This window comes from Camelus dromedarius, chromosome 11 (assembly GCF_036321535.1).
Source record: "Camelus dromedarius isolate mCamDro1 chromosome 11, mCamDro1.pat, whole genome shotgun sequence".
NCBI classification, from domain to species: domain Eukaryota; kingdom Metazoa; phylum Chordata; class Mammalia; order Artiodactyla; family Camelidae; genus Camelus; species Camelus dromedarius.
In genome coordinates this window covers 26,494,219-26,638,397 of record NC_087446.1, presented here as the reverse complement: position 1 = coordinate 26,638,397, position 144,179 = coordinate 26,494,219, and the positions used below count along the sequence as shown (strand labels likewise).

General features: G+C 38.6%; 1 long non-coding RNA gene and 1 other non-coding gene across 10 annotated transcripts; both read left to right on the top strand.

The window, feature by feature from the left end:
* The first annotated feature begins 43,163 nt into the window (after nt 1–43,163).
* LOC116156445 (uncharacterized) lies at nt 43,164–126,821 on the top strand. 9 transcript variants are annotated; one of them, XR_010383152.1, is made up of 7 exons: nt 43,164–43,605; nt 43,736–43,850; nt 54,144–54,232; nt 66,387–66,532; nt 114,207–114,514; nt 115,021–117,318; nt 117,881–122,844. It is a non-coding gene; the product is annotated as an uncharacterized LOC116156445 (long non-coding RNA). The 9 variants fall into 9 exon arrangements; XR_010383149.1 differs by lacking the exons at nt 43,164–43,605; nt 43,736–43,850 and adding an exon at nt 124,437–126,821 and having other exon boundaries at nt 54,056–54,232; nt 117,881–118,180; nt 119,752–119,827; XR_010383150.1 differs by having other exon boundaries at nt 43,164–43,850.
* A 2,033-nt stretch (nt 126,822–128,854) lies between these two features.
* Nucleotides 128,855–128,961, top strand: LOC116156616 (U6 spliceosomal RNA). The gene has a single exon (XR_004140462.1). It is a non-coding gene; the product is annotated as a U6 spliceosomal RNA (small nuclear RNA).
* The last annotated feature ends 15,218 nt before the right edge of the window (nt 128,962–144,179 follow it).

The following is a 144,179-nucleotide window of genomic DNA, read 5'->3' as shown; positions in this document are numbered from 1 at the left end:
TTACCTTCTCTCACTGAATGACTGGCCTCCTAACTGTACTTTTCTTTGCCCTCCTGCTCCTATCTGCTTTTTAGATTTGCCACCTTCCTCGTGGCTGCTCTGTTTACTTCTGCTTGGATATAGCTTTTTCTTTAAATGGGTCCAGGCCTGGCTTTGGCTCTATGCCTGTCAATGTCTCTCCACCCCAACCCCAACCAACCATCATCTCACTATCTCATTCGTTAAGCCTAATGCTTCATTCCCTGGTTGGAGAATCTGATTTGCTCAGCTGAATTATGGATGGTTTCTCCTTAGGACAAATGTTTACACATGAGGTGGTGGGGCTCACTGGGTACAAACCAGATGGATTCTCTGCAAATAGGTTGTGGGCAGCTGGCCATGATTGGTGTCTCAAGTACAGCATTCTCTCCTAGCAGCCTCATCCATGTTCTCAAATGTTTCAGAAAGGCTACCCAGCAGACTGTGACCTACATTAGTGACCCAGCAGTTCTGGGCTTCAGTGGTCTTCCCTATTTTGTGCCTCTACTTAGTTAAAAATATTGCTTCTTTCTTTCCTTATTTTTACAGTCTACTTCGATACTAGGGTGGGAAACAAGTGCTATGGACTGCACGATTGTTTTCCCCAAATTCATATGTTGAAGGCCTAACCCCCAAAGTGATGGTATTAGAAGGTAGGGTGTTTGGAAGGTAAACAGGTTTAGAGGAGGTCATGAGGGTGGAGTCCCATGATAAGATTAGTGCCCTTACAAGGGACACCAGAGCGTTCACTTCCTTTCTCTGTGCACACATACTAAGGAAAGGTCAAGTGAGCACACGGCCAGAAGGTGACCTTCTACAAGCCAGGAAGAGGGTCCTCACCAAGAAGCAACCCTTCTGGCACCTTGATCTTAGCCTCCAGAACTGTGAGAAAATAAATGTCAGCTGTTTAGGTCATCCAGGCTGTGGTATTCTGTCATAGCATAGCCCTGGATGACTAAGCCACCAACGGTAATGGTCTTGCTTCCATTTTATAGATAAAGCCCTCGGTGGTTACACAGGCTGCTCAGGTCACGCAGCTGGGGCCAGGATTCAAAGCCCTGTCTCTCTGACCACCGACCATTCTCCTTCCACCATAGTTCTCTGCCTTACAAAGTCTCGTGGTTATAAAGGAAAGAAGAAAAGAAAAGAAAAAGAAAACTCCGCTCCACTTACCAAAAGTAAGTTTCAATTATTTTCCCCATTAAATCAGAATATTTTATTCAGTTGAGAGAGAACCTTAGAAAACTTATTTCAAGTATATAAATTAGTCAGGGAACTTTTTCTCTCCCCCTGCCCCCATTGGAAGAGTTTCTACTATATGCAGTAGTTTCAGCCTCTGATATCATTATTATGAAATTCAAAAATAACACTGATTTTCATTTTGTTTGACCTCAAAGTGTACCTTGGATTCTCGCCATCGTCATAGGGAACATACGTAAAGCAGTTTGAAAGTCTGCTTTCTTCTCAGTCTGGCCTATTTTTTTTTTCCCAAGCTATTGGGTAACCAGTGGCCTTTTCAAATTTCCCCAGTTAACATATAACTAGATATGATAATCTGGAATTACGGCATATTAACTTTAGGAGCAAGAGCTCCTAGGAGTCTGGAGACCAACACTTCAGTTTGGGCTCTGCTTCTTAATAACTATGTGACCTGGAGGAAATCCTGTCTGCTCACTGAGCCTTGATTTCCCAGCCCATGGAAGAGAGTAATCAAGCCTCAATCCCCCAGAAGAATGCTGTGAAGATAAAATAAAATAATGTATGGGAAAGCACTTTGTAAATTGAAAGGTAATATAGAGCTGTAAGTGGATATTATTATTTATTTTATGAGCCAGGAGAAATCAAAGCCCTGGTTTCCTTGCCAGGAGGACTTTCCTCACAGCTCTAATTCTTAAAGCTTGGTTTTGCCGAGGTAATGAGTACTTTCCAAATAAAGATCCCTTTTACTGCTTTGGTTTTTGTGAACTTCCCTTTACTCTGATTCAAAGTCACATGGGAAGGTGCTCTTGTAAAGCCATTGTTTAATTTAGACTTTCATTCTGCGGTGTATGTCCGGCTATTCTCTGGTTTCAGTCTCCGAGGAGCCTCTGAGGGCAGACTGTGCTTCATCCCCTTACATATAGTTTGGCAGCAAATGAGATGTTTTCAACAGGGGTGAAAAAAACTTGCAGTAGGTAACCTGTCACCTCAAGGAAGAAGCACATCCTGTTCTAAAGAAGTTGCCTCCGAGCTGGCCCGAGAACTCTAACTGGGATTTTTACTTATGACTCAGGCAGTAGCCTGGGATAAAGTTTTAAGGAGAGAGTTATTGTTACAGTGAGAAGCCACCATACAAAGCTTTTTGGTAATGTAGATGTCTAGTCAGGATACTCAGTTCTGTTCATCAAGCCTAAAACTTTCCATGCCAATACACCAGGAAAGTGTCAAAATGACATTTAAATATCATTAGGTGTAAGCAGACTTGCTTTACTTTTAATCGTGTGTGTGAAGCAATGAAGGCAATGGGTAGCTGACTTGCTTTTTGTGCTAAACTTCACCTGTTAAACAAGCTCTGATCCTGTTCTTCCTAAGTTTTTGGCCTTCAGGCATTGGAGCCAAGCGATGGAACAAGGTGCATCTTTTAAAGAAATGAGGGGGCTTTTATTACCATGAGCCCACTGTCACTGCCTGAAGCACTGCAAAAGGTAGAAGAGCCAAAAACAATCTTGTATTTCCTGTCTCTTGCCTTTTGTGTTGTATTTTTACCAAACTCTGGGATAATAGTTTTGATAGCTGAGGGTTTGTTTATCATCATCCAGGGACCCCAGCACCAGGTCAGAGCTCTCAAAGTGTCCTGTCTACTGTAATTTTTCTCCTCTCTTGTCTATCCTAATTGATCACATGGGATTCAATTTAAAGTGTCAGGCCACAGAATAGACAAGTTGTCTGCCATGGTAATATGGGTGTCAGCCACTTCCTGGAACCCACACCTGGGTGGTAGTCAATGCAGGACTGAGATTCTAATATTATAACTCATGGTTCTATTTTCCATACCTCAAATAGTGACTTCCTTTACAAGTTATAGATGAAAGTGAAAATTAACTACAATTAAATATCGGATTTGGGACTTTGAGCCAAGTAGTCTTAACATTCCAATATCAAGAGAAGCAGAATTTTGTTTTTTAGTCTATTTTTACCCTGAGTTCCAGTTTTCATTAGCAGCACATTTTCTTTCTTTCTTTTTTTAAATAAGAGGCCTGGTGGATGAGAAATGTTCTATACTATGAATATTGTTGCCCTATAACCAAACAGTAAATGTGGCCAACTCTTTGTAAGATCTGTTCCAAGAATCTCTGGGATTCCCCACGTGATGTCTCACAGGAGCACATGAATAAGTAGGTACAGCCAGCAATGAACACCTTGTCTGTCACCTAAAAACACTCAGAGACCAAATGACCTAATATCAGACTGGCTGTAGACAGGGCTTCTGATTTGAGTGTTAGGCTGGCTAAGTTTTCTTTAAATTTCAAAATTGTAAGAAGGGGAAGGTTCAAGAAATATGTAGGAGATAATACATGAGTTGGTTTGACTGGTGTAGAGGGTTCACAGCATAGAGAAATTGAGCACAAAGCTGGAAGGATGCCTCGGTTTCTTTATTAATGGCATCTCACCCCTCAGTCAGGTGGCATCTCAATCTCTGGATACACCAATGCTAATTATTACAGGACATTTGAAAGTATGGATGAAAAGGTAGGGTGGCACTGCAGTGGAGAAGTTAACAGAGAGACTTAGGTTTGAATTCTACATCTGCCACGTGCTAGCTGAGGGACTCTGGGGCAAGTAAAACATTGCTAGCCTCAGTTTCCTGATCCAGAAAGTGGCAATATAATATTTCACCCCAGAAGTTTGTGGGGACTAGGTAATAGAATGTGTCAGTATTAAATGTATAAAGCCATTCTCACACTGCCTGGCGCATGATGAACTATACATTTCAGCAGCATTATCTTACCAGATGGTGGAAACAGAGTCCTCACTGGTCTCCCTGCTTCTGCTCCAGCTCAGCCTCATTCTGTCCTCAACACAGCAGTCAGGCTGGTCCTGTTATAATATAAGTTAGTTGGTGTCACTGCTCAAAACTCTCCAGGCATCCCCCGACCCCGTCGCAGTTTCACTCAGAGTTAAAGCCTCCTAATAGACGGCAGTCTTCTCTCACCTCTTCCTGCCACCTTGACTCTACCTACTGCAGCCTCACTGGCTTCCCATGCTGTGCCTTAAACATTCGAGAAAGTTCTCCCCATCACCCAACACCCATTGTCTGCCCCCTCACCCCGTTTAGTTTTCTACCGAATAAGTCTCACCAACTAACCCTCTCTATATTTTACTTGCTTGTAGCATTGATTGGTTGTTTCCCCCACTAGAAGGTAAGCGCCAATGGGACAAGGATTTCTTTTTGCCTGCTTCGTTCATAGCTGTATCCCTAGTGCCTAAAACGGACCCTGGTATGTAGCAGCCCTAAACGGATATTTGTTTAGTGTGTTTTGAGTGACCGAACACATGGGAGCCATTAGTAGTGAATTAATGGGATCTCTTCATATCAGTACATGCACATGATTATTCATCCATTCATCAAATATTGATTCAGCATATAACACAAGCCAGGATTACACCAGCTGCTGGGGAGAGAGCCAGAAATAAGACAGACATGGCCCTGTCCTCCTGGAGCGTATGGTCCCATAAGCTACCAGAATTTCACTGAGTAGATATTTCTAATTGTGGGAAGGTCACAGTTTTTTTTTTTTCATAATAACTTTAAGTATGAACTTTAACTGAAGTTTTCAGAATCTCTCAACATTATATCCCCAAACTTTAAAAAATTATGTTATTTATTTATTATTGTTATTTTCAAAAAGTATTTAGGGTAGAATTAGCAAATTGTCTTCTAACTTTTTTTAACCTGTGAAAGAAAAGAGTTCTAAATATCCCCCCAGTGATTGGACTTCATGAGTTAAATATTTTTTCTCATCCTGATGATCAAATTAACATCACATTTAAAATCACACGTGATAACTTTTAGGTATACCCCAGGGCACTATGACTTAGCAAGATGGTACTCAAGCTTCTACATGATTTTAATCTCATGATAATTTGACATGAGGTCTCTTCACAAAGCAACGTTATCTCAGAGTCTGCAATTTTATCCACCTCTTGTGATTAGAAAAGATATTTCAAACTTCCCATTTCATTATTCTGAGCTCTAGCTCAGATTTTAAACATTATTACCAGATTTAATTTTAATCTTTTTTCATTCTCTGATTATAAGGGAGTAAGCTATTAAGGGTTATTCAATCAGGTAAGTCAGCATCATGTAGGTTTTTAAATGATTCTTAGTTCATTTTTTGATTTGAATTTGTTCAAAATAGCCTCCCAATTATTTAGTAGTTCTGATTTTAAAAATTACCATTCTGCCAATCTGCTACAGAGTATGATTTCAATAAGTCTCCTTCCTTCATGGTATTTTTTCTGTGAAGGCATTGCGCAGGGTTGCATTGGTCACACTGAATTTGCCATGTTAAACACAAGTAAGACAAGCTTCACCCATGCAAAGGAAACTGTCGCAGCTCAGAGTAATCAAGGGGGAGTTTAGAAATACTCCCGTTTCTAATCACAAGAGGTTAATGAAATTGTAAACTCTAGGATAATGTTACTTTGTGAAGAGACCTGGGTCAAATTATCATGGGTAATGCTCAAATGGAATTAAAATTAGGTAGAAGGAAGTTCCAGTTGATTGAGATCTGGCCAATCTCAAAGCTGTAATGATCAGATGTTTCACATTTACTTGGGTTATATTTTGTCCTTGCACGGGCGTAACTGAAATTAAGGTCTATGTTTGGGAAACATATAATAGTTCAATGGCATCTTCTGCCCATTTTCTTAACAAGTGGGAAGCCAGATGCACCAAAAAGTAGTAAATAGGAAAAGGATAAAAGGTCTAATTTGTTAAACACAATGATAATGATGAAAATTGATAACATAAAATTTTGAGCGCCAAATAAGAAAAAAGTCTCCTGTAAGTAAATTACAAAGGTAAAAGACTGAATCAGAAAATTTTTATTTAGTTCTAAGATCTAGTCTGCATTTACAGTTGATTGTATTCTATTCCTGTAGAAGTACAAAACAGATCATTCTCTCTCAAAGCATGCAGAAATTGCCACTTCCAAATAAAACTGCCATAAAGAGTAGTTAACTTTTATTTACAAAACTGTTTCAGAGACATGAACCATAGTGCAAAAAAAAAAAAAAAAAAGAGGATCTGATGAAGTAAAGGGAGAACATTCAGTTAATTTTCAAGACTTCTACGGAGCATGATAAATTTTGTTGAAAGGCATTAGGAATATGAAAATAAATGGAGAGATGGATATATTGTGTTTGTGGCTTAGAAGATTAGGTATTGGAAAAATGTCAGTACTCCCCTGTCATGAGATGAATGTGTCCCCCCAAAATTTGTATGTTCAGTTACAAAGCACCAGTACCTCAGAATGTGACTGTATTTAAAGACAGGCCTTAAAAGAAGTTATTAAGGCAAAGTGAGATGATATGCGTGGCCCTAATCCAGTATAACTGGGGGCTTTATTAGAAGAGGACACAGACATCACAGACCAAGGGGGGATCACACGAGGACACAGGGAGAAGGCGGCCATCTGCAAGCCCAAGAGAGAGGCCTTAGAAGAAACCAAACCTGCAGCATCTTAATCTTAGTATTCTAGCCTCCCAGAACAGTGAGAGCAAAATCCTGTGTAAGCAATAGTAAAAAACAAAACAAAAAACTGTCAGATAGAAAATAAACTTGAAAAGCCCAAGAAAAGGAAAACTTTTCTCTGTAATATCTTGAAAAAATTCTAGACAGCCTTAAAATTCCCACAGTGACTTTACATGTAATAGGAAGGAAATCAGAAAACTCTTCAAAATCTTTCAGTGACTAGTACTTTGATTCTTAATAGCTCTCATCATAATTCTATTGTATTCAACAAAAACTTACTCAGGACTTAGCATGTGACAGGTACTAAAAACACAAAAAGAAATGTGCCCTAATCCTGGATTCAATGAATTCACAGTTCAGTGAGAGTCATATGGATATATAAAGAGGAAGCTAAAATGTATTGCCACAGAACTATCTGCTAGCCCTTTTGAGAGGGCATTTATATACTTAATTACTTTTCATCCTTATGGAAAAATTACAAGGTAGATATTGTATCGAATAGCCATTTTAACTGGAGGGTCAGCTAGTGAGTAGGGGAGCTGAAATTCAGTGCTGAGTCTGTCTGCCTCCAAAGCTCTGATTCTTTTCATCCCAGGATGCTGGAAAGAGATGTATATATACACATACATACATACATAAATTTATATACACATACATAAGTGTGTATATATTTATATCTACACTACACACAAAGACACAAACATGTACAAGCATTCATATGTATAAGAGTCATACATACACATACACGGACGTATTTGTTACCCAAATCACATGCATTTGTTGTATTTAAAAAGCTCTTTTTAAATTTAGATTTTAGAGTGGTTTTAGATTCACAGCAAAGTTGAGGAGAAGGTACAGAGATTTCTCATATATCCCCTGCGCCTACACATGCATAACCACCCCATTATCAGCATCCTCTACCAGAGTGGTCCATTCATTATAATTGATGAAACTACACTGACACATCATAATCACTCAAAGTCCAAAGTGTACATTAGGGTTCACTCTTTGTGTTGTACATCCTATGGGTTTGGACAAATGTATGGTGACATGTCACTATCACTGTGGAATCATACAGCATATTTTCACTGTCATAAAAATCCTCTGTGCTCTGCCCATTTATCACCCATCTCCCCAAACCTTGACAACCACTGAACTGTTTACTGTCTCCATTGTTTTGCTTTTTCCAGAATGTTATGTAGTTGAAATATTACAGTATACAGACTTCTAAGATTGGCTTCTTTCACTTGTTTCCTCCACATGTTTTCATGGCTTTATAACTCATGTCTTTTTAGAGCTGGATAATATTCCATTGCCTGGATATACCAGTTTATTTATTTATTCACCTATCGAAGGACATCTTGGTTGCTTCCAAGTTTTGACAATGATAAATAAAGCTGCTGTAAACATCCATGTGCTGGTTTTTTCTTGTACGTAGGTTTTCAACTCCTTTGTATACATACTAAGGAGTGTTGATTGCGGGATCATATGGTAATCAAATGCATTTTTTTATGTGTTACACAAGGTTTTGGTAAATAGAACCTAAATTTTATTCTTTTAAATGAAAAAACTAAAGCATTACCGGTGTATCCTATTTCATAATGCTATCACAATTTTAAATACTTACATAACAATCTCTAAGTGATTTCTTATACAATGTAAAGTATTTTAAAAACCACTAGTCTAATTACTTAATAATTAGTCAGTCATTAATGAGTATATTTGAAAGCAGAAATGCAATAATATGCTGAATCAGATGTGACTTATAATTTCCTCTGGAAATATGCAAGACACTGTAGAGAAACAATGAAATAATATGTTAAAGATACACAGTGAATTCAAATAACACTTAGGAAAATAAAATGAGTTCATTTAAAAATAGACACTTACTGATTAAAGAATTGCTGAGTGAGGTTGGTGGTAAGAGGAGAGGAGGAAAATGGAGGTGTGGTCACTACTCTTGTTTGGTGGTGAGTGAAGGTGAAGGAATGTGCTGGGGGAGGAGTTAGTGGAAAAGAATGTGCCTGAGGTTTATCTATGATCTATGTCCGGGTCCAGGAAATTGTGGACAGACCATGCCCTTGACTGTCGAGACACTGGAAGTGGATGACTATGAACCACCGTCTGAGGTCTTAAATGAAACAGTGGGACAAAACAACCAACCAATTCAAAATAGACAGCTATTAATGTGGACACCCCTGATACACTGTTACCCTGCAGCTGCTCTGATAACTGCATTTTTGCATGAGATGCATCTACACATGTCCTGGCCACCTTCAGCAGTTGCCATGGCAATTGTTTTGTTCTTTTAAAGTTTGGTATTGAATATTCATGCTCCTCTTCTTCCTCTTTCCCCAAGCAACAACCAACAATGAGCACTGACTTGAACGAGTTCCTCAGGTATAAGTCCTGTACTGGTGATGCTAACAATATCTTTATCATTTTCAGTATCTTCATTGGCATAGTCTAAGATTCTGTCTTTATACCTTAGCATAGTCTAAGATTCTGTCTTTATACCTTTTCCTCAAAACCTTCCAAGTCAGCAACAAATGGCCAAACCAGTTTCTTATAATCTTCACTCCTTCTTATTGTGATTCTTATCTTCTAGCCTGGCTGATGAATCTAAGAGCCTTTTCGATATTGTGGAGGACACAACTCATGTGCCTCCTCAGATTCCTCTTGGCACTTCCTCCCTCTCATGGGCTACATTATTCTTCTGCTTGAACTCGGCCAACCACATGTCTTAATAAAAAGTTAGGACTTGATAAACATATGAGAAAACATATGATAAGGACAGGTGATGAAACTCCACTGGGAGGCAGGGGATGGGAAGGACCTGGAAAAATAAGTTTTAGCTCCCTTCTTCTTTCCAGTGGACTGCTCCAAGACAAGATTTCTATGTACAGCCTGAAGTCCCATCATGTCCTGTCATATAATGTATCCTAAAGGATTCATCTGCCTAGAAACTGAATGTGTCTTCTTGTAACACAGTACACACAGTTTACATCAGTGGCTAGCATGGTACTATATTACCTGTATTCCTTTTGATCCCTCACTTCCCTTTTCCCTTACTCATGCTGCCCTGGTATTACACATCCATTAGCACTTAGTCTGTGCTTCAACTTTGTTTTCTAATAATCCAGGCCAATGGAGATATCAAATATCTTTCATAAATTCTCTATCAAAGCTCTGTTACCTACTTCAGTCCTCTGCACAAGATATTGCATGGTGAGATGGTACACTGACCACCAGGTTATAAAAGTGACATGTTGTTGGAAGACAAAAAGACCACTAAGATATTATTACTGTAATCACAGCACTAAAAGAATGCCTGAGAACCTAGTCTAGTATCAAAGTAATCTTGTTTTTAAGATTTTTCTTCTTTGTGTGTACTTTGATTGACAGTGATAGCTCCCTCTTCAAGTAATCATTAAATATTTTCTTTATCGTCCTTTATGATTTGTATGTAAGTAACTCACTCTTCAACATTTCTCTAAGGGCTTTGGGATTTTTCAAATGTATTAGTTTAACATTGTCTTCACAATATCCATCTAAAATCCTGTCTTTGAAAGTATTTGAATGTTCTTGCAAATTTTCCTCTTCTTTTGAGATAAACGTGGCACTCATTTCCTAAATGAGTAGTTATCCCACTTTTATTACCATTGAATTTTGCCTATAGAATAAACCATTTAATTGCAACCGCACTATTAGTGGAAATTGTTTTACCCATGACCTTCAAATTATGTTATTGCAGTGTTGCATACTCTTAAATCTTTTGCCCTATTGTTGACTTGTAAGTTCCATTTCTTCACTGAATCAATTCCCTGCTTCCTTACTTCTTTCCTAGTCCTTGAGGATATTCAATGCCTTCTACTTTAACATGTTGCTCAATGGTATACCCTGACAACTATTAATTCATTACCCCCAAGAAATCTCTAGTTTCTCAAAAAATAATGTGTTGTGCTTGGGTAACATGATGAAACTTTCTAAAACTAATAATATTTAGAAAAATTATTATTAAAAATTATTATGTGGTAATGGTGGCACATGTGTGCCCAAGAATTTGTTTTGATATATGTGTTAACATTTCTATCTTCCTTCAGATACGTGCCTGCTCTTGAACTCTTAGGTTCATCTCACTTCTCTACAGCCTTTTCCACTTTCTTAAAAAACATTTTTCCTTAAAATGTGGGGAAGATGGATTATAATATGTTCAAACAAAGGGTATGCAGAGAGCCAGGTGAGATACATCCTCTTGCCTGCATTATTGTCTATTTTCACATTTTCATTAGTGTGCTGGGCATATTTAATAAGGTGGATTTGTAACATAGACAGTAAATTTTGTGTGAAAATGTCTGCAGTTCATCTGGACAAATATACGAGTGGTAAGAATTCAGACAGTAAGGGATAGCTATATGTGTGAAATATTCTGCTATTTCTATGAACAAGATAAATATGAGAATACAGAGAAGTGATAAATATTGCTTGGATAGGATATGAAAAATAAAGTCAAGAGGGGGCCTAGGAGGTGGGATGATGAGCTTGGGGAATCAGAATAAAGGGGTTGACATATGAGGTAGCATAAAGAAGAGGTAAGGGGTAACTTTTGAAGCAATCCCTGATTTCCCACCTGGCCCCAGAGATTACTCACCCTCCTCTGACCTCTAACAGTCCACCTCTAATTTGTCTCTACTATGACATGAATCACACTACACAGTAATGTTTACATATTTGCCTTAACCATGATCAACCTTATTTATCTATTTCCCATCCTAAGAGAATGCTTGGGACAATACAAAGCTCAGTAAATTTGTTGAGTTACTTATTTAACTTTTGTTGAGCACTTCCTATATCCCAGGCATTATTCTAGGCATTGAGAAAGAGCAATGAATCAAATCAAAAAGCGTATGTCCTCATAACACATTTCATTGGGTTTGTCTTTGTAATAAGAGATTATGACATTAACACAGTTAATATACATGATTATATATGAGCTGTAATAATTAAGTCAGGAGATAAACTAAATTTCCAGTAACGGCAAGTGCCATGCAGAAAACAGATAGGAGTAAGAGGTTAGAGAAGGACTGGGAGTGCCATCTTGGATGGGTTGGTCAGGGAAGGTCTCTTTGATGAGGGAACATTTGAGAAGAGGTGTGAATGAAGTGACAGAGTGAGTGTGACTAAGGAAGAAACAATGTGACTAATTTAAGTGTGACTATCTAAGGAAGAAACAATGTGACTATCTAAGGAAGAAATTTCTAAGCAGAGAACATGGCGAGTCCAAAGACCATGAGATGGAAGCATGTATTGCTTGCTGTAGAACAGAGGGGAAGAACAATGAGTTTGGAGAGTAGCCAGGCACCGATCACAGAGAGCTTTGTAGCCATGAATGAATGAGTGACGTATAGGAAAATGAAGTAGCATAAGCAAAGCTGTGAAGGCAAGAAAGTATGACATTTTCTTGGAAGGGTATGGCTATAGAAAAAGTGCATTTTTCCTAGAGAATAGAGTTCAAAGCATAAGGTTCATGATCCTCATCAATTTCATCTCCACCAAGTGGGAGGAGACAATTTTTTTAAAAAACTACGTTGGGGTGAAATTGGAGAGGACACAAAATTTATGCTAAAGATTTCAAACTTTATTCTCTAGAAACTGGGTAACTTTGAAGATTTTTTGAGCTACCTTATCACAAAGGTATTATCAGGAGCCTTTCATATATTTTCGGTGGAATTGTTATTATTCAGGGTTCTCATACATTATTGGTAGAACTATAAATTGGCACAATAATTATGAAGGGCAATTTTTCAATAATCTATCAAAATTTAAAATGCATATAAAGGCACTGAACTCACTTTTAGAAATCTACCTAAAAATATATGTATGTAAAAACGCACAGATATTTATACAGCATTGCCATTGCTTTGTTATTTGTAATAGTGAAAATGAGAAATGAATTAAATATCTGTAAGGAACTAGTTAAATAATCATGGCACTTCAAACAAGGGAATATCATGCTGCCCTTAAAAGGAGTGAGGCAGTTCTGAGTCTACTGATATGGAACGATGATCAGGAAACATTATTAGTAGGAAAAAGAATAAAATTATAAAAGCATATTTACACTATGACCCCATTCAAGTAGAAAAAAATAATATACATACATGTGCTTGCACTTGTATAGATAATAAATCTAAGAACAGAACATAACCTTGACTACTTTTATGGAGTTGTTTTTAAGCAGCAATCATGTGGTGGGGCTGGAGAGAGGGATACATTTTACTCTATACTCTAAGCTTTTTGGCCATATCTAAAGTTTTTATACCAAACATGTATTACCTTTTAAATTAATCTTTTTAAAAAGAAGAATAAAAAGATGTCTTTATCTGAAGGAAATCTCTTGATAAAAGTCTACTGGGAACATTAAAGTTTTCCTGAAAAGATAACTTTAACAAAGGATAATAAATTAAAAATTTATTTATATAATGCCATCCAAAATACTCATTTTCAATGAAATTAGTCTATCTAATTATATGTTTCTGGTTCTCAGCCAATGAAAACATTGCTACATAAGACTTTCTAAAAGTTCACTTAACCTGAAATATAATTAAATTAGCTTTTTGAACATTAGCATTCTCTGGGAGCTTCAATACAGATAGCTTGTGCTATGGTCTTTGCTGATTTGATTCTGGTTTTCATTTTTGAGCCATTTTGATGCACAGATGCTAATCAATAGTCAAAATGCTTCTGGTGAATTTCTCCTCAGCATCTGGAAGAGAATGCTTCATAGTATTATCAAATAAATATTTTGGAGTTGGTTTTTGTGATAATATTGCCATAACATCATTAAAAATCAGAACTTTAATAATTAAAGGGTAGGAAGTGCATTTAGTGTCTGAATATTTCTGTTCTGCATTCTGGTATCTGCTGTCTTGTTCGTCCGCGTTTGTGTATCTAACTTTTTTCACCAACTGTATTTGAAGTATCTCGAAGGCGAGGAGTGCAGTACTCTTCACCACAGCTGCTAGCGTGGGAGGTACCTGCCAGCTGATGTGGCCCTCACAGAGATAGAAATGGAGTTCTCAGAGGTTCCTTTGTTTAGTTTACCAGCATGTTAAAATTGAGATATTTTTAAAAATTTCAATCCTCTCAGTGTGTTCCTACGTCTTACAGGGATCCTTGTTGAGTGATCATATGCCAATGATGTGTACAGATTTAAAATTTGTCTCTATCTAATAAAGGAAGACTGACTGGCTTCACCTCCCTCATGGGGTTAATCATTTTGAGGGGCAACCAGCTTCCCTCTGTTCCTTGTACCCTCCATTCTTCTTCCCTTACTGTCCTCAACCAATGGGTCACTGAGTTCTGTCTTTCATACCTTTTAAACAGCTCATGGGGTGTGACTCCTCTAGCATTACCTCCACCCTCAGTTCACTGTGAATACAGGGACGTGGACAAATGGTTCTCTCACTGCCTTGGATGGGAAGTGTTCCCATCTGCCTACCTCCGTGATAAGGCCTGGTGCATTAGAGACACTTAATAAACCCTTGAATAATGCTTGGACTTTTATGAAAAGTAAGATGCTAGCCTCAAACCATATCAGCATATATTTATGGAACATTTAAGATGTGTGGTGTTCTGGGCAGCATGCTAATGGAGACTGTCAGGAGGTCTGAAATTCTAGAGTCTAAAAATGTAAATGATGAAGCAGGTGCCAATAAAACAGAGCTACCTAATAACCAGACATACACAAGTTCAGGCAATGCCATGGGGTGGTGTCTCATTAATCACTAAGTTTGTTATGTAGGGCATGGGTGCTAACACTTCAGAGGAGAATTTGGCTTTCGGTGATTGACAAAGACTACACAGAGGAACAGAGATGTGAGCTGATATCAGAGATGAACTTGGCTTTGTGTGAGTGGAGATATCCAGGGTAGAAAAGAAGAAGAGAAGGAGCAGAGTGGGGAGAGAGCAGTCTGGTCTCCTAGAGCTGGGGTTTCCTGCACAGTAATGGTCTTTCCTTTCTAAGATTATGGAGACTTTGAAGAGTTTGATAAATACATTGAATTCCCCTCCAAAAAAAATGACCATACTAAAAATGAATGCAAAATCTTATATATATTTTTAGGGGTTTGTGTACATGTAGCCTACCCACTGATACAAGAAGGGATCCCAGTGGAGTTCATGACCCTCCACTTAAGAACCACGTTTCAAGAGAGATTAGTGGGGAGACAACGCTTGAGTGTGTAGATTTTGAAGGACCTTAGATAACAAACTAAACAGAAGTAAGGGGAAAAAGTGGAAAGACAGTCAGTTTTGACTCAGAAATTGCTTTTTCCCTTTTACTCTTTTTATCTATAAACAGGAACAATGATTATACTGTCGAGCTTGCTGAGATGATTAATGGTGATAATGATGTAGACAGTACACGACACAGCATGCGTGTATTTATTCCACAGGGAACAACAAGGCCTGAAGATTTCAGATTAATGAATAATACAATTAAAATGGGATTTTAGAAGAGAAACTTGTTGGCAGTGTGCACGACAGAATGAAAGGAAAAGAAACTGTAACTGCTCAGTGTAGAAGAGGGGGAAATACTGACGTGCAGACTGAGATGATTTGGCCATAAACAGCACATTCAGTATGAGTGAGAGCAAGAGTTTTTTTTTTATAGGGAAGAAATGTCGCATGAGGAGGAGTTAGCATTTAAAAATATTTCTTCCTTTAAGAGGTCACTTCACAGGAACTCACTCCCACTTAGTAATTTAGAATAAAGTGTGATTGCATTCATCATAAATGTTCACTTAAAATATTCAAGAAATAACTGCAGTGGGTAGATTGCATGATAGATCTGTTGAGGTAATAGAAACCTCTTTTGGAGAGCTTTGCAGTAGATTCCATGGAAAGGCGAGTTAGGATGACGTTCCCAAGAGTAACACCATATGTTTGATTTCTATGTAGGATTTCTGTATTTCTGTTCCTGTCCCTTATGATTCACAGGTGAGATTGGTCCCAATTGGTCTACAGATCCTAACTGATGGATATATCTTCTCCCTGTTTCCACTACACTTAACTCAGACCTTTTTTTTTTTTTTGTCCTACATGGCTATTGCATCAGCTTCTTAAGGGACTCTACCTCCAGGACTTTTCTCTATTTAATGCATCCTTTGCAAAATAGCCAGAATGCTCTTTCTAAAATACAGCTATGATCATATTTCTTTCCTGCTTTAAACTCTTCAATGACTCCCCAAGTCCTTCAGGATCTATTTCAGAGTCTACAGCATGGCTTACAATTACCTTCAATCTACTTCCCCAGACTTAGCGCCAATCATTCCCTTCCACACCCTCAACTTCTACATTCTTGGCTGTTTCAGAGGCCAACATCTTTTCTGAGAGGCCATTGCTCTTTTTCTTTGCATGTAAGACATTCACTCAATCTACTTTAAACTTAATTGTAGTTTATAATATACGAACAAAGATTAATCATGCAAACCACACTACAAGTTTGTTCCTGCTTTGCCAAACTCCCTGGGCAAACCTGATACAACTATTAGTGTTTCTGGTGCTCCTCTTTCCTTATTTATCTATTTAGCTATTGGTTGAATAGAAGTCATCCATTCTATTCCATTCTATCAAATCAGAGGAAGGATATTCCAGAATACTTTGGTCAGGTAATACTTGTTGAGTTTGGCAGCAATAGAGTTCTGTCGGGTTGGTGTTTGTTACCAGGAGAGAACAGTAGATTATGAGGATGTAGAAGCCAATGAGGACCAGAGACACTCACAGCCTTGAAAGTGTAAGGACATTTTATGTAATTCTAAGGGCTATGAGGAGCCATTGAATGAGCTTACTCAAAGAAATCATCCTATTTAGGTTTACTAAAAGATGACGTTGGCTACTGGGAGAAGTGTTGGAGAGAGGAAAGAACAGCTTCCAGAGAACAGGAAGGGGACTAATACATGGCATTGCAGGCTAGGGTGTTAGCAGTGGATGGAGAAAAGTGGTTGCATTTGAGATTCATTTGTGCGGGAAATCAACCAGCTTCCTCGACCGACTAGATGTGGGGAGGTCGGGAGAGGGAGGTATTATAGCTGACTTATAGATTTTAGGGGGCAACTGAGAGGAAGAAGAGATTTAAGAAAAGTATCAAGAATCAGGAAAGAAACACAGCATCGTGTAAGTATTAGAGCAGTTAATACATAATTACTTTTTCCTCTCTGCTAACCAGTCCTTCAAGTTCTAGGTCATGTCTTCATGGAAACGTCTCTGATCACCTGAGGCAAAAGTTGGTTGGCTCTCCTCTCTCATTTCTGGAGCACTTATTACTTCACTTGAAGTTTGCACGTCTGTTCCTTATTCTGCTTATCTTGATCTATGATGCTTCCTCTCTCTACACCTAGATTTTAAACTCAGTGACAGGGGACCTTTTCTTATATGACTTTGAATTTCTGATATCATTAAGTAGAGTCTGGTACACAACAAGTTCTCACTAAAGATTTTTTGACTACTTAATTGGAAATATCATTGTGAGAGGAAGTTGGAGAAGGATATGTTATTGGTAGTGATTTCCCCTCTCATATTCTGTTCATAGAGGAAAAAAAAGATCATGTGTGTAACCTAATTTCTGAAATGTCTTCATGAGGACAGACTATAAAGAACTATAGAAGAATCTACGATGGCTATAATTTATCACAGTACACAGTTTTAATAAAGAAAGTTTGAGATAATTCAATGTATTGGTTTTTAAGTCTCTGAATTCACTGTCCCTCACATGAATTAGTGATTCTGGTTGCCTTTGGAAGAACAAGGTGATGGTGGGCATGGGAGGAGAGGGCTGAGAGAGAACTTGTGAAAATACATATACCATGTGGTTCCAGGGAATATATGAAAAGTGATGTAACCTCAGAGGCCAAGAAACCTCTTTAAAATGATGCCCGTAAGAGTGCAACCCATACTCTCTACCTCCTATGCCACATGGTTCATGGTGAAAGTAGGACAGGGCATGCTAAACCTGTGGGTTTTTGATGGATTCTTTCTCTGACTGTTCCTTTATCTTGGATCACTCTCAAAGTAGCCTCTTACAGCTTCATTTGCCCACCACCCCTGAGACATTTAAGTGAGGGTGGGGACAGGAGATCTCACTGTTGTCACTTGTCTACCAGATCCTGCTGCTGTTATTAATCACAGTGGGCTCCTTGTTAATGTGAGTGTTTATACAGAAGCAAAAGACATATTTATTGAGCATCTAATGTATGGCAGGATTTTGGCTAGGCTACTTTGACATAGATATGATAACAAATCTATGTTCACAAAGAGCATGCAGTCCCAAAGTCAGGTGTCTATACAGGCACACATCTTTTCACAATGGAAATAGAGATTTTCCCTAGGAGAGGCTTAGCTATCTGTGTTTAGCCATCTGATATTTAGAATCAGGAAGATCTGGATTAGCAGCTTGACTTCTTCATATTGTACCTATGTGATCTTGGGCAAGATAGTTAATTTCTCCAAGCCTTATTTGCATTAGACCTAAAATAAAGATAATGATACCTTCATTCCAGGGTTGTTATAAGAACTAAATAATATATTCAAAGCTCCTAGTATACGTATGATGAGTGCTTAATAAATCATATATATATATATATATATATATATATATATGTAAACATGAAGGTCTATTCCACTTGCCCAACAAGTGCCTGCACATTCATTAGTGGCTCCAACCTTTCCTTTGCAAAGGCAAAGTTGATGACAATGATTTATTTCCTGGGGCTGAGTCAGACAAGTTGGCTCAAGGACCCTTGGTTTCTCCACAGTCCATGCAGCGTCCTTCCATGGTTTAGCCTCCCGCCCACTCCACCCTTCCCTCTCCCCTACTCCCTCACAGGACTTTCCCTTTCTCCTCCTCCAAGTGATTATGCAAGAATCAGGTTGCTCTGGAGAATATATATTTATAAGAACAAACTTGAGAATAAATACTTGATGATTTCAAAGCATGAAATGAGGCAATTTGTCTCTCACTTTGTCCATGAGTCAAGAAAGGTATGAGCAATGAGTTTCAATGTGGTCTTCTTTACTGATTTGAAATAAACTTGGTAAGTTGTTCACTGTCTCTTGGCTTAAGCTTTCTTGTTTGTAAAAGAGATGACTGTGAAATGAGAATGTTGGATTGCCTTTGATGACTGGAGCTGTGGTATGCTGAAATAATACTGGGAAAGGGCTTGGTAGAAAGATCACTGTCAGAGAAATCAAGACATTTGAACTCTTGGTATCTCTAACAGAGTGATTTTAGATTGGAGATTAAAGAGTGGGAAGAAGAGAAAACTGATTCTTCGAAAATATCCTGACCCAGTTTCACCTTATACTGGCGATGTGTTCTCTTCTTTCTCTTTTGATCTGAAGATAAGAAGTAAAAGGATGACCTGAGAAAGGGATGGGAAGAATGTATATCAGAATACAAGTGTTCATGCTGGGAATGGAGTGGGCAGAGCAACTGTTAATTCCACCTAAAGTTTTCCTCCTTGGGTACCAAAGGACATTGTCTTCCTGGTTTGTTTCCAAGAAGGACAATTTTCCAAAGTTAAGGAATAAACATTATACTTAATGACTCACTAGATCTATTGTGCAAGAGTTTATCTAACATATTCTCAAACAGACATATGTTTCCCACTAACATATTTTTGGTGATGATTTTCATAAAGTAATACTTTTATAAATTTCTAGACAGGATAGATAAGAATAACGGTCTCTAAGAGGAAGCTGGAATATCACTCCCAAGATTCTCTTTTTTCTCAACCCAATCTTCTCACATAAATTTAGTATAGATTACTCAATGTAAGTATCTTAGATTTGAAAATAAGAATGGGGACTCTTCCTAGTAACTTCTTAGTCACTGTCTCCAGTAGATAGTATCATCTTGACATGCCCAGAAGTAGAAGAGTGTACATAATCATGGGTTTTCTTAAGTTGGTCTGTTTTCCCATAAACAACAAACCACAGTGCTGTCATGACACTTACACTATCATTCCACTCATTTAAAAGTAAGTGCTGACTTTTTGTCACTATCACTGACAGGTTTAGCATATTTTCTACCTGTTGAAACTAGAGAAAGCATTTCTGACCATTAAAAATAAAACTATCTACCCCAAGTTTAGCTTTCCTATAAAATGCTACTCATTAGGCAATCCTCATTTGCATGGAGGAAAATGAAAGGGTGCTGTGGCAGAGTGACTATTTGGAGAAGAGAGGCAGGAGAAACTACATTCAATGTTCAGAGGATGCCTGTCTGTGTGAGGAGGTAATCCTTGAGCCAAGAACAGAAGGGTAACGATGACAACCCACACAATAAGGCTCTCTAATTATTGAGTGCTTAATTATATTCTAGTCATTTAAATACATTAATTCACTGTGTCCTGGGAGTCACACTCCCAACTCCTCACTTTTAAAAGTCCCTGCTGCTGTGGTTAAGTCCTATGAAAAATTGGGGAAAAATATTTCAGGAGAAGGAATGGTAGGTAGAGGGTCTCTAAGCAGCCACAAAGCCAGGGATGTTGAGGAACAAGAAGTCCAGAGCGGCTTGTGAGGAATGAGGGAGGGAGGAGGATTTACACCTGTGAGGAAGTGTGCTGGTGGCCACAGGAAAGAGTTTTTATTTCACTCTTGTCTTAAGACTTGTTACCTCATTCACTATCATTATATTTTAGATATTTGAAGGTAAACTTGCTTCTAATTTATACTCTATGCAATGAACCTGAGTGTACCAGGTGAACAGACACAGGATAGTTTTTCTTTAAAAATGCATATCTTTTATCCTCGATAATATACAGACAATTATTGTGTGAACAAAATTTAGCTATCAAACATTTCCCTTTCTTAAAACATCCAAGTCTAAATAATTCACCAGATTGAATAATATCACTCTCTATAGTCCAAACCAGGCTTATTGACCATTCCAACATATTGTTTCTATCAGCTGCCTTTTCCTCTTAGGACTTCCGAGAAAGTATAAATATTTAACATCTTTGAGCAATTTGAGCAATCATTGTTTGCTCTGATATTAAAAATGCAGTAGTGATGAAAAAAAAGTCTTTCTAACAGAATACAGACCTAAATCTAGATAAACAAAGCTTTCTTGTCCATAAACTTCTCTCAGGAAGCCATGCCTATCTTTAACAGCATTGTTTCAGTTTAGGTTTATCCTTTTAACACATTGAGTCATTGTTTGGTGATCAGAATTATCTCCCCTAGCATTTCATCCCCCTAGGAAACTGGCTCGAAGGTTTGATTACTGTTAAGACATAATGGCCACCAGAAAGCAAGGACAAAGCTTTGTTGGTACTAAGGAAGTTAACATCCTAAAATACCACAGTGGGTAGAAATGACAGAAATGACTTTTTTAAAAAAAATTGAAGTATGTTTGATTTACAATGTTGTAATTTCTGGTGTAGAGCATAATGATTCAGTATATATGTATTCTTTTTCATATTCATTTTCATTATAGGCCATTACAAAGTATTGAATACAGTTCCCTGTGCTATACAGTAGGACCTTGTTGTTCATCTGTTTTATATAAGGTAATGTGTATCTGCAAATCCAGAACTCCCAATTTATCCCTCCTCTTCTCCTTTCCCCTCTGGTAACCATAAGTTTGTTTTCTACGTCTGTGAGTCCGTTTCTGTTTTTAAAATAAGTTAATTTGTCTCATTTTTAAAGATTCCACATATAAGTGACAGCGTATGGTATTTTTCTTTCTCTTTCTAGCTTACTTCACTTAGTATGACAATTTCCAGGTCCATCCATGTTGCTGCAAATGGTATTATTTTATTTATTTATTTTTTATGGCTGAGTAGTATTCCATTGTATATATATACACCACATCTTCTTTACCCAATCATCTGTCCGTGGACATTTAGGTTGCTTCCATGTCTTGGCTATTATAAACAGTGCTGTTATGAACACTGAGGTGCATGTATCTTTTCAAATTAGAGTTTCCTCTGTATATATGCCCAGGAGTGGGATTGCTGGATCATAGGGTAAGTCTATTTTCAGTTTTTTAAGAAATCTCCATACTACTTTCCATAATGGTTGTACCAAACTACATTCTCACCAATAGTGTAGGAGGGTTCCCTTTTCTCTACACCCTCTCCAGCATTTATTGTTTGTGGACTTTTGAATGATGGCCATTCTGACTGGTGTGAGGTGATACCTCATTGTAGTTTTGATTTACATAGAAATGACTTTTCTTCTCCTGAGTAGAATTAGAAAACTGAGTTCTTGCACAATGATGGAGGAGATATTTTGGAAGTCCTAAATGATATGAGAATCTCTTCCACAGGAAAAACAAAAAAACAAAAATTAAACATAGGGAGTAGCTTAGTACATAGGGTATTAAGAACACGTGAAAAAAATTTGACCCATGAGATTGGTGAGGGTTGTTTTAGGGGACTTATTAAGAAAGAGGACAGAAAAAGCTTGATCCAGATGTAAGTACTTAATGTTTATTATTTGAGTCCAGAAATGGATGGGAGTGAGTAAAAGGGGACGTTCCCTCAGTAGGTTGATGTTTTTGGCAGCAGTACAACCGATGTTGCAAGAAGGGAAACAGTCTCAAGATGAAAATCTCTTACAGGTTGGCATTTGCCCAAAACTGTAATGTTGACAGGGAAGTGTGGGCACACCCAAAAACATCCTGGTTAAATTGCAGGTGTTGTGGGAAGAGCAAATATTTTATAACTAGTAAGCAGATTCTGGCAGTTGCCTTACAAATGATGTGTACAGTGTATGATACTATAAAATCTTAGGACACACAGTCATTATTTTATATTTCTGTTGTGAAACAGAGTTTTGTTCAGAGAACCATACACTATGTGATTTGGAAAAGACTTTTCAGATCATCTCTTCTAATGGATTTTTTTTTAGCAGAAATAATTCCTTTTAAATAAAATCTTAACTGGAACTCTATGATATAAAAAAGATGGTATTTTATTTGTAAAAGTAACTTTATAAGTTCAAACTGAACATATTTACTCTTTATATAGTGAATAAATGAAACCAATGGGGTTGTTTGGATTAATACAAACACTTGGAATCAGAGCTAGTGTGTGCCACTTGTGATGTCATGTAATCCTTAGCATCTCATTTATTTTAGTATTTTTGTTTGCACACTATCAAAAAAATCCTGATTCACATTGAAAACTAGTTGCAAGTGGGAGGTTTTTAGCAGATCACTTTACAATCTCGGGATGTTTTTGTAGAAGCCTTTATTCTGAGGCCCATCCAAAAATGAATCAAACCAGAAGCAGGAGTTAACACATTAGTTTCCAGTGTGTAACAGGGGTTTCCAATGTGCTGACAGCTGGCATACAACTCCTTGGAGTTCTTTAAATATTAGGATATTTAAAATGTTTCCCAAACCCTTAAAATGCAAATTGAGTCCAATATCGTTAAACCCTTTCCCACAGAAGCTCTTCCACAAAAATCTAGTTTTTTAGTGGTGGTGTAATAACTATTTTAGACTTCACTAGAAGTGAAGCATGTGCAATCACCAGGTTAACACTGCTAAGTAAAATAATTTACGTTTTAGCTGGGAAACGCCACAGATGGGACTGCACTCCAGGCCTCTTGACTTCTCTCCTATTTGATTTTCATTGAGAACGAATTCAACACAATATGGTAATGGTTCACTTACTGTCAGTTTTATTCTTTTAGTTCTTTATTAGGACATGCCTTCTGGGCTTCCATCCTATCTTTTTAATGTATGTTTTACCAGCTATATTTAAAGCCCCTTGTCTAAAGGAACTGAGCCATACTTTTTTTTCTATAGCCACTAGTACAATGTGCACATAGTAGGATATTAATAACATATTGATTATGCATTAAGAAATGAATGCACTTATTCTCATATAAACATCTATTTTTGATTATTTACTTGATGTGTATAATTTTCAGTGTGTAGATGGGTCTATCCACATTTTTGTTTAAAATTTCATGAAAAAAATTTTTGTACTCAGTTAATAAAAGGAATATATATTGACCATCCACTACGTCCCCAGCACTGGTATAATTCCATGGATACAATGGCAAGTCTTTCATGCAACTATTTCACATATTATAAATATAAGCAGTTATTCAGTAGATACCATCATGTCAAAATGGGTAGCTGTCATTGCTGAGTTTGTCATTAAATTGGGCTTTTAATTGGGATGGTGTTTTCTTCTTCTCTCACTTGGAATGGCAGTACTCTAAAACTAAAATATTCTTAGATCTCCTTTTATGTTGTGGGGACATTAAAACTCCTTCTTCAGAAATATTCTGGCTTTGCTTAACAATATTTCATGTCCCACTCTTACATAGGAGAGTTATTACCCATCCAAGTAAAAGACTTGCTTAGCTCTTTAATTTTCATAAGAAGATTTTAATCTTATTTTTTCCTAAACTGTTAGACTGAGCTATATACAACTGATATTTTATAGATTAAAAAAAATGAAAATTAGTAGTTTCATATGGTTCTGCCTAATGTATGAATGCAACTCAAATCAACAAGCTGTTTGCTAACTAACCCTTCTCAAAAGCTCCATGGATTAAAGTGATAATAATGGAGACTTGGTTTAAAGCAGAGGTCAACAAACTTTTTCTGAAAGGGCCAGAGAGTAAATATATTAGGCTTTGTGGGCCATACCATCTGTAGCAATTACTCAGCTACTTTGCTGTAGCATGAACTCAGCCATAGATACTAAGAAAATGAATGGCTGTGTTCCAATAAAACTTTATAAATAAGAATAGGCAATGGGCTAAATCTGGCCTGGGGTCCGTAGTTTGCTCACCTCTGACTTAAAAGATAGAGAAATATATCCTTGGACAATGTTGTCTTGTTATGAATTGTTAATGAATTGCTTTTGCAGATTTACCTCGTGGTGTTTAGCTCTAGGCTTTCGTGGGAGAAGTTGATAAACAATCTTATGAAATCTTTTATTACATTTGCTCTGGGGATGCTACATGGCAGTATTATTTAATTAATTAATCAGTATTCTATGTAAAGTATTTCTTCCAGAGATAAGATCTATAATAAGATAATAATTTATTCTTTCCCCTGCCTAATTGATTTTTATGGCAATAAAAACTATAACTGACTGTTTTGCTTTTTTAACTCTGTGTTTTGCTTTTGCTACCAGGAATATCAACACCAAATCTGAGCTTCACTACAGCAATCATACTGCCACTTATGTTCTCTAGAGGTGAGATTCCCTTCTTTCTTATAATTGTCCTTGCTTTGATTATGTATCAAATTAAATTTTCCCTCGCTTTAAAAGCTTTGTATTATAATCCACTATTCTCTTTTGTGATTCTTGATTGTAAACTGACTGAAATTTTTGTTTATCATATTTGAGAGTAAATACATGAAGTAAATAGATGATTTATTTTTACATCTGAATACCCAGATTTTTGCAAACTTCAGTATCTAAGGTGCTTTAATCTTAAGTATAGACTATTTGATTTTTTAAATTCAACAAATAACTTATAAATATCTATTTTCCTGTCCTTGGAGTGTATAGTCCGATGTGGGAGACAGATACATAAACAAGTAATGACAAAGCTACAAGGCAGTTGTCACATTGGAGGTACATACACCATGCAGCCTGGACCTTTTTAAGGAATGATGCTGTTGCATGACCATCCTCATTGGCACGGTAAGGTCACTATACAGACACAAATCTTTCGTGGATAGTCATTAATTTCTATGGATAAGCTTGAAGGCATATAAGCAATATGGTGCTTTTGTGTCCTCTATGTTCAAGCTCAAAAACGATTCTATGATTAACTCAGACCTTAAGATCTACATTTTAGAAAAACATGCTAATTTCAACTAAGATTTATTATGTAATTGTTAAGGCCATCAGTTTAAGTCTTATAGCTAAGTTAGTCTCAGCCCATTTCAAGAGTTTATGTTACAGTCCACTAGCTTTTTTCACGAGGAATACCAAGATGTCCCTTTATGTTATATAGTATATATGAGCAAGATTAGGCTGGATGATTAAAAATTCATGAACACGATTTTAATGACATTAAAGTAACTAATAATACAAATAAGAAAAAATGTTATTCATGATTAAAGTAAATTAAGCTCTTGTAGTTGTTTCTTTAATTCATATGTAAAGCATTTGAACACTGTTCTAATTATAGTTTGTGTTGTATGTGTTTAAGCAATAATAACACATGATTTTTTCAATAGGCTATACATTTTTATACTTATAATATTAATATCAGAAATTTATTCAGTAAATATTTATGTGCAATGTTCTGTCCATATTACAGAACAATATATATAAGGTCCTTGACCTAAATGTAGAGATAAATTCTTAAAAATATATATTTAAATGGTGATTAGAGTTATGATAAAAATAAAACTTAGAAATGGGATAATAAGGAACTGCTGGAGGACAGTGGTGGGTGGTAATCTCTGAACGTCTTTCTAAAGAATGATAGAAGGAGTCAGCCATGTGGAAACCTAGCAGGGAAGAACAACTATTTAGAATTTATTTAGAATTCCCTTATGATTAGGGAATTAACTTGTTCACAAAATTTTTAAGATCAACAATATTGCAAAAAATCCAATTATATGTATTCCTCACCCTCTTTGTTCTTATGAAAATGAGAAAAATATCTTTTAATAAATCATCATTATTATGTCATGTGGAATGATTGTATTAGCATGGAATCAGTTGGGTTTTCTTGTGGATGCTTCACTCTGAAGTCCTAAGCCTGTTCCTTTGGAGAGCCACCACAAAGTTCACTTCTTTTCTTCCATGATGGAGCTTGAGGCAAAGGGCTCCAAGGCTTTGACCTCCTGGATTGTGGCCAGCATGGAGCAGGGACTGTGGGGTATATGTGGAGGTTTTGGAGGGTGACTTAAGGATAAAAATAAGAAAGAGGAAGGCAGATCGTGGGAAATGGGACTCCACTCACAGAAGCTGACTAATGACTGAAAGATGATACAATATTAAAAGTTGACATTAGATGCTGCCCCGTTCTCTCACTACAGGTGTGTTTATTATCAACCACCAGAGAATGAGAACGTCCTCTTTCTGGTAATTAATGCTACTTGACCTGCCATACAGATTCTGCAGTTTGTGGTCGAAAATTTCAAAATGTACATGATTTAAAAAATTAAAATGCTCTTGTATTTTCTTAGAATAAATGGTCAGAATTGGGATTCCTAGGTCAATGGCTATGATTATGTTTGCTGTTCTTGATATCTCACAACATTTTTTCCAAAAAGGCTGTTTGTACCCATTTATTTAGCCCTTCATGAGCATCATCAAAGGCATGTCTTGGCAGACTGTTTAATAGATAAAATACAGTTGAAATTCTTTCCTGTAAGCATTGAATTGGAGACTGATTATTTAACAGGTCATCTGCTAAGATTGGATAAAAGTACACACTGAGTACCCTTGTGGATGATACAGTCTAAAACCCACATTAGAGCACGAGGCTTTCTTTTTTGGGGCAGCCCTCCCTGCACATGTGGCTTTTTGGCCAGTCAATGGATCCTGTATCTACCATGAAGGTGGATCTCTGGCTTCTCTGATACCACTGGTGACCACTATCTGGACACCTCCTCTCTACTATCACTCCCATTCATTACCTGAGTCCGTGATTATTTCCTTGGTGACTATGGAAGGAATTCTTGACTTTAGAGAGTATCAATTATCTATTGTTACAAGTTATCTAAAAACTCAGTGACTTGAACCAATAAGCATTTCTTTTAACTCATGAGTTGGTGGGCCAGTCATTTAATGTGGATAACTATTCTGGTGTCTCTTAAACTTGCTCACATGTGTCAGCTGGTTGGTTCTTAGCTGGGAGGTGATTGGGCAACTGGGCCATTTCCAATTTCTAGCAGGCTATCTTAGGTCTGTTTTCATTGTATGGAAAATGTATAGAAAGTAAGTGAAACATGACAAGAATTTGAGAGGCTGGGATAGTTGTAACCTGGCATTGAGTCCTTTGTGTGGTTGATAAACAAGTCTATTTTTTTTTTAAAAGGGGATCATTTAGTGTAGTCATTAAAAGCCAAGACCTTGGAGCCAGTCCCTGGATTCAAATCACAGTTCTATTAGTAGCTAACTGTGTGTCCTTGGCCAATTTATTTAATCCCTCTGTGCTTTCGTTTTATAATCTGCAATGTACAGATAATAATACACTCTACCATATTGGGTTGTAGTGAAGATTAAATTAATGTATATATGTAATATGTTTAGAACAATGCTTGGTACATAAAAATGCTAAGAGAAATATTATCTGTTAAAATATTTTAGAGGTAATATTTCTCTTGTGGGTCGCTTTGGTTTCTTCAGCTACCTTCTCCTGGGAGACTCAGCTTCTCTTCTGTTGGTTTAGGCAAGGCCCTTCAACTGGCTATTTTTGACTTAGGCTCAGGCCTCTGCTTCCCTTACAGGACGTTTGGTCCTATTCAAAATGTCCATTTCAGTCCATGCCATAATGTGCTTGATTGATATTTGGTCATATTTGGTCCTGTCAACAATGTCCATAAGACATTTGGTCCAAAACCATTTGGCATGGACCAAATATGCTTATGGACATTTTGGACAGGACTAAATTCCAAGGACCTTTTGATGTGGACCAAATGTCTTATGGATTTTGTGGACAAGATCAAATGTCTGCTGACCCTCAGCTTCTTGTAGACCAACACGTTACTGGGTGGCTTCACTCACTCAGACCTCTTTTTGTATGGAATCCACTTCTGGAGGCTCATGGCCAGGTTCCCTCATAGGGTCCACATTTGTGCCCTGCCACAGTACTCTGGGAAACTCATATTTTATTATTAATTCCTATCTTCAAATTTGAAAGATGATGGTATTAGCATTTCTAGTTTTGCCTTCATTTCATCCCACCCTTCAACTGCTAGCTTCAGTCATGGGTAATTTTTATATTGTCTAAGTAGTTGACAATATTGTCAAGAAATATTGAAAATGTTTCTTATTATTTTGTAACCATAACTAAACATTTAGTGTTCTTTATATAGGAGGTGTTGAAACTTCAAAAGCTATGTAGGACTGGGTAGGGCAGGCATGAGTTAAATAGAATGACACTTCCAAGTGCATGCTCAGTGTTGCCTGCATGAATATGAACACAGTGATGCAAAATATTCTAGTGTTTTAAGAAAAGCCTGGTAATCCAAATTCTTATGTGCAATTGTCCGATTTTAAAGTGCTGGAAGCTCATTAATTAAAATGCACTGACACACACAGCAGGTCAAATAGAACACTTCTGTTAGTTGGATGTAGCTCATTGAACTACCAATTTGTGACTTTTTGTGTGTAGACTGGGTCTAAAGTTTGTAAACAAATAAATGCTTTTATATTTTTATAGTTTAAAAACTAATATAGCCTATCAAATAGTATGCTAATTTCCTTTCTTAAATAAACTCTTTTTCTTATTTTCTTAGTTTTTAATTTAAATTATTTCCCCTTAGTAAATGCTTAACGTCTTTCAACTTAGTAAGAAAAGTACCAACTTTAAGAAACTCTTATTTTTCCCGGGTGTTTCCGTCTGGACTGATTGCTCTTTTAAAATGTTTGCAGTTTTCAACCAGGGACTGATTTTTTTTTTTTTTTTTTTGGCACAGGCCCCTCATTTCTTGGCTTGAAGTTCTCCTTTCTTCATTTCCTCCCTTGTTTTCCTGGAAAACATCCTTAAGTAAGCTCCTTAGAGAGGGTGTGTGAGAAGTAAACATTCTGAGTCTTTGTCTGAATTGCTTCTATTCTATATTAAATCTGATTGCTAATTTGTCTAGATATAGAGTTATATGGGCTTAAAATTATTTTCCCTAACATTAAAGCCATTTTTCCCATTGTGACTATTGCTTTTTAAAGTTTCTTACTAACTATTGGCTTTTTAAAAATACATATTACATGTGTAACTTTGCAATGTTTTCATTATTTAAATATAAAGATAAAAATTAACATTTATACCAATGTTAGGAGGAAAATCAAAGCAAATCTAAGGAGAACAGAATGAAGGAAATAAAGTCAGGGTTGATCACGTGAAATCTGATACCAGTCCTAGTCTCGCTTGTATTTTTCTCTAACAAGAAACTTTTAGGATTTTTATTTACCCTTTGTGTTCTAAAATTTTATAATGCTGTATTTAAGTTGGAGTATTCTGGAGTGTTTTTGTCTTCATTGTCCAAGGCACTTAGTAGAAACTTTTTATCAAAATACTAATGTTCTTTAGTAGTCCTGGAAAATTCCTTTTATAAGTCTTTAAAAAAAAATCATTTATCCCTGCTCCCTTTTATTTTTTTATTCTGGTTCATTTTGTAGTATAAATGGAAGCTGCAATTTGAAGGTCGGCTAGAGTAACTCAACTTTTATAAACTGAGTCTACAAGAGCACTCAGATTTACTTTTTCATAATTGCTTGTTTTCCTCTTTTAATTTTATTTTTTCATTCTGTACAAGTTATACATGTGAATAGACTTAAAAGCAAACAGTTAATAAGACTTACTTCTAAAAAGAGCAGTAACCTCTTCAACTTTCTACCCTCAGTTTTCATTTCTATTTTAAATCCGTCTACTTGTTTCTTTTAGTGTCTGCTTCCACATCTCCAAATGACATGCTTACACTGACCTTTTTTTTCCATTTTAGATACTATCTATTAATTTCTTACTTTGAAGCCAAGGATTTAATTTTGTAATACATGCTTCCCCCTCCTCTCCACTGAAACACTTTTCCTTCCCCATTTTCCAGATATAACCTTATTCATTCTATTTAATTAAGTCATAATTTAGTGTTTATAACCATATAGACTTTATTCACAGATGAACTATGTAATATACTCTAATTTCATTTCCTTCCCTATATAAACTCTTTTTTCCTGGAGTCTACCTCTTTTGCTTTTGTTTAATTTCCTAAGTACCTATCACAACTCAACTCCAAACTTTTTGCCAGAATTTCCTTTTAATGCATTCAAATGTATCAAATAATTTCTTAAATTATCACTTTGTAGTTAACCTGAAACTAACACAATATTGTAAATCAGCTCTACTTCAGTTTTTTAAAAAGGCATTGCAGTTGCCTCTGGGATCTAGATACACTGTTGTTTCTTTGGGATCTTCCTTCAGCATCATCATGGAAAATCCCTTCAACTCTCTCCTGTGTTGGAGATTCTGCTTCCTGGTTCCCGTCTCCTGGTTCCTTTCTTGGTTTACCCTCTCTACTGATTCCAGAGAATAGGAGCATGGGAAGCACATTTTTTTGAGACTTTTCATGCCTGAAATATTTTTAGTTTATTCCCACTCTTGATGGATAATCTGTCTGGGTACAGACTTTAATACTGGATGTCATTTTCTCTTAGAATTTTCAAAGCATTACTTCACCACCAGGATTGCCATTGGAAAATCAAGTATGATGTTATTTTGATTCTTGGCTTCTGATCTACTTTTCTTTCTGATCTGGGAAGATCTGAAATCTTTCCTCTCTTGGTATTTTGAAAGTTCATGATCTAAATGTGTATTTTTCTTCATTCACTGTATTGGGAATCTGGTGGGCACTTTCAAGCTCAGCTTTAATTTTTCCTTGATTATCTCCTTGACAAAATCTTGCTTTTTGTTTTTCTATTCTTTTCATCTAGAACTTCTGTTGGTTAAATGTTGAACATTCTGTCTTGTTTTTCTTGTCTTCTAACTCTTTGTCTTTTGTTTTACTGTGTAGATTGTGATCTCCACTTTACCCACCAATCTTCCTATTGCATTTCAAATTTCTGATATCCCATTTTTAATTTCAAGAACTCTTTCTCCTATTCATAATGTTCTGTTAAAAATAACATCTTGGTTTTTGTTCCATAGCTGGATTACCTTCTCTTATTTCTCTGGGGATATTAATTTATTTGGAGAAGAGTTTTTCTGTCTCTATCCTGTCTCATTCCTCCCAGTTTCTTTTACTGTTTGTTTTGGTTGTTGTCCCCCATATTTGAGGTTTCCCTCAAATGTCTTGTGTCCTCTGGGTGTCCACTCATACTTAAATTTAATTCACTAAAGGCTGGCTGGGAACTCCAATGGGCTTTATTCCAGCATGGTTGGATTCAGATGCTTCACTGGGGGACCCACAACCACAGTATCTGTAGCTCTTTTCTCACAGGCTAGTCATCTTGAGATTCCCTTCTCAGGGATCTAGCCTGGCTGCTGGTTTATTCTGGGAGCTGAGAGAGGGAAAAGGGAGGACTCCCTATTCAGTATGTCCATCGTGACTTAAATGTTTTCTTTTCAATTATCACCTCTGAATTCAGCTGTTCATGATATAAGATCCCCCTGTTTCAATCCCTTCTGAGAGCATTTTTCTGTTGGTGAGGAAGGGAGAGTTCTTTGCCTGAGTAGGCTAGGAAAAGTGAATCTGGGCAAGGAGCAGGCCTAATTGATTTTGGCTTTTGATTCCAAGTTGCTTTCAACTATGAATCTGTTTCAGCCAAATCTTTACCTCTCTTTTAGAGGTAAAAGATCTCTTTGATTTTGAAACATTCCAATGTTCTTTGATGTAAGTACCTTATTTCTGATTTTACTACATTGTTGGTGTATGTTTAACTTTTCCCATTTTAATCAGTCAGTCATCCTCATTTATTGGCTTTATAGATTCCAAAATTTTGATTCTGTCATTTCCTTCACTGTCATTTTCCTTGTAGATTGTATCTTTATTTTTTTCATATTTCCTTCCAGTGTCATTTTAGTTAAGTGTGGGAAAGGAATGAAGATCAAAATATATGCTCAAATTAAAAAATATATATATATGCTCAAATTGCCATGTTGAAACAGAAGTCTCTGTTTCATTTTTTAAATATTTACTTAACAGGATGTTAAAATTTGGGAGGATTTAAAAATAACAAAATCACACAAAATTCCATTACTTTAATATAACTATTTTGAAAATTATTATTCAAATGTTTACATATTTTGTCATAATTTTACTTATACTTTCATCTATTTTACATCTGTTTTCTTTGTGATTTTATTTACTATTTCATCATAAATGTTATATATTTTCCTATAAGAAATTTGCAGCTATGGCTTTATAATGTTTCATTGTGTTGATGTCACATTATTCACTCGGTCAGTCTCTAATGTTGAATTCTATTTTTCCCCTATCATTCATAATATCAAAACAAACATCTCTCTACTTTTTTGCCTTTCCTGATTTTCTTTTCCTAAAAATATATTCCTTACAGGACAATGACTGAATCCAAGAGGAAAAACATCTTTATGGGGCCTGTTATACATTTCTGTATTGGTTTTCCAAAAATTTTATACAAAATTTTAATACCTTCTTAATGATTGAAGATTATTTTGCCAATTTTATTTTTATTAACAAATTGGCCCTTCAGAGCTCTTTCCTAAAACAAAGATCTTGTCCTAGAGAAGTGTTCTTTTGAACTGTCTTTGCTGTACACATGTTTCTGAGAATCTAATTAAGCCTATGGACCTTTTCCCCATTAAAGTGAATTCCTTCAGCCATGGAGTGACATGCATGTGCATACCTACACACATACACACACACACACACACACACACCCTTCTACACTTAATTTCAGGCACTTGATGAGCTCCTCTGAACCCTGTTCAATGGACTCTTGTGTAAGACCACATCTCTAGAGAAAGTGCCTTTCAGACCATGAGCACCAAATTCCTTTGCTATTGAGAAATTCAAACAGACAAAATGGAATCACTGACTCACTGAGGTACTATAATCTGGGATTTATATGTTGCTCTTTCCCTTACCATCATGATTATGGTGCTAAAATCTACGGCCACAGAGAGTGATGAGAAGCTGATTTTTCTAGCCTTTGCCCAATTCCTGTCCCTTAACGTTGCTCCATTAGCTTGGATTTATTGGCTAGAAACATGATTACTATATAGGCTGGGTACACAAGCTTTATCTAGTCCAAAAAATGAGCAAAACAGGAAGCTGAAATGGGGATTGAGTGTGAGAAACTTGGAGAAAAATAATAGAAAGAGCATGTGGAAGTAAGACTGGCATATTCTGCAGTACTGTTCAGTCTTACATGATAAAATGCATATGGAGGAACTGAAATTAGAACTCTTGGTAACCATGGGAACAGCACTATTATGGCTCAGTTGTTAGAAAAACAGCCCTGGGATTTCTGTGCAATGGAAATGATTGTTTAGATAATGATACATCTCCAGTGTGAGGACTGATAGTGAGGTGCCAGCATAATTGGAAATAGTGGGCCAAAATATGAGGAACTTCTAAAATCCAGGTTTCCAAAGTATTTCTCCTTGAAATAAATACAATTAAGCTTTATAGGAAATTCCAGCATTTGGCAATCTGCAAAGTGACATTGAAATTTTATGGACATAATTTCCTATATGTCCAGAATTTTCCATATTCCTCCTCTTTGTATATGCTATATTTAGCAGTTTTTCAGTAGCTTGCTCCTGGAAAAAAGTCATGTGAGATTTCTATTATTCTAGTCTCCAGATCCCAGAGTTAATTTTAGAAAGAGAGTTTAGAAGTTAAGTGCAGAGTAATCTCAAAAGAGGAAATTTATCTACATATAAGGAAGTATTTAGTTTTGTGTGATCTTTGTTACGAAGAAACTTTGTAATAATAAAACAATTAACATTTAATTCAAACATAACATGTTGTATCAGGAGCCATGCTTCTTGCTTCCAAAGACAAAGGTGGCCACCAAATTGTTTCTATCAGTTTTGATATTTGTAGAATGTTAAACTGAGGCTCAGGAATGTTAAGTGATATTTCTAAGGTAATAAAGTGTAAGTAACCAAATGATGACTGGACCTCTCTCCTCAGTCCATGTCTTATTATATCCAAACCTTGTGCTCTTCCCACTACTCCATGTAGTCACTAAGATCTGCGTCTGCTAATTTTGCTACAAACAGACATGTGTGTTGTTTCTGATTCTCTGCAAAATTGAGAATTCATATTGCTGTTCCTGATGCCTGGTATACACTTCCCTTCATTCATACAGCCTCCTATTCATGGCTCAGGTCAAATGCCACATCCTTGCATTAAACTTTCCTGTATCAACCCAGTTGAACCATCTCCAACTCCTTGACATTTCCATGACATTTAATTTTACATTTTGTATGTTCTTTTATAATCTTCTTCTTTTGCTGAGTCCATGTTTGATTTAGCTACTTGAAGTTACCTTATACATCATAAAAGCCCACACACTCATTCATCATAGGTTGCTAGTTTCGTCAAATGACCAGATTGTGTTGGTTTCTGGATATCTTCAGGTAACCAGACAAAAGAGAAGAGGAAAAGTTGCAGGAATATGGTTAATAATTTAAAAAGTATAATGTTTTAATCCTTTCCCTCCTTCTGAGGGAAGTTTCTATAGAATGAGTAGTTTCTGTAGCATGCATAAAAGCTTGCTTGGGAAGAAAGCTTTGGAAGAAAACTGAAAAGAATTCCTTTTAGTGCTCAAAAAGGCATGAAACCTAGGGTTTCATGCAACTGCATTAAGCTAAATAGTTGATAATTTAATACATAGACTTATTTTCAGTGGCTCCAAGACCTCAGAAAAAGTGCAGCTTCATCAACCTAACTGACATCAATGATAACCACAACTATTGTAAACCCAAAACATTTAATTTCTCCAAAGGAATTTCTAGATCTATTCACTGCCAGATATGTTGTTTCCTTCTCTATATCTGAAACATCGTTTTGCAGAACTGGTCTAACTATGGCAAACTCTGTTTAAAAACTTTGCTGTCCTTCTGAGTTTAACTGACTGCTTTAAAAATGCTTGTTGCCCCCAAGTTTATGAGTCCAGGCACAGGTGTGGAATGGCAGAATCTCTACAAGCTACAGATTGTTGAAAGTATCAACATACTACCTGTTTTTTCTTACCTGCTTTATTTAGCCATTTTAACATGATCATATTTTTCACTGGACTCCAATTGTATATATATACATATTTTTCTTTTTAAGATTTTCTTTTTCAAGCATGGATTTTTTAAAAACTTTTATTTTTTTTTTATTGAAGTGTAGTTGATATACTATGTTAGTTTTAGGTGTACAGAAAAGTGATTCAGTTTTATATATATACATATTCAAATTCTTTTTAATTATAGCTTTTTAAAGAAATTGAATATAGTTCCCTGTGCTATACAGTAGGTTCTTAGTGTTTTATATATAGTAGTGTGTATCTGCTAATCTTAAACTCCTAATTTATCCCTTCCTCCCCTCATTCCCCTTTGGTAACCATAGTTTGTCAAACTGTATGTATTTATTTATCAGTTAGAGCTGGAGTTCTGCTCCAGAAACCTCTGTCAAAATTAAAACCATTTTTCTTCCTATTGAGATGGAAGCAGAGGAGAGAAATTGGGAACAAAGTTTTCTTGGCTGATCCAAGGGAAGTTGAGTTGACTTGGGGATAAACTATAAGGACTCCGTGTCTGTGTTAGCTGGGTGGAGGCAGTAATCACAGTGGCCCTACCTCTAGGACACTTGTAAAAGCTTTTGACCTACAAATGAAGTTAATTTCCTCTATCTATGTGATTGAAAATCTGTTTTAGGATCTCACTAGACCTAAATATTCCATAGCCTGTACTTGCATCAGTGGCTTATTGATGTGGAATTTTTTTTTTTATAGGTCTCTGGAGAGACTGACACTAGATGCTCTGTAGTGCTCATAAGAATGTTTATTTCAGTCATCCACATTTCAAAAGAGAGGGACTTGGAGGAAAAGGCAGCCACAAAAATGTATTGTTTTGAAACTAAATCTGTGAGAAAAATAGAAATGAACTTTTAAAGTGAAATAAAGGCAAAGCAAAATATTAAGGCCTGTTAGGTGGCCACGGCCATCTCTGTGACCGTGAGTCCTTTTTCTTGGAGATAGTAATATGTGATGCCAGAGAAAAATATTTTGCACTTACTCAGCAATTAAAGGTAAGAGGTTGTGAAACTCTAAATGAGCGGGGGGGGGGGGGGGAGAGGTAAAGGGCTGAGTTTGAGTGAGCAAAGGAAGATAAATCAGATGAGATTGCATGTTGCTGACACTCACCAGGGTTGCTCAACAGTAATATCTGACAAACAGCAAGAGAAAAAGGAAACATTTTGGCAGAGTCAGCCACCCTCAGAATCTCTCTTCAAAACCCTACTAAGAAATCCCCACCACTGGATGAGTTATTTCCTCTTTCTGCTGTATGAGTACAATGGGAAAAAAAACAGACCCTAGAGCTGAAATATTGAAGTTAGGAAACAGTGCCATGAGAAATAACACAATAACGAATTAGACCGAAAGGCCTAGAGGTACGGATTTTCATCTGGAGGCTTGGATTTAGTCAAGTCCGTTTTGGCACCATGATACTTCGACTATCTTGTCAGGCTGTTATGTATGGTCTTTTGTTTACGACTGTCCTTGTTACCCTTGGTTTTGTTCATTCCTTCTTCCTGCCTGGATTCCAGTGGAGCTGCACCTCCACTCTCTTTGGCCCTGCTAGATCTGCCTTCACATTCCTGTGCTGTCTTTAAAATCCAACTTAGAGCCATCTTTCTTCCAAGAAAACTTAGTTGTCCAAAGCCACCTTTAATCTTTTTCTCTTTCTAATATTTTTAGCTGTTAATTAAATTGGTTACAGTGTCTTTTCTACACAAGTTATTTATACATTTCCTGCTGTCTCTACTGAGTTGAAGTCTCCAGAGGGCAAAAGGCTTGTCATAAACATCCTTATGTTTCCTATAACATGTACTCAGTGATATGAGGGATATAAAAAGCTAATATGATATGTCAATGTTTATCAACTTAAAGTATAAACTAACTCAATAATTTTAACAGAGATTAGCAAGATCCTAAGCAAAAGTCCTTTAACTTTCTTCCAGTTAAAACTAATTAACCTGTATCTTCTTTTACTTTGCTATGGAAAATGCTGATGAAACAAACAAGACTAATTATGTTTTGGAAAAAATCTGGAAAAGCTATTTTATTTTTATTTTAGAATTTTTTGATTAAAAAGGAAAAAAAAAAAGAAATTAATTCTACCTCCCTTTGAGTTCCTTGGAGTCACAAGCCCATATGGTTATCTTATTGGCTTCAGATTAAAGGCATGGAAGATTCTAGAATCTTTTAATTCTTTCTCTTTTTGAAAAGAAATCTTTTAAACAGAGCTTTGTATCGTGAAAAAAGAAACAGAACAACCATCACTAGATCTTTTGGTTTTCTCTCTTCCTTTTCCCACCCAAGCCTCTCAAAGGTATAGTTTATGCCAGTTGGCTACGCTTTCGAGATATGACTTCAATTCTTAACTGTTTGCAATTAACTGACTTTGATCTTCATCACACTCCAAAAATAGTTCTCTCAAAGGTCAGTTGTGACCTCCTTTTTGTCAAAATCTCTCAGCAGCATTTGCTGATAACCTCCTTCTTGTGACTCCCTGCTGCCTTGGCTTTGACTTTGCTCTTCCCTAGATTTTCTTCTAGGGAGGGGAAAATTAATTTGTTGAACACACTTGTGTTCAGGAGCTTTCTGTGCATCATGTATTTGAGCTTCATGACCACTCTCTGGGGCAGGAGGCACTCTTGCACACTATCACTCAAGGATAGATATTTCTGTTTTGTCCCATTGGCCAGTTATTTGAGAGAGGGGTGGGTCCAGTGTGCCTTAGCTAGTTGCAAGTTCCTTGAGAGTGGAATCTGCACCCTCCACCTCTTCTCTATCACTCATAGTGCCTGACACAGCAAATATTTTCAGGGCTTAATAAATATTTGTTGACTAATTATAGATGAAAGTGCTCAGATCTTGACGATGAAGACTAACATGAACATTGACCAGTTTTTGTTGAATATCTCTGTTTGCCAAAGGCTAGAAGAGCCCTCCTTTCATAAACTATCTTAAAAAAAAAAAAAAACAACAAAAAACAAACCAAAACAAAACAAACTTCATGAAAAGATCATGTTTGACACTAAGATTAGAAAATGATTAGCAACGGTCACATGTAGGCCAGCATAGGTTTCCTTCCAAGGACAGGAGCCTCTGAATTAGATCAGGGTGATTATATTTATTATCTGCTCTAGGCAGCTTTGGCCTAAGTCAGATGCAGTGAGTTTGTGCTTTCTCTCTGACACACAGATATCTTATCCCTCACTTCCATGTGAGATGAGGCTGGGGCCTGGGTGAAACGGGAGAGTGGGGGAGGTGCGGATGAAGTTAGTCTGTGTCACCCTCTCCATTTCCTCTTATACTCCCTCTATCGCCTTTCAGTTCCCCATTTCCCACCAGGTGCCAGAGGGGTTATGGTTCCCCATAATCCTTCTTGTCATGGGGGAAGTAGTGGGAACTAATCTTCTTTTTTTTTAAGTGTGCCTACTACTAAGCCTGCACATAGTCGGGTGTTTGGCATCACTGTTTCACTTGTAGTCTCTTGGCAACTCCAAAAGGTAGATTTTATTATTTTTCTAGCACAGAGATTGAAACAGACGCTTTAGAAGGATAGGATACTTGTCCAAATTATACAGCTTGTATACACAAATGTGGAATTTAAAGTTTAGCCTGTCTGACTCCAAAACTTCTGGGTTCTTTATATTGTACAAAATTATCTCATCAGAAGGAGAGGAATGATATAAAATTGTTTCCCACTGAGGGCTTTGTAGTGTATGGCAGAGAGAGCACAAACTTTTTTCCAGTAAAGCTCTAGCAGATTTGTCATGGGCAGAGGGTCAGGAAGTTTGAGGTGGAGGAGGCTATATTTTCTCTTTGGGCAGGATCTTCTTGTCCTTATACATGCTCCATAGCATTGCACCTGGTATCTCCAGCTAAGAATCCTTAGATGCCAGAGATAGATAACATAGAATTCAACATTTAGAGACTTTTTTCTTTGATGGACATTCTTTTATTGGTTCTGAGAAAATGAATTTAATGTGCTAGGTTCTTCCTTTTAATCAAAGGAAGTGCTTGGGTTAAAATAAGGAGCAAAACCCTCCCATCAGCACTAAGTTAAATGACCACGGAAGTTTGTGTGCAGCATTCAGATGAATCCCTCTGCACAGGTTGATGTCGTGGTGCGCACCTGTGACCTACTGGGTGATGCAATCTTGCAGGATTTTGGAAGTTTCTTCAGGGCAAGGATCATAGGTGGAACAGTGAATGAGTCTTTCTTATACCCAGAATGGACATCCAAGGAATGAAAACATACTATATATATTTTTTTAATTAAATACTCCTGAAAATGAATCCACTTACACTTAAATATTTTCTTTTAATAATTAAAAGAACCATAATTGGGTTTGTATCTTAAGGAAAATTAAATCTCATAGTGATAATTAGTTTATTCTTACTTTAAAATAAACAAGTTAAATTATATTTAGCACTTGAGGTAAGCTATTTAGCACAAAGTAAGGTATTTAGCACAAAGGTAAATCAAATGCTGATAATTCTTCTCAGCTTAATTTTTCTAATAAAATTGTATGAAAGCAACATTGAAATCTTTACTTAATGTATATATTCCTTTTGCAGTGTTATCAAATAGGGTTTATTTTTGCCTTAAGTGAGGGCTTTCTCAATTTTCCTAGGGTCTTCCTTAATTCTTTTTATCAAATAGTTCTTTTTTTTTGGCCATGGCTATCACATCAGTATCCTTGTTGATTTCCTCTTCATTAATTTTTAATAGGTCCACCTTTGCCAATTCTTTGTGTGTGAACGTGAACGTGCGGTCCAAGAAGTTTTCCAACATCACTTTCATCAATCGTATGAAATGCTACAACTTTTGCAATGCTTGTCATTTTGCTTGGCAGCCTATTGCACTGCATTTGCACTGTTTGATTGAGTACCTATAACAGCTACACCATCAGTCAGAGTTGGTACTGATGTGATGGGTGGAGATACAAGCTGGGTGTTAAATACAGTGGGATAAGCGGTGACTAGTATTACAAGCAATCAATCAGCCCCTTTATGAGTATTTTTGTGTTATGGTGCCTCTTTGCTTCCCTAAGCAACCATGTAATTGTGGGATGGGGCATAATGCATGTTCAAATAATAAGGACTCCCTCGGCTCAAATAATTGTTGAATGGAATGGAACTGACCTTGCCTGGATCTGCTCTCAACCTATAAATGTAACAGATGTTAGAAGCCTACAGGCTTGGGTTGCACAGAGATGAATTAAATCCTTTCCCAACTATTTTGGTGTGCATGAATAGAGCTGAAAGCATTCCAGAACTCCTAGAATGTTAAATCTCAAATCTAGAGATCTGCTTAAAGGCCCATAATTATCTCTGTTGTGATGCCTTTCAACAGATCTAAGAAGTTGAGTAGTTTTGATTCAAGATGCACTAAGAGGATGGTCAAAAATGAATGAGACTTAGGATCCAGGCCTTTCTATTGCTGCTATTTTTTGGGGGGGTGGGGGTAGAGTAGGTGGGGAGGCACATTAGCTTCAATAGATTTCAATACTGTGCTCTTTATTTCTTTTAACTTCATTTATCGTCATATTCTGTGTTGGTATAACTTAATAAAGAAGAACCACTTTTTCTTTTTTTTAAGTATTTTGGATATAACAGGTCAGTGGGAGAGGATGAACACACTTGCCCTTCATCTTTCTCTAACTTCACAAATATGACCACATATTTGAATAGTATTTTTTGCCAAGTACAAAAACATTTCAAAGTAATAACATTTTTTCCATAGGTAGGGAGAATAATGATGGTTTCTTTGCCACTTCCTTTTTGCTCCTTTAACATGCTGTTTAGATGCTTTTTTTCCCTTTTTGCTCCTATTATAGTTGGATGTGAGGTTTTGATTAATTCTGTATTTTTCATCCTGCTGAACTGCAGATTTCTTGAAGGCAAAACCTCTGTCTTATTTTGTTTCACGTGCCCAGGATCTGACATAGGACTCTATAAATGTCTGTTCTTTGTTCTTTAATTAAGCTAGAAATGAAGAACCTGGCTTAGAAAGGAAGGAAATGGTACATTGTTGTGGAAATGAAGGCGGTTGTACTAACTTTGCAAGGACAGGAAATAAAACAAGGTTAACTGGTGGAAGGTAGGACAGAGGGTAGGTTCTCTGTGGTGTATTGTGAAAGGGGCAGAGGCCAAAGTACAATGACTATTTCACTGAGAAAACAAATAAAGGAACTGGAACATTCTTGCCCAAGCACTTACAAACTTGGAGTCAGTGCGCAGTTAGGTGCTCTATGCTAGTGACAAGGTATGAAGCCATCTGTGTTGTCTCTTAGGCCTTTCAATTTACACTCTTGAAAAAGTGCTTCCCAATAGGAAATGACCCTCTTTAATGACGTGTCAATGAAGCTTAGACAGTGTTTACTATAAGGTGATGGAATCTCTTTAAAGTGGGGATTTTAATCTCCCCAAATCTCCATTTTAAGGAGGTTTCATTATATCAGAAATTTCCAATGACAGACCCAAAGAGGGCACAAAGGTTTTCTGGAAGCCATATGTCTGCAGAATGTATCCACAGACCTGTGAAGAAAGAAGAGCTTAATTAGACAGATGAGCAATTTCCTGAAAAGGCCTATGCAGGCGTTGGATTACATTCATTTCCTCTAAAAGAGGCATGAAAACTATGATGATGAACAGCTCACTGTCTTGGAGCTTAGCCATTCTCCAGTGTATCTATACTTGGTGGGAGTGAAGGAAGGAGATGCTCCTACTTTTGAGCTGGGTTCTCTTAGTCATGAATGTTGGATTTCTTCTATGCAGAATGTGTGTTCAGTTGAGCTTCAGATTATCAGAAGGTGAGATCCCACTTTGTGGCTTGCCCTTGGTTAAGTGGAGATCACTTTGGCCAGAAGAGTGTTCTCAGCCATCTCTCCCTGCTTTCAGTGGCTCAGGAAATAGAAACTAATTTTGATTTCAACTAACCCAAACTTGATGAGGAACAGAAATATAATGCTACTACTTTAAAGCATGACATTCGTGCCAAAGCCAACATATACTTTAAAAAATATTCTACTGATTCTTTCCCATTTGATTTATCCATATAATCTTGGTCTTTCCATTTTAGAGCTTATGATGGAGAGTTTGCTGTACTGGAAATTAATAAATGATTTCATCAGTATCAAAACACTAACACTGACTTGGAAGATCAGAGTCGAAAGCCCTGTCTGGGTGGTATGGACTTTCGCTTCCGTTTCTCAGTGCTTCTACTTATTTCAAATAAAGGAAGTTTGTAAGTCTTGTGTAGTTTCCTTGTGCTCACTTGTCTTTCCTTTTCCTTTGGTGTTTTACAAAACTGAGTCATTTAAACCCATCCCATTTCACCATCATACAGAGGTAGTGCAATTACCAAGAAAAGAAACCTTATTCTTTGTAAGCTGCCAGAAATCCTAGTTATTAAGCCTCATTACAGATCATTTATTTGAGATCCTTTGCATTTTTTTTAAACAGTTGGCCAGGGATTTCGAATGGATATTCTTGCTAGTATTGTCCTTTCAGTAGTCAAGTTGAGTTAACCATTGAACGAACTGAAGTTTAAAAAGGATAAGTTGAGTGCCAGATTTCACTTAAATGTATCTGTATAAAAAAGGAGTTTGGAATTAGAAGAAGAAGAATTGTAAACATGTTCGTTTTAAACCAGAAATTAATTCAGGATTTAAAAAGATAGTATGGTGGGAGTGAAACATTGATGAAGATGCAATTTTTTGTTTTTGGGTTTTTTTTGGGGGGGGGTAATTAAGTTTATTTATTTATTATTTTTTATTTAATGGAGGTACTGGGGATCGAACCCATGACCTCATGCATGCTAAGTATGTGCTCTACTACCCCCTCGAAGATGCAATTTTGACAGTGACAACATGAGGCAAGTTGGGAGACAGGAAATCGGCAAACTCCCTGGGTTGGCCAGACAGGGTCAGTTCAATTTGTAATTTTTACTTTAATTCAGAAAAGGACCTGTATTCATGTATTAGTCAGGGCCCTCCAGAGAAACTGAACCAACAGGATACTTGTTTGTTTATTTGTTTGATTGTTTACTGTGAAGAATTGGCTCATGTGATGATGGAGGCTGAGAAACCCCATAATCTGCTGTCTGTGAGCTGGATACCAGGGAAAGCTGGTGACAAAATGCTGCCTGAATCAGAAGACCTGAGAACCAGGTGAGCTGATGGTATAAATGAGAGTCCAAGGGCAAGATGAGATGAGATGTCCCAGGCCAATCGGTGAAACAGGAAAAAATGAGGCATTGTCCTGTTTCCTCCTCCTTTTGTTCTGTTCAGGCCCTTGAACGGATTGCATGATGTCCACTCATCCTGGGGAGGCACATCTACTTCACTGAGTCCACCAAATTCAAATGCTAATCTCATCAAAATACTGAAATTTGTATTAGTCAGGGTTTGAAAGAGAAATGGAACCCACAGAAGATTTATTTAGTTGTTTGTTTTAGGAATTGGCTCCTGGGGTTGCCTTCCCCTATTGGTGAGGATGATCTTCTTTATTTTGTGTTTTGATTCCAATGCTAATCTCTTCCAGAGACACCCTCACAGACACAAAAGATAGCATGTTTCACCAGCTATCTGGGCATCCCTTATCTCAGTCATGTGGCCACATTAAAATTTGCCACCACAGGGCCCCATTTATCAAGTAAGCAATTAAGCTTGACATCAGGATTGGAGTATATGGAAATGATTTTGGGATGTTCTTCTGGTGTTTATTTATTCACTTTTTTAGAACCACCAAAACCTTCTTAGACATCATTTAATAAATTCATAAAATTCAGAGTAGATTTCATAAAGAGGGAGAAGTAGCTGTAAGAGTTCCAAACATCTCAATTAATTTATAATTAGAGGTTCATGAAAAGAGGCAAGGAAGAGTGTGAACTCCTAAGACTTTAGTAGAACTAAAATTTAACATTCTTCTTTTTTCTACTTTTTCTCCACGTCACACTACATCATGGTGTTGATTTGCTCACCACAACACCCACCCCACACACATACATATGCACAAAATTATTTTAGAGTAGATATTTAATGAAGTATCATAATCCGCATTTTGGGGTACTGAATTTATAATACCAGATCTACTACCTATGTGTTCAGACTTTTCCTTCTACATTTTGTTTATTAAGTTACCCATAACAACTTCTTAACCACTGTCACCTTAGGAAGGAACAAAAATGCCCAGAGTCCTCTGGTGTAGAGAAAAAACAGAAAAGAAAAAGAAAAAAGGTTGAGGAAGGATTTCTTTGTCTGGTTTTGGTATCAGGGTGATGCTCGCCTCATAGCATGAATTCAGAAGGATTCCTTCCCCTGCAGTTTTTGGGAATACTTGTTGAACAACTATGAGTGGAGTCAATGTCCATGTTCTTTCCATCATACTGAGCTGGATCTGGGAAAGGGGGCTACCTTTGCTTCCTCTGATGATGTCATAAAGACTTCTTCCCTCCCTCAAACAAATTAAAAAGCTAAGCATTCAATTTTTCAATTCATAATTTAAAATTTATTGATTGGATTGTTGAAGCTTATGCTGGCTGCTGGAGAGAAAGAATATGAGGAATTCTATTGCTCTGCTTTTAAATTCATTTGACTACCAAGATTTAACCTGCCTAAACTGGAAAGTTTATATGCCTTTATTTAAAATGAGGAGTAGGCCCTATTTTTCAAGTTAAACCTTCAAAATGAAGTACACTGTAGGCTACAAAAAAGTTTCCTTTATTTATTCAACAAATATTTGGGTGTTGACTAAGTACTGGCCACTTTGCTAGGTACTAGGTATATTATATTGAATACAATGTCTCATACAAATATGAAGTACATTTCAATAGAGAGAGAACATTTTAATATATTGAGATGTAAAACTGAGTAAAACTTGGCTGGTCAACAATGTTTGTTACAAATCTAGAAGCAGCTACTTAGGAAAATTGCCCCACACACATCCCTCTGATAAAGAGTAATTGAGGTAGTACATCTGAGGCAACTCCACTTCTCTGAAGTGCTTCCTGAAGACACTAAGACAATGGCCAGATAAAGCAACTGTGCTGAATGAATTTGTCAGTCAATTTGGTTAAACAATTTGTTTTGTTTTCATCTGAGTGGTGCTTCGTTAGCTGCTTATACATAACATTTCACACAAGTTGTTTTCCCTTCATATACTGAATTTAGTGCTCTCTGGCAAGCCTAATATTCATTCTGAAAAAGACAGGGGGAAAAAAAAAAAAAGCCCAAGGAAGATGTATGCCTTTTCAACAGCTTTCTTTGCTGTTTGTGCCAATTATGCATTTTGAATAGTTTTACATTCATGTGTGTCCTCTGTAGTTACACATTTAAAAATATAATTATTTAGTGGCTAGGTCTTGGAAATATTTTTTTCACAAAAGTGAAAAAACTAGAAGATGGATGTATATTATGGAATTTGAGAAAAAAATAAGAAGTTTCATTTAATTTTATATCCACCAAAATTAGCAGTCTAAAATGCGCTATATAGAAGTATTTCCTGGCTTTTGCTGGAAAGATTTTCTTTCTGATTTGTAATAGAAAGACAATGAATACAGGTAGATTAGGACAAAAAGAACTCAAATGATCTAAGAGGATTAAAAGATTAATGCCAGGCAGAGGGAGGCTGGCTTCTCTGCACACACAAGGTTATGCAGAGCAGGTCACCTTTCTGCCAAATAGAGACTCTTTCAGAAAATACTCTTTTTCAGTGAGAGTGTAGCTTGCCTTTCCCCACTTGGGGCACGTGAGAGACATAGTTAATGAATGCTTCTGTAAGAAACATAATAGCATATTACATCTTTCTTGCTCTGAAATTCTAGGGCTCTTTCAGTTAGAAGAAGAGAAAAGCCTAGTGTTACCCTAAATATCAAAGTCTGTAATTCCACTCAGAAAATAGACCAATTCAATAAGCTACTATTATAATGCCCTGCATTGATGGATCTTAAGTCCTCAATTTCTGTACCAAACAGGCTTCTTTTTTGTGGCAGAAAGAGCTCAAGTTTCATCTTTTATCCTGTATAACTTCACTGTAAGAACTAGATATAGGCTGAGATTTTAAAATGTTGCTTTATAACATGAAGCAGTAGATTTAACAAAAAAGCATTCCATCTTTTGCAGGCTATTTCCATGACTGATGAGAACTGGGGCCGAGTTGATAATGATACTTTTATAATCACATAGATGAAATCATTCCTCACTGACTGGAAAATGGTCAAGTTACTTGCCTCACGGGAATGTGGTGTACAAAAAACCCCAGTTAGTGAGATGTTGATTATTAAATTAAGAAACGGTGGAGGCATTAGATTTAGAAAAAGTGCTTAACCTCATTAGCAATTAGAAAAATGAAAACTGAAATGGCAATGACCTTTTACCAAATTGGCTAAAATTAGGATGTAAAAATCATGCTTAAAGGAAGCTTGGTATTATTAAGGAAAGCTGAAAATTTATATACCATATGGCTCAGTAATTCTAGGAATATACCTTTAAGAAATGCTTGCATATGGGCCCTAGGATCTATGGATGACGAAAAAATTAATTGGAATACTGAACAGTAATGTCAATGAACAAACGACAGTTATAGGCAACATGTAAAAATTGTACAAGTAGTCACAATTGTAAGGTGAAACAAAGAAATTATGGCATAAAAATGTCTATGTTGTGATTCTTTTCCTCTAAAACTCAAAACCAGACAAGACCAACCTCTATTTTTCAGGAATGTATTCACAAATGGTAGCACTATAAAGAAAAGCAAGAAAATTATCAACACATATAAGGATAGTGTTTATGTCTGGGGGAGAGTCACACACAGAGTTTCTGGCGTCCTGATGCTATTCTATTTCTTGATCTGGACTGGACTATTTGTTTAAATAATTGTCAAAGAGTACATGTATATTTTAAGTACTTTTCTATGTGTATATTATATGCTGCAATACAAAGTAAAACACACACTCCACACTCCACACACTCCAAGACCACTGTCCATGGCATGTGACTAGATAACATCTAATATGCTGAACGGGGCTGGACTGGAGGGTAGTTCAGGGCTGGCAACTGAGCCAAATGTGCACTGGATTCAAGGTGCCACTCCTTCACGTGAAGTCATTGATTGACTGTGGTCCGGGATTGGGTTGTTATCACACAAAAAGACCTTTCAATAAAACCCTGTTTGATTCAACTAACTTCATTCATTCTCATAACAACCTACTTAGTCTTATCTCAACTTGGTTTAGGGATAAAAATCATTAGGTATTATCATAAATTAAATGAGAATTGGTTGGGAATCTCTGAGAATTAGTCTGGGCTTCTTTATTTTCATTCCAGCCCTGCTCCCTTTCTAAATGACCTGCAAATTTGTTTTTGTCAACCTTCGTTTACCTCAAGTGACACAGCCTGTGTTCCATAGATAGCAAAGGAGAAAATACATTCAACAATTTTTTTTTTATCATCTCCAAACACATGAGCAAAAGAATATCTGAAAGATGTTTTCAACTGACTAATTAGGTTAGGAATCTCAGGAGAACAGTCCTATTTGCTATAATTTTGATGGCAATGTTTCTGTTTCTGATTGAGATTCTGGCAAGAACAGATTTCTCCCTTGACACTTCCTGTTGGAACTTCTAGTAGGAAAAAAAGAAAGGAACTTTTTCTTTCTCATCAATTGGGAAAGACAAACTTGGGTTGTAAGTGACTTATGTACAAAGGCCATGACTTCCTAATTTTTTAAGTACATATTTTATACCCTGGCATTGTGTAGAGTACCAGGAAATGAATGCTTTTTTTGGTAACTGTTGATATATCTCCCCTACCCTGCCCCATAAATTTTGGTATTTTGGTGCAGCATTGACAAAAGTCCTCAGTTTTTAGTATATGCAAGTCAGATGGAGGAACATAAATCACTTCTTTCTCTGAAACGTTTTTTTCCTTTTATGGTCTCTGAATGTGAATACTTAGAACCAATTGTCCTTCCGTTGTTTCTCTGTCCCACATTTGTCAACTGGTGGTGAGTTTGTTGAAGGAAAGCAGTTTTCCTTTGTGTTCTCCACGGCACTTAAACATGATGCTGAGACTACAGAGGTGCTTAATAAATTCTTGCCACTTTTGATTCCATCTCTTTTAAAAAAAAGAGATTTAAAAAAATACTCTTAAATCCCTGTCTTGAGGTTCTTCCTTAGCATGGTCCGGGCCCAGTAAGTTGTAGGAAATGACTGAGTTCTTGGTCTCTTCAGAGTCTTTTGCTGCAGATTGTAATTGTTAGTGATAATTGCTTTAAGTGATACTATTACAAATAGGGCTACTAACTAATTTTTAAACTATATATGCCTGTCAAGGTATTGGAGTAAAATGCAATGTCAAAAATACACTGAGAAAAGGATAGTACTGTATGTGATGACAAGTGTGAAAAAAACAAAAACAAAAACAGAGAGGCCAAAAACAAAGAAATATAAACAGAGAGGCCAAAAACAAAGAAATATAAGGTAATTATGATTTCAGTCTATCGGGGTCTGCCCCTTATTGTCCAGTGCCATTTGCTTCCCATTAGAAGCTGTTGTTGGTTCTAGTCAAGAAATTAAAGCCCACCCCCACCCCACCACAAACTTGTGATAGTAAAGGAAAAGGGTGCCCTCTTTAGAGCTTCTCTGAGATCCTAGTATTTAGTTTTCAATCTTAAATTTCACTCAAATACCCTAACAGAATTTGGGACATACTATACAGAATATAGACCAAGGATTCTTAATACGGAATTGGTAGAAGGGATTCCAAGGCCCTTGGGGCCCTTGATGTTGTATATAAAACTGAGTCTGTGTATATGTACATTTTTCTGAGTTTTCTGGCCTTTCCTCTGGGATTCCTGACCTTTTCTTCCTCCAGGGTAGAGAATCACTCTACATTTATTCTGTGTCCTAGAACCAGCCATGTGAACTTGACCAGACAAGCAGATTTGGGAAAGATCCTGCCCACAAAGACTCAAAGGGCATTGGGCAAAGATGACAGTTCTCACCATGCTTTAATTTAGGACTGTTCAGGGGATCCCTTTCCAGAATTCAAGCATCATGCTGAAATTACCAGAGGCTATTAATACTGCATGTATATTTATTTTCATGACTTGGCAAGGGTGTGAGCTGCGACATGCAATCTTCGCAGAGAGGCTACTGTGAAGGTTGGCTAGCAACCAGGCAGATGTCTGGGGTATGGCAGTAATGTTCTCCTCCTCCTCCTCCTCCTCCTTAGCTGCAGAGTGGTCCACATAGTGCATTTGCATTTCCATTCTCTGTAGCCCAGTCTCTTCTAATTTTAAAGAACCTTTTTTGAGATGTAATAAATATACCATAAATTCAATTTTTAAGTGTATAATTCAACAGTTTTTAGTATATTCACTGAGTTATGCAAGCATCACCACTATCTAATTTTAAAACCTTCTATTTTTAAGCTTCTTTTCTAAGTGTTTCCTTCTAATATCTCTGGAACAACATTATTTTTCACTTACTTTTTAAAAAGAAGACCTATGCTCTGAAATTACCCCTGTAGATAATTGATAGTCCCAGGTTTTAAGAGGGGGTCTTGATAACATATGTTGGCTTCATCCCTTCTATAGTGCCAGGATTAACCCTTTGTGACTCAGTGTTTACAAAGAGCACTAATCAGCTTTTTAAATGTAGGTGATATCTCCTAGACCAAAGAAAAAAAAAGTTTGAGCCATTTTGAATTTACTATTTCTGTGGGCCATAAGCAGTGAATATGTGTAATTTCACAAGGTTCAACTTATAATGAAACTTGTATGAAATTTTCATGCTCGCTCCACTGGCACTACAAAAATTGGAATGAAATACTATATTTTAGGCTCATTAAAGGTAAAGTAACTTGCTCTTGCTTGAAACACACAGCAAAAATATTGTGGGTTTTTTTGTGTGTGATTATACACAAAGAATTAAAATAGTCTCATCCTCAACCTTTATTCATTCATTCAATCTCAAATATTTACTAAGTACCTACTATATGCCAAGATAGGTGGTGGGAAGGAAGACACAGGAAGGAAGATCCTAGTATTTAGTTTTCAATCTTAAATTTCACTCAAATACCCTAACAGAATTTGGGACATACTATACAGAATATAGACCAAGGATTCTTAATACGGAATTGGTAGAAGGGATTCCAAGGCCCTTGGGGCCCTTGATGTTGTATATAAAACTGAGTCTGTGTATATGTACATTTTTCTGAGTTTTCTGGCCTTTCCTCTGACATAAGGGACACACATTTCTGCTGTACCTTCTTCTACCGTCTATTAATTTATTATTTTATATCTTTGCAAAGAGTTTGCATTTACATCTTGAGCAAATTTATTAACTGATTAACTCTTGGTCCCTACTGCTTCATAGGTAGGCCAAGCCTTCCTCTCTTCTGTGTAAACTTCAATTACACACATGACTTTTTTCCCTATAGTTCCCAAGTTCTCTGAGTAAATGCAATCTTCTGTCAGTGTTGCAGTGTTTCCACATTGTTAAGGGATGTAATTTTGTAGTTTTCCCAAGTATAATTACTAACTGCCTCAGTCTTAGCTGAAATGTTAGTGAGTTTCAATTCTTAAATTTTGGAAGAAGATTAAGGCATTTAATTTACACAACACACACACACACACACACTCGCGTACACACACAGTATCTTAAAGTGTGAAACTTTAGTCCTTAACATTCAAGTCTCACGTGTGATCAAAATCATTAGTTATATAAAAGACACATATAAGTAATTTTTACATATTTCTAGGATATTGGTAATTCTCAATATATCTTAAATATTGCATTGGTCTTTCAGATATCCAGTGGATTTTACCAGTCCTGAGTTAGGCTGGAATGTCTTCCTGGACTATTGACTTGGGGTGGAGAACTACATGTATCTTTTGTTCATTTTCTTTCAAGTACTGCTTGAAGGAATAGAGTGCTGGGAAATTTCTATCATCAGATTTATACTAAAAAGGTCATGATGATCAGGAAGCAATGGGATGCTAATCAAGGATAATAGTGTTAATTTTGTCCAGAACAGATAGAAAACAGAATTTGTGAGTGCTGGAGAACATGTCATCCCATTACTTTATTTCACAAATGAGGAAATGGAATCTCAGAAAAGTTAAGTGACCAGTTCAAAGGTACTTAATTATTAGTTAAAAATCCAAAATTCAAACCCTATGATTCAAATTCCCAGCACAATGCTCTTTCTAACATTGTTTTTATCCATTGAACTCCTCAGCTAGGGTTGGGCGACCTACACCGGTGGTCCTCAAACTTGAACAGGCATCAGAATCACCAGGAGGCCTGGTTAAAACAGATTCCTGGGCCCAGCCCTGAGTTTCTGATTCAGCAGGTCCGGGGTGTGTGTAGGTATGTGAGAATGTGCATTTTTCTCAGAAGTTTTCAGGTGATGCTGATATTGCTGGTTGGGGAATCACACTTTGAGACATCAAATCTGCATGAAGCAGGCTTAACAATTCTTCTATCAACAGGGTTTCTAATGGTTATAATTTCTGTTGTTCACTCCTTTGGCCTCTAAAAATATAATAAATGATCAAAATGCCCTGTCCGAAAACTCAGTGGCTCTCTATTGTCTCCCAGCATTGGCTTTCATATCAAGACTGGTGTGAAAATGACTGTGTGTCTGGGCAGATGGCTAGTGAATGAGTCTGGAATAAGAAGGGAGCTACTTAGCACTTCTGATTAGCCCTCAGAGCTCCCAAGACCCAGTCTCCTGCTGGTGCTTCCTTCTCTTCCTCTCAACAAAATAAATAATGTTAAAAGTGCCAATGATAAGAGGATAGCCATAAAAATATGTTTTATGAACCTCCTCATGTCTTCAACCCTTAAAGAGGCAGAGGATTATCATATCCCTGTAGCAGTCAAGATTCTTAGATACAGAAATAGAATTTAGGTTAGCCAGTGCAAACACAGAGATTTAATATAAGGTATCAGGTAGTTTACAGAACGTGAGTTGGCTTAGAAGAAACTGGGACCCATGCAGAACCCTCTGGTGAACATGGTTTTGTTTTTCCAGTCTTTACTCTACAGGAAGTCATGCTGGAAGAGATCGGGATGGTTGTTGAGTGAATCACACTGCAACACCCGCCACAGTTACCATGACCAAGTTTTATTCTCAAGCTAGATGCTGATAAAATACCAGATCTTGGTTTTACATACTCCCATAATGATTTAGGACTTAGTCTGGTGTTAAAGGAGAGATGTGTTAAAGGAGAGATTGTAGCAAACTGACAAGAAAAGTGAAAAATTTGTAAATAATTCTACTAGCACACTGGCAGAAAACTTAATGATGTCTAGTCCTTGTGTTCCTGGGATTTAAGGATTCACAAAGATCTTTCATTTGAAGAAACACTTTTCTAAAGACAATCTGGTGGCTGCTACAACCTAAGGCTGATTATTTAGTTGTTGGTGGCCCTTAGGCTTATATTTTATATTATGTTTATAGTTTATACTAGGTTTCTGTAATGTGAAATTATTTATTGAAATTGAAATTTTTGAAAGTATATTGACTATAATATGTTAAGGATAAGGATTCATTTCTATCATTATTTTACAGGATATGTTAGACAAAAACATCATCAGTCTTAGTAATCAGCAGGTCTTCTTATGAACTAGGAACTAGACATGTCTTAGTCTACAACTAAAACAACTTCTCTGTAAATAGGACAGTTGATGCTGTGGCCAGGTCACTACCAAACAGAATCCAAGGCTGGGGCATCCTGCTCGGAGTCTTCATTTTATTCCATGGTAGCATTCATGGATGGCTGTACCATTGGATGAACCATTTAAACTGCTAAAACAAAGAGACTCACAGGCATTTTTCTTTCATGAGCCTGTCTAGAAGCAGGCAATGCAGAGCTGGTATATTAACTCTGTTATATTTAATACACAGCTTCCCTATCTCTGTCTATGTTGCCTATAACAATCCTCCCCCAGACAGTGGGAAGGGGAAAAGAGGAATTGGAAAGTGCATCCTTTCTAGTTAGGAATGAAACCTAGCGTTATACACACCACTCATGGTTCACATGTCATTAGTCAGAATTTAGGCACAGAGCCACACTTACTTGCAAGGGAAGCCAGGAATTGTCATCTTTAGTTGGAAGATCTTAAACCCATTGAAAATCTGGGTGGGGGATTTTAATACCAGAAAGAAGAAACAAATGGAATTGGTGGATAGCTAGCAGTCTTTGCTACAGTGTTTTCCCTGAAATTGTGGGTTGGTTTTCTGCATATCAGAGCTGCTTTGTGGGTGGACTCCACTGTGGCCATCTGTGCTGGAAGTGAAACTCCTTGAAAGGGCCAATAAGGGGAGCGTATTAAACTGATTTCCTGGTAAACAGATCAGGAAATAATAGAAACTCAGTGTTGAAAGGGATTTCAGTCACTATGTAGCCCAGTCATGCACCTGAGAATCTTAACAGAAGCACCTCTTTTTCAGACTTGCCCAATATTACGTGTGAAAATTAAGGACTTGTCGAAAGACACAGAATTATTGGTGATAATCAAGACTAAAATCTAAGGAATCTGGTAAGTTTAATTTTCCTTCTACTGCTCCTGAATAGACCCTTCTGAGCTTGGTTTCTATCATACCACAGTCAGAGAAGAGATACTTGTGTTTTTTTATAAGCTATAACGATTTATGTATTTTTAGAGTACTGTTAGATGCTGTAGAATAATCGAGCTAGTATATTGAATTGTAATGCCCCCTTTCAGTCATTGAAACAGTGGCGTCTTGTTAGAACACAGTTCATAATTACACATCTTTGGATGACCATACAAGTTGGTGAAAAGGGTATTGAAGTAGAATTCAATGACAAGACCTAGCCTCGGCTATTTACTATCTAGATGACTCTGAGGAACTCATTTAACTTCTTTGAGACCTGTCTTATTTTTAAAACAGGACTGAAATTGAACTCAATGGTTAACTACTTAACCATTGGCATAACACAGGATCCAAGTAATTAGAACAGATGCCAGTCATGAAAAACTCGACCAGGGGACTAGTGCATCCTAGAAGAATGTCACCCAGCTCTTAGCACTATGAGTTTTCTCTGGAAGTTTAATTGCACACTGTGAAAAATTGCCACATTAGCCTGCAACCTTATTCATCCTCATTTTTGGTACTTATGTGATAAAAGAATATTTTGAAGCTTCCACCTAATGACTTATTTTTAGGCCTCAAATTTCAAATAAATATCAGAAAAAGGAACAAATCTCTGTAAGATTGTTCTGGAACAATGAGCAAGTATCATCTGATTAGGAAACCCAGAGTCTCCCAGGTCCTCTGTAAAATAAAGTAGAAAATAATGTAGAGACTGACTTCTAAAATGGCAAGGAATCCATTTGTCCATAAAAGGATAGAGCCCACTTCAAAAGCCTGTCACATTTCATTATGTTTCTAAAGACCTCAGCTCCAAAGAGAGGACAATTGTGGGCCTGTAGGTGAGCCTTAATTTAATCTTTAGTAAAGGTCTAGAGATAAATGTTGCAATGAGAACAGAATCCATTTAGGATAAGTTGGACAGAATAATTCTAAATTACGGCCTTGAAGTTCCCACTTCACTTATAGGAATGAGATAAGGCAAAACACTCCGGTTAATGAAACATGAGCTACTGATTTCCTGAAAAAGACAAAAGGAGGGGAGTGTATTGCTCTTACATGGAATGAGCATTTTCTTTAGTCTCCGTGCTGACAATGAGAGACTGCGTCAAGGGAGAAAGTGATAGGAGAGGCAGCCTTAGATCAAAACAAAGAATAAAGGAAAGCTAAACAACGCCTCTTATCAGTTCCGAACGTGAGTTCACCTTCCTGGCTTTCAGCTGTCTTGTTCATTGCATGGCTCCATGACCACAGGGTTGAGTCTGTTCTCTGCTCCTCTGCATGTGTGTGTGTGTCCATGCATTGTAATCATTTGTAAATAGTGTTTCCTTTATGGTATTTTTTCCCTGGCTCTTGAAAAAGCAGTGCCTCTCTCCCAAATGCATGAACATGGACCTATCATCACAATCTCATCTGCTTTACGGGTGGAAAATGGACCTATGAGAGCACTGGCCTTTTTGGAACTGAAAACAAGTATTCTTCTGTGATCTGAAAGCATTAAAGGTCAGATGATCTGCAGAACTGGGGAAGGTGCTCAAATCCCAGAATCTCACTGATAAGGGTTGTGGTCCTGGGAGATGGGGCCCTTGTCACCCCAGCTCCTCTTCTGGCCTTCCTAGCGATCCTAGCACCACCCTGACCCCTTCTCCAGTGAATGCTCTTACCAGACTGTGGAAGAAGTGGAACATTTTGTATTGGGCAGAGAAGAGGTGAAGTTCCACCATGACCTCTGGCCGCACTTTATCTATCTTTCTTTCCCTACATGGGGTAAAGCAGCAGTGATCTGTAGGCAACAGTTTAACATGGTTCTTAAGTCAATTCAAGCTGAATCCAACTTCCACATTGTGCCCTATAGTCTTAATTCTCTTTGAATTGTCTTTCCTGGATTTCTCCCAGAACCTCTGTTGTAAGTGGTTTGGGGTGTGTATATATGTGTTTTGTGTGTGATATGTGTTATGGTGTATGGTAATGTGTGTGGTATGTACATGCATGTCGGTGTATGTATGTGCTGTATGTATATATGTTTATAAGATGTATTTGTCTGCAGCGTGTGTGTGGTATTTGTACATGGGACATATGGGTATGTGGTGTTTATGTGGGATATGCATTTGTGCATAGTGTGTATATGCTTGTGATGTGTAAGTATATGCATTTGAATGTGGGATTTGTGCATTATGTGTGTGCACGGAGGTGTGTTTGTATGTGATATAAATGTGTATGTGGTTAATTTGCATGTGGTATGTGTGTATATGTGTGTGTGGTGAATTTGTAGGCGGTATATGTATATTTGTGGAATGTGGTGTAGGTGTGGGGTGTGCAATTGTAAATGGTGTGGGGGGTATGTCTCTGTGTGTTATGGGTGTGCATCTGTGTATATTTGCAGTAAATTATATGCAGTGTGTATATATATCTGCGGTATGTGGTATGTGTTTTCAAGTGTTGTATGTTCATGTGCATTTTGTGTGCATATAGGTGTGGGAAGTATGGTGTGTATAATGTGTACTTGTATGCATTCGTATGTATGTGTGTGTTATGTATTTATATGTAGCCTGTGTATGCATGTGTTGTGTGTGCCTGTGTGTGGGGTATGTATGTGGTATTTGCATATGTGTGTGGTGTCTCTTGATGTGTATGAGTGTGTGCAACATGTTTGTATGTGGTGTATGTGGTGTGTGTTGTGTGTATGATGTATGTGTACATGTGTGGTGGCATGCACACATTGTAGCTGAGTATGTGTGCATGTGTGGGGTGGGGTGTGCAGTATAGCTACAGGTAGCCATTTATCCCTTAATTGTCCCAGATTTATTGAAGGGCTACTCAAAATCATTATTGCAATTAGTTCAGTCTTGAAATAAACTAAGTGCGATAGTTTTTGCATAAAGTTTAGAAACAATGGCTCCTTTTTCTTGGTTCTTCCAAAGTCATGATAGGTTTCAGACAGGAAAATCTATTTGTTCCAAGAGGCCTCTTTGGCCCCCCATCCCCTGGGGAGCTGACTTATGTTGCTAGAAAGTTGGGGAAGGGCAAGCCACTGTAGAAGTGTTTAAAAAAAAAACATAGAGTTACTTGTTGATTTATGTATGTGTTTCATTGCAAGTCGGAGAGACCATGAGGTTTGCACTGGCAACAGCCCTTCTTCTGAGTGGACTAATACTGCAGTTGATTTTGTCTGGCTCAAACTGGGCCTTCAGAATTGGATAGGGTCTTACTTCTCAATTTGAAAATCAACATGTCCATTCGCAAGTGGCTTGACAAAATACCCCTGACAGCCTCCTTTTAAGCTCTCTCATCTTAATATCTAAAAATGAAAATCGTACCTTCTGGCAGTTAAAAACTCTCCTTTCCACTTTTATATCATTTTTATTAGGCTTCTGAAAAATAAACCTGTCATAGATCTGAGGCACAGAGACAGGATGTGAACACAAACACTACTTGCTGAACATTCATGTCATTTGTCCCTATATGCACTCTACTCAAACAGTCGGTCTAAAATGCAATTTAGACACTGAAACAACAAACCTTTTCTCAGAATCCTCTGGCAGAGAAGCTGAGGTAGCTTCAGTTAGCAGTGCACCAAATCCTAATTACTCCCTTAGGAGCTAGTCATTAGGCGAAAACCTGCATAATGTTCTATCTCCTGCATGATGCAGATGCTGGCATATTTCTTGTTTTGTTGTTTCCTGCCATTTGGAGAGATTGCTATTTGTCATACACTAAGCAGAGGAGGAGAGGACAGCAAAGTGCATTTCAGTTCCTTGGACAATTTTTGTAAATTACCAATAGATGTGGCTGTTTTGAAAGGCTTTCTTCTTCTGTGTCACTGTATTGTGAGGCTGTCTGACACTTATGACTCGGAGCCCCTCAGCAGTGGTTGCTCAAAGGGGCTTCTGGGGCCATACCAGGTGTGTGGGAGCTGAACGGTCAGGGCTTGACTTCTACCCCCTTAAATTCCCATTATCTTAAGTAGAAGAGCTTCACTTTAAAATATTTTATTGTGCTAGGGTTTTATATAACATTTAGTTCAACAAAAAAGGAGCTGATAAGCCAACTTCACTATGTTCTTAAAAGGTATAGAGACTCCATGAGTAGTGCATAGTGACCTGCGGATGGCCTCATGTGTCAGAATGGACAGTGGCCAAATTAGCTGTCACCAAACTGCCCTGACCCCGCATCAACAGCCACTGATCTATGGGAGAAATCCCCGATTCAAAATCTCTTTACTGCCTCAAGTTCTTCCTCATCAGAAATATGAATAACTCACTATGAAGCTGGAACGATATGCAAGAGGGAGATGATGAGAGGTCTTATAAACCAGGTTAACAGGATGGATTTTATCTTCAAAGTCATAAAGTTCCAGAGATGTCGTTTGAGCAGGTTTGAGTTTTAGGGAGATCACCGTGGCAGCTGGGTGGAAATTTAATTGAAGACTGGCAAGAATGGAGATGGAGAGACCAGATAGGATGCTAGTGACTTTTTCTCTTTTCTCCATTTTTAATTATAAAAAGAAATCTCTGTGATGGATAAAGGTAGATGAGAACAGTGCCAAGAGAGCACTTGTGAAAGGAAATTATTTTATTTATTTATTTATTCAATTTATTCAATAAATATTTGAATGCCCACTATGTGCCTGGTATTGTTCTAGGTACTGGGGACAAAAGCTGTTGACCCCAGGGAGCTTATATTCTAGAATGCAGGAAACAGACAGTAAACAAATAAGTTAAATGTATAGTATGTTAAATGGTGATAATGACTAAAAAGAAAAGGAAAGGAAATGTGGGGCATGCAATAGTGGCTGGGGAGGTTAGAAGTTTTTAAAAAGGTATGATGGTCATTGAAGCCCTAAGTAGGTGAAATTTCAGCCAAGACTCAGTAGACGTGAGGTGGAGAGGCGACTGTGTAGTTATACAGAGAAGAGCATTTCAAGAGGTAGGGAAAAAACATCAGGGTCACAGACACCAAGAGAATGTCATCACTGGAATGCTCGAGGGAGTGAAGGGTCCAGGAAGGCTGGAGTGGCAGGAGAGAGGGGAAAAGGAGTAGGAAATAAGCTTGGAGAGGTTGGGGATGGAGCACAGAGCGAGGAAAGCATTTTGGCTTTACTCTGAGTGAGATGGAAGTTGTTGGAGGATCTTGAAATCATTAACTTGTGATTCCTCAGGATCTTTCTGGCTGCTGTGCTGAGGATAGACTTTTGAGGGCAAGAGTAAGTCAGGGAGTTCAGCTAGGAGGAAGTTGCAACAATGTAGCTAAGAGGTGATAGTGTCTTGGATCAAAGAAAATGAGAAACAGAAGTAGGTTTCTAGATGTATGTTAAAGGTAGAGCTGATAGTATATACTACATGATTGGATTTAGGGTATGAGAGGAAAAAGGAGCCAGAGATGGAAGAACAGAATTGCCATTAACTGAGATGGAAAAGATGGAGGGTGAGTCAGGTTTGGGGGTGGGGTGGGGCAGGAGGGATCAGAAATCCAGTTTGAGATTGTTCAATTTGAGACACCTGCCAAACAAGGAGGTGTTGGGTATATGTGACTGAAGTTAAGCAGAGAGGTCTAAGCTGGAGTTATAACTTTGTGAAATCTCAGCCTATAGGTGATATTTAAAGCCACAAACTAGATATGATTACTAAAGGGAAGGGGTAGTTAGAGAAGAAAGAAGTGTAAGTGAATCTAAGTAATGATCTGCTACAATCAACAGCTAAATTCTTTGACATCTCCCAGAAGCCCTTTCCCAGGAGCACCAAAAAATTATTTCCTTATGTTTTTCGTCTGCTTATGACTAATTCTTGTTCCAGTGTGAAAGTTTTATTTTTCTCCTGATTCAAAATATAAGTTAATATCATTTTTCTACATATTTGGCTTAAATAGAATTCACAGGTAACCTAGGAACCCAATTCACACTTTTCAACAATGTTTCTATGGGAACATATATTCTAAACTCTAAATAAGTGTCTTTCAAATTACTGTTGGAACATTATCCAGTTTTAATCTGGAAATTGCCCGTCATTCCAATGCAGAAAAGAACCTACATTTTCAGAATCTTTTATATCTTTTCATGTGATCAAATATCTTTTATATTCATCATTCATATTTATCATACCAATAAAATAATTATTTCTTTAGAAATTTTAATATAATATACTATTAATATTTTCATTATCAGGTATTTTTCTTTTTCATTTTATAGTTTTCCTTTTCCTTGGCCATTGTCTGTCCTCACACCCATCTCCAATGATGCACATTAAGTACTTTCTAATTTTACTGATAAAATAATTTCTATTTTAAGAAATGTTACTAATTTTTATATGTTATGGAAATATATCCACTTCCTGCCATTACATGCCTTATTTACCTCAAATTAATACCAGACTAGACTTGATTAGTGCAACCTTTAGGGTGATGACTCTGTTTCCTCTTCTGCCATTGGTTCCAGATTGTTCACGACTGTGGGGAATAGGAAGGAGGATGAGTAGCCATTGAGGTGATGGAACTTGGATGAAGCAGCAGTGTAATCTGTTTCTTATCCTTTGCTCAGTTTTCTGGAACCTCTCAAAGACATTGCATCATTTCCTCTGGCTGAGCCTTTGTACACAAGGAGTAGACTGAATTGTCCCCTAGTCTCTGTAGGTAAACGATTCTGTTCTTAAAACCTTTCTTCATTGTGCATTTCAAGGATGCGTTTTCTGATTGCCACTGTGACATTTTGCATGGAATGGCCAATCTAATCAAGAGCATCTCCCAGATTAGCTTTTTTCCCTGTTAATCAGAAGCATGTTTTACCTTTATGCAATTAGATATTAATCTCTTTGAAAAACATCAAGTTTCAGTATTTACAAGGCATATCTTCAAATCACACTCTTTCAGTTACACCGTTAACTTAGTTAATCTTTGGATAGGGTGGAATGTCATCAATTTCACAATCTCTCTCATTGGTTTCAGTCCAACAGTTTTCCTCCTGATTGGGGTAAATGATCACTAGGTCCTCCAGTAAAATTCTTTGGCGCTACTGAACTGGAAAGCTTTGGTTTCTGTTTGCATTTCTGGTTTGCATTTACTTTGCCATTATTCTTTTCTATTTTCTGAAGTAATTGGAAAATATTGTATGAAGGTATCATTCTTTTGTAAAAAAAGAACACATGACAAGTCATCTGGAGATCTGGAATGTAGCCCTATTAGTCAATGAATAAACACCTTATTTACGTTTCAGTTTAAGTGGGTTTTGCTTTGCCTTTTTTACTCCCACTATGGTGTTGGTTACATGAGGCGATTTAGTCTCAGACTTGGAAGATCTTTAAGGGGTACTTTATCGCAGTTTCCACAATAAGATCCTCTTTAGAACATCTTTCATTAGTGGTTGCCTGCTTTTGCTTGAACATCTTCAGACGTGAAAATTTTCATTCAGTCAATGGAAAGCAATAATTGTTAATTATACATCATTTTGAGAGGTGAGGGAGAAATTCAATCCCAAGATTGCTTCTCATAATGTACTTGGAAAATCTTTGAGAAGCTAACCACCAACGTAAGAAGATAGTGTTGTCATTGATTGAAGGTCATCATGGGTGGTGACAACTTGGGGAAGATTTGAGTGCCTCTTTTCCCAGAGAAAGTTTCACTCTTTACCATTTGTGGAATCAGGACTTGTCAGCTTTTCCCCTCTACTATTTGGCACATTTATAATATTTTGAATCTGTGACATTCAGGGAGATAGGGGTGCCCCTTCTACAGGGAGAAATTGACAGTGAGTAAAGAAAATTGCTGGTGACATTTTTTTAAAAAGAGGAAAGAGAAAGGAGGAAGAAAAAGATAACAAAGGAAGAGATGAAGAGAAAAAAATAATAAAAGAAAGATATACAAAGCAAAAGGAGGGAAAGAAGACAAAAAATAGAAAAATAAAAGCAAAATGTCTCTTATATGCCAAGTTGGTTCCCTCCATCAGTGTTGCAATGAGAAACACATGGAGGTGCAGTTCTCTGACCCTCTGGTTTGAGTGGCCATGACTCTCTGCTCAGATCTTTAAAAAACTTTCTCTCCATGTTACTAAACCTTGGTATTTATGAATGCCAGTTTCTTCTCCTTTTGGATAACAGGAAGAGAGCTGAGGAACTCTATCCATACTCTTCTCACTGTACTACTTTAAAGATGTTAACCTTGCATAAGCATGTAGCATGAAAGGTGGCTACAATGAAAACTGGTCACATTTTATATGGTAAAAATGATAAGATGTTTATTTGTAGATCTAATATACAAGCTCTGGGAAATTCTGTACATTTTTATTGATTCCATTGTTAACTAGAATTATTAAATCCTACACTTTGTTATGAAAGGAATTGGTTGTTTTTTTGACAGTGTTGATGAGTATGTTACTAGTACTGGTGAGTTCTAAGTTATTGACCACTTCTCTTTTCTGTGAAACTTTGTGGCTGGGAGGGCTGCTACACATTTCCCATGGCTTACCCTTCTGGGCAAGTCTTAGGTAGAGAAGTCATCTTTTCTTGAGCAGAATAATTTTGTTACAGCTTAAGGTATCTAGTGCTATATCCATCCATCCATCCATTCATCTATCATCTACATTTATTTCTCTCTTGTTTCTTTTCAAAAGGGCTAGCATTTTACAATGCTTTTACCTTATTCAGATCTGGCCCTTTTGTGTTTCAGCTAATGACCCAACAAGAATAGTTTGCTGCTTCTCTCTTCTGTTTTAAATGATCACTGTGTAGTTCAACCTCTTGAGCAAGTGTAAAGTTTCTGCAAACTTAAAACATACTAATTCTAATGTATTCATTTACTAATTTATTATATACTTATTTACTATATTTTATGTGACAGACACAGGTAAGATATAAAGATACATAAGGTAGTGTTCTGTATGCTTAATGAACTTACAGATTCCATGGTGTAGTGGTGTGGAAATTGCTAGCTATAAAATAATTTAGTAAGAACTATTTAAAAATGAGTACAAGATTCTATGGAACACAGAAAAGTAATTAACACTGACTTAGAGTGAAGATTCTTCAACAGAGATGACACTGAAGCTGGTATTTGAAAGAAAAAGTATTTTCACTGATGAACCCAAGAGGTAAAGTTCTTTGCTGGAGGAAACACCATGGTCAAAAAGTACAGAGGCAAGAGAGGATATGGTGTGTTTGGAAAAAGGTAAGAACGAAGGAGTGATTGGATTGCTGAGTGCACATGTAGATGAAATATAAAACCTAAACTTATACCCTGCTGAAAACTAAAATTCTCAACCTGTAAGTAATGAGGAACCATTACAGTAATGAAGAGACATGGTTTTACCCAAGACAACATCCTTATTAGATCTGTGTTTTAGAAAGATAATAATTGACAGTGTGGAAGGTGAAATGATAAAAGGAGAGGCAAAATAGCCAGTTCATTTAGTTGCTATGAATGAGAGATGCTGAGGATTGAATTAGGGAAGAAGCAGTGGAGATAGAAAGAGATGGATTCAAGAGATATTTAGGAGGTGGATTTTTACTGAATTAAATATAGGTTGTGGAAGAGAGGGAGGGGATGCCACTTGATTGCCAAGTAGGGTGGTGGGTAGGGAAATGAAAATAGGGAATACAAGTGGGTAGAGTTGAGGAAGGATAGAGCTGAGTTCTGCCTTGGACATGCTGAGCTCAAGGCATTGACTGAATATCTAGGTGAAGATGCTCAGGAGTCAGTAATTTCATTATTGCTTGATTGCCAACTCAACCTGTCTATTCATCTTCTCCGTTAGACTACCTCTCCATCATTGCAAGAAAATAAAATAGTTTCTTGAAACTTAATTATCCCTTGTTGTCCTCTGTGGGCACAAATAGGAGGATCTTTTTCTCTGTTCTCACTCCCAGAGCTTCATCTATGTTCAGACCTCCTCTCCAGCGAAGAGGATTGGCAGTCTGCTGCTCCTGTGAAAGGGGCCAGGCTGGGAGGGCCTGGCAGTATCAGGGTCAGAGGCATATGTAAGTGTGTTCCGTGTATCTAAAGAGCCATAAGTAAAACATTTATGTAGTGGTTTTAAAGCATGTACATAAATTATCTGAAACTTTTCCTATGTATCTTTGAAGTTGAATCCTCCTCCCCTTGAATATAGACTGGCTTTAGTGACTAGCTTTCCAACAAATAGAGAGTGGCAGGGGTGATGCTGCAAGCCTACAGATGCTAAGTCATAAATGGTGATTCAGCTTTTACCAGCCTCCCTCCATCTCTCAGGACATTCACCTTGGGAGTCCCAAGCTAATATGTAAAAAGTTCAGTAACCCTATAACTGTCATGCTGGGGAGTCCATGGAGAGTCCACATAGACATACAGAAGCTAAGATTCTGATCACCAATTCTGATGCGTCAGTTTTTTTCCCCCCACACCACCAAGCAATTCTGTGATACCGGCTGGGTATGCTACAATTGAACTCAGTTTTGACACTGTCTACCCAGGGATAACATCAGAGTCCACAGGGTAAAGGTTCAGTCCTCCAAGATTGCTTTCCTTCCCCCTTCAGATGTCAATCACCAGTCCAGGTTATCACTTGTGCTTCTGACCGATTGGTTCACCAATCCAGAAGTTCTCCAAACCCTGTCCTTTTGGGGTTTCATGGAGGCTTCATTACACAGGCATAATTGATTAACTTATTAGCTATTGGTGATTGAACTTAATCTTTAACCCCTCTCCCCTCCTAGATGTTGGTGGTGGGACTGAAAATTCTCTCTCTCTAAACAAAGTTGGTTCCCCTAGCAACTGGCCTTCATCCTTAGATGCTTTACAAAAGTCACTTCATTAACATAATGAAAGACCTCTACATTACTTTCCTCATAGGAAATTCCAAGGGTTTTAGGAGCTCTGTGTCAGGAATGGGAAGAAGACCAAGTATATTTTTCTTATTATAATCATAATATCCTAGAAGCCCAATGCAGCCCTCTGTCTGAGTCTTTCGGCATCAACCACCAGACACGTGAGGAAGAATGCAGATGGTTCCAACTCTTAGCCTTCGAAGTTTCCCAGCTAATGTTTTGTGGAAATAGAGCAGTTCTTGCTGAGCCCTGCCCAAATTGCAGTTTCACGAGCAAAATTTTTCTGTAATTTTAAACTACTAATTTGGGGGTGACAGTATTACATTTGATAATTGAACACTTTATGAAGCCGCGATTCATCATAATCTAACCTAAAAAGTATTTTACTTATTGACACAGGGTCAACCTTTATTCATTTCATTCTCAAACTTTCAAAATGGTCGAAGATCTTCATCTACGACAACTCATTAAAATCTTGTCATCTCTCTATTTTGCAGCACCAGCAAACTCCTGGCCATCTTTCGTTCTTATACACCAATCAACACTGTTTATCTATACTGGCCTTTCCTCATCCCTTGGCCATCTTCAGCTCTTTTGAAATATTAGGCATGTTTACTTATAAAGGATCTAGCCCATATGAAATCAGACATAATAACTTATACTCACAGTCCACATTAAACAACATTTACAGTCTGTTCTCAGCAGAGGTGACAGAGTGATCCTTTTAAAACCTAAGTTAGATCTTGTCACTTCTCTGCTCAGAGCTCTCCATTGGTTCCTGCTCTAACCTGGACTAAAACACAGACTTTCAAAAGGCCCTATTCTGTCGGGCCCCTGGTTACCTTCTAACCTCATGGCCTGAGTCTCTTGCCTTTTTTCCCCAGCTTGTTGAGATTTAATTGACATACAACATTGTGTAAGTTTAAGGTATACAACATGATGATTTGATACATGTATACTGCAAAATAAGTAGCATAATAAGATTAATTAGCCTGTCCATCACCTCACATAATTACCTCTGTGTGTGTATGTGTCTGTGGGTGTGGTGAAAATACTTAAGATTTACTCTCTTAGCAACTTTCAAGTATATAATACAGCATTGTTAACCATAATTACCAAGCTATGCATTAGATCCCCAGAGTTTACTTACCTTGTAACTGGAAGTTTGTACCATTTGAGCAACCATTTCCCCACCCTCCAACATCTGGCAGCCACCAGTATGCTCTATTTTTATGAGTATGGTTTTTTTTAGATTTCACATATAGGTGATATACAGTATCTGTCTTTCTGGACACAGATACACACAGAGAAGACCATATGAAGATAGGAAAGGAGAAAGAAGAAGAAACCAACCATGCTGACACCTTGATCTTGGACTTCTAGCCTCCAAAACTGAAAACTGTGAGGAAATAAATTGTTGTTGTCTGAGCCACGCAGTCCGAGGTACTTTTTCATGGTAGCCTTAGCAAACTAACACAGGGGGAGGGCAAAGGGAGGGCTAAGGGCGCTTATGCATTAATAAATCTGACATAAGCGGGGAGAATACAGTGTGTGCTGCTGAGAGCTGGCAGAGAGGAGCTCTCTTGAACCTCTGAGAAGATCCTCTCATGCTGTGTTTCGGGCTGGCAATTCTGTAGGGGCCACTATAAGAGAGTGAAGAGTGAGGTAAAATAAAGGAAACAAGCCACTGAGTCCTCAGGAGAAATAAAGACTCTGTGTGTGTGTGTGTGTGTAAAGTATTATGCTGACTTCATGTTACTATAAGTCAAGCACATTTCATCCTTTTTTTTTTAACATCTTCTTTGACTAGGTTTGAAAGGCCAGGTTGAAAGGAAAAAAAATTAAATACATTGAGGCTTTTATAGTTGATAGGATTTTTGTCTTATTTAGAGTAGAATATAAGTTTAATGATTAGGTGACAGAGAAGCCTGATGTAGGTATCTAGCTCACAGTAAATGACAAGTAGGTGTTTTTTCCCCCTATGATCAGGTACATATATATATTCAGAACAAGATTACCTGCAATAGAGGATGTACAAGAATAATTAAGAAAGAATAATACATAATACATTGCCTTTACTTGGTTCCAATTATCTCAAGATTGTTAGACTCCTTATGAGTTGTAGTACTCATATCACACCCTGACTGGGTTGCAAAGTGGCCGTGCCTTCATCTATCAGGTGGTAGATCTGTAAGATTGGGGTCAAATGACTTAGACTAGGAGGCAAGATAGAGATTATCTTAAGAAGAAAATACATCATTATAAGCTCTGCAGATGTACCGTAAACTCACGTCTGAGCTGGGAGATTATTATCCATCTGACTGTGTGCTTGGGAAATGAACTGAGAAGGACAGATTTGTTTCCCCCCCAATAAGTCAGTGAGAGCCAACAAAGATGCAGGGTATTAATATTCCACATAGAATGTGGTTTCTTGAGCATCTGGATTATTCCCAACTAGGACAGGTGCTTTGATATAATACATCAATTTGAAGCAGGGGGCAGCTGGTAAAGACGGGCATTATTATTTTTAAATCTGAATGGCTAAAGAGTCTTATCTTAGTTTGGGCTGGGTGGCTTAAACAATAATTTATTTCTCACAGTTTTAGAGACCAGAAGTCCAAGATCAAGGTGCTGGTATGATTAGGTTCTGGGAAAGACCCTCTTCCTGGTTTATAAGCAGCCACTTTCCCATTGTATCCTCATACGGCACAGAGAGGGAGAGCTTTGGTCTCTTACTCTAGGGACACTACGCTCCATCTTCATGACCTCATTACTTCCCAGAGGCCTCATCTGTAAATGCTATCACATTGAAGATTGAATTTTGGGAGAACACAAAGATTTAGTCCATAGCAAGTCTTCACTAACTGAGGCAACTGATAAAGTGTATATCCCGTCAACCACCTACTAAATGGAAATCTATAGATCCTTTACTCTGTCTCTGAGGCCATTCATAAGTATTGATGGTTGACTGTCCATCTCTCCTTCACGGGAGGGAGCACGAATTAAAGGTGGATATGACAGCATTCTGATTCCTTAAGCATTGGACTTTAATTTGGGGAAAGGGCATAGACACCCAAGAAAAGCATTCTGTTCCCTTTCCCTTTACTCTCCTTTTTTCTTCCTCCTCCTCCAACTTCATCTCCACCTTTCTCCTTTGAAGCTATCAAAGATTACAAGGTGCATTTAGCTTAATCATCCAGACTCAACATTACTCATCTAGTTAACAGAGATTGATCAGAGGTGTTCTCTTTTTCTTTCTAGGCCATTTCCAATAACACAACCTCTTGCACCCCACTGACTGACAAACCCAAAATGACCAAAGAAATCTGCCAGAGTCTTACCTTTGTATTTATAGCTTGCTTCAGAATTGATGTTGGACCCTGTGCTCATCTCTTTCTCTTCCTGGAAGCCAGTTCTTTTACAAGAATGTAACCGCAAAAAAGTAGCTGGAAGGAAAGAACATTTTGGAAGGGTTAGATGTACACATATACCTGAAAGAAGCAAGAGATGGGAATAAATCTGGCTGCTGTTTTGGCCCAACATCTAGACGTTGTCTTACTCTGACTGTTTTAGTTACTAGAGAGTGGGAACTACGTATTTTCTTAGAAGGAGCGTGAGCTGGCGGCACACTCTTCTAATAACACAGTTCCTTCTGGGGAATTGGGGGTGAGTCGCCTGCCAGTGATCTTCGCTGGGCAGTGGAAAGCATAGCTGACAGTTACTTTAGAGTACTACTCTGAGAATAGAGCCCCTGATGAGTCTGTTTAAGAGCATTAGGAAAAAGGAAGAGAAACTAATGTCTATCAAACTTTCACATCCAGGCTCTGTGCAAGGTTTTTTCACATGAATTACCTTATCCTCGTAATAATTCCTAAAACTACACATTTTTAGATTGAATCATATTGTGCATTTTATGTAGGTCAAAAATGGTTGACGATTGGCTTTTCACACCCTTCAACCTAATATTATCCTCATTTTTTAATCATAAAAACACACCACACACACTTGTTCTGTTCTCTGTCTACTCTCCTGGATTCCCCTCCAAGCTTCCCACTTTGCAGCATAAAGGAATTATTCTCAAACTTCAAAGCAAGGCTTATTAGAAAACAGATTGCTCATTTCTAACCTCAGAGTATCTAATTCAGTACATCTTGGATGGCACCAGAGATATTGAATTTCTAACAAATAACCAGGTGATACTGCTGCTTCTGGTCCAGGATCACACCTTGGGAACCACTGGTATAGAGGAATGACATCCTCGAAGATAAACCTTCAAGATTTACTTTTTTCCCCTCTTTGGCCTCCAAAACAACATTTAAAATCTAGATTTTATTTAAAAATATTTTCTAAAACTGATGTTTTTTTCACTTAGCCTCACTTTATGTGTCTTTGTATATAATGCATAAAACAGAATCTGTATCACCTTAGTTTTTAAAGACTACAACATTTTTCCATGTATATGAACATAATTCCAGAAAAACTATTTTATAGATTAAGTGATACTAAAAGTCTAAAATTTAAAGTGCTGGAGTCTAAGGGAAGGGTGAAAGAATAAAGAACATTTGGTGGGTGGGTGAGACAATGCAGTAGAGATTCATACACCGTGTTTGAGTTTATTCTGGACATTATCCCTTCAAGTCCTTTCTGCTACTGAATTTTATGAGCCAAAAGACACTGAGAAAAACCAGCCAGGAATGATTCCCTCTACTTTTAAGATAAGGAAACAGACTCAGAAGAGTAAAATGATTTTCCCATCAATGCTGGTCTGTGGAATAACCCAGGAGATGTTAAAAGATGAACTGAGGTATATTAAAAATGTTAAGTTTATGTGAGCAAAAACTGATTCCAGTCCGGCAGCACCAGAAGCAAGAAAGGAAATTATTCAATTGGCTATAGCGTAAAGCCTGGTTGGCTGTTTGTGACTGCTTGTCCTTAGCATTTTGATTTCGTAACCTTGAGGCACTTGCAGGCTTGGATTTTGGTTTGCTTACATAAGCTACTATGGCAGTAAAGTCACCTCAGCCTGATGACCTCCTTGTTTAATTCAACAGGGGTCAGGGCAAACGTCAGAGTTGGTGCCAGAGGGGGAACAGTGCATAGGAGACGGGGACACGACGTCTAATTTGGGCTAGGATAGAGGAGGAAATCCTATTCCTCTAACTTCCTCTCACTTGCACCTGTATTCAAATACATTAGGAATAAATATAAAAGTTCCTTTAATCTTGAGTCATCAAAAATACTCTAGAATCTTGGCATGCACAATCCAGGTAGTCATCAGATGTTTTGTCTATTTACTACTAAACACGTGGGTATTCAGAAACACCACTATTTTTGTTAGAAGCTCAGACAGTATCTTCCTCGCTATGTGCTCCTCTGGTCTCTCCCAAGGACTTGAGAAAGCTGTTTTTCTTTCTTTGTTTCCCTGTGTCCTTGTACTTAACTCTCCTTCTCTTTCTTCCTTTATCTCATCCATTTTCTTTGTTCCTGCTTTTATCACACCAACTTTTTTTCTACCTAATTTGCCTTAACCCATTCAGCTCCATTCCCTGTGTATTTTCCACTTCAATGAATGTGAAATGTTTCTTCTTTGATCAGGACTTTCCCTAAAGGTTTTAGTAGGTTTTGCCCTAAATGGGAGGTGGTGGTAACTGGTTTTGCTCATCCTAACAAACAACGTAGAAATGCCAAAGAGATACTAATACCACTTAGCCTTTACAAATGACAAAGAAGCTGGAGAAATTTATTAGTAAGCAATTACATATTCTTTAAAATATGTAGTAAACCCTCTGGTCCCTCTTCTTGGTAGAATTGCCCTGAACAGCGTGGACAAGTTACCTTATGTCTATGAATTTTGGCTTCCTCACCTATGAAAACGTGATAATAATATCTTCTCACACAGCTGTTACGAGGATAAAATAAAAAGGGTGCTTCATCTATCTATTATTATTCTCCTCCAAACTATCAGAATAGCATTAGTCCATTCACACATTCATTCAAGGATGTGTGCTACTCACTATAAACAGAACCGTGAACAAGATTGGTCTTTGACTTCATGGAACTTACAGTCTATCAGAAGAGATAGATGAAAACAAATAATTGTAAAAATAATAAACCATAATGAGGACAACAAAGGAAAATACATTGTGCAACATGTGCAGTGGAGAAAAAGGACACTGTATCAGGAAAGTGTATAGTGGGGGGACCTGATCTGGTCTGCAGGAGTGGGTGGGCAAGCATGAGTTCTCCACTGGAGTGACATTTAAGTTCAGGTCCAAAAGATGAATGTGGGATTGACTAATTAGTAAACGGAGAAGGGAGAGTTCCAGACAGAGGGAATCGCATGTTCAAAGGCCTACAAGGTGCCAGAAAGAACTCGGTACATTTCAAGGAATTCATGAAAGGCCCATATGTTAGAAAGCCAGGGGGAGAGGGTCATGAGATGAAGCTGCAGAAGTCGGTGGGAGCAGAACCACCAGGTCTTTGGGACCACAGTAAGGGTTATTTTCCTTTCTCCCAAAAGCACTTGGTAGACTTTGAAAGGATGTAAGCTGGGAAATAATATAGTCAGATTTTCCTCTTGAATCTGCTGGGTTAGAATAAATTGGGGAAATGCAGGAATGGAAGAGGGATATCTGTTAGGCTTCCATGGTTGTCTAGATGAGATATAATGCTTGATTACAGAGGTGGGAGGGAACGGGAATGGAGCTTTGAGATACTTAATAGATGGACTTAGGCTTTGTGGATCAAGCAAGCATAAGCTGTGAAGATGAGGCTGATCAATATGATTTCCAGTTTTCTGGTTCTGCTGGTGCCATTTACTCTTAGAAGGAACACATTTGCAGGGGAGGCTCATTTGTTCTGGCTTGGATATACTGACTTTGAGATGCCTGTAAAACATCCACACAAAAATGTCTGATGAGCAAGCGGTTCAGTACACAGATCTGAACTGGACAAAAAGTATGAGAGTTGATGTTTTTTCGAGGATACTGAAACATAGGAGTAAACGAGATAAGGAAGGGGAGAAATACACAACAGCAAACCAGCTAGACAAAAATGATAATGTATCCAGAGGATAGTTACTGTATGAATGAGGAGAAGGGGTGAAGGGGGGGTTGTGTAAGTAGACAGGGTGGAGGATGGATGTGTCTTTGTTGGCAGAAGCCATTTTTCCTTTAAAGTTGTAGTTTCCAAGCTCACTAGAGTCCCGTGGGTAGCTTATTTAGGGTAGAATTTAAAAACTCAGCCTTGAAGGACCCAGACCTTGGGCACCATTAGTCCTCAGATAAATTGGGGAGAGGGAAATATAATCCTTTCATATTCCCCTTTCCTGTCATTATTTATACATATCACATAAATGTTTGTGTATCTTTAAAACACATTTTCTATAGTGAATTTAACACTAGATTTAAAAACAGGAAAAAAGTACTTTAAAATGTAGCCAATAATTGCTGTTTAGATATAGAAAATTCAACATTTTTCTGTTGATTACAATGGAAAAAAAGCATTGGTTAGATAATCATTCAGGTTTGATTCTCACTGGAAACATTTGTATATTAGAGAATTCCACTCTGATACCTCATGAATATTTAATTACAATCTTCATGCTTTTTATATTATAGTCTTGTCTGTGTCTCAAGATAATAAAGAACAATAGTAAATGTAAAAACCCACCTATATACCCACCCATCTATCCACCCAACCAGGGCAATATAATGTAGCAGTTAACAGCATGGATCCTGAGATTAGTTTATCTGGGTTCAAATCCCAACTCTGCCACTCACAGACCCTGTGTGCTTGGGAAGGTCACTTAAACTCTCTATACTTCAGTTTCCACATTATAAAATGGATACAATAGTAATTTATATCTCATACAATTTTGTGAGAATTAAATGAGCTAATATATGTAAAGCACTTATGATGTAGCCTGGATTATACTAAGTGGTTTATATTTTACTAGTACAGATAATGACCCAGGCCTAGACCACAGTGTTCTACAAGGAGTTTACAGTCTAGTGGGAAGTTGAGATAAGGACATACTGTAATGGGGGCAGGACAAGCCTGATGAAGTCACAAAGGAGGGGGAGCAAAGGGATTCTGTAACAACTTTTGGCATACAACTCATTCACAATCACAAAAACACTTATTTTGTGCTTTGCAATTTTCAAAGTGATTATGCATATCTTAATTTATTTGAATCTTCTATCAGCCTTGTGAAATCAATATTTTGGAGAACATTTCCTGGGTTAATTGTAGGAGAAGAGTCTCGTAAAAATAAGACACATTTTATAATCTCAAATCATAAAGTTTAGTGGAGTTTTTGGTCCCAGATTTACATAAATGGAAGTTGAAGTTTAGAATTAAAGGACTGGCCAAAGTCACACAGCTGATGATACAAGAATGATAACAACCCCAGTCTAAAAACCATACAACCAATTATGTATGGTTTTTAGTCTGTTCATTACATATATGGTTCTAAAACTAGACGAAATCATACACTAACGGGCACAGAACCCCTGAGGTCCTTTCCTGAAAGTAATACTAAAAAGTTGTATACTTGGGTTTTAGAAACTCAGACATACCAAGATTATGCAGAAAAAGAATAAACAAGGTTCTCTGAATGTTGTCTTTGGCTTTGCAATGCCAGAATACATCACCCACATCCTGGTAGAGTAAAAAAAATCTTTCTGAGTCTCCTTATTCAGCAAGCTTCCTCAACTAGGATGCCAAGCCATTTCACAGGGACATAAAGGGAACAAAGGTAGGGCTATATCAGCCCTGGGGCAGGATGGCTGAAGTCACCCCTGAGTGCTTGGAGCCAAGGTTAATTGTCCAAATCCAAAGGCAAGCTCAGGTGGTAGGCAGCGGGGCAGGCTGGGGTTGGTCACAGAACAGGCTGGGTGCTGGAGAATTAGAAATCTACTACCATGAGAGAGGCTCAGTTCAAGAGGACCCAAAGTCAAAGAGTCAGAGTCAAGATAAGGCCACAGGGAATGGGAATATAAAAAGTGGGTGAAGGATCAGGAGGGCAACACAGAAGGACAGATCCGTATCAGGGTAACTCGATCCCTGAATAGGCTTCCTGTTCCTACTTCTGAGGCTTTCTTCAACAATAGTTTGGCAGAGTCTGTCACAGCCGAGTTAGTCTAGACTGCACAGATGAGAACCAGCAAAGGTTCACTGGCTGAAATGAGGCAGGAGTTAGCCTAGTGCTCATGAGTCAATTACAGGGAGATTTAGAATGGTAACAAAGGCACACAGGAGGCCAGCCTCAGAAGCATGTGTATACTATTGAAGATTTGTACTTCGCCAAAACATCATGTTCTACTTCAAAGGAAAAACCCTTAAAAGGTGTTCATTTTCCAAAACGGTTCATAGTAGATGACTAGTAAGTGGCTTTCAGAGAGGGGAAGGGGAGAAGAAGCCAAACTAATACCCTTTTCAGTGAATCAGAAACATATACATCACGCTGTCTTTGAAAAGCGTATAGATCTTGTCAACGAAAAATTAATCAGTTGAACTAATAAATAAATTGAAAATTTTATTTGAGTCTATTTGAGGATTATAACCTGGGAAGAGCCCCTCAGAAAGCTCTGAGACCTGTTTCACCAGTTAGAAATCAGGGCACAGTTTTAAAAGTTTTCTGAGATGGGGGCCATACATCAAATAACATCTAATTGACAGTTTCCATAATCCACACCTAAGCATCATCCCAGTGGGTCATGTGACCCCTTACAAACTCAAGAAGGAAAGTTATCTTTTAAGGAGTTGTCTTGTTGATGCTGGGAGAATGTTGCTCTTTATGGTTGAGCAGGTATTCCTGCTGATGGGGGAGGTTTGGTCCATGTGTAATGTAGATACACTATGCACAGTGTGGGGAGAGAGGAGGTCAAAGGGCAGAGAAGAATTTTTTATGTTTAAATTTTCCCTTGTCTTGTCATAAAATATGAATTTTATTTCACAATCTGAAAACAAAAAGGCCAAAACCTTTTAAAATCTTTTGAAAAACCCAAATATTTGGATTTTCATACCACTTCCCCAATTGGAAATTGGTTTGAGATGTTGGAATAAAAATTGATTTGAGATTATTACCCTGAATTAAGAAAGATCTAAGGATGATGGGAACCCTTATATGACGCTTCAAGATGTGCCAGCCACTCTTCTGAGCACCAAATATGTGCTCATTTAATTCTTTCAGCAACCCTACCAGTCCTATTATTATCATTATTTTACCTTTGAAGTAATTGAAATATAAAGAAATTAAGAGACACGCCCACGATCACACAGCCTGAAGTTCATAGAATCCTGCAAAAGATGGATGTGGTAAAATATAATCCCATTTGTCCTCTTCTTTCTCTGCAGTCATGGGGCCAGGAGCATTTTGGGGGACCGTAACCCCAAATCTGTGCTTCAATGTAGCCAAGAGACTCTATTTTCTGTCCTGTGGTTAGCCTGAAATATGGGCATACTTCATGGGTAAAACAGTGATGACTGTGCTGAGCAGTGAAATACTGTAAAACCTCTTAAGCTTTAGTGTCACAAATGCAGAGATATATACGTCAGATAGAATAACCTCTGCTATTATTGTGCCCCATACTTTCTTCCTACTGTTAGTGGGTTAGCATAAGGGTTGGAGTCATATTGCTGGGGTTAATTCCTAGCCAAACTTACTATTTACGCAATTTGGAAAGTTATTTATCCTACAAGGAACTGGTGTTTCCTTTTCTCCACAGTGGGCATAATAATAGTCTCTACCTTACAGGCTTGTGAGGGGACTTAGATATGATGTGTACTAAATACTTTGTATAGACAAGATCGGGTGCGTACCAAGTGGTACGGCCATCTAAACGCCCTGTACAGGACGCAGCACTTGGTAGGTGCTCAGTACACGCTAGTTATTGTGGTTGGTTTTTATTACTCTGAAGACAAAACCAGAGGAAATCTGGAGGAAAGGATCTTTTTATCTCTGGCTCTCCCTCCTCCCTCTTTCAAAAATTCCATGCATGATGCAGTTAGCATTTAGACATTGTTAGGATGGGAAAGGTCAATGTAACCTTACTTTCCTGTTTTGCCCATTTAAAAAAAATGACAGTTTCTTATTGGATTAATGGGACTGCTGATCCAGGAGAGAAGGAGAGAAGAGGTGATGGATAGAAAGGACAGGCAAGAGGTAGGTATGGTGATTCACACCATTGAGCTAAGATATCAGGGTTGGGTGGTGGGGTGGGGGGTGGGGTTCTGACTAAGAAAAGAGTAGGGAAGCAGTGATAGTAATCACTTGTTTTAGGAACCTGGAGGAGCTGGCGGGGTGTTGGGGATGGAATATGATGCTGGATAATTTTATAGGTAACAACATCTACATTGTAAGCACATAGTTTTGGGAACCATACTTCCTGACCAGAGTTTAATAGTGACTCATTTTTATACTGAATTCATGATGTAACACATATTTTAGTATGTTTTCATGAGTTCTCTACAGGTAGTTAATTTTGTAGAATAGTATTAATTGGCATATTTCCTTCACCTTTCTCACCAGTATTGGCAACATCAAGAAAACAGAAAAAGTACATTAAGGCATTTACTAGAAAATACTATGTTAAAAAAAAACTTACCTATATACCAGTAATATCTCATTAGAAAATATAATACAAAAAGAAAGATCTCATTCAAAAATTGAAATAATGTTAAAAAGTCTCCATAAGACTTTTGTGGAGAGAATTGCAAACCTTTTGTGAAAGATACAAAAACAAACAAACAAACAAACAAAAAACCACCAAATAAATAGGTTTGACCATTGAAGGATGGAGAAATACTCAATGTTTTTCAATGTCAATTCTCCTCCATATAATCTACATATTCAATGTAAACCTAGTCAAAATATAAAAAAGATTAAAAAATGGAATTCAACAGGATGAATCTACAAATTTTATGAGGGAAAATGTCCAAGAATAGCCAAGGCAATTTTAGAAAGGAAATACAGAGCAAGGACCTGCCAACAGCTCCCAATAGAAAAGAAAATAAAGTTGTATTCATTGAAACAATACATTGTTGATGCAGGAATAGCCAAGTAGGTCAATGAAACAAAATAGAGGTTAGAAATATAAGTATGTTATATACAAATTTGGTATTTTATGGCTCTGGTGTTTAGATTAGAGTTGAAAGGATGGGTGATTCAATAAATTGGCCCTCCATTTGGAAAAAATCAGACTTCTATCTCAGTTGGATGAAAGACATAAATACTAAAACTATTAACAAAAGAAAATTCTTTAGTGTAGGAAAGATATTCACGAAAGCAAAGATCACAAAGGAAAATACTGATAAATTCCATTAATCATAACTTATAAACTATGTACCATAATCAATAAAAAGTAGAAAGTAGCTAGTAGATTGGAAGAAAATATTTTTACCACACGTAACAGACTGAAGATTCATATTAGGAAGACATTCTTACAAGAGAAATAAATGACATAAAAAAAAAGGGGGGGGCCATCTTCCCTACTCCAGCTTTCCATTTATATAGTTGGTATTCAGCATGAAAGAATGATTTAATGAAAACATCTCTTCCAATATTTCTTTAAAATTAAAATTCAGAGAAAAATTACTTTTAAGTTATCAAACCAGCATATGTAAATTTCACGAGAGACTACTTTTTAATAATATAACTTAGAAATAATAGAATGTATATTTATAGTTTTACATTTGTGGAATTTAATTACGGTTCATATATGAGGGTTGGCGATAAGTTCTATAAACAACCTTGAGTCTGAATTGGAGAATTAGGATGAGGGTTAGGGTCAATATTAGAGTGACTTTTATCTTTCATTTCTTTTATTGTCTGGAGTTTCAGTAAAATGGATTTAAAACATGTATTTTAAATCTGCAATAGTTCAAGTATTCAATGTCTGTTCTACATCAGGAGGGATATCAGACTATGTGCCCTGAGCTTTGGGTCAGAAAAATCTCATTATGATAGGCATGGAAATAAATACATTAACTAGATTTTTCCAAATTGCCTCTTCTCCGTGCATAAGAAAATGCACATTAACGCCCAGACACTCTCACTGTATGCCCAATAACACTATGTTAAATGCAAGTCAAGACTATCAGCCTGTTTGCGCTCATGGTGGAGTCCCTATATTTTGGGTCAGGTTTGCCAGCCTGTGATCTGAAGGCCACTAAGGTGGAAGGACGAGACTTGATTTGCACATGACCTCCTATGTTCTCTCTTCTTTCTCCTTTATGTTTTTCCTCCTCTCTTTATCTTTTCCTTTTCTTTTTTTTTTTTTTTCTTAAATTGACTTTATTTTTAGAGCAGTTTTAGGTTCATAGCAAAATTGAGTGGAAGGTCCAGAGATTTCCCATATACTCCCTATCTCAACACATGCGTAGTCTCCCCTGTCATCTCCCACTGGAGTGGTCCATTTGTTACAATCAATGAACCTATATTGACATATCATAATCACTCAAAGTCCATAGTTTACATTGGGGTTCACTCTTGCTGTTGTACAGTCTATGGCTTGTTTCCTTTTAAAAAGTTCTCTCTTGCTTTATGCCTTATACCTGATGGCTGAAAGCTTGGCAGACCCTGGCCCTTATCTGTGTCGGGTGCCCAGGGTCACAGACTTCTTACAAGGCCGTCATGCTCACGTATGATCCCATTCTGATCCTCTTGGGAGGACCCTCATGGGAAATACTTGTATTTTGCCACTGCTATCCCCTGAGTGCAGCTTCTAAACACCTTGAATTATAGAAACTCTAAGAAACACATTCACTTATTCCTTAAATATCTAATGACAATTGGGGGCTGAGGATATAATAGAAAAACAACAGAGTCCTTGACTAAATAGAGAACATCCTAGTGTGCAGGCTGCTACGTAAACAAGCAATTAACACTGCAGAATGATCAGCACTAGAGGGTCCTTAGTGGTCCCTGCTGGCTCAATCCATTTGGAACATAACTGCAAAATTAATAAAACACTAGCATATTATGAATCAACTATACAATTAAAAAATAAAATAAAAAATAAAACAAAGCACAACAATGAGTGCCAATGCCATGGTCCACACAAGGGGGATTTGGAGGCCAAGGTGACCTGTCTAAATGTCAGCATAACCGTAACTGAGTACAGTCACCTGCATCAGCCAGGTATTACAAGTTCACTAATAAGGACCTTCTTAGGAATTAGAGTTTTTCCCCAGGAGAACATGATGGAAAAGCATCAATGATCAGAATAAGTGGTTTCAGAACACCCACATAGTAAGCCTGTGTGTGTCTAAGTGTGTGTGTGTGCGCGCGCAGGCAGGGAGCTTAAAGGGAACAGCAGTGATTACAAGAATGGGTTTGGTACATTCATATATTCAAGCTTTTTCTAGAACAGTCTTAATTTTATTATTTTCTAATAAAATCATTTAATTCTCAATAAATGTACTTATATAAGATATATAATCTCCCTATAAAACTGCATTTGCCAATTTACAAAGATTTTAATCAGTTTACTTGTTTTGCCTTTTAACTCAGGAAATACCATCACTGTGCTATGGTCACTGTCATCCAAGAGCAGATAATGTCCCATCTCAGGAGGGTTGGGCACCCCCATAAAATGAAACCTTTGTTCTGGGATCTGGCAGTTGTTCAGCAGAGGTAGCCTACTGCGGCTGCAGTTTTGTCTCCCACTCTCCATGTCAGAGTGTGGACCACCCCAGGAGCCCGAACCCAGTGCTCCATCTTTCTCTGAGATAGCTTTACCCCATCTTCTCTCAAGTCACCCTCCTTTTATTTCTCCCTTTTCCAGGCAAAGTGTGGGAGTAGAAATTAGAAAATGCACCGTTTTTCCAGAGGTTGAGTGGTGACTAGGGGATGTTTTTGTTTAAACCTCACTAATCTATTCCAAACAGGTGGCTTGAGGTTTTCTCTCCCACATCCCTAGCCAACCCTCAACCCTGTCCTGCTCTAGTTTGTGTTTATTGTCACAAATTGTCTGGCTTCTTTCTCTTCTTTCTCCCATTTAAAAAGATATCCACATCCCCAAAAGAAAGGACCTGAGGTAGGTGTAGAGGGTGCTGATAAGTCTTGAAAGGTCTTATTTGAGACAGACCTGAAAACAGGGTAGTCACAATCTGGGGGAGATTTGCAATAATGAGAAGACTGAAATCCAGAGAGAGGGAGAAGAGTGACAGCAACAGGGAGACAGATGATCTGAGGGCAGCTACACAAGCTGTTCACGCCTACAGGATGGACAGGGAAAGATGGCTGGGGGTTCAATATTGATTTTCAGGTCAGTGCAATGACTCTTCTGCAGAGAATAAGGAGAATGATGAAGAAACAAAGGTCAAAGTTGTTCCCTAGAGACAAACTGAGAAGAAAACCATCCATCCTCTTTGGCTATAATCATTTCCAGAAGTTTTGTCTTTTTTTTTTTTTCTTTTCCTTTTCTTTTCTCAACCAATCTACAACAAACTAATCCATGAAGGCATAATTTCATTGTGTGCCTCCATTTCTCATTATATTCTGGAGTGCCAAGAGGAAGGCATGGTGACTACCCCCCAAATTTGGATTGTCTGCTCAATCAGGGAGCACATTTCTTTTCATGTCACTGATGAACTGACAAAGGGCATTTTCTGGTTTATAGGCTGCCTGTGTCAGGGAAATGAGGGTGGTTGCTTATGATTTAGAGCTGAGTCTGGAAACTGCAGTAACCAGGCTGACACTTTCCCCACAAGCTGGGCCCTTCAAGAGGGCTAGGAAGAAGAGCTGCTGGAGCTCGTCCTGGAGAGAGAGGGTACCTCCCAGGAGGGTCCTTGCAGAATGGAGAAAAGTCATTTTACTTTTCTTCCTAACCACAGCTTTAGCTGTTTTAGTCTCCTCTCCTCTCATTTTGCCACCTCCTTCCCTTGGTGACACAGCATTGATGAAAGGTAACAGAAGGAAGGATTACACAGAAAGCAAAGAGACCCAGCACATATCTTACTGTGTGTAATCCTCAAAACAATGCTGGTGGGGTATTACACCTTTCCCCCATTGTCCTGATAAGGAAACTAAGCTCAGAGAGTTAAGTGATGGACCTGGGGTCACTCAGCCAGCAGGGAGCAGAGGCAGCATAATAACCCAAGTATCTCACTTCCAGTGCAGAGTTTTCCAGTATATTGCCTGGATACAACTCTTGCATGTGACTTTACAAGTTTCTTGGCAATCTAGACCATATCGGTTTGTATGCTCCTTATATTTCAGATAGCTCCCAAGAAAATTATAAAAAACAAGGAAAACTTATAAGGGTAAAAGAACTAAGCTTACAGAATCCCATACATTCACTATTCTTATCACCAAACAGCAAATAAAGACATAGGAGCTTGTCATTCACGTAGGTCAAATCACAAACTGCGGTCAAAATTTAAAAGAAAAAGAAAGGAATGGAAAAGAGAAGACACAAGTCAAGAAGGGGTGGGATGGGGTGGGGAGATTATGGAAATTTGAGAATTCTGGTTCTGGAACCTGATTACCTGGGTTTTAAACCCAGCCTCATTGCTTTCTATGTGGCCTTAGGCAAGTTGGCTCACGTCTATAAGTCTCAGTGTTTTCATCTGTAAACTGATGGTAACAGTAGTATTTACATCGTGGGTATTAGATGAGATAACCCTTGCAGACATAAGCTGACTCTGTATAAATGATAGCTATTATGGTTTTTACACAAAGGAGCAGGCAGGCTCTGGTGTGAAGAGCCTCAATCCCTCTTCTCCATCTGGGGTGCATTCGGGGTCTTACAGGCAAGTTCTAAGGACTTCCTTTCTGGAAGGGGAGAAAGTCATAGACGGAATTTCTTGGCCTTTAATGGAAATAGGAAAAAATGTCAAATGGACATATGTCCAATTTGCTTCCTGCAAAACAGGCGATGCCCTGGGATGGAGGAAAGATAGTAGAAAGATAAAAAGAAAGTTCTTTCATCATCCCACCCCTCTCTCCATCCACCATAGCTCCATGGGGAGAAAGGAGGTTTCTCGCTGCCACTGTGACCACAGGCTCCCTCTGGAGCCCAACAGTTGCAGCCTGTGGATCCCAAACGGTCCTCCCTTTGCCTCCGGTTGTGTGAGCGAAGTCCCGGCCATCTGTAGCTCGCCTGCTGGCCGGGGTCTATTTTGCCCTCGGCCTGGAGCAGGTTAACCTCGACGCCTAGGAGGCAGCTGCTGTTCAAGAGTCTGGGGAGGGCAGGGGTCCCCAAACAGCCTTCCTGTCCCAGGACTAGGAGGGTTTGAGAGGCGGGTCCGAGCTTAGGCCTGCCCTTCCATCGTCTGCTCGCCTGCGACATCTCTCGCCCCGCTAGGCAGCTGTGTGCCTGCCCTTGCGAAGAGGAAAAAGTGGAGCCTAAAAGCAAACTCCAAAGAATGATTTCTTCTTGTTCTTAAGATCAGTGGAACGCACCCCAGGAAGCTGATGAATTATTCATTAAGCCTAATGGGGCAGTCACAAGGGAGCATTGCTGAGATGCAATTAAGTGGTGCTTTAATTTGAGAAATATTTATCGGGATGTAGCGTGTAACATTCATTCATATCTATGTGAAAAACAATTTTATGGTAAATAAGGAGAAGAAATACCAGAGTGGTTTGTAGAAAAGAAGCTGATTCTATGAGCAGATTTCCTTGGCGGCTGCCGCTGGCCCCTGCCCAGCATCCTGATGTACAAGATCGATTTTCAGCAGAACAGCAACAGGTAACGTTCGGCAAGGATTTGCTCTGGTCTAGAACTGTATTAAAGCACCGTTTGCACATGTATCACTGAATATTTACCCTCACCCCAACGTCATGAAGCAATCTGAATCTTTTCCACAAGACCTCACGCTGGCTCATTGCATTGTATTGATGGTATTATGCTGATTGGACCTCGTGAGGAGGAAGTAGCAGCTCTTCTAGCCATTTGGTAAGACACTTGTCTGCTAGGAGGTGGGAAATCCCACAAAAATTCAGGGGTATCCCATCTCAAGGAAATTTCTGGGTTTACAGTGGTCTGAGCCGCGTCAGGTTATCCCTTTTAAGGTTAAATTCTCCGTTTCTACAAGTGAAAAAGTGACTTATCACAGGCCTTTTTGGATTAACGCAGGCAAAGTATACCTCATATGCGTGTGCTCCATCAACTGAGAAAGCTGCTAGTTTTGAGTGGGACCCAGAACAAGGAAGGGTTCTCCAACTGGTTCAGACTTCTGTGGGAGCTGCTCTGCCACTGTCTCCCCAGCTAGGACACAAATTCCATGATGTGTTTGTTCTCCACGGGAGAGACTTTTCTATTTTACCACTACTGTATTCCTAGGACCTCAAACATTACCCAGCAAAAAGGAAGCACTCAAAAAAAGTTACGTGTAGAGTAAATGAACACCCTTTGAGGTAGCTACTGTTATTCTCATTTTAGTGATAGGGAGACAGAGATTTTGAGAAGTCAAGTTTACTCAAGATTGTATAGAGTGAATGACAGAACCAGAAACCAAACTCAGACTGGCTGGATTCAGTAGGACTCTGATGTTCCTCTGCAGAGCAAAGAGAAGCCCCCACATCTTCCTTGAGATCATTTATTTACTCAGCTCAGGCTCTGAGTCCATCTTCCCTGGCTCTTGTGTAGCTCCTGGGTAAAAGGCATAAACAGAGCAAAATCTGGGATTCCCCCCACAATCCATCTGCCCTGCAGAGTGTGCTCTAGGCAAATCTGGAAACTCAATGACATCACTCATGAACTCCCTTTCTATGTCCTTCTTGCTTGTCTTTTTTTGCACCCTGGGCTCCATTTATGAGTTGCTTGGTTCTAAACATAGGTAGGAATTTCCCCTGTTGTATGGTTTTCTTTCTAATCTATTAACTTTTATTGAATAGTCTTCATGTGCCTGGTACAGTGCTAGATATTTCCCAGGCATTTTAATTTAATCAACGAGCATCCAAATTGGTCCTAATATTAGGGGGAAACTTGTAGTATTTCCCAAACCATGGTGTAATGAACAATATTAAACAAGGGCTCTGCTCTGCCTGGAGAAATCTGAATATTAAGGTAATTTGTGAATATTCACCCATTCATCACATAGATCCAACTCATAACCAAACAGATAGTAAAGAATATGGTAGTTACTTTGGCTAAGAAAGACAGTCTCTGTCTCTCTTGCTCCCTGATCCCCATTATTTTCATTTATTTTAAAATGCAGGCTTGGGGCACAAGTAACCAGTGGTGATCCTCTATACGAATGAGACTTGTTAGAGGACTTCATTTCCTAATCACTTTCCCTGACAAGTTACTATAATGACTTGGAAAAATTTCCAGTGTGTGATAATACACAGTTGATTTTTATTTCTCAAAATTCACTTTTCCCTAAAAAGTTTTTCTTGTTTCTCACTATCAACCTTTTTTTTTTTAACATTTTTTATTGATTTATAATCATTTTACAATGTTGTGTCAAATTCCAGTGTTCAGCACAATTTTTCAGTTATTCATGGACATATACACACTCATTGTCACATTTTTTTCTCTGTGAGTTATCATAACAGTTTGTGTATATTTCCCTGTGCTATACAGTGTAGTCTATTCTACAATTTTGAAATCCCAGTCTATCCCTTCCCACCCTCCACCCCCCTGGTAACCACAAGTCTGTATTCTCTGTCTGTGAGTCTATTTCTGTCCTTTATTTACACTTTGTTTTTGTTTGTTTGTTTGTTTTTGTTTTTGTTTTTTAGATTCCACATATGAGCGATCTCATACGGTATTTTTCTTTCTCTTTCTGGCTTATTTCACTTAGAATGACATTCTCCAGGAGCATCCATGTTGCTGCAAATGGCATTATGTTGTCGGCTTTTATGGTTGAGTAGTATTCCATTGTATAAATATACCACCTCTTCTTTATCCAGTCACCTGTTGATGGACATTTAGGCTGTTTCCATGTTTTGGCTATTGTAAATAGTGCTGCTATGAACATTGGGGTGCAGGTGTCATCCTGAAGTAGATTTCCTTCTGGATACAAGCCCAGGAGTGGGATTCCTGGGTCATATGGTAAGTCTATTCCTAGTCTTTTGAGGAATCTCCACACTGTTTTCCATAGTGGCTGCACCAAACTGTATTCCCACCAGCAGTGTAGGAGGGTTCCCCTTTCTCCACAGCCTCTCCAGCATTTTTCATTTGTGGATTTTTGAATGACGGCCATTCTGACTGGTGTGAGGTGATACCTCATTGTAGTTTTGATTTGCATTTCTCTGATACTACCAACCTCTTATTAGCATTCCCTTAATACTGACGTTCTTAATAATATAATTAATAAGAATAAGAAAAATAAAGGAAGCTCTTAGTTGTGTCAGGTAGCATTTTACTATTATATTACATATAGTAACTCATTTAATATATCTGGCATCTCTGTGTTTGTAGTTTGTCTTATTACTATGCTGTGAATGAGGAAACTGAGTCATAGACAGATTAGGTAGCAAATCCAAGATTTGAAAGACAATATGGCTCCAAGTTTTGTGTTCTTAACACTTGTGCTACAAAGTATGATTTTATTACAATAATAAATTTGTAGTAGTGCCTCCTCTGTGCTAGGCATTGTTAGATATCTGGGATAGCCTGCTAATTAGTATCTGTAAAACTTTGTAAATATAGTAAGGAATTTAATTGTTATCTATTGATACTATTTTAAGAGTTAATGATTATAGGCACAGTCCCCAGAAGCACTGCAGATAATGTCTTTTATTTCTAATAAATATCTGTTATTTTGTAAAAAAGCATGTATGTATGTTAGTGCTAATTCTCAACTAATTAGAGCAAGAGTATGGCTCACCCTAAAAGACAGATGAATAAACTTGACCCAGAGAGCCTACATAACTCATCCCAAATCATTCAGCTCTTTATGGGCAGAGGTAGAACATGAGCAAAGTTTGCCTGAGTCCAAAGCTCACATCCATTTCACCATATCTCACTGTCTCAGAGCGACACCTTGATACAAAGATGAGTTCAAGTGCATATGAGAAAAAATTGAGTGGATTATGGGATGATCTAAAGCTAACTGAGTATTTTTCAGACTTTGGTGTCCATCAACAGAAGAGCCAGTTAAAAATTCAGTTGCTTCGAACTCACCCCTAGACATTCTGCTTCATTGTGTCTAGAATGGGTCCCAGATCTCCTAGGTAATTCTGATGCACCCTGAAGTCTTAAATGTTCACTCCTGAGAGTTCATTGGCAAATTCTTTTTCAAGGATCTAGAGTAGCAGTTCCTAATTCTGATAGATTTGATGCAGCTGGATCCACTAATATGAAAACAACATATTCTATTGATTAAAAATAAACTAGCTTCCTCGATTTGTTACAGGAATGTGGTATGGGGGCATGGTGGGGAGATTTGGGGGATTTTCTGAGGAGGTAGGACTTCAGCTCTTGTGTTCTCCTGCTCTGGCAGGTTCTTTACTGCTCCCTCTCCAATCCCCAGGGATCTCTCCTTTCTCTGAAAACTTACATCCATGGCTTTCAAAATGTGGTTACTGGAAGAGCAGCCTGAGCATCATCTAGAAACAGATGAGAGATATAAATTCCTCAACCTCACCCCAGATATACTGAATTAGAGATGCTGGAGATGTAACCCAGCTGTATATGTTTTAAGGAGCCTTCCAAGTGATTTGAAATTATGCTAAATATGCTGAACCACTAGCTTGCATTATTTCCTACCAAGCCACCCATTTGGCATTGCATTTGTTTCCTAGGGCTGCCATGACACAGCACCATAAACTGCATGCCTTAAACAACAGAAATCTGTTGTTTTAACTCTGGAGGCTAGAAGTCCAACATCAAGATGTCTGTAGGGTTGGTTCCTTCTGAAGGCGAGAATCTGTCCCATGTTTCTTCCCTAGTGTCTAGAGGTTTACTGGCAATCTTTGGCTTGTAGAAGCATCGCTCAGATCTCTGCCTTCATCTTCACATAGTGTTCTCCCTACTTGTGAGTTTATGTCCAAATTTCCCCTTTTCATAAGGACACCAGTTATACTGGATAAGAGGTCTACCCTACTCCAGGATGAACTCATCTTAACGTAACTAGTTCCATCTGCAATGACCCTGTGTTCAAATAAGGTCACTTTCTGAGGTATCAGGGGTTAGGAGTTCAACATACGAATTTTGAGAGGGACACAATTCAACCCATCAGCCCACAACAGGCACTTTTATCGATAGCTGACTTGTTCCATTGCCATAGAAGGTGGACAGAGGCAAGCTCTTCTGTCTCCTGGTAAAGGTCTTTAACTCAGGCTTTCAGACATCTCACCAGATATCCTAGAGCTCTACATCTGAATCCATTTTGCTTTAAAGATGGTCAATTTTGACTGTAAATACATTTAATTTTTTTAAACTAAATGGTAGTCAGATTATAAAATGGCTTAAAAGCAAAAATGCTGTCAAACATTGCTGATACCCCTGTTTTAGGATCTTGATGATAATAATAATAGCTAACATTATTGAGAGCTTACTATGTTCTAAGAAGCATATTAAGTACTTTATGTGCATTATGACATTTTTTATTATAACACTTTTATGACCCTATTATATCAATTTAGAGAAGTGGATGCCAAAGCTTAAAATGCTCAAATAGCTGGCACAAAATCATACAGCTATTAAAGAGTATTCCTGAGGCTCAAACTAAGTTGGTTTATCAATTGTTCATCTAAAAACTGTACAATACAGCCACTGTGAATAGAAGAAAAACATAAAAATGGTCCCTTATTGCAATGTTTTATGGCTTTTACAATTTCATGTGATTGCGTGATGGACTGCAGTCGAGGTAAGTTGACCCTGTGCTGTTAATTGGAATGTCAAGTGAACATCCTGTGCCTGGCTACTTGAAAACACTGCCCCTGGGGTTCAACATAGCATCTCAGTGATGCAGAATTAAATTTTTAAAAAGGCACCCTACTCTCTGGTTCTATGATTTTGACTTTTTTGAATTCCATATATAAGTGGAATCATACAGTATTCATCCATCCTGCATATGGCTTATTTCACTTGGCGTGATGTCCTCAATAAAGCTGGAAAAAATTAAATAAAATATAAAGACATCCTAACTGTTGGAGATAAGATAAATTGAGTGAAATGACCTACATAGACTGTGAAAGAAAAGTCACAGTTCTTTTTTATCAGGGTAGAAAGGTCACACAATTTTCAAGATAACCAAAGGCAAACAAAAAACAATGAGAGAGAGAGACTTAGGTTCCACATCAGGTGATGCAAGCATCTATCTCTCTTCTAACTCCAACTACTGAAACCTCTCTACCTCATCTCTGATTGACTCTCAGGCTACCATAACCCTCTTTTCCCCCTTCAGTAAAATCAGAAACACTTTTATGTTCACCAGGAAGATTCCAACAACACTACTTAAAACTCCTGTGACATACTAAGGAAATTTATTTATGAAGGTCTTCTCTTTGGGGCTTTCTCCATAGATTGCCTTGGTGAATTTTCCCATAGTTGAACGAACTGTTGATGTTAGCATGCTTATCCAGTTTAGGCATTAAGGAGGTCAAAGTCTTGGGTCTGGTTATTTGTAATTGAGTAGACATGTTTGAGAAGATTCTTAGTAGTACCTAAAAGCAGTGCTTCTCAAACTTCAATCACCTAGAGTTGTTGGTAAAATGCAGAATCTCAGGTTCTCACCACACTGAGATGCTGCAATTCTAACAAGTTCCCAGGTGATGCAGGTAGTGCTGGTCCATGAACCACCTTTGGAGTAGCAAGAACTTAGAACAGTGGCTTTCAAACCCATCTCCACATCAAAATCACTGGGGCAACTTTTCTTTCTTCCTTCTTTTTGTTTGCTCTAACAGCCTCATTGAGATATAATTCATATACCATAAATTCACTCATTTACATTGCACAACTCAGTGGCTTTAGTTCACAGAGTTGGGCAAGCATCACCACAAGCAATTTTAAAATATTTTAATCACCTTCCCCCCAAACTTTTTACCCATTAGAAGTGCATTCCTTCATTCCCTCAACCAGCACCACCCCTCTCAACATTTTAGACAACCACTAATCTACTTTCTGTCTCTCTATATTTGCCTATTCTGGCCATTTTGTATAAATGGAATCATGCAATATGTGGTCTTTTGTGTCTGGCTTCTTTCACTCAGCACAGTTTTTTCAAGATTCATCCTTGTTGCAGTATGTATCAGTGTTTCCTTACTTTTTATGGGCAAATGATATTCCACTGTCTGGATAGACCACGTTTTTATTAATCAGCTCATTGTTTGGTGGATCTTTGGGTTGTTTCCACTTTTTGGCTATTATGAATAATGCTGCTATGAATATTCATATACAAGTTTTTGTCTTGGCATATGTTTTCAGTCTTCTTATGTATGTTCCTAGGAGTGGAATTACTGGGTCATGTGGTAACTCTGTTTAAACTTTTGAGGAACTGTCAGACAAAGCTTCTATACAATTTGACATTCCCACTAGTGGTGTATGAAGATTCCAATTTCTCCATATTGTCACCAACACTTGCCTTTTTGATTATAGCTATCCTAATGGTTGTGACAGTGGTATTTCATTGAGACTTTTATTTGCATGTCCCTGGTTGCTAATGGTCAGCTTTAAAAAAACATTTATTCCTAGACTCTGCTCCACATCTACTGAATCAGAATCTCTGAGAATTTGGATTGATCTGTAATTTATACTAAATTCTTCAGGTGATTTTAATAACCAGCTCTCTGAACTGTGTCCCATCCTAGCAGTTATCTCCAGGGTATCTCCAATTATCCTTACCTTAGCCTTAAGGACAAGTGATTTCAGAATTCTTTGTCATGTGCCTTGATAAAGTAGATTAGAAAATGTATTTCTTTTGAGACACACAGATTAAAAAATTGTAGATCTTCCAAATGAAAATGTTTCTGAAGGCCACATTGACAATTTTCCTGCTAACAATAGAATTTTCAGCAGTGTGTATTCTTGATAGACATTTGAAAAGGGAGTCTTCTCTGAGCATGCGTACATGACTTTATAGTTTATTCATTTGAATGGCTAGTCTGTAGCAGCTATGGTTTGGACGCCTACGGAATCCAGGATCAATTAATTGGGTAGCAGTTTAAAAAAGACATGATATCCAAGACATAGGGTGATTTAGTAGATGTGTTCAGGGAATGGGGAAAAAAGAATTCTTGTCCTGGTTCTAATTTACTCTAGCTATTAGACAAGTCAACTTTCTCTTTTTTCAGGGTTGCCTCATCTAGTGAGGTAAAAGTAAATTACAGAGAATAAAACACTGACTTGGATAATTGTTTGTGTCCTGGTGTCCACTTTCAAAAGCTGCCACTAAAATAGATACCATTTATTTATTGAGAGTTTGCTATTTGCCAGATATTATGTTAAATGCTTCCTACATTTCTAGTTTAAACCTTATACCACTCCAAGGTAAATATTATTATACCCACTTTATAGATAAGAAAAGTAACATTCTTAGCAGCTAAGAAACTGGCTGAAGGACAGACAGCTATTAAGGTGTAGAGCTGGAATTTGAAGCTAGTTGCCTTCAGACCTGGCTTTATAGTCCTCAACTTGCCTTACAAGAAATATAACAATGATAACAACAAAACCAAACAGTAACCAACCAAGCAAAAAAGACTCCCAAAAATGTGTTTAAAAAATATTTTGTAATCCCACTATCCAGAAAGAAGTAAAGTTCTCATCTGCTGTGTTTCTGCTCAGTTTCTTTTCTATGCCTACACAGTTGAAGTAGGGACTTTAGTGCAAATGCATTTCTAGCAATCAGTGGACAAAGGAAAGGGGTTACAACTGAATGAAGACAGTATAGATGACTGGATAAAGAAGTTGTGTATATTTATACAATGGAATACTACTCAGCCATAAAAAACTGACAACATAATGCCATTTGCAGCAACATGGGTGTCCCTGGAGAATGTCATTCTAAGTGAAGTAAGCCAGAAAGAGAAAGAAAAATACCATACATATCACTCATATGTGGAATCTCAAAAAGAAGAAGAAAGAAGAAGAAGAAGGAGAAGAAGAAAGAGAAGGAAAAGGAGGAGGAGGAGGAGGAGGAGAAGAAGACGACAAATGAACTTAAATAAAAAACGAAAACAGACTCATAGACATAGAATACTAACTTGTGGTTGCCAGAGGGAAGGGAGGTGGAAAGGGACAGACTGGGAGTTCGAAATTTGTAGATACTGACATATATATATACATATAGAAGAGATAAACAAGTTTATACTGTATAGCACAGGGAAATATATACAGGATCTTGTAGTAGCTCATGATGAAAAAGAATGTGAAAATGAATATACATATATTCATGTAAGAGTGAAAAATTGTGCTCTACACTGGAAATTGACACAACATTGTAAACTGACTACAGCTCAATTAAAAAAAAAAGACAATATAGATTTTGATGTCACATGGGGCATTGTTTGCAACCTGCCTTAGCTGTGTGATTCTGGGCAAATTAACCTCTTGGGGCTCACTTTCCTCATCTGTTAAATGCTGGTCGCAACACCTACCTCACAAGCTTAGTCAGTGATTAAGAATAGCGGCTAAACATACGTAACATACAAGAGGTATTCAATAACTGGTAGGGAGTAGTAAAGTTTATTGACTGAGAGGTAATGGCAACATTGGTCCATGAGGGCCATGTGACATCCAGTTCCTTAGGCCAAAAGTCTAGAAATTAGTCTCCATTGCTCTTTTTCCCTCATCACCTGAATTCAATCCATCACCAAATCTTGCCAACTCTATCTGCAGAATATGTCCCCAGTTGGACTACTTCTTATCTTCAAGCTTACCATAGTAGGGCAAGCCCCTCTCACCTTTCACCAGGAATCCAGCTGGCCAGCTTCTAGCTTCCTACAGAATATTCTCCACACTGCAGACTGAAAGAGCTGTTAAAAACATAAACCAGCTGAAACTCCATCCTTGAAGAAAGTCCTCCAGAGGTTTTCCATTGCTTTTAAAATGAAACCCAAGCTACTTATCCAGCCAGCATGGACCCCCACAGTTTCCCTCTGCCTTCCTTCCTGAACCCATCATTATCGTGTTCTCATGCACCAGCTTTCTTTTTGCTCCTTTCAGGACCACTAACTAGTTTCCCCTCAAGGTGTTTTTTTGACTTGCCACCTGGACTTCTCCACTTATGCCCAGTCCTCTGTATGGCTGGCTTCCTTGGTTCAGTTCAAATCCCTCTTCCTCAACAATGTCTTCCTTGATTACCAATAAAAAATGTCACTTCCACTCTGGGCTCCCTTTACCCATTAACATGTTTTATCTTTTTTTATACCGCATATAATATTTTTTGATTGTTGACATATTTGTTTACATATATTTGTGGAAACAATTTCTTGTATAATATAGTATCCTATATTCAAGGGAAACAATTGCTGGTATAGTGTTGATAACTAAGGATCAGCATAGTTTGAAAGGTCAATGAATTGCATGCAAGAGGGAGTGCAATAGAAGTTAGAAAAGGGAAAATCCAGTGGTCTAAATTCTCAAGTTCACAAGAAGCCAGGTTCCTGACTGATGCTGCTTAGAATTGTGGTATTGAGGGGAGGGAGACAAGTTAAGAAGAGCCAGTGAGGCAATAAATTCATGGTGAATAGGGGGCCAGAAGCTTGATAGACTGGAGAAGGGAACCTGATTTGAAGAAATGAGTGTAATGCCTAGAAAAGGTGCTGGAGGCAGGCTGCCAAGAGTCTCAAATCTCAGCTAGACAGACATCGATGAGCTTTCCAGAAGCAAAAGGTCTTTATATTCTCTCTTTTCAGCTGGTTTCAGTTACATCATATTGAGCTTCTCCCATACAATCCATGGGAGAAGTCTTTCCTTTAGAACTGCTTAAATACCAGAGATTTGCACTGGTATTAAAGACTTTTGCCTTTAGTTAAATGTGTGTTCTAACAGTACAGTCTAGCCAGTGAAGACAGAAACCAGGTTGGGCTCCTCTGTGATAGAAAATAACAAAAACAGCTAGAAGAAAAATTACATTGTGCTTGCCATGTTTGGTTTGGGATAGGCAATGCCATTCTGCAGTTTAGAAAAGGATGTTTGTTTGTTCTAAATTTTATTTTCTATGGAAGTGTAGTTGGTTTTAAATGCTGGTTTCAGGTGTACAGAAAAGTATTTCAGTTATGCATATACATACATATAAATACACATATATTTTTAGATTCTTTTCCATTATAGCTTATTACAAGAAATTGAATATAGTTCCCTGTGCTATATAGAAAAGGATCTTTTCAGTCATTCAGAGGGGCTTGTACTATGCAAACACACTTTCATTAGTAATGTTATTTATCATAAAGAAAGCAAAGAGTTTTTCTCTTTTTAGCTGCAGGCTTACAGGACTTCGCTCCAAGCTGTTCTGATCACAAGAGGTTATTTGTGGTGACAGGAAAATGTGCACGTCTCTACCTCCCTCCTCAGTTCTCCTTTTCCTTTGGGGAGGGAAGTTTATCCTTTTCATAGCTCTTGAAGAATCAAAGTATATGAAAATCAACGTGCCATGGATGAAGTTTTCCAAACTTCAGAAGCCACGTGCCCTTAGGCACAGAAGGAACTGCCTGCCACCCAAGTGGTCCCAGGCATCCCCCTCCAACCCCCACCCTGAACCCAGCCCCCTCCCAGAAGGCAGATCCTAGATCATTCAGTGTGTTTGGAGGGCATTTGGGAGCTAAAACAGATGTCTTACCAGAAGTGTTTCTTCCTATTTGGAGGAAGAATAAGGGAACAGCGTGGGTTGCTGAACCTGTGTGTTTGGGGATGGAAGGATGTTGGAGGCTCTTGCCAAATCATTTCTTTCTTGAGGCACCCGTCTGCTGTGGGCTGTATCAACTTTTCTGCTTGGCCTTGAAAATCGAGTTTCGACAACAGCCACCCATTCTGCTAGAGACCTGCTCTGTGTTTGTAATTTTAACTCTTGAGTCTTTTGGTTATGCACTAAAGTACTGTGAAATCAAAGCCAATGTGTTTTGGGTGGAAGGGAGGGTGATATTTTATATGCATATGTAATATATATGTATTTATATATGTATGTCTCCTCTATAAAATGTATATATAATATAGGTAAAATATACACGCCCACATATATACATATACATGCATGTATGTATATGGGTGTGTACCCACATATGTATGTACATATATGTATAAATGTATATATCCAAATATATTTATAACACGAGGTATATTATGCATGAGCGATATATCTCTATTATACATAAATATAAATTATGCATTATGTATGTATATGTAAGTGCTTTTCTGCAACCCTTTGGACTGTCCTGCAGTTTTCTCTTTCTCCTCCTGTTTTCCATCAGCTCTGCAGAGATTGTTTAAATGGAAATTCTCTGACTCTTCTTCCCCTTGCCAGGACCAGGGACACAGATGACTGAGCTCTGGCTGTTCTCCTGGGGGCAGGGCAGGAGACACTGTGACCTACAGGAAGCTTCCTCGCTGGAGAAACACAAAGGAGTCCTGTCTGAGGCACTTTCCATGAGGCAGCTTCGGACTAGCCTGAGTTTATGGACGTTTTTCCCTAGCTACCTAGGGAAGTTCTGCATCTAGTTTAATTAGTAAGTGAATTATGTCTTCGTCCACCAAACTCAGGAGGAGTGGGAGGTAGGGATCCTACATTTTGTGCCCAGTTCACCTTCATAGGGTAGGAGGTGTCCCCTTTACTTCTCACATCATGGGGTCCCCCTTAAGACTGGATCCTCCTGGAGTTTTTAACTCTCAGGGGTGTCCACGCTGAGCCTTCAGCAATCCGTCAATCTCAGTTCTGGTTTTCCTACCCCAGCCCTGGTTCCCTGGTGGTGTCTGCTCCTGAGTTTCTGTTCCTGTAAGCCGTGACTTCCTGTATTCGCCTGTCTCTTCAATCTAGGGGGCAACTGTTTGGTTTGCTCTCTGTCCTCCACTCTCTTATGGTTACAAGAAGAGTTGTTAATTTTTCAGCCTGTTTAGCTTTTTACTTGTTGTTAGGACAGGATGGTGATTTCCAAGTTCCTCACACGCGGAAACAGAAACTGGAAGTCTTACTTCCATACACCTGAATGTTGACTATTTCAGTTCATGGTAGCAGGCTGAAGGGTTATAAGGTTAAACTCAAAGTAGGCATTTCCTCCAGTTAAAGGTGACAGGCAAATTATTTATGGGTGAAGAGGAGGAGGCAGTGGAAGCTGTTAGCTCAGTGAAGCATTTGGATTCATATGGATTATAAATTGTGAAAGATGCAGATGGTTGAGAATTGCCTTAACATGAAGTCTGATTCCAATTGTGGATTTGCGTCTTGGGGGCGATGGAAATAGGCAATGAGAATGACCCATGAAAGAACTAAGAGCAGTCGTAAATACAGGACAGAAATAGACTCACAGACAGAGAATACAGACTTGTGCTTACCAGGGGGGTGGAGGGTGGGAAGGGATAGACTGGGATTTCAAAATTGTAGAATAGATAAACAAGATTACACTGTATAGCACAGGGAAATATACACAAAATGTTATGATAACTCACAGAGAAAAAAATGTGACAATGAGTGTGTATATGTCCATGAATGGCTGAAAAATTGTGCTGAACACTGGAATTTGACACAATATTGTAAAATGATTATAAATCAATAAAAAATTAAAAAAAAAAAAAGAACTAAGAGCAGTCAACTTTTGATAATTCCATTAAGCAGATTTTTTTTCTTCCACAGCTGAATCCTTAGGAGTTCAGTAATTCTCCCTTGTAATGAATGTTTTCCCTACAGCTGGTTACATCCTTACAGTGTGTGTTGGCTTGTGTTCTCCAGTGATGTAAGAGTTGAGGAAAGGCCATTAACTGTGTGATTTGAAGACCACAGATGTTCCCCCCACACCGTCCCTGTCAATTTTTCAGATGTGAATCTCAGTGTTCTGGGAGGCCTGGTAGGAAGTTCTGGGAAATAATTCTGGGATAACAGAAGTTTTAAACAATGCCCATTGCAAACACAAGGACACTGTAAATAAATGGAGTCTCCCGTTTACTTCCCTTTCAGCCGTAAATATATCTTTCCCCTTCTGGACTTTATTGGTTCCCTCTTACAGGACTTCTAGCTTGCAGCATCCTTGGCAGATTTAGTTTATCTCCATTCTTCATCTAGTCTTTCCTCTATCATCGGGCCTTCCTCTTGCTTTCTTAGGATAGACACTCCTTCCTGCAGCTGCTTGAGTAACAGACAAGGAGCCTTCTTTGGCCACTCCTGGGGCAAGAGTGGACAAATAATGGGGCAATTCACTGGGATAGAGGTTCTCAAAGCCAGAGATGGGTTATTCTCAATCCTTCCATAGTTTACGAGTGTCTTTCAGATGACACCCACATTTGTCTTGCACTATTTGGGTATGCTATCTTGTACTTCAGAGAATATATGGAAGCCATTGGAGGGAAAGTCCCTCAAGCTCGTCTACCAAATATACTAATCTACCTACATTTGCATCTACCCTCCCCAGTTGTTAAAGCAAAGCAGTATTTCTTTAAGTTTTGTCTCTGGAGCACTTGCATTGGAATCATCTGGACTGCGTGTTGGAAAAAGGCTAGACCTTTTGATTCAGAAACCCAGGGGATGTGTAGGGCATGGAAATTTGAATTTTAATGCACACACTTGATTTTCATGTGCACTGGTATTTAAGAACTACCATCTTAACCTACTGATTATACTTCCACTAATATATTCATCCCCTTCGCTATAAGATATAGAAATAGGAATCTGTATTGATTAAGATCAAGAACCCTGGAGCTCTGGGCCAGTTCCTGAAACTCTGTGCTTCCATTTCTTTATCTGTAAAATGAGAATAATAAGAGTACCTCACTCCAGAGACTAATGGGAAGGACTAAATATGTAAATATATGTAAAGCATTTAGAACACTGTCTTCCGTATGACCAACAAGATATGCGTTGGCTGTTTTCATTATTTCCTATCAATACCCTCCCTTCCTATCAACATATGCAAGACTCTCCTATTATCCTTTACAGACCCTTTATCTCTTTCTGTAGTCACAATAATATCTCCTTTCCTTTTTATTTCTTCCAACAGGTCCCATTTCGCACCCTCCCCCCACCCCCCCAGGGAAGGACTTTAGTACAAGATAAGATTCTTCTCTTAACCCCACCCTTTAACCTAGTTCTTTTCTACTCTTTCTTCCATTGTCCACTCACTGGTCCCTTTTGTAGGGAACCCTCAGACTAAGCAAATGCCCCTTTTATGTGCTTCAAAATCCTGCATAGCATTTATTATAGTCATGATTTTATGTTTATTTGTACAACTATTTGATTAATGTCTGTCTCTTCCACTAGACTGAAAGCTCCGAAAGATCTGGGACTCTGCTGATATTTCCATCAGTGTTTCCCTGATGCTGAGCACTGGTCCTGGCATATAGTAGGTTCTCATAAATCTCTGTTACATTAATGATGAACAGATATGAATGTACATAAAAATCCTAAGGAGAGAGCCAAAGCTGGGCTGCTGGCAGTACTTCACCATTATTTAAAGAGGCTACCTTTGACGTAAGACAGACCTGAGGACCCGTCTTCACTCTGCTGTGTGCCAACTATTCTTGGGCAAGATACTTAACTTTTCAAGGGGCTCCTTTCCTCACCTGTAAAATGGCTATACCACTCTAGGGAAGTACAGCGTCTATCACACAGAGTTGCTATGGGGATTAAAGAGAAAATGCATGCAAAGGGCTTAGCACAATGCTTGGACCAAAGCAAATGCCCAGTAAGTGTTCATTATGATGTGATGATAATGACCTTCCTCCTGTTAACAAAACTCCCTAGAGGTCCCCAGTCTTCTCGGTGGCTAATTTCAACAACTCAATCCCTAAGTGACCCATTATCCATCCCATCTTTACTTACAGGAAGGAGAGTGCAGGATGTCTCCTGCACACACTGGTCAGAGTTTGTGTTACCTCTTTGCCTACCCTTGCTGTGTGCCACTGATCCAAGCTGCTCAGCTTGCCTAGCGTTTTTTTGTTCTGTTCTTTTTTTCAATCCTCTGCTGCTCACACAAAGGCATGCTCCTCTATGCATATCCATCAATTGCCACAGCCTTTGCCAGAACTACTCTGTCATCTTCAGGGCTGCCCCTGCCACTTCCTTTCTGCAGCAGGGCTGGGATCCCTCTTTTCTTTATTGCGCTGGCAGAATGGAAAAAGAAATGAAGCCTGACCCCTCAGAGCAAGAAGATGACTGATGTGTGAGGCACAGTTTTTCTAACATGTCCTTTGTGCTTTGAAGTTTCCTCTCTCCAGGGTACGTGTGGAGGGCTGAGGCAAGCAATGTTGTGATCTTCCTGGAGATTCTAGATGGTGGCCCTCTCACACTACATCAGTGAGGGTGACAAGAAGGAGTGGTCAACTCCCGGAGACTTTGAGCAAGTATTGTGCAAGCTCCCTTTCAACTCTAGAACGTGTACTTTTTTTTTCTCTCCCCCAACCCCCTAGGCTCACTTTCTCTCATGAAGAAAATCCTCTTTCCTCTTACAGAGTAGCCTTGTCCTGGTCCAAGGGCATTTGCAGATCACCCAGGGCCATTCAGAGAGGCCCTGAAGAGTTTTAGAATGCTAAGATGTCCCCACTTGATACAGCAATTATCATGCTATATCTTTGATTTTCACACTAAGGAACATTTGGTTCAGCTCTTCCCCTGGTGCCTTATCCACAACCACACTGTCCCTTCCATTCGTTTGGTGAGGGTTTCTCTTGTAGGAGCAATGGGAGTGGGTAGGATAGGTGGGTTATATGCTATCTTGCTTCCCTGAAGTTGCTTCAAAAATGTTTTTTTAAAAATTACAATTTGAAAAACACAACAGGGAGGAAAATTCTCTCTTGCCAGACCTCCTGTGAGGAACAAATAAAAATATAAATAGTCAAACGACCAGCGTTCTAACTAAGCTTTGTTAATCTTTTCCCAAGGTAAAGTGAATACATTTATTTTTTTTTTACTGGATGTTTTCCTGATTTTTCTTTCAAGGACAAAAGATTTGTAGTCGGAGCAGCTGGATCACTTCCTCCCACTATTCTGTCCTTGGAGACATTTGGCCCATTAAAGGGAGCCCACGGATTCCATTTCAACAGATGCATCTCACATTTATTCGGGATATAAGTGATAGGGTGACTCATTGTGCTGCTCATACAATTACAGTCTTTGTTGCTTAAGAATCATATCTTGATTCCATATAGGCAAAGAGATTTATCATTATACTCTATGGCAAGGAAAGACTAAAAGGACAATATATGGGTAACAATGTCAGAGACACTGGAATGTTCCTACTTGGGAATAAAATGCACAGTTTGTCATTTGACTTGCAGCCTTAGGTGCACCCACATAGAATGTGGGCTTTTGAAATTCATGTAAATTACATTTACATTTGTAAAGTCAGGTTTGTAGCATTGGAAAATCTCTCATGGGGTGCTCTGGGTAGCTGGCTGTTAAGAAATAAAAAAGAGAGAAAGAGCTCTTATTCATTTTCTTTTATGTGTTGTACAAATTCCATCTCTATGTGGGTAAAATACAAGCCCTGGCAAGTACAGTGTTTGAATTCACTTTTGATCACTTTTGGACCAACACACACATACATTTAAGTTCTCCAAAGCAAATTCCTGAAAGGACTTTCTCACTAAAGTAATCCTATTTCTCCTTCAAAAATGCCTGTCCCTTCCCCTTCTTTTTTTCCCTCTTTCAGCTCCCGAATTCTGTAGGTGTTCTTGAGGAAGCAGGAAGGGTGAGTAGGCAGCAGTGAGACAGCTGCTTACTCTTCCTCAAATGCCTTTCCTGGGGCTCAAAAGTACATTTGGGAAGGGAAAGAAAGTATCTACTTCATTGGCAGTTTGTCACTGAGACGCAGGGAAAGCTTCCTTGTGATCTTTCTCGAAGGTCTGAATTTAGAAGTAATTTAAGAAGGTGCAGGTTTGAATCTCAGGTCTGCTATTTACTAGTTGGGTGACCCAGAGCAGATTATCCTAACTCTTAGTGAGAGATTACATAGAAGAGAGATGCAGTACTACCTCCTTAGGATCATCAAAGGATTCTGAACGATGTCACACTGACTGGCACATACTTAGTACACAGTAGATGTTAGCTATTCTTTTTTTTCTTATTTACTGTACTACCAGGCCCTGATTTGTGGCAAAATGTGTAAGAATTATGGACTATTTGGAAGCCAGCCCCAGCTAACTGAGTGAGAAAGGAGGGGGATATAGTGTTTGATATATGACCTATTCTTTGCTTTCCGGTGGGCTAGTTAACCTCAGATCTGAAGAACTACATACCAACCATAGGACTGGGTTTTGACTACAGTCATATTGGCCACAATTTGATTCAACAATGAACCAACAGTAGGACCCTGTTGTAGGTTAAAGAAATTAGGAGGAAGTAGGAGAATTCTTGACTTGAGATGGGCAAAATGTTGATATTTTGTGCTCAAAGGCAGTGGTGGATAATAGGAAGCCATACACTTTGGAACTAGAGAGAGCTGGGTTCAAATTCCAACTCTAAGAGTTACCGGTTGTATAAATTTGGGGAAAATATTTTTTTTCTTTCTTTCCTTTTTTCCCCCTGTAATATGTGGGTAAGCATACTTACTTTGCAGTATTGAAAAGATTTAATAGATAGTTCATTTTAAAGTACTCATTAATATTATGCTTGGCATATAGTATTTTCTCAAAAAAAAAGTTAGTGCTCTTTTTCTTTCCTGTTCTCTCCTCTTTAATGATGAATAATATGATTTGACACTCACTCTAAATTTAGCTCACACCCTATCCCAAAGAGTGTTCTCTCTGCTGGCTCATGATCTGATTTGGTCATTTCCTGAGAAGCCCTCTCTCCTTGCTGGCTGTGCCTACTCAAGCTTGACACAGTGCATCTTAACTAAGTGTTAGAGGAAGGCAAATTTTTGTCTTAGATGAACTTCTAAGTGATGACATCTAATTCTACCCAGAATTGCATTGACTGGGGAAGGCTCCTCATCTATACTGATGTAAGTGAGATTTATGTATGTATTCCCAGTGACAGCCACCTTGGATTATTTTTTTTTTTTTGAAAGTAGGTGAAACATAAATCATGAATCAATAAAATACTCTTTGACAGTGAGCCAATTTCTGCATCTGACTAAGGGGATTAATTTATGTCTCCATAGCTGTGACTGAAAGAAGTCAGATTATAGTTTCAAAAAAATAGTAAGCTTTGTTTGTCAATTCTTTTCCCTCTCAGTTGAAAACTCAGTCTCAGTCTGATGATTTTATATTACAATCCACAGTCTTGATGCCTGCTTTTAAAATAAAGTTTTATTGGCACACAGCCTCACTCATTCATTGATATATTGTCCATAGCTGCTTTCAGGCTGCAAGGCAGAAGTCAGTAGTTGTACAGAAGATAACCTGTGTTTGGCGCCCAAAGTTGAAAGTATTTACTATCTGGCCTTTTACAAGAAAAGTTTGCGGACACCTATTGTAAAGAATTTGAAAGATATTTATGTGTTGACCTAGGCTTGGGCTCTCTTTAGATGGAGCTTGGGGCATAGGACAAATGGTTTCTAGAATAGCACACTGTAGGTCTGTAACAAAGATCAGTTGAATTAAATATCTACAAAGCATTAGTGTTAAAAAATGTTATTAGCAATTCTTAGCATAATGTGACATACATTTTTACTCTTCTCTTGTTTAGCTGGTTTGCACTGAACACAGAAGAGTGATCTACATTGTTAAAGGAAGCTTTGGTATCATTGAAGATGGACAATCTCATGAATCTAGTTGGGGTGAAGGAAGGGTGAAAACATCATAACTAGAGATGGCTGAGCTCCACCCAAGTGTCTGGTAAATTCCCATGATGTCAGGCCACTGTGAAGCATCACTCACGAATGGAACACCATTTTTCCTTTCTCCTGCTAGTAAAACTTCAACATGAAGCCTTTCCTCTATCCAAACATCTCATTTTCCTCAGGATTAGCGTGACTTTGCCCAGCTCTTTTCACAATGTTGTGGCAAAGGAATGGAAAAACTATTCAAGTTGAAAAATTATACCAACTAGTATAATTTAGTTAGGTCAGTACACTTAAAATGTCATGCTTTTGTAGCTTCATTGAACGACTTTATTTATCCAGAAAGTGTGACAACCTCTGGTCTAATGGGGCTTTCGTGGCTAACTCTATCCAGCCAGGGCTGTATGTGTGACTCTTTGTGTGCAGCTGAACTCTAGACCCTCTCCAAAGCCTGGGAGTGTGGGAACTACTACCTGGGCAGAGCTGAGCCTAGACCACCCACTCATTTCACACAGCCCATTAAACGGTTATCATATGATGCTATGTTACTCCTCCTGTTGACCTTGCCCTGGATGGCTGTGTGTCGAATTACTAATTATCCCTACAGCTTTGCTACGTAAATGCCATTTAATTTCCACCTCCACTTTTGGAAGCCGCAGTGCTCAGACAGGACCACAGCAATAACCCCTAGAGCTCGCTGTTTCTTGCAATGCAGTGGGGTGTCATCTACCACCTCTGTAACCATTACCACCAAGAAATGCTTTCTTAAGTACACAACAATAGAGAATGACAAAAGAAAAAAAGAAAAGAAAAGAAAGAAAAGGAAAGGAAAGAAAAGAAAAAGAAACCCTCTCCCCCACCCCTTTCACTCTTCACTGTGTAAGTTGCACTGCTCTGGACCATTCTCATGCTTCAGTTTCATGCCTGGTCGACATTGGACACTTGCCTGTGCTGTATGGAAATAACAAGCCACCATCTGGGGGTCTCATCATCTTACTCGGAGGCAGGAGTGTCTCTAAGGATTATGCTTTGCCTACTTGGCACGGAAATCCTGCTTTAGCTTCAGTGATTAGCAAATGTAGGGAATGATTTCCCTCAGTCTAGACCCCAAAGACTAGCCCAGACAGACATAGGAATTCCCATGAAAACCCTCCAGGCTGCGGGCCATAATTTACTTTCTGTTGCTGTAATACTCTTACTAGGATATTGCTAGTAAGATTTTGCAAATGTTTTCTTTAAAAATGACCCATAAATTTGGCGTGACAAAGTGCTCAAAACACCGTCATACTTGAAGAAGACAACTCTGGAGCAGGGTAGATCAGACAGGAGTGGGCACTGGGAGTGGGTTGGAAGGACAGTTGGGAGACTGATAATCATTATTTTGATTTAAGTGTAGGATTCTTTCTATGTTAAAATTATTTGTAGTCATCAGAAAATAATACACTCTATGGATTTCTCACAAATGGGTGAATTCAAAGGGCTCTGATTTAAGAATCAGAATGCAGGCTTAATTGACTCTTTCATCTATCAACATTAAAATCAAGGCAAGGGTCTTAACCACAGCAGTGTTTGTTGTTTTATTGTGTGTTTAAATAGGACTTTTTTGTGTGTGAATTTCTTAACTGGCTTTCAAATAGCTGACATGTATTTACCCAAACCAGGAAATAAGCAAAAAGATGTTTGTTTTTATTAATATGAGGGGCAGTATTACTTCATTCATTTCTTCTTTAAACATTTATTTGGCATCTATCTGCCACATACCAAGCACTATGCTAGATGCTGGGAATACAACAGTGAGAAAAAATAGACTCAGTTCCTACCTCATGAGGTTATTAGAGTACCCCTCAAGATGTAATAAATTAGAATAGATGCAAATTCAACATTTAGCAAATAACAAACATAATAATTTTACAGATGATTATTTAGTGACATCATTCCCTCTACTTTTTAAAAAAAAAATTTTAATTGAATGATAGTCAGTTTACAATGTGTCAATTTCTGGTATACAGCATAATGTTTCAGTCATACATATGCATATACATGTTTGTTTTCATGTTCTTTTTCAATACAGGTTACTATTAGATATTAACTATAGTTCCCTGTGCTATACAGAAGAAAATTGTGTATCTATTTTATTTGTAGTAGTTAGTATTTGCAAATCTTGAACTCCTAATTTATCCCTTTCCACCCCTCTTCTCCCTGTAACCACAAGTTTGTTTACTAGGTCTGTGAGTCTGTTTCTGTTTTGTAGATAAGTTCATTTGTGTCTTCTTTTTTTTTTAATTAGATTCCACATATGAGTGATATCATATGGTATTTCTCTTTCTCTTTCTGGCTTTCTTCACTTAGAATGATAATCTTCAGGTCCATCCTGCAAATGACATTATTTTATTCCTTTTTATGGCTGAGTAGTATTTCACTGAATAAATACACCACAACTTCTTTATCCAGTCATCTGTGATGGACATTTAGGTAGCTTCCATGTCTTGGCTATTGTACATAGTGCTTTTATGAACATTGGGGTGCATGTATCTTTTTGAATGAGAGTTCCCTCGAAATATATGCCCAGGAGCAGGATGGCTGGATCATAGGGTAAATCTGTTTTTAGTTTTTTGCATTTCCTCTACCTTAAGACTACAATTTTTTCTACTTTATTACAATTCAAGATCTTTTTTCCCCTGCCAACGTCTTCTTGAATTAAGAAAATAACTCTACTTTTTGGAGAAAATGGAAATCTTTGAAATATTTTTCTGTTTGGAAATATATTTCCCATCATTTGTTTTTATCTCAAAACTCTTCTATTATGATTTAAGTCATTCTTTCTTCCAACCTACTTTTCTGGCCTTATCTTTCACTATACCCCACTTCCTCCTCAGTGCTCTAGTCAAAACCAGCAGCTTCTGTGTGACTAAGATGCCCCACGCTTTCCATCTCCCTGTCTCTGCTCACCATGTCTTTGCCCCAGAAGCCCTTCCTCCAACATCTCCACCTACCTAATCCTACTCAGTTCCAAGCACCAGCTTCTAGGCCAGCTCTTTCATGAAGATGTGTCTCCTGAAGAGACAGTTAAGTTTACTGTTCTCTGGACAACTAGAGCACCTTTTAATTCTTTTTGGATTTGTAGCAATAATGCATGGCTATTTGTGTATACTTGTGTATATTTCTCTTCTTTTTCTATTGTAATGTCGGCTTACAGAAAGCAGGATTAATACCTTTTATTACATTGCTTATAAAAACTTTTTATTTATTTAGATACTATGAAATTATAATTATATGTAATATAATTATAATATTATTTATAATTATAATAATATATACTAATTATAATATGATACATAATTATAATAATATAAGTACAATTATATATTATATTTTTATTTTTAATAAATAAGTTTTATTACATCAATAATCCATGAAGGCATAGCACAAATATTTCTTGTGTCAAAGTTCTAGGAGGACTTTCCATGTGTCAGGTGCTGTGCAAGGCTCTGGGGATATAGACACCCTCACTTCCCATCCTTGTGATGAGCATTAAACACATGGATTCTGTAAGTATGGTATTTGTGAGATAAAAAATTAATGCCCAAAGTATGGCCCAATCCTTGACCTTTTATGTTGGAGTGGAAGCTCCAGGGGCCATGCAGAACAATTGTTTTAGTTTAAATGCTCTGACAATGCTTATTTTCAGTGGCATCATATTCTTTACCTTGCATCATGAGAAATTTAGTTAGGTCAACACAGGATCACCAAGACAGAAGAACTGGGCAACTCTTCAAACTAGCAGCTGCATTTGTAATCAGGCCCAGACACTATTTGTAATAGCGTCTCCTATTTCCCAGGCTGCCTGACTGCCTTCTTCAGAGGATCAAATTGGGAAAGTATATGCTCCTTTGGTGTTAGACTTGCCCTTGGTGTTAGACTTGCCCTTAGTGTTAGACACAGCTTCACCCATAACTAGAGGGGAAGCTTTGGTGGGGTGCGAACTGCAACTATAAAATAAGAATAGTGATACCCTCCTCAGTGAAGCTGAGTAAAATGTAAATCCTAGAATACTGTCCATAAACTGTGGTCTGGTCTGTAGGCCAAATCTGGCTTGCTGTTCATAAAGTTTTATTAGAACACAGGGACACCCATTTATTATGTATTATCTATGTGTCTGCATAACATCAGCAGAGCCGAATAGTCACTGTCAAGACAGTAGGGCCCATAAAACCAAAAATATTTACTATCTGGTCTTTTGTAGACAACGTCCTTTTGTAGACAACATTTGCGGATCCCTGGACCAGAACATGACACTGTACCTGGAAGATACTCAAGAAATATTGTCATAATTATTCTCTTTTTCACCAGACCTAATCTGGGTGAGAGTGGAAAAGAAAGAATGGAGAAGAGTTGTCAGGAGAGGGAGGAACTAGGTGGCTAATTGTCTCTTTCCGTTTAATGGAAACTCAAATTGGAGTTGAACTTGTGTCTGGGACTGAAACCTAATAAAGACCTGAAGAGGTAAAAAAATTTTTTTCCTTATTGGAAACTGTCATTGGTCCAAAAACTTCTTCTTTCCTCTTGGAAAGCACTATGTGTCACAGTTGAAGTTAATAGTTCATTATTGATAAAGGCTGTCATTGGCAGAGACCATGAAAATTTTCCACCAGAGCACAGAACTGCCATTCCAGGCAGTTTTGCTTGTGTTGGTATTGATTTCAATTAAAACAAGTAATCTGAGTCCCTGGGCTTCCTGTTGGCTGCATTCATTGCCCAGTGATGCAAATGGGAAGCCTGTTTCAAACCTACGATATCTGGTTACTCACAACAAGGCCCAGGCAGCTGGGGTATAAACAAAACCCAAGCACCAATCAATGTAGAAGGAAATGATCTTCATTTGCCCTACAAATGATGTCATCCATCTTGGGCCTGACAGTTTTCTAACAATTATTGACTGTGAGGCCAGGCAAATCTTATAAATTCATCTTATTCCTTATCAGGGCAGGCAGTCAAGCGTATTCCAAAATATTTGATTTGGTTCAATTCCTTGTGTACATATCCTTTCTCTCTCTCTCTCTCTCTCTCTCTCTTCCTCTTCCATTATGTCAACCTTTGTGGGAGGAGTTTGTGTGTTTGCACGAAGCTTACATGATGGTATTCTGTATCTGAATGTTTATTCTGTGGGTGAACACTTGAATGGCTTTTGTCTTCTACCTGTTAGCTTATAATAGCCTAATCCAGTAATCAGACTCCTTCATTTCACATAATGATTCCACAATTTGTGTCAGAATGGTTCTTGGTAATAGCAAAACAGACCATGGTTTCCAAAGTTACATGGCACATGATGCCAAATGTATAGAACATGTTGTAATTTGTGATTTTGTAAATTCACATATCTGAATCATTGCTTTTCAGGCTTGTGTACTGGGTCAAGTCACCTAGCTGGAAAGTGAGCCTAAGTTACTGTGGAACAGATTGACTTGTTTTTTCTTCCCCAACCTGCTTTCCTTGGGACACATGGCTAGACTGTATTTCCCAGCCTCCCTTGCAGTTAGATGCAGCCTTGTGTCTTTGTGGTCAAGGAATGAGGTAGAAGTGGTATACACCTTTTTCAGGCTTAGGCCATAAAACCCTCCCAAATGCAATCCTCTAACCTCTTTACCCGTCTCATAGCGGAATAGAGAGGACTCTGAGGACTTAGAGGAGGGAGACATGGAAGGAGCCTGGGTTCCTGAATGTGAATGTGTAGCAGACCTCCCACCACCACCAACCCAGACTGCACTGTGATGAGATCCTTTGTCCCATCCTGGCCACCAACCCACATTGTACACTCTGTGACGAGAACAAGAAGCAAACATCTATTAAGTCCCTGAGTTTTGAGGTTGTTCTAACAGTCTAGTCTGACTAGTGCACTGATGGCCATTCTTCTCTGTTACATTGCTAATTTTTATTCATCATCTTCACACATGCAATAACTTTCACAACATTATACTTTGCTGTATTTTATGGAATAGATGATATGCTATAAAGGTGTTTGGAAATGTGAAGATGTGCGGGCGTATTCACTGAAAGTATAAAGGAGCTTCTGTCGTTTTCCTCCACAACATTTCTGTGTTGGAGGTAACTTCTTCAATGTTCAAGTAACAATAAAGGCTTGGTGTCTTAGTTTCATTTCGTAAGCAGAACTGTTTTTGGTTTTTTGGTTGTTTTTTTTTTTTTTTTTTTTGGTAGAAAGCCTTATTTTTCGTGGGTGTGTCCATTACTTTATATTAATTGAACCAACTGTATATGAAATGTCAAACTTAATTATTGGGCAGGAGATGGCAAATTGTATTTTGTTTTTGTTGGAATGAGTATTTTTTTGTATTTGAGAGGGAAGTGAGTATGGTATTAAGGAGGAAAGGGGGAGGGAGTTATTCTACCGATGGGGAATCTGAAAAGGCTTTAGTGGTACTGCGTGATTTCCCTCTGCCATGGGCTGGCATGATCCAGGTGAGGCTGCACCTTTAGCCTTGATCACAGACTGAGAAGGTTGCAGAACACAACCTCAGACCTAGGATGGACACAAACATGAGCCTGAAGCAAACAGTTATTGTCGAACCTATGAAGATGTTGGGCACATTTGTTTCTGCTGTTTAGCCCAAGCTGACTGATGTTTGGGAGCTCAGGGAGTTTCACTAACTTATCTAAGACCACAGGCTAATAAGTTGTGGAGCCAAGATTTGAATTCAGGAAGACTAATTTCAGAAACTGCATATAGCCCCTCTTGTGTAGGAGGAAGAATTTCCTGGACTTTATGTGTAGGATAGACTGGAACAGAGAGGGACTAGAGACAAGGAAAGCACTTAGGAAGACTTAATGTGAAGTTGTAAGAATCTGGAAGAGGCTGCTTATTTAGGGACTTTGATTTACATAGAGTAGCTGCCTCATAAAGAACACTCGAAAAGGTGAATGAATGAGTTTTTCTGACTGCAGGTACTGGTAAGTGCTGCTGTCACCACCACATTCTGGGTAGTCATTTTCTTTACTGTAATTCTTGGCTTTGCCCACACATCATTGCTGGCAGAGTCACTGAGTCACAGAAGCTTCCCTGAGGATGGCCCGTTCCCCGTCCCCCAGGAATGGCTCAGCCCACACCATCCAAACAGAAGGAGGGCACTCTGTCCTTTTGCTAGATCCTCAGTCTGCATTATCACCACTCTGTATTGCCTTTTCTCATCCTTTCCATTGCAGGTGCAGCACGGTCTGCTAAAATTGAATTCACCCTTCCTTCACGCTACTTATAACATCCCAGCAGAAAGTCCCTCTGCTATTAAGTTACCTTGCACTTTCTCTCACCTTGTCTTTTGCATTTGGTGCTAAGGATGGCATAAGGGGTTATTAAAAGTAAAAAAGAGTCCCTTTTCAGTTTCACCAATGCATTTCTTTTCTGATTTGGTGTCATTTAGACCCTGGGAACATAAGCCCACATCCCAGTCTGTACTCCCTTGCTGTCTAAATCCTCACGCTAGAAAAGCAATCAGCAAACATAAAACTCACGATTGCTCTAAGTGGGTCTAAGTAAGTCCCATATGTCACTGGCAGTTGGAAAGCATAGGGGAAATGGAAGAGAACAAAGGAAGGAAAAATGGAAGGACAAAGGGAGTGGGGTGAAGAAGAAAGAGGAAAGTGCTGAGAACCCTTACTTGTACTAAGAGCATGCATTCTTATCTTCAAGATGTCTCCCTCATACCATTTTTTTCTTACAATGTGGTAGAAGATAATGCCACTTTCTGTGGACAAAATTGGTATGATACTCTTGAAAGTAATTTTTACAGGAATGAATAATTTTGTGAAATTTCTGGCACAGGATTGTATAACCAAGATTAAAAAAACACATTTTTTAAAGGTGGTTTATTGTGAAAAATCTATTTCTGGCAGGTATTAAGCCTCTCATAATGCAGTCATCTTTTAAATGACAATAATTGACCTCAAAAGAATATTCAGGAGGGCTGAGTGAAGTCTATGAAAGGTGTAGCTTCATTATTAAAAACAGTGCGGTTCCATCAACATTTATTGACAACCTATGCACTAAGCCCTAAGAATACAAAGATAAGAGAGACACAGCCCTACAATGAACTGGGGACCCATACAGTAATTCAGGAAAGACAGACGTGGTGGTGGGAATGCCAGAGGGCTTCCTGGATGATGTGAAGGATGTAGTAAGTCTTGAGTGAGTAGACATTGGTCCCCAGAAGAAAACATTGCAATTAGAAGAAAGGAAAGGCCTCTGCGGGATTACGGATTGTCCAGAATTAATAGAGCTTAACGTGTAAGGCAGACAGTGATAGATGACGAAGGCAAAGAAGTTAAGTAGGAACCCCTTGCTACTTTTACATGGCAATTAGAGTATTTAAGGGTTATATTACTCCATGGAAAGTTCACATTCAAGAATATTTTCAGATAAAACACTCGGAGACTCACATAAGTTATCACGTGTTCAAGGGCATGTTTGATGCCATTCTAAGCATGTGGTACTTTCAATATTCTTACATATAAATGGCATGAGTCTTGTTCATTTAATATTTACAATGTGTGCAGTATTTGTATGTCAGAAAACACCAGAGATGTATCAGAGTAGTACGTATTTAAGTAGTAAGCACAGGGCGCAGAAACAATTTCCTATGAATTCAAAGGAAGGAGAAAACGTTTGTAGGTTGAGCGACATCCCTGTTGTTCTTCCTCCCTTTTCTATTCCTTTCTCCCCTTTCCTTTCTTTCTTTCCTTCTACACTTATGTACTGGTCTCTGTATGCTAAGAAGTTATTGTGGTTAACAGAAATAGATGGCTATTCAACAATTTTCCCCCAAATATAATTATAGTAGTAATAAGTGTTCTCAAGAAAGCATACTCCAAAGACAGGGCATAAAAAGGGCTGAGTGGCACCTAGAAAATCTTCCTGGAGAGTCTGTTAAACCGACACCTGAAGCACAATGAGAAGAGAGAGCAGATTCCTGAAGGAGGAGTGGGTGTGGACAGATGGTGAGAAGCAGGGGAGGACATATGAGCCTCGCTAAATGAAGTGACGAAAGACAGACAAGAAAAGTCCCAAAGGATAGCATAGGATTCGTCTGATCCAGAATGAGAGTGTCAGTTGCTACAATATTCCTTCTTCAATAAATCTCTACGAAAGCCTTTTCTGACACCATTAAAATCCATCCTTTCTTCGTATCCTACTTTTTATTTTAGTGATTGCAGTTAAGATTTACAGGGTTTCTATTTTTTTTCCTCACTTTCCTTTATCAGGTAATTAATTTAGACCCCACTCGTTGGGAACTGATTGTGACACAAGTTAGCTCAAACACATAGATCGCAGTATACTTGGAAAGAAACACAACTGCATTGCTTTCCATCTCTTCTATATTTTATCTTTTAATTCAGATATAACTCATACCAATTAGGAGGCTTCACTGAAGCTCCTGAAACAACTTTGGCCTTTTTAATATGGCAATTTCCATGGCAACTGTTTCCAATCATCAGTGCAAGTGTGGTTACAAGACTGTTTCTTACTGGATGCCTAGTTAGGGCCAAGGATTTGGACATAACCTTGTTAGTATTGCTGGCAGCTGTCCAGGCACAAAATATCTTGATGCTGGTGTTTCTCTCCTTCTATATTTAACAGATAGGCTTATTGAACTTCCCTCAGTACCCACTAGCCAGTGAGCAGGAAGCGGAATACGACAGGTCCAGGGTGAATCATGACAGCTATTCTAAGGTTGCCAGATTCTTTCCCTGTTTTCCCTTGTCCAAACCCAAAACACAACTTCGTTGGGAAAAAAATCACAAAGGCAAGAAGACTGATTCAGAATTCAGAAACCTCAAGCAGGCACTCAGAGTTGATCGGGAATCCTATTAAGTTTCTCCATCACTGAGATGACGGTACCATAGCATCTCCTTTTTCCTCAAACCTCCCACGCATCCTCCTCCTACTGATGACCCAGACTCATACTTCATTGAGAAAACAGAAGTCAGTGAAAATGAATTCATTCATCTTCCCACCACGAAACCTGCCAACTTGGTGCATCTGCATCCCGATTCTCCTTCCTCCACAATGAAGGAAGTGCTCCTCCTCCACCAAGGAGGGATATGTTTCCACTTTTGCTCTAGATTCCGTTACTTCTTGTGTTATCAAAGACTTGGCTCCTCGAGTTATTCCTACTTCCCCTCAGCAGGAACATCTCACTGTTCATTTAATCACCCCCTTTATCATACAGGCATGCTGCAGTATTTCCCTAAGACTTTTTTCCCCCACATAACCATACATACTGTGTCAGTTCCTCCCTTATTTTTCTGTTCTCCTTTATAACCAAATTCCAAATATATAACCCAACAAATTGCTTCTGCCTCCTGACCTTTCTTCTACTCTTCAACCCAGTCCAGTGTGTGGCTTCTTTCACTTAGCATGTTTGAAGATTCATCTACACTGTAGCACATTTTAATGCTTCATCCTCTTTGTGGCTAGATAATATTTCACTGTATGTATGTACCATAATTTATCCCTTCATCACTGATGGACATTTGGGTTATTGCTACCTTTTGGCTATTTTGAAAAGTTTCAGATCCCTTCTTGATCTACTTTCTCCTCACTTTCCAATCCAGTCCATCAGGAAATCCAGCTTATTTATGCCCAGACTCTATCTTAATCCATTTCCTTCCCACCATGCCTACTTCTGCCCTCCTATTTCAGGCCTTCAGTATTTCTATTCTATGTTACTAAATACACTATCCCAATGTGTCTGCCTGCTTCCACTCTATCATGTTCTCCATTCTTTGTCCACCCATCAGCAGGAGCAATAACATTTAAAAAAATGAAAATCATTTTAGATATTGTCTTAGTCAGTTTGAGCTGCTATACCAAAGCACCATAGATTGGGTGACTTATAAACAATAGAAATTTATTTCTCATAGTATCGGAGGACCGAAGTCCAAGTTTAGGGTGCCAAGTTTCTCGTGAGAAACTCTGTTCTGGGTCACACACTGAGATATTCTCACTGTGTACTCACCCCAGAAAGTCCCTTCTATAAGAGCACTAATCCCACTCATGAGGGCTGCTTATGACCTAATTACCTCCCAAAGGAGCCACTACCTAATACCATCACATTGAGAATTAGGATTTCCACATATGAATTTGGGGGAGACACAAATACTCAGTCCATCGTATGTATGTATGTATGTATGTATGTGTATATATATATATGCATATTACATACATAACTAACTTTTACAGCATACTTATTATGTCTTAGCTGCTGTTCTGTTTCCTATGAAATAATTCATTTAAACCTCAAAACAGTGGAGTAGATACTACTGTTATTGCTCTTGGCAGATGAGCAAACAAGGCAATTCGCTCAAGGTCTCCCAGCTAATACATGGTTGAGCCATGATTTGAGCTTCAGTAAGTCTGTCTCATTAGCCTCTCCTCTGATTGTTACACTCAATTGTCTAAATCACGTCATGTCTTCCTCCTTCTGAAAGCTGTTCAATAGTCTCCTATTCTACTAACAACATGAGTCATGACCTAAAGGCCTTGTATGAGCTGGTCCTTGACTATTTTTCCATCCTCATCTTGCCACTCTCCCCATTACTCACTCTTCTTGGTGACTTCTTCCCTCAGGCTCTTCAACACCCTGTTTCCTCCTGCCTTTGGATCTACGCACATCCTCTTCCCTCAGCTGAAAACATTCATCCCTCATTCCATCCTTCAGGTCTCAGCTTAAATGACAACTTCTGCAGGTGCTTACTTCTGCAATAAGTACCCTTCCCTGTGATTATTCTCTCTCATTTTTTTTAAATGCTCAAAGCTACTATTTCAATTTGTAATTATGTTTTTTTTCGTTTTTGCTTGTTAAAACTCTAGAATATGACCCTCTTTAGGTCAGGACTAGGTTTTTATTTATGTTTGCCCTTGTCATAATTATTATACCCCCTGAATTTTTCACAGTCCCTGGTGCAGGTTGGATTAATGAATGAGTGGCTTCAATTCTGCATACTATGGAGGGAAAAAATGAATTGAACTACCTAGATTTTTATTTTGGTCTTTGGTTAGCTTTTTACTCCTTCCCTCTGCCTTCTCACCACCCCGCTCAGTGGAGAGAAGAAAAAGAAACTGCCCTCAGTTCCAGATGTTGCTAAATAATTGTCAAGTTTATTGCTCTGGGAAGGCATTGGTTGAATTCCTCACTTGATCCCAGGGAAGATTAAGCAGAACTTGTTCAAACAAAATACAGCCTAGCAACATCTGGTCTCTTTGCGGTGTGGTTTAAAGTGCTGGCTGGTTGGTGGCTCCTTGTTTCCCCTCCATGTCTCAGCGTTTTTTTTTTTTTTTTTTTAAAGGAATAACACTTGGAATTATTAGAGCAGACACCTGGCACAATGGTCAGGCAGTACAGCATTACCTTATAATCAGCCCATCATGGAGATGAAAATAACACCATGCCACAGTGTGACAACTGTAAGGCTGCAAGAAGCAAGACAATACCCAGCCTGTGATGACAACACACATTCTGCCAACACTACAGAAAATGAGTCCGCAAATTGCCTACTCCAAGCTTTTCCACATGAGTCTGTTCCCAAATACTCGCCTCAATTCTGAGAGAATGCCTCTAGGAAGATGAAGAGGGAGAGCTCTGAGAAGCATTGTGGTATGTAGCTTTCTGCTACAGATCGATCTTAAAATTATACTGCTGCTGTCCCTTAGGATAATCAGGAAAACAGAGGGCTCAGAAGTCATGACAGCTGTCTTTCATTGACTGCTAGAGTATTTACAGGCAATCTTAACCATCTTGCAACGTAGGAATTACTGTTTTTTCCTTCCTGTCAGATAAGGAAACTGAAGATTCAAGACATTAGCCAATTTGTTCTTTGCGATTTGTCTAGTAAGTGGAAAAGCGAGAATTCTAATCCATATCTGAATGACTATAAAGCCACAGTGATGCCTAGATGCCGCACTGCTTTCAGGATTAAAAACTATTAATTATGAATAACTTAAATACTAAATGTGTATGTTTGTAAAAGTTAAACCTCAAAAAACAGGATACACTGCATATCATTAGCAATAGTCTCTTGTGTCTTTAAAACATTTGAGAGTTTGGCTGTTTTGATCACAATATTAATTGTGCGTATTTATTGAGGGCCTCCTCTGTCCCAGGTGCAGCGCTTCTTTAAAAACCTGAGAGGGATACTACGGTTATCTTCATCCTACAGAAGAGATAGCTGAGGTTGAAGAGGTCAATTAGCTCAACCAACTATAAAGCGGCAGAGGATGGAGCGTTAACTCCCACCTAAAACCATGCTCATAACCATCATGTTAACTGGCTTTCCATGCATGAACTGTGATCATGCAGCTTTCCACCTGCTCCTTGAATTGAAGCAGATGTTATCTGTAGATTTTGGCAGAGTCAACACTGATGGTTCTGACTTCTCGTTACAATACCAAGAACTAATTATACATCTTCCATAGAGCCACTGCAGTGGCATGGACAAGTTGAAGGCAGTGCGATTCTGGACAATTTACCACAGTAATGGAGTATCTACTGGGCGTGATGCCTTACACAAGGAGCAGTCCATTGGCAAAGAGAAAAGATGTGCGAATGATGGACTCTATTCCTAAGCAGTTTAATGAGAACACATTTTAAGTGTGAAAGACCTGGTAAATAATTAAATAGCAAGAATTTAATTTCAAAGGAGTTGTAAGTACTGGTTCACTGTGTAAAGGTCTACTGAGTGCAAAGAAAACTACTCGAGGAGCTGGCACATGAGTTTTGATGAAGTGTCTGAAAATTCTGAGATACAGATTACTAGAGACGGAAGAAAAGTTGGAGAGGAAGCCAAGTGTAAATAAAAGCACAGATGCAGGATGTAGCAACTTGGTTGGCAAGTGATGGGCATGACTAGAACCGGAATCTGTGACAGAGCCAGCGGCCGGGAGAGCAGGTTTTGGACCAGCTGGCATGACCTCAGCGTGTTCAGACAAACTCTGTTCTTTCAATGACCCCAGGCATTGTTCAGGCCATCTTGTTTGTCACTATCTGTCTTTGTATCATTCCTCAGACTTTCTGTATGTCTTAAGCATGAAACAATTTCCTTCTCTAGTCTCATAGAACTGACTTATACATAATCTACAGCCTTCATTGCCAGCCACTAACTATCTCCCAGGTATGCCTTCCCAGGTTCAAAGGAGCCTATGCATAAAAAATTTGCTACATTTTCCCACTGATGGAAATATCACATCATATCAGTCAGACACTGTGCATCGGCACTTAAGCAATCAACAAGCTTTTACTGAATTCCTTGATGTGCAGGGTATGGGTCAAGGCCCTATTCCTAAAAATTAGGTGTTTCATAAAAAGCATGCACAATGATTCAGAAATTCCTTTTTCTTTGACATGAAAAGAGCTGAGTGAAATCTTTAGGCTTTGTTAAAAATGATAGAACTTGGAACTTTTCAGACAGACAGTGAATGTGGGTGTTAAGTGGGTTTTCAATGGTATTTGGTTCATCAAATTTATCTTGCATTATTATTTTTGTCTTTAAAAGTAGAATATTTGGGATGGGGGAACACTGCCTTTATTTTTAAGAATTTTTTCAGTTTCCTGAAAATAGAAATAATGAAGGAGAGAAAAGAACAAACGGTAAAGCTTTGGATAAGTCAAGGCATGACTACTTTCTAATGTCAAAACAGCTAAGTATATTTTCTGTTATGATGTGCAGGGGGACAATCAGCCTAGCAAGCATGTGTAACATTTTCAGATTCAAATCCAGCTGTACAAACTACTATTGTAACAAGTAGTTCACCCTTAAACTACCCCTGCCATCTCGATCACTGACTCCCATCAATTTGTGCCATGATTAAGAGCAAGCTTCTGCCTGGGTTCAAATCCCAGCTCTGCTATTCACTAAGATATCTCATAGGGTTGTTACGAGGATTGAATAAATCAATATGCATAAAAGCTGCACAATGTAAGCACTATATGTTAACTGATAGCACTCATAAAATAAAAATAAAGGAAAATGAACTTGTTACTCAGTTCTGTGACTATAATAACACTAACATTTTCTTCGTAATACTGATACTATTTGAGATGAAAGTTACAATCTGTCAAGCATTGTGCCTATTTTACAATTTATTTAATCCTCACAAGGAAGCCTTCCATGAAGTGGTGTCATTACTGTTCCCCTGATTTTACAGTTGGGGAGTCAAGTGATTTGCCTAGGATCACACAGGTAGAACTTAGTAGAGCAGAATTTGACACCGAGGCAGTATGATTTCAGAACTTGCTTTTAGTCACTCTGCTACACTGTCTCTGCATAATTGTCCATAGTTGTGAAGCCAGTTCCTAAAATCCCATTAGTTTCTATCTTCTCTAGAAACAAATTGGAATTTTCTCCTTCCTTCTGTCTTCTCCAGATAGCCTCAGAACCCAGGACAACTAACTTCCTCTGTAAGGTAATCATATACTTCCATTGGGCTGAGATAACTTTGGTTGGTTTTTGCTGGAAATCACATTCCAAAGATACCCAATAACTTTTCTAGAGATTCAAATTCAATATGCATTGTCCTTTTATAATATTCCAGAATGTTCACATATAGTCATGTGTTAGGTCCCATTATTTCCATCTTACAGATGAAAACCCGAGGCTCAGAAAAACTAACTTTCCCAAAGTCTCACAATGATTATCAGAAAACTCTTGATTTCTGGTCTACTGTTCCTCTCATTAGAGGTGTGACTGATTTAGAATCAGGATTTTTTTTTTCCCTTACCAGGCATCCTCTGGGGTGTCTGGATCACCCTCTTTCATAGCAACACAATTATAAAGATGAATTTTGAATTGAAAACTCCCTTGGGTTTGTTTGAAAGAGTAAAGGCCATGCTTAGCTTCTATTTTGCCGTGCATCTTTGAGAAGGAAATGGTTTACTACAAGTGCTTGGGCTTGTATAATTTACATGCATACTGTGAAATGACCTTTGACTTCATGTTCTTGGACTGTGTTTCCCACCTCCTTGCAGGGTGATGAAACTGGACAGCTGCTTCCTAGGGCTAAGGTGAAGATGCAGACAGTATGCAGCCCCTTCCAGCCACTGGAGAGGAGTTCTACCATAGGACCAAAAGACCCCTCAGCCTTCTGTTCCATGGATGGCTTCTCAATGATCTGTTTGCACATTTTTTTCCTGCTTGGTAATTAGCACCAGCTGTCTCAACTTAAAAGGAAGGAATCCCTTTGAAATCCTCCCTATCCTCCGTGAAATGTGCTACTGAAACGTGCTAATTAGTAACTGGACTTAGGACAACACAGACATGTGTTTCCTGTGAGTACTTTGCAAGGGAGAGGAGGAGGAATAGGAACATCTGTTTAGTTGCATATGTGTGTGTATGCTTTTCTAATTTTCAAGATGACATTTTTAATGAAAATCTATCTGCTCAAATGTGATTGGTAGCCAGTAGCTAAGGTCCAGACCCCCCCATGCATTATTTTTTCTCCCTTCCTTTGTATTCCCTGTTCAAGCTTGTCAGTATTCCTGTGTGCAGAGAGCAGGGCCAGTGGAGGCTTCCCTCTCTGCCTCAGGAAATTGACTGCCCTGTCAGCATCCTCTCACTCTTCACCAGAGTATCAGGAATCATGGGGCTCTAGGGAAATGAAAAAATAACTCCTCTTCCTTTGGGGACCACTGTCCCAGAGTAAGCTGATAGCCAAGTGGGACTGTCACAATTAGCCTTCCCCAGAATTTGAGGAGAAAGCTTAGAAACATAATGTAGCATTGTGTTAAATGCACTTTGCTAAAAATGGAGAAGCCACTGGTTGGCCAGTTTAAACTATGGTTGAAAATCTGTATCTTCACAAATAATTTTGAGCAGCAAGTTCCAGAGTTTCAAACTACCTTGCTGGTCTGGGGGCAAGAGCTGCTCATGGCATAGATGGGAAGTTTTTTGGTTCTATGGGAGCCTTTGGGGATTTATTGACAGGATGAAGGGAGCTCACAGGAGGCTTGGGGAAAGGGTGGGCAGCATCTTCTATCTACAAGGTCATTGTCTTGGATCAATCTGGTCAAGAACCTACCCTAGCATTCCTGCTACCATCACAGCAGTAATTCTTGACACCCCAGAGGCTTCTGCTGCAACAATCTGCACCGCAGCTCTTATCAGTCTTGACTCATTTTCAAGTCTTGGGGTGAGTGCTTGATAGGTTGAACTTAGGTCACATCATTACCACCTGGTTGTAAGGTGGGATGGGGACAGTCATCCAAAGTTCTGCCCTGTTGATGGAAATTCAGTTGGAGTTGTTTTTTTCTTTCCCCCAAATCACATATGGTGGTGGAAGGATAATTCCCCATGAGGAAGTTAGGTTATTTTTGGCAATAAAATTTGATAAGAACTACTGAAGGAGGATTCTGTTTGTCAATGTCCATCAACTGTGGTTAGATGCAGTCTTGTGTGGCCAATGCTATGAGAGACCTACCCTGTTAATCTGAAGCCCCACCCAGCACCACTGGCCTTGCTCTGGGGAGTCAATCAAGAACAGGGAGTCCCCTGCTGCACTCCAGGGGTGAAGCAAGCCTCATTCCAAGGACTCTGTATCTTTTATGTGCATTAGGTCTATGTTAGTTCTTTGATTTACCTACCTGGCTCTGATCCTTGCCCTTGACTCATTCCCAGACATCCTGTCCTTGATGTCTGTGGGATCTTGGGCTTTGTCTTGATTGCCTGGCCTCTCTGAATATGTGATTTCAAGCTCTCTCCAACTGAGTAGGTCAGGTAAGACCATCAGATTGCTGTATTTTTTCTCCCATATGTTTGTTCTTCTAACTACACCACACTTTCCTATTTGGACTCCTATAGCCATAACACATTGCGATTCTTTTTCTTTCCTGCTGCTGGATAGAGGCAAAGGGAAGAAGCAAGAATAAAAACATCATCGTGTGTTTCCTTTGGAGACAGAGCAGACTGACCCGTGTGATGTGAGTGCTCCAAACCCAATGCTGGCTTACTCTCCAGCTTAAACTCTGCAATGATCTCTGCAGCCTTCCAAATTAACTTCAAGTCACTAGGCAGGCAAAACATCCCTGAGCTATTTGATTCCCATTCCAGGACTGAGCTTTGCCAAGCTACTTTTAGTTTCCCAGGCAACCTCTGCTCTCTCTCATCTTCATCCCTCACACACAGGAAGTTTACCTCTAGCATTTGTAGGGCCCAGAACTTGAGTACAGATGGAGGTCACAGGCCATATTTCTAAATTCTTCAAATGGGTAGATTAAGCTTCCACCACGTTACATAAAATGTGTTCTATTCTCCACCTTTGACAAAAATGCCTTTATAACTACCTAGAAAGCTATGTTTAGATTTTGAATTCTCAGACTCTTCAGAGTTCCACATCAGAATGACACAGAGCAGGAGAGCACTCAGCATCCAGCCCACCAGCCTTCTCTTCCCACCTTGATCTGTCCTGCACGACATGTTTTGCACGTGAGTGTTTGGACAACCCAGCCTGCACAACCAGGCGCCGTCCACACCCCCTGCAAATGACCATTCCCTAGCAACGAGCACATAAGCAAATTTGGCCCTCTCTTAGGAGGACAGAAGCCACACAGGTTCTGCAAGGGGGCCTGGAGCCACTGGGGCAAGGACTTCTGGGGTCCTGGTTTCTAGAGCATTGTCTAGAATGGAAAGTGTGGGAATGGGTTCTGGGTGGGCAGAAGCCCTTGGCCCTGCAGACTCTGTAAGCACAGGAAGGGACTGAGCTGGAGGAGCGCTAGAGCACCAGGTCTCAGTGCTGGGTCCGAGGCTGATGCTGGTACACATTTTTCCCTTCTGCCTAGGATGCTCTTTCCTCTACTTTGTCTAATTGACCCAAATTCAGCTCTCAGGTGTCCTCATATTCCTCCTCCTTCCTCGAAGAGAAGTCTTCTTAATTCTCCCAGGGTAGGGTTCATGTTCCAACTAAACTGACCGAAACACTCACCATGTGACTCTGAGTAAGTGATTCAACCTATCAGCACCTCAGTTTACTTGCAAGACTATCATATGGGTATAAGAGTTACTGCATGTAGAATTTTAGAACAGTTCCTGATAGAAACTCTTTTAATGATTATTACACAAACACAGCGCACTGTACTTACTCCTATAGGACTACTTCACACTGCTTTGTCACTATATGTTTTCTCACACCTCTCTTCCAGCAGATAATGTGCTTCTTGCAATCAAAAACTTAATTTTATCTAATGTTGTATTCCTAACACAAAGCCCAATATATGTAACATAGTAGGTATTCTACAAAGGTGTATCCAGTAGATGAACTGCCCTGAGGGGAGTTGGAATTTTCAGCTTGAAGTGTTCATGCTACAGTCCATGAGCACCAATAGGAAAATCCCTGGAAGGCTGAACTCAGCTTCTCAGATTCTTCTGACTCTAGGCTCTTAGAAGATTAGATGCAGATGGTAGAAAGGAGCTAGAACTGTGTCAATGAGTGGCATAGAGAAGAAATATTTAAGTGGCAGTCCTACCCAGGGATTAAATATGATCGTACAAGACATTAATCTTATGTCCTGGTAAAGATTTACCATCCAAAACATTACAGCACATGTAATATTGTATTTGTCCTCACATGAGCCAAAGGATCCATCAAGCATTCCTCCCAGGGCTTTGAAACCACATGTTTCTGGGCATCTATGATCTGAGGAGTATGTCTCTGTTTTCTTTAATTGGATCTGTTTATTCTGATGACTTGCAGATAAGCAAAGCTCAGGAAATACGGTCAGGAGAAAGTCTTTAATGATGTTTGCTTGATTACAATTATGAAACTGCTTTGCAGAGCCTTCCCCATCATTTACTCAAGTGGTTGCTAAGTAATTTCCGATCCAGTCCCACAATTAGAATGAATGGGCCTGGCTGCTGGTTGGTCATGAAACTGCTCTGTTCATCATTCATTCATTCACTAGGGGTTGTCCTGAACTGTAATTGGATGTAGCAGAATGCTTTGCACAGTGCCCCAAAACAAAAAAAAAAAATGAAGAAAAATTGAAAACCCTAATTGAACTAACTTTTCCCTTCTTTTAAAGTCCTTTTTACTCATGTAGCCATTGCATATAATAATAGTATACTTTTTTTAATGTTTAAAGCATGGCAAATAGGACTTCTCAAATTTAATCAGAATAAAAACTGAGCATCTAAAGACAGTATGAAATTTTCTCTTTTATCAGATCATTATAATTTATAATAATTATTTTTATTATGACAAACACCTATACAGTGTTTGTAATGTGCTAGGCACTGAGTACTTTGTGTATATTAACACATTTAATTCTTACAAAGATCCTAAGAGGTCTGAACTATCCTTGTTCTTACTCTACAAATGAGAAGACTGAGGCATGGAGAGTTAGGTATTTTGACTAAGGTTATACAATAAGTGGCAAGGCCAGGAACCCAGCCCACCTGTTTCTAGAGTCTGGTCACTTCACAATTATGCTCTGTGGTGTAAAAAAATACTTAAAGGCATTTTTCACCTAGAGAGGCTTTATCCAGTAAAAATAAAGAGGATAATATTAATACAGACATCATTGTACTCATTTTCAGTTTCATGCATATTTTTTATTTCTGAGCAACGTGGTCTTGCTATGACGGAATACATAATATACTGATGCATTATATGGCTGGTTGTGGTACGGGTTAGTGAGTTTTCGCTAATGGAATTATACCTTACTACGTTGAGCATCTGACATTTTGGCTTTTCTATGTTTTGGAACTGACTTTCCCAAATGAAGACTTTTCTGAATGAAATGAAACTGAAGTTGAATGAAGTGCTGGGGTGGGGGGTGGGGGGGGCGGTGTGCTCTCCACCCTGGAATCCATGTACTCTGACATGGAGGTCTTGCTGCCATGGAAATGTCATGTCATCATGTTTCAGTGCTGACATGGTAAGATTTTGATTCTGCGTTTACCCTACATTCTTCCTTTCCTTAGATTCCCCGCTTCCTGGATACATTCCCTCCTGGATCTGGTCTTATCACAAGTTAATGATAACCAGTTGTTAACAGACAGAAAAAAAAAAAAGTTCAGCATCCAGTAAATCTTTCTAGAACCTGATAAAAGGAAAAAGTGGTGTTCCCACTACTTCACTTGACCTTTTAAAAGGGTGCCTCACAAGGTTTTTAGAGGCTTTTTCTGTTATAGATTATAATTACTCTTGTGTCTGGCTTGAGGGGTGGCAGTAGTGGAGAGAGAGAAGAGAGCGACAAGATAGGGACACGGTACCAAGAGGTACAAACTGCTATGTATAAAATAAATAAGCTACAAGGATATATGGTACAGCACGGGGAATATAGCCAATATTTTATAATAATTGTAAATGGAATATAACCTTTAAAAATTGTGAATCATTAGGTTGTACATCTGAAATTTACATAATACTGTACATCAACTATACCTCCATAAAAAAGAAAAAAACAATCAACCAGTAGAGGCAGATTTCAAACCCAAATAGTCTGTTATCAGACCTCTGTAGTTAACCACTGTTCTACACAGACTTCTAAAGCCTGACGTTTTCTAGGGTGATACTTAAACATTTCTGAATCCTTGATCCCTATTCTTAATTACTGGATTTGACAGGATCTTTTAGCTCTTCAGCTCTGTGTCAAAATACATGGCATTTATGTTTATCTATGCTTGTATGTGTGCATGGGTGTGTAAGTCAAAGAAAATTAAAATTATTTTTGCCCAGAATTTCACAATCTCTTTAGAGATAATTATGAACAGCTTGGGATACTACAAGAACACGTTTAGGAATCACTTGTGCAATATTTGTATCCACACTTCTGTTAATCTTTAGTTGAAAGGAGAAACAGCTGGGGACTCTGTTCTTTAAAATAATTCTTTAATCTTTTCTTCCTAAAGTTTTTTACAACCTTTCTGGTTTTTTTCCTCAGTGCCTCTATTCTAACCCTGAATGTGTGAAATTGAGAAATATTGAAGTATTTTGTGATGTCATAATATTATTTCAGTCCTTCAGGCTTGTCCTTATGTATTATTTTTAGGACAATAATCATTAATGTGTTGGTTTGTGTTTGGCTCAGGTTCAGCACAATAATGCTATTTATTCCAACTAGGAGTTCATAGTTAGGTTCCACTTCCTGCTTAGCTTTTGCTCAATTCCTGGTCAGTAAGATCATATAAATATAATATATATATATATTTGATATGATTTAACTCATAGTATAACCAAATCTTCATCAAAGGGAATTTTACCAATATAGTCATAAAATATTATCATAATAGCAACATAATAGTCTCATACTCATCACAATACCACCAGAGGTTATTTATTACATTTCCATTTAACATAGGACATTGAATTAAATTACTACCATACTTCACAGTTTGGGGCTGAGGACAGAGTGAAATGGTTGAATCCAGTCTTTTAAACTGTGTGTCTATTGAGGTGCTTAATAAATATATTCTGGGTAGTTTTTATCTTAGGGGCCAGGAAGAATTTAGAATTTTATAAGATTTACACGACTGAAAACCGAGTCTGGCACCTAAAAGCTGCATGATTGATGGTGTTTCTCTACCCTCTAGTGGTCTGATCCAGAACTGAGATAACCAACACAAGACTCTCCAAGGAAAATTGCCTGAGAATTCTGGGGTCTGGACAGCAGCACCTGCATGTACTCGGCCATGAATTCTAAAGGGCAACAGTAAGAAGACATTTAAGGCCAGGCCTAGAGTGGCGCAATGTTAAGTGTGAATTTTTATCACTAAGCTGATTTTACAGGAATGACAGAAGGAGTGGTGGTAGCTTAAAAAAAAAAAGTCCCCCTTTAAATTTCTTACTTCTTCTGAAATATTGGAGTTTGTAGTATGTTGAAACAAATGTTCTCTCTCTCTGAGGGTTTCACCTCAGTGACATTATTGACATTTTGGTCGATAATTCTTTGTTGGGAAGGGGCCCTCTGCATTGTAAGATGTTTGCCACATCCCTGATTTCTTACCTACTAGATACTAGTAGCATCCCAGCTGTGATAACCAAAATCATCCTCAGCATTGCCAAATGTCTCTTGGGGGAAAAACTTCCCCTGATTGAGAATCATCTTATCAATTCTTGTTAGATAAGCTGGAATAATTTGCCAATCAAAATAAATATTTCATTGAATACTTAGCATGACTCAGGCCATGTACGTGTATTACTTAATTTAGTCCTTTTTAGAATCCTTAGAAATCAGTCCTATTATTGTCTCCATTTTACAGATGAGGAAACTAAGACTCTGAGGAGTTGAGTAACTTTCATGACGTCACATAGGCAAGTTGGTAAAGCCAACATTAAAATCCAGGTCCTCTGGCTCTGGAATCTGCATTTGTAAACATTCTACTACAAAATCATAACTCCTTATTAAGCCCCCAGTAGAGTGAAAAACAGAAATACTGATTTATTAAGTAATAATAATGCATAGCTGCCAATTTAAGATAATTTTCTGAAATCGACAAAACAGAAAGTAAAGATAGTCATCCTCTAACACTGTCAGAGGAAGATTTATTTTTCCATTTATTTATCAGATACCCACTCTCCATACAGATGCAGAAATGTGCAAAACAAAGCCCCTGCCCTCTGAACTTACATTGTTGCAAGCAATTAGCACGTGAACAAAGGCATATATAATATTTCACATAGTAATATGCTATGGAGAGAACAAAACACATTAAAGGGGATAGAGAGGGTCTGGGATGGGGTGGGGTACTTCTATTTTATATAGGGTGGTGGGGAAGTAGTCCAAGTAGTGAGAACAGCAAGTGCAAAGGCCCTGAGGTAGAAGCATATTGGAAGTGGCAGCGGCTTGCTAGTATAGCAAGGGGAAAGCAAGGAGCCAGTGGAAGTGGAGCAGAGTGAAGGAGGGGAGCAGTAGGAGATGAGATAGAGAGGTGGTAGTAGGTGGAGGGGGGAGGACCAAAGATGCCCTGAGGTTCATCTGGTAGGGTAAAAGGACTTCTTGACTTTTACTGTGAGATGAGTATTTATTGAGCAGAGAATTGCCATGACCTGATAATTTTTCAAAGAACCATCTACTTCCCCTGATTTGGGAAGTAATTTATCCTAATGGTTAAGACTGTAAGTTCCAGAATCAGACCAACATCATTCTAAAGGATATCTTTATGAACTTGCCTCCTGTGGGCTTTGGAGCAAGTAATTTAATTTATCTGAGCCTCTCAATTCTTATCTGTAGAAAAGATGTTAATTGAATAGTTAATTGAATCTAAGTGCCATAGACAAAAGACATACCATGATTTTCTGTACCAATAAGAAAATTAGAAAACAAATCTGCTAATCATGTATGAGTCAGTCAAACTAGGCTCTCCAAGTGTGGAATTGTCTTTAAGCTATTCTTGGGGATTTGGTCATTTGTCCGGCCTTCATTTGCATTGCTTGGCATATAATAGAAAATTATTTTGCATAAATCTCAGTAAGAAAAATCACAGCTTCATCTATTCGTTGGTAGCTTCATTTCTTAGGGTCCCATAAAACATTTGATTATTGCTTTGAAAGGCAGCTATGCTCACCACTACACCACCAACGCTGGTTGTTGCTTTGTAAGAAAATATAGACTCAGAGTCTTTATTTCCTATGATGAATACTTGCTTTACAAACACAAAATTTAATCTAATTTCTTACTCAGTTTTTATGCTGGTTCTGCTTGTAAAATAATCCTTAGTTTAAATACTGGATCATAGTGTAAAAGATTTTTAAACAGCAATTAAACCCAACATATGCAGTGCCAATAATGTGCATAAGTCAAACTGAAGTGACAGTATTATGAGTTTACACATTCACAGACAATGATAGAATTACATCATGTCTGCCCTCTGGTCTATGGTGATTGTAAGGTGACATCAATTCTGTGCTAAAATGTTCCATATATATGTGTTTATCTACCTACCTATCAATCTATCTATGTGATATTATGGCACATATGAGCTATATATATGATATTATATGTGTATATTAAATTTAAATATATAAAATCTATCTCTGTATGCATTTATTTTAGAATTGATGGACTATGTGGTAGTGCCTGCCCTAGAGAACAGAATTAAGATGGGAAGTTCCTAGCACAGAATTAGCCCTTAGAAACTGTTAGTTATCATTTTCATCTCTATGAAGACTTTATATTACATGCTTCCATCTCTTTCTATAAGAATCCCTAACTTAATTTCATTTCCTCTGTTTTTCCTGGACTTAAATCTTCTAACTCTAATTACTCAGGTGGATCTCCCTCCTTCTACACTTTTTACTCTCAGAAGGAAATTAAATTACAAGTCTCTAACTCCCTAAACATTCTTTTTCCCCAAGTCATTAATCAACAGCTCATGTTAAGGGGAAAAAAAATTGCCCCAGATCTCTGGAGAATGTTTCTATGGCATAATAGATTCTTCCTTATTTCCTATCCCCTGAGTAGCTTTCAATTCAAGGTACGTGTTTGTCTTGAATTTTAAAAATTCCCTTGATGATTTGAAATGCTGAGAGAACATCATCACTTTGTCTTATTCCTCTTTATTCATCAGCCTGCTCTAATAAAATGCTGGTTGGTCCACCCTGCTCAGAGAATGTCTTGGTTAACTGGTAAGCTCAGCATTCTGGTTTATTGTTATGGTCATAATGCCATCTGAGATCATTTAGGGAAAGACTGGGGGGAGCCAAACTGCTGATTATCGTTTACCCCACGCCTTTTTACATCTTCCTGGAATGATATACTTCTTGAACACCTGTCTCATCAAATGAAAACAAGAAAGAAAACAGATCAAAAGGACTAAGAAGAAACCCAACTCGGGGGTCAGCTTGCCCGTATTACGCATGAGCTGGGAATGGCCCGGGTGCTCGGCGGTGCTGGAATCTTAGGCAAGACAGAGATGCTGTCAGTGTCTTATCAGCCCCAGGTGGTTAACAGCCTCTTAAATCTTTAGATTAAATTGCTTCTAGGTCTTTTAGAGCAGGTGGTCTGTTCAGAACTCTAGGCTGTGGAATGTCAGAGAGAGGTGAAGTGTCCATTTGTGAGGGAGGATGGGCAGCTAGAAAGGCATTTATTATTTAGTTAAGCCCACTTACTTAATCTGGGTAGAGCATAATAAAGCTGATGATTGGGTCCCTTTAAAATTATGGATTATAATTAAAGGTCATCTATCTAAACATCATGTTGCTCATCATTAAAAGTGCTGTAAGCAGTTTAATTCACTTGTATTGACACCTGGATTGGAATTTGTGAAGAGCTTAGTGGCCAGATGCCTGCCCCAGAGGCACTTAAACTCTAACACTGACTTTCTCCAAAGTTGCAAAACACTTACAAGTTGACTTGCCAATGCTTTTGACGGTCAGCTCCCAGCTGTCTCAGCTGAACATGTTTGAATTAGCAAATTAATATTTTTATGTCAGTCTCCAAATCCATACAAAAATGAACCCTGAAGCATTTTAACAGCCCATTCCCAACAGAAATGTCTAGAACCCTGCTTTTCCTTAAAGAATTATTTTTTTTAAGATTTGAAAACCAGAATGCCTGAGAGCTTTAAGAGGCCTCCCCTTTTGGCATGTTTCAGATAAAGAAAATGGTTGTGAAGAGAGAGAGATCATTCACTGTGATTTGTGCCTGAGTACTGAGTTTATCCAGTAAGGGTCTGTCTTCAGATGAGAAATAGACAGTCTAGACAGGAAGAGGGAAGTGGCGGGGGTCAGGAAGCAGCAGGCAGAGCAGAGCTCCCTGCTGCTCTATGGACTTAACCTCTGAACAACCACACACTATGGGTTTTGGGGAAAGGATCAGTGAAGCCGGGGGAACTAAATCAATATTAATGTTCATGCACAAACTTATGATTAAAAGTCAAGCAACATTTCCTTGCTAAGAGTCTGTTATAAGCATTCTCCCGAGAAGAAAAAAAGTTTGATATGAGGGAGTCTCATTGGTCTTACAGAGACTCATCTTATTCTCTGTCAAATTAAGTTAGAAATGGATTGAGAGCTCGCTTTGGCAGCACCTATACTAACACTGGAACGGTACAGAGAAGATTAGCATGGCCCCTGTGTAAGGATGACACGTAAATTCACAAAGTGGTCCATATTTTTAAAACCTTGTAATGGCTTATAATGAAAAAGAATGTGAAAAGGAATATATATATGTGTGTGTGTATGTGTATGTGTCTAACTGAACTATGCTGTAACCAGAAAGTAATGCAACATTGTAAATCGACTACACTTCAATTTAAAAAAAAAAAAAAAAAAAGGATGGATTGAAAGCATCTTAAGCTTCGCTTTGAAAATCTAGCCTAATCAGCTATCTGATTACATAACCCCTTGCTACCAAAATATCTTCAATTTTATTTGAGGAGACTATTGTGAGAAATATTCTGTTTATGGAGACTTTGGGAGGATCTGGTTTTATTTGGTCAACCTAAAACCAATCTACCAAAAATAATTTTGACTACCTATTATTTGCCTGTCTTCTTAGTTGTTGGAAAGAATAATGTTATTAAAGGTGTAGTAAATTGCATCATTGGCCCCAATTCTTCGCTGTGTACCTATACTATGCTCTTTGCTGGGTGACTTTGAAGATCATCCTACTAGAGAGGTATTGAGTGACCAACTGGTCCTGGTTTACCTGGGACTTTCCTGGTTCTCACATGAAAATTACTGTATCCTGGGGAAGCACCTTAGTCTTAGGCAACTGGGAATTACTGATCACGCTTAGCATAGTATATTTTCATACCCCTTTACTTTGGGCTTGGTCATGTGACTTACTTGGCCAATAGAATGAAGTAGAAGTGGCAATGTGTCAGTTCTCAGTCTAAGGCATTAACAGACTTTGCATGCTCGTGCTGTTTGTACTTCTGCCATCACCATGAGAAGGACATGCCCTGATTATCCCATTGGTCCAAAGAGGAGGAGGGGTGTGTGGAGCAGAGTTGACCTCAGCAGAGCAGCCCAGCCAAGTGCAGTTTATATCAGTCTTTCTCTGACACAGCTATATTAGTTTCTATCAGAAAAGCTGTACTTTGCATGACTAATAATAAATCTTACTATTTTGAAACCCTGAATTTGGCATGCTTTATTACACAGCAATAGTTATAACCTATAGAAATAAATTTTGTTATAATCAGGCGGTGGACTAAAAATTTTACACAGAACATCTCCTGCTACCATGCCATGAAGTAGTAAAGTTATTATTTTATGGCTGGGGAAACTGATAGAAAGATGAAGTAAATGCCCAACATCAGCGATGGAGCTCATTCCAAATCTGTTTCCGAAGTAATTCAATACCTCAAAGTTTCTAAAAACTTTTCAACTAATACAAACAAGATCACTGTGAAAGATTCAAGCAAATCTTGAGTGTATAAATAGGAAACATAAATAGGAAAAAAGTAAAATATCCTCTCTCTCTCTCCCTGACTCCTCCCCTTTCTCATTTCTCTAATTGCTCCTCCCTAAAGTAATCACCAGTAATTTTTTTTGGCATAAATCCTTCTGGATGATTTTCTATGCATTTTATAAGCATATTTCTTCATTTTAAATTTTGGTATAAACAAACACACACCATTCTGCAGTGTTTTTCCCTTTGATAACTTGGGTGTCTTTCCACTCCAAAGCATCTAGGGACACTTTAGATTCTTTTATCAGCTGCAAATCACTCCAGAGTGTGGCGGTATTGTAATTTGAGTTTTTGTTTAACAATCAACATTTCAAATGATTCTAATTTTTCATTATTCCAAACAATTATTCCATGAACTTTCTTTTCATTTATTATTGTGCACATAAATGAGTACCGACATAGAAAAAAATCCTAGAAATTAATTTTGCCCACAAATTACACATCAGTGTTTTTTTTTTTTTCCAGTTTGTTTAAATAAAATACCATGTGCAAAAAAATGTGGACCAGTACTTGTGCATCACAAGCAAATGCTCATCGGGTAATGAGTTCTCTCTTTGGACCCTCTACCCCTTCTTGGAGGCATCTTTTTAAGGCATTCATTGTAGCCTGTAAAGTGCATTAGCTGTAAATGTTTGGCCTCAGATAAAGTGGGTTGTGTTGCTGTCAGCTGTTGAATGTATTAATCTTTCACTTCACTTGGATGAATGATTCTTTGGGAGCTTCACCCACCATCCAGAAAGACCCCAGCTACTGCAGGTGTTTGCTGCTTAAATGATAAGCTAGTGATGAATTTCTTCAGTGGAAACATTTGTCCCATTAGAGAGTAAAATCACAGTATTCACTGGGTGTATGCAGTCACTTTAAGGTGGGTTCAGCCACTGGTTCAGTTTAAACCATGTAGACTGTTTAGTTTAGACTGCTAATAAATAAAGGGTCTCATAGGAAGAGACTCAAAGGCTTCTGTCTCATATAGGTTCCCCTGGCTGAAAGAAAATACTAGAGGAAGAGAGAAAAAAATTAAAAAGAGGAGGAAAGAGATGGGGAGGGATGTGATTAACATGTTACATGCCTGCTGTGGGTCAGGAATTCTTTCTTTGATTCAGAGTTATTGAGAATCATTCATGTGCCAGATCCAGTGCTAAGCACTGGGAAGAAAGAAAAAAAAGAGACAGTCTCTGCTCTCACTTTAGCCCCTGCTACATTGGAAGACACCTATTGAAGGCAACAATTACTGAGAAGAACACACAATGCAATAGGAGTATATCAAAAGGGTGCAAAGACTTCTGGGGATTCTGGGTTAGTGTCCTAGGGCCAGTGGCTCTTCTGCTGATCTGGGGTGGGAGACCCTCGGCTTCCTTCACACGGAGACTGGAGTGCGTGACTACCACATCTCACACACGGCACCAAGCATAGTAGCTGACAACCAAATGGGGCTACTGCTGGTCATCTGATCAGCCACTTTGCTCTGAGGATCATCAGCAGGTGCTTCAGATCCTAGAAATAAGAGTTGAAGGAATCAGGGTTGTTTTAGAGAGCAATGACATCTTAGGTATGATGACAACAAGAACACAGCACTCACCATGTGTCCTACTCTGTCCCAGGAGCTTGTGACTATTGAATTATTTAATCCCCACAACAAGCCTATGGGATAAGATACAGTTTTTGTTTTAAAATATTTTTATTGAAGAAAAATGAACATAGAACATAGAAAACACATACATAAGTGCTAAACGCACATTTCAAAGAATTTTCACAAATTGAACATTTGTGGAACTATAGCTCGGATCAGGAAGTGGAACACTGGTAGCACCCCAGTGGCATCCCCCATCTCCAGTCACTACCCTCCCCCTCCCCAAAGCTATCACTATCCTGGCTTGTCATTATACATCAGTGTTGCCTGGTTTTGAACTTTATATAAGTGGAATCATATGTGCATACCCTTTTGTATCTGGCCTTTTTGGCTCAATGTTGTATTTGTAAGCTTTGTCCACGTTATTGCTTGTAACAGCAGTTTATTCATTTTTATTGGTGTCAGCATTCCACTGTATGATTATACTGTGATTTGTTTATACATTTTTAATGCTAAAGAAAATTTTGGTTGTTTCTAGTTTGGGGCTATAATGAATAGTGGTGCTATTTCTGTCTAAGAATATGCATGTGTCTAACTATATACTATATATATATCTCCAGGACCAACAGAAATCAACATATTTTTGTATGTGTGTTTATATATGTGTGTGTGTAAACATGAGATACACATACACTGCCAAACCATTGTTCACAGTGGTTGTGCCAGGTATCCTCAGCATGGGGAGAGCCGGCTCTCATTCCCTAGTCCAAGGCCTGGCATTCTTCCCCATCCTTGGTTCTGTCCTGCATTGCAACAAGTCTAATATGCATAGGCTCTGTCTACACAGCCACCCTTTCACCATCCCCTGGATCAAGCTTTGCACACACCAGCAATGTGGCTTGCCTTTGAGAAATGGGCTTAGAGAAGAAGCCCATTCAGGCAGGAAATTCTGGAGTCCTGGTTGTCTAGACTATTGTCCAGGGGAGGAAGGGGTGTGGGTCTTGGGTGGGCGAGTTCTTGGGCTCCACGGACTCCTTACTCCACAGGGTGGAGCAGGGCCAGGGAGGGCCGGGGCAGACCCGTCTTGACTGGGTCTGAAGACAGGGCTGCACTCGCTCACTGTGTATGAGTCTCAGTTGTTTCACTTCTTCGTCAAGACTTGATCTTGTCAGTCTTCTTTATTTTAGCCCTTCTGCTGGGTAGTAGCGAAATCACATTGTGAGTGAATTGATGGTCAACGAGGTATATAGCATTTTCTTCTTATACTTTTTGCCATTTGGATATGCTCTCTCGTGAAGTGTCTGTTCAACGATTTCCCACAATTTTCTATTAGGTGATTGGTCACTATTATTATCTCTATTTCACAATGGGGACTCGGAAATACAGAGAGGATAAATAATTTTCTCAAAGTGCCATAACTAGAAGTAGAAAAAGAGCTTGGATTTGAATCCAGGATGTCTGACTTCACAGTCCACTTTCATAATCCACTCAAAGTGTCAGACAAAAAACCCACATTGGAGAGTTTTGCCACTGTTATGACTCCTGGATATATAGCTTGAGGCCCCCTAGCTGAGGGAAAGAGTTGTATTCAAGAGATCCAAGTGGAGACCACGTTAGCGATGGTAAAATTACCAAAAACTTGATGACTCAAAACAACACACATTTATTCTCTTACAGTTTTCGGGGTGGGGGGTCAGAAGTCCAAAATGGGTTTTATAAGGCTGAAATCAAGGTTCTCTCCATGGAGGCTCTGGGGAGAATGCCTTTCCTGACTTTTCCATCTTGCACACCTTGCTGCATTCTTGTCTCATGGTCCTTTGCTCAGTCTTCAAGGAATCTTCAAAACTTCCTCTGCTTCTTCACATCAGCTTCTCCTCTGCAGTTAAATCCCCTTCTGCCTCCCTCTTATAAGGACATTTATGATTACATTTAGGGCCCAGGATTATCTAGGATACTCCATCTCAAGACTCTTAATGCAATCACCTATAAAAGAGTACTTTTTCCATATAAGGTAATATTTACAGGTTCCAGGACCAGGACCTGCATATCTTTGGGAGCCATTATCAGCCTACCATCCCCCTCCACCATTTTTATTCAATATATATATATCATGTGTTTTTCCCTGTGAATGTTTGTACTTGGAAATAAACTGATTCATCACCTGATTCACTTATGCTGAATATCAGTTAAACTATTCAGAAAATTTTGGCTTAAAAATTTCTGTCTTTGGGGTTCCCATGAACCCCTTACTGCCTTATGAACTGTTAAAGTGTCCTAGGCAGGAACAAAGAATGGTTAGCATTTATGTTTGACCTCAGATATAAATTATTTAGATGATTCATGGGGTTTCTTACTGTGAAATTATCTTTCTTAGAAGCTTCCTCTTCTAGGAACCTGATATGCTTTCAAATCTTCTGGGTAAAAAATACCTTCCTTCACCACTTCTGTTAGGCACATGTAGGGAATCCTGGTCAGAAGCGACAGGAAGCTCACTTCCGGGCAAGGGCTGGCTGCCCCGGGGCACCTGTTGTGCTAGTAATGAACATGAGATGCCTAACATGTGTTGCCCCTTCCCCTCCGGCTGCCAGGTGGGGGACTCAGCTGCTCTCAGAACCAGGATCTTCATGGCTTTATCCAGAGGCCTGGAGTTCCCTTTCATCCTGCTTTTCATCTGCCACATGATTCACACTGTGTAAGGCTTTACCTCTGGGTCCCCAGGAGAGCAATTTTATTCTGCAGCCATTTGCTGCCAGTTCATTCAACACATGTTTGTCAAGTGCCTACTATGTACCCTGCAGTTTCCTGGATGCTGGCGATTTAAGGATGAGTAAAGTGTAGATCTTGCCCTCAGGATATCACAGTGTTTAGTCACAATATGATAATCCTGCATCAGTCTTTTTCAGCGGCAGGTGACACAAAGGAAATTCACATTGACTTAAACACTAAAGAGAATGTCTTGATTTACACAATGGAAAAGTCCAGGGATAGTACTGTGTATCAGTACTATCAGTCAGGGTCCACACAGAGAAGAGTCCAATCAAACAAGTGTGCACACACACCCATGAACACACACTAAGGGGTTTATTACAAGACTCTGACCCATGCAATTGTAGAGGCAGGTTAGCCAGTTTCTACCAGGCTGATGTCTTTGTTTCTGACGCTGGAGCTTGAAGACCTCAGGGCTACCTAGGGAAGCTACAGTGAAAGTGGGGAAGAGCAGGACACCCTGGCACCCTTGAATGTGAGCCAGGACCTATGCGGGTGGACCAGAACCCACGTCAGTCTCTCACCACCTCCAGAACACATCAGACCCCTGTGGGAGGCCTGCAGTAGGGCACTAGTGTGCTTGGTCATGAAGCTAACTATGCATGTGGTCCAAGAGTCAAGGAAGCCGTCAGAGAATTGGAGGAAAGGTGGAGATGATGCAAACCTGGATGCTGCCACACAAAAGCAAGGACAGGCGCAGATGAGCGACAGTGCGCGTGCGCCGGGCAAGATCCGTGCGCCTTCCCCAGCACTTTTAGACATCCAAGTCACGTGCCCGCCTTCACGTCTACCTTCTGAATCCCACACAGAACGTCTTTTAGCGTCCACTCCAACCAGAAGCGCATAGCGAAGGGGATTCTTGGAGAGGTACTGCCGCTTAGCCCAGCCGACGCCTTACAAAGCAACTCCCACACTGGCAGTAGGAAAGTCCGGCTCGGGGTGTTCGAATAACGTCTGGAAATCTCTCAGTTTTGTTTGGACTTTTTTCTTAAAGAGCCTTTTCTCTCAGTTTAGCTTTCCTTTAAGCTCAGTGGAAAGAGCTCCTATTTCTCAGTTTCTATCAAGTCCTGGGCTGATGCTCGATGTCTCTGATTCACCCTGGGGAACAGAGTATTCTCACTGGGCAGCTTGGGGTCCCTCATCTCCTCCTGAAATCAGGGTATCTGGCCAGCCCCATTCTCACTGCAGAAATGAGAATACACCAGGGTGGTTCCTCTTGGGAAAGTCAAGGTATTGGTACTAAAAAAGCAAGCCATGCCTGAAAGTAAAAGACTGCTAAAACAGATAGAAACTCAGGGAAATATCTGCCATAGAACATGGTTGTATCAATGCGAAAGAGCTGCATGCACAGAGTAATTACCAGGTGGCAATGTGGAAACACATGGTATCTGTCTTTATTGCTGCTTCTGATACCTAACTATGTTGGCCTTGAGCAACTTGCTTAAGCTCTCTGGAATTAAATGATCTGATTTAACAAGGGAAAGTGTTAGCCTAGATTCATTCTTTCATCCAGAAAGCAATTATCAAATATTTAACCATATGCCACACCCTGGGATGAACAGAAAGCCCTTAGGGAGCTTGTCATCTAATGAGAGAGCCGGACAAGTAGAGTTACACAGCATATATATTGGGTGCAGTAGTACAGGGAAGATAAAAGTTCCTATCTGGGGCAAAGGTTGGTGGGGGGAGAGATTCATAGGGAAGGACATCTTAAGAATTTTTAAAGGACAAGTAGGATTTTATTGGCAGATAGGTTGAGAGAGCTCTTTTGGTGGCCAAGGACTGCAGATATAAAGGGGCAGAGCAGTGGAGGAATATGCTGCATCTGAGGCAGACTTCAAGGGTTCAGGGCACTTGTAGACAACAAACAAAGACAAGTTCTCTGCTGAGGATCTGAGCACAAAGGGTATTTTTATGTCATGCTAAAGAATGTGCCTTCATCTTACAAGGCTGGCGGAGGGGATGGTGAGTACAGTAGGATGATTTGGAGCCAAGGAGGCTCAGGACTGGTATTTAAGAAACAGGGTGTCAACAAGGGAGAAGGAAGTGAGAGCGGAGCAGGCGATCAGCTGAGAAATCATTTCTAGCATCCAGGTGACAGGGGTTGCGTGCTTGGACTTGGGACATGGTGCTCTGGCTGGAGTTAAGGGATATTTAGAGGGTGACTTGTCAGGCTGTACTGATTTGTTGATTGTGGAGAGAAAATGCCAAATCCCAGACTCACAACCAGGAGGAAAAGGGAGGGCTGCTAACATCCAGAGTTGAAAAAACCAGAGGAGGAGTAGGTTGGGAAGAGGCAGTGGGGGGTCTTGAACTAAAATCACTTTTGGGAGGCTCAGGTAGAGAAATCCTTGAGGGCCAAAGCTTCTGTTTAGCTCTGGGAGTCCTGGATTTTATGTCAGTTTCAGTTCAGTCACACAGCTAGCGAGCTTTTCTTATCTACCCGTGAAGATGTAAGAATAAGTATCTTGTACTTACAAGGGCTGGAGAAGTGCTTGGCAGATATCATCAGCATGTCTGTTGTAATATGCTGTTTTCAACACTTAGTGGGAAAGCACTAGCTGCATTTTATGATTTATACATCAAAGGAACTAAAACAGCATGTGTAGTCCTAATTTCCCTAATTTTCTATCACAAAGGAAAATCATGAAGTCAGAAAGAAGAAATCTTTTTGATGATTATTCACAAAATGCTGAAATGACAGTCCATGTGAAGAATGACTTTTGGTAAAGAAATAAACTTTTTTCTTCAAAATTGCTGTAATATATTATTACCATTCTTCATTATAGGAACGCAGAAGATACTCCAAAATAACCAGATCTTTACACTACAATAAAAACACAATCTATAGTCCCATTTCCAGGTAAATAAAGTCACTTTATTTAAAAAAGTGTCTTTTATTTCTATAATGTTGCATGTATATAGAGTGAGTAGGTTTGTGCTGAGCCAAAATTCCTTCTTGAGTTATGTCAAACATTACTTTATTTTTAAATGATTGTGAAAATGAATTTGCCCAGCATTTTGGGGGCTCTCTGTTTAATTTCAAGTGATTTGATGAGACACGTACAAAGAAAACAGATTTGAACATGATCACAATATTTGCTGGGAAAGTTCACTGAGGTTAGGGTTCATCTTTTTTTGTGTCTCCAATAAGTGGAAATCTAGAAGATTAAATCCAATCTTCACATTCATACAAGTTTTCTTTTGGGGCTCAGGAAGGCAAAGGGACCTTTACAGATTATTAGCAATGGTATGAAAGAAACCTGTTCTCCCTTAACTCTTTCTTAAATTGGATTTATTAATTTGATTGGAGCTAAGATTCAGTGACTTTTGAGACTGAATATCTGGATTCTGTTTGTATGAGGACACAAAGTGTTCATGAAATTGATGTGATATACTGACACGTGCTTACATATGCACACATGCCAGGGGCTTCATTTAAATGCAGTGTTCCCATTCAGTATTTTTCACAATTTTGTCAGATAGATTGTCCTATTTACATTTTACAGATGAACAAACTGAGACTCAATGAGGTTAAGTAACTTATTATAAGTCACTACTGTTATAAATCAAGTGTTTTTTTTTTTATCTAAACCTTATGTTTTCCCCTCTTTAAAAATCTTGTAGGTTCTATACCTTGATGTACACAGCTTATATTCTAGGTGGAGATAAAAATCAGAAGGAGCAATGAATTACAAATGAAAAGTGAGGAATTCTTGTCCTGGCGTCACTACTGATCACTTAACTCCTCTGCAGCAAGAGTTTTTACATCCATTAAATAAAGATCAAGGCATTGGCATCTGTTCTTTCTGCCGTAAATGGTTTGTATGAGGCATCAAGTTGGAGAAGTCAGAAGACCAGAATTGACATCCCAGCCCAACCACTCGCTTACCAGTTCTGCAGCCTTGAGCAGGGCACTTTACAATTTAACAGTTCCCACACCTATGACATGAGAATACTGACCCCACAGTCTGCCTATCTTACATGATAAAACACTATTAAAATGAAACATACAATTGTTAACACAATTTAAAAGCCATTTATACATGGGCTTTGTAAGTATACGCTGGGCAGAACTTGTACTGGAGAACAGAGCTTAAGTAAGAAATTTCTCCGTATGTGTATTAGTGTCTATTGCTAGTATACCAAATTAATACAAATTTGGTGGCTCAAACAATAGAAATTTATTATATTCTGACCTCCATAGGTCAGAAGTCCAACACAGGTCTCACTGGGCTAAAATGAAGGCATCTCTGGGGCTATGATCTTTCCTGAAGCATCTAGAATCTATTTCTTTGCCTTTTCCAAACTCTAGAAGCCACCTGCATTCCTTGGCTCAAGATCTCTTTCCTCTGTCTTCAAAGCCAGCATCGTTGCTCCTCTCTGGCCTTCCTTTGGTTGTTCAACCTCTCGCTGACCATAGATGGGAAAGGTTCTTCAGTTTTAAGGATTTCTGTAATAAGGCTGGTTTATCTGGATAATACGGGATACCCTCTCCTCCCTCAAGTTAATGACCATAAACTTAATCACATCTGCAAGTCTCTTTTGCTACATAAGGTAACATATTCAGAGGTTCTGTGGACATTTCGTGGAGAGGCAGGCATCATTCTGTCTACCACCGTGTATAACATTATAACATAGTGGAAGTGACAGTTACAGAGTTACTGAAAGTGATTTTTTTTTCTTAAATTATCCAGCATCTAATGCCTGATGGGAATTTGATTTAATACTGTTAAGTCCTCATCACATTTTATCTGCCACAGAAATTGTTTGCATGTGACTATCAGCCCAACCCATCATCTCACTGGTTTAGTCATTTACTGTCTTTCAAAGGATAATTCTCTGCCACAGTAAAGAGATTCTCAGACGCACTGGCTGAAACATCAACTACAGGAAAGAAGAGAAGTGCAGGTAAACTAAAACTGGAAACTTGTAAATAATATGAGAACAATCCCATATCTTGATTGGTTAGACTATCAGTTATATACTTTGAGTGGATTTATATCTTATGCAATCACTGAAGGAGTTGGAAGGAAATTTCCTTTCTTTTTCACCTAGTTACCAGTACAGGAACTTGTTTTGCACAAAATTTCATCTGTGGTCCAGGGGCTCCTTTTAAAATATTTTCTAGGACAGGACATCCTGCTCACTGCAAGGGGACTTCAGATGTGCACAGTTTTCCTGACATGGAATCAGTCTTGCTGCTATTTCTATTTGATTCTTCTGCCACCCGTTGGAGGAACCCGGGAGGGATTCTCTACGATACTTACTCTTATTCCAGCAAAATGTCTTACTTCCTTCAGTCATCCTTCAAATGAAAGTCCTGATTGGATGAATTAAAGTAGGTGTGCTTATTTTAAAAATGGGAAAGTTGGGACTTAGGGAGGCTTAATAACTTGCCCAGAGTACACAGTTAGTAATGACAGAGCCATGATTCGAGGAAAGACTTGCCTGACTCTAACAGTCTTGATTCTCAAAAGTGAGATCTGAATAAATTTAATGAATAGCTATCAAGTTGATGCAGAGTATGTCATAGCCAGATACTGGATGCAGACCTCCTGAATTTAGAAGATGGAATGGTTTATATTTTTCTTATAAATATATGTGGGAGACTTGAAAAATTGGTGAAAAGTGATTAGGACCTGAGAGATGTAGAGGGAAGGTGTAATGTCTTCCAAGCCTTAGATTTTAAGACCTAGAAGGAATATTAGAGATAACATTGACAGTTGATCTCAAGCGTGGTTTTTCTAATTGCTTTTTTTAAATTGAAGTATAGTCAGTTTCTAATGTTGTGTCAATTTCTGGTGTACAGCATAATGTTTCAGTCATACATATACATACATATGTTTGTTTTCATGTTCTTTTTCATTATAGGTTAATACAAGGTATTGAATACAGTTCCCTGGGCTATACAGTAGAAACTTGTTGTTTATCTATTTTATATATAGTGGTTAGTATCTGCAAATCTCGAACTCCCAATTTATCCTTCCCACCCCTTTCCCCCCTGGTAACCATAAGTTTGTTTTCTATGTCTGTAAGTCTGTTTCTGTTTTGTAAATATGTTCATTTATGTCTTTTTAAAATATGAGTGATATCTAATTGCTTTTTAATATGATTTGTTACAATCCCTTCTCAAGCAGACTTCACAGTTAAAATATAATCTTATTACAAAATAAATATTTGTAAAATGTATTCCTAATTAAGACATTGGTTTTGTCATATTTCCTGTCTGGTAATTATTACTAGAACTTTGTGAGAATCAACACCACGGTAAAAATGAATTCAGAATTGAACTCAGTGCTCAGTGCTGCCTTTTCCCCAGTATCCATCACAGTGAAATTCTTGCCTTCCTTTATCTGGGCAATAGATTTCTATTAGTAGAGCCCAAGGCTGTGTCTGAGTCCCTCTTCACAAGTTAGGGGGTTAGGAGATTATGTTGGGGTTTAGCCCAAATTTTGGAGTTTCGGTAGATCATAGGCTGTCCCCAAGCTCTGGGAACCATATGAATGAAAAAATTGTCTAAGATCAGAGTTTGGGTGTGTGTTCATGTGTGTATTTGTGCATGTGCATGTTTTGTGTGTCTTGGAAGTAAGATGGAGTTTGTAAGCCAGAGAAGAGTACCCAATCTCCAAAAAAGGGAAAAGCTCCAGAAGCACAAATGATGATCTAGAAGTCAAGCCCAGGGACTGAAGTCCATCAGAGTGGTAGGGCTACAGGTGACAGATCACACCAGTGAAGAAGGGGTGGGGTAGGGGACAGGAGGATTCTTTTATGTTAATATGTTGTATGCAAAAGAAATGATTAATCTCCAAGTAGGACCAATCCTATTGTTTGGACAGTCAGCAAGAAATTCTAGGGAATCATGATAAAAATTGAAGTCAGGTGGATGGCACTATCTTCCTTCTTGGTGGCCAGCCCTTTTAGACCATGACTCCCACCAGGACTTGGGGACCGAATCAAGATCCTTGAAGAAGGTGCTGCAAAGGTTAGTGTGAGGGCCAATTTCCCAAACAGATGGTGCTGGGATTCAGGGCAGGTTTAACACCAATGGGTGAATGGGAATGCCAATCCCATAGTCAAAGCTCAAGCCTAGTAATAGAGTGAAAGCCACAGGGTGGGAGTTCAGGGCGTCTATAGCCTGGTGCAAACACTCCGGTGAGGCCCAGACACCTGGCTTTATGGACCCACAACTAATGCCAAAACCTTCTCTGTAAAATCCCAAAGTACTGATTTTCCTGGTGAAGGCTGGCTCAGTAGAGAGGATGGCCTGAATAAATCTGGGCAAAGGGCCTCAGTACCTGCAGCTCATGAGACAGGGAAGGCAGGATGTATGGACAGAGTCCATGGGTCTCTGCCCAGAGCTGTCTCATTGCTCCCGAGACCCAGAACAGTCTCACCCTCCTCCACTTCTCATAATCAGGCATCTCCTGCCAGCACTTCTTGAAACTACTTCTTTGAATATCACTAGCAGCTCATACTAAGTGAATCCAGAAGTTTTTTCTCAGCTCCCCCTTTTCTTTCTCTTCAAACAGTGAACTTGACTGGCCGATCCCACCTTATTTGATATCTTCCTTCCAATGTTTTCTTGTTCTCTCCATCTTTGGTTAATTTTTCTCTCTCCTAGGAGACCTCCCTTTCTTCTTCTCATGCAGATACACTTCGCATTTCCTAAGCCTTTGTCCTTGATCATCTGCTCTTCCTCCCATTTACTCTCTCCTCCAAGATTTCAGTTTTTCTCATGGCTTCAAGTATTTGCTCTATATGGGTGATTCCAAAATCTGAACCCCAGACCTGACTTTTCTCTGCTTCTTTCAGCCTAGTGTATTTCAGCCCATTTAGGAGCAAAATATTGACATATAAAACACAATGACTCAAAAAGACACATGCACTGCAATGTTCATAGCAGCACTATTTACAGTAGCCAAGACATGGAAGCAACCTTCAAGTCTATTGACAGATGACTGGATAAAGAAGATGTGGTATATAAATATATATACATACACACATACATACATACATACGTATAATGGAATGTTACTCAGACATAAAAAAAGAATGAAATAATGCCATTTGCAGCAACATGGATGGACCTAGAGATTATCATATTAAGGGTAGTAAGTCAGACAAAGACAAGTATCATACTGATATCATTTATATGTGGAATCTAAAATAAGAGACAGGTGAATTTATTCACAAACTGGAAATAGATTCACAGGCATAGAAAACAAACTATGGTTACCAATGGGGAAAGGAGTGGAGGAGGGAGGGATAAATTAGGAGTTTTGGATTAACATACACACAGTTAAACTAGGATCTATTGTATAGCACAGGGAACTGTATTCAATGTCTTGTAATAATCTATAATGGAAAAAATCTGAAAAAGAATATATATGTATATGTATAACTGAATCACCTTGCTGTAAAACTGAAACTAACATGACATTGTAAATCAACAATACTTCAATAAAAATAAATTTAAAAAAAAAGAGCAGTTGAAGAAGAAAAAACGTAATGAAATTAGTATGTTCAAATTTGAACAAGACTTGATCTCTGGGAAAAACTGTGCTGTGCCCCCAAAATAGACACAATGGTGAAATTTACAAAGAGGTCAGTTTAATACAAACTGGTTTCCATATGATACAGTGGATGATAAACTTTTGGGCTTTTTCAGTTAAAAAAATAAATTTAATCACAGAAGTATAACATGTATCTCCTTTACACAGGAAAGATCCCCACTAAATCAGTTTAGTATCACCTTTATCGGGATGCAAGATTTAGGCTGCTCCCTACATATTTGATTTCCTCTATTAAGGGAAAGGGGGTGCTTATAAGTATCCAGGATTGTAACCTGACAGGCGGTGTACAAGAAATGAACATGAGCCACGCTCTAAGACAGGGCATCCTTGATGTTCCTCGCACAGTGTGGCAGCAGGCACTCTTTCCTTGGCCATCCAAGCCAACCTCCTTCTATAGTTTTTTAAAAATTGCTCCTCCACCTTCTTGTTCTCCAATCTAATGGATCATCCCCAAGGTAAAAACTCAGTCCTGAAAGAATGTCTCTTAGAAGGGAAACTGCATCTAGCAATGAGGTCGGCAATTTGTCTAAATCTTTATTTCGGTTTCAGGGTTCACTAGGGGGTATCAGGGCAAGAGAAAATGCACAGAAGAACAAGGCTAATATTTCAAGGTATGAACCTTCCACATGTGTTTTACACATCCTTGGGAGAGGACCAATTACTATTAGAGTTGTCACCAAGGAAGAAGAGCATGGGCACAAACAAGATAGCCCAGGCCACCGGGCCACCCCAAGTTACAAGGACTTGGATATATGGGGAGGTGGAGGTAGAGACCTAATTTGGGCATGAAAGTAGGTGATGTGGTAAGGCTGCTCAGGGGGTGTTTGTGGGTAGGAATTTGAGAGAATTCAAAACAAGAAATATAGCCTGGAAGGAAGGGTACTTGATTTTACATATAATAAAACTAGCATTAGTTGAGCACAAAATGTCAAGCACTGTTCTGAATACATTCTATGTATTAAGTTATCTAATCCTCATCGTAATCCTCTAACGGCAAGATATACCC